At 41.4% G+C, this 118,044-nt stretch overlaps 6 protein-coding genes across 9 annotated transcripts; 3 read left to right on the top strand and 3 right to left on the bottom strand.

The window, feature by feature from the left end:
* Positions 1-5,798: 5,798 nt before the first annotated feature.
* Positions 5,799-9,734, bottom strand: rdh5 (retinol dehydrogenase 5 (11-cis/9-cis)). Of its 2 annotated transcripts, XM_030091861.1 has the most exons (6): positions 9,695-9,734; positions 8,760-8,845; positions 7,175-7,497; positions 6,826-7,084; positions 6,322-6,485; positions 5,799-6,038 (listed from the first exon to the last, which is right to left on the bottom strand). In XM_030091861.1, exons 2-6 carry the CDS (start codon positions 8,789-8,791, stop codon positions 5,818-5,820), a joined length of 999 nt encoding a protein of 332 aa, XP_029947721.1. In that variant the 5' UTR covers positions 8,792-8,845; positions 9,695-9,734; the 3' UTR covers positions 5,799-5,817. The 2 variants fall into 2 exon arrangements, with proteins under 2 accessions (XP_029947721.1, XP_029947720.1); XM_030091860.1 differs by lacking the exon at positions 9,695-9,734 and having other exon boundaries at positions 8,760-8,871.
* Positions 9,735-11,362: 1,628 nt separating this feature from the next.
* Positions 11,363-28,849, bottom strand: bloc1s1 (biogenesis of lysosomal organelles complex-1, subunit 1). The gene is made up of 4 exons (XM_030091840.1): positions 28,610-28,849; positions 28,370-28,442; positions 14,126-14,258; positions 11,363-12,068 (listed from the first exon to the last, which is right to left on the bottom strand). Exons 1-4 carry the CDS (start codon positions 28,668-28,670, stop codon positions 11,958-11,960), a joined length of 378 nt encoding a protein of 125 aa, XP_029947700.1. The 5' UTR covers positions 28,671-28,849; the 3' UTR covers positions 11,363-11,957.
* Positions 28,850-29,446: 597 nt separating this feature from the next.
* Positions 29,447-42,108, top strand: itcha (itchy E3 ubiquitin protein ligase a). 2 transcript variants are annotated; one of them, XM_030091977.1, is made up of 24 exons: positions 29,447-29,563; positions 30,458-30,516; positions 31,018-31,159; positions 32,145-32,269; positions 33,622-33,753; positions 34,397-34,445; positions 34,554-34,729; positions 34,969-35,218; positions 35,328-35,423; positions 35,647-35,821; positions 36,094-36,163; positions 36,277-36,361; positions 36,808-36,936; positions 37,383-37,455; positions 37,581-37,652; positions 37,749-37,837; positions 38,105-38,264; positions 38,454-38,587; positions 38,863-39,003; positions 39,266-39,386; positions 39,551-39,655; positions 39,823-39,919; positions 40,015-40,087; positions 40,791-42,108. In XM_030091977.1, the coding sequence occupies exons 2-24, from the start codon at positions 30,492-30,494 to the stop codon at positions 40,888-40,890; spliced, it is 2,619 nt and encodes an 872-aa protein (XP_029947837.1). In that variant the 5' UTR covers positions 29,447-29,563; positions 30,458-30,491; the 3' UTR covers positions 40,891-42,108. The 2 variants fall into 2 exon arrangements, with proteins under 2 accessions (XP_029947837.1, XP_029947835.1); XM_030091975.1 differs by having other exon boundaries at positions 36,088-36,163.
* A 3,805-nt stretch (positions 42,109-45,913) lies between these two features.
* On the top strand, positions 45,914-49,706 carry pxmp4 (peroxisomal membrane protein 4). The gene is made up of 4 exons (XM_030091980.1): positions 45,914-46,099; positions 46,275-46,337; positions 46,473-46,671; positions 49,022-49,706. The coding sequence occupies exons 1-4, from the start codon at positions 45,987-45,989 to the stop codon at positions 49,283-49,285; spliced, it is 639 nt and encodes a 212-aa protein (XP_029947840.1). The 5' UTR covers positions 45,914-45,986; the 3' UTR covers positions 49,286-49,706.
* Positions 49,707-51,857: 2,151 nt separating this feature from the next.
* tgm5l (transglutaminase 5, like) lies at positions 51,858-57,022 on the top strand. The gene is made up of 14 exons (XM_030091619.1): positions 51,858-51,994; positions 52,140-52,322; positions 52,409-52,642; positions 52,741-52,859; positions 53,419-53,547; positions 53,923-54,100; positions 54,376-54,511; positions 54,617-54,720; positions 54,825-55,064; positions 55,159-55,221; positions 55,307-55,516; positions 55,611-55,768; positions 55,885-56,021; positions 56,530-57,022. Exons 1-14 carry the CDS (start codon positions 51,988-51,990, stop codon positions 56,681-56,683), a joined length of 2,052 nt encoding a protein of 683 aa, XP_029947479.1. The 5' UTR covers positions 51,858-51,987; the 3' UTR covers positions 56,684-57,022.
* A 462-nt stretch (positions 57,023-57,484) lies between these two features.
* eya2 (EYA transcriptional coactivator and phosphatase 2) lies at positions 57,485-85,733 on the bottom strand. 2 transcript variants are annotated; one of them, XM_030091621.1, is made up of 16 exons: positions 85,433-85,733; positions 74,208-74,275; positions 73,928-74,015; positions 73,514-73,625; positions 72,657-72,773; positions 68,591-68,667; positions 68,274-68,457; positions 67,840-67,976; positions 67,570-67,653; positions 62,571-62,660; positions 60,560-60,618; positions 59,613-59,773; positions 59,117-59,231; positions 58,847-58,968; positions 58,640-58,740; positions 57,485-58,247 (listed from the first exon to the last, which is right to left on the bottom strand). In XM_030091621.1, exons 4-16 carry the CDS (start codon positions 73,614-73,616, stop codon positions 58,167-58,169), a joined length of 1,431 nt encoding a protein of 476 aa, XP_029947481.1. In that variant the 5' UTR covers positions 73,617-73,625; positions 73,928-74,015; positions 74,208-74,275; positions 85,433-85,733; the 3' UTR covers positions 57,485-58,166. The 2 variants fall into 2 exon arrangements, with proteins under 2 accessions (XP_029947481.1, XP_029947480.1); XM_030091620.1 differs by having other exon boundaries at positions 73,928-73,969.
* Positions 85,734-118,044: the final 32,311 nt, after the last annotated feature.

The raw sequence follows: 118,044 nt of genomic DNA, 5'->3' as shown, positions 1-118,044 counted from the left end.
CAAAATAAAAAAATGACCATGATGATCCATCCATTCATCCATCTTCTATGCCAATTTTGTTTTTTCAGTGCAGAGTCTCAGGATGTTCAATGCCAGATAACCATGCGAGAGGGCAGGACACACCTTGGATTGGTCAGCTCACCAGTCCATCACAGGGCAACAGACAAAAACAGACAATCCCACCCACATACTGACCCTCACACCAAGGGACAATTTAGGGCCATTGAATAACCTCGCGTGCATGTTTTAGGACTGTGGGAGGAAATGGGAATATTCTGAGAAAAAAAATGCACACACGGTGAGAACATGCAAACTCCATACTAAAAATCGTCGATAGCATTTCATCGGATCTGCCGGATAATCTTGCAAAATGTCCAATTAAATGTGCATGAGGCACAGGGGTTGGAGGGAGCCTTGGAGTTCACTGACATTTGGAAAATGATTTTTGTTATTTGTTGGAAGGAGGGCTATTGAAGTATCACTGGTAATGTGAGGCGATAGTGATTATGTAATATTAATTGAGGGGTGCACTTTGAAATTTGACCAACAGATGGCAGCAATGTTTATAGTTAAGATTTAACAGTTCCCTAAATTATTGACTGAGGAACAGCAATAGCATAAAAGTCATCTCATGAGGGTGAATACATGAATGTTATGAAAAAAAGCTTCTAAAACCTTGTGTTTATAATACAATTGAAATATTTGTTGGTATTTTCTGGACATTATGCTAAATGTTTCTTTTTTAAAGTAACTTACCCAACACTGCTTACTGCCACAGGTTATAACATGGTGCTTAGTATAAACATGTTAGTTCAAATATGTTAACTGTATTTCTTCAGCCTCACTATTGTATTGCACCAGCACTAAGGAAGGTTCTAAACTCTTTGGAGTTACTATCAACCTCTACTATGAGTTTTCCCATGGTGTTGTGCACAAAGAAAGATCACTGGATTGCAACACTGGATGGTCATATTATTATTATTACCTTCACTTGAGGTTTTCACTTCTCATTTCTTCTACTCACATCATAGCAACAGAACCTGATATATGAGAAACACACTGTAGAATAATAAAAGGGTTGTGCCTTCCTCAAGAGCAACAAATAAAAAAATAACTCAGATGTTAGAAGAGGCCAAGTTAAATGCAATTAAACCTATTCTCCATGGTCAGAGGTGGTTAGCAAATGATATCTGAAATATCCCAAAACAATTGGACAGAAATGGTGTTCTACAAAATAGTAATTATTCAATGACAATATTATTAATTTGACTAATTATTAAACAAAGCATAAATAGCATATTACACAAACACCAGTTTAGAACCAAATTGGAATGGAAACAAATATTAAAGTTAGGGTAGACGATGTTGTCCAAAAGCATTTTTTGTCATACTGAGTGAAATGCTCCTTGCCCCCTGGGAGAAGTTAACACATAATGTGGACGGAAAAAAGTGCGGAAAAAAATTTGACCACTGTAGCGGCCACAGGAGTGTATAAACTCCAACCAATCGTATCGCGCGGACCGCTCTTCAGAAACCAATCAAATCCCTTCGCCGTTCTACCAGCCCCCTGCGCGTTCATTTCAATGGCGTGCACTGGCCCTGGTTCAGAGCGCGCTCGCGAAAACTTTAATGTTTACTATATTTTGACTGAGGGGGCGAGGCAGTCTGCCCCCCCCCCCCCTTGACGCCGGTCCACATTTGCAGCAGCACGCACGCTTCACATGTAACTTAAAATTATTTTGTTTTTTTTAATTTTTTTGATTTCAGTTAACTGAATATGAATTAACACAATGTGACACACGAAAGAAATTATGAATTCTTTTGTTTTTAATAAGAAAAAAAAAGTTACCCCTCTGACGGGGGGGGGGGGGGGGGGGGGGGGGGCGGCTGTGAACACCCCCCACTGTGGGAGTCATGACAAACGCAAACATGGGAGAACATAGGGTTGTCCGAGTTGGAGGCTGACTTATAACTCCGTCCCACGGCTGCGCCGTTTACTTCGTCTAGCTCCGTCTGCCTCTGGCTTTGCCATCGTGAACGCACCTATTGTTTACATGGCTGCGGCCATGTTTTGGCCACGCAAAGCATTCTGGGAGTGATGACGTCAGGTAGTTGTCTGTTCATCGAGCAAACCCACAAACCAGTCACAGAGCGCTTCTGTCGTCAGCCTCAACCGATCAAAATGCCGCATTGCGTCGCTTTTGGATGTCATTTCGAAAACAAGGGAAATAAAGGAAGTGCGGTGAGCATCCACAGCTTTCCCAAGGACAGAAATTTAAGAAAAAAGTGGGAAGATGCCTGTGGGAGAGTTCAGCTCCCCAAGTATCCATACCTGTGCTCCCGCCATTTCAGCGCCGATTCATTTGAGAATTTCCATCGCCATCAGCTGATGAAAGAGCTTGCAGGTATCCCTGGTTATAAGAGGCAGCTTAAAAAAGATGCAGTGCCAACCATTTTTGTTCACAAACGGATCAAGCGCCCACGAGTGTCGAGCGAAAGCCGTTTTGAAGCACGCGAAAGAAGAGAGGTGCCGGATGCCTGTCTGCATAGTGAGACCGCTGCTGCTTCTGCTTCGCTAACGTTAGCCGCAGCTACAAACGACCCGACACGTTACACGGAGTTTGCTACGGAGGAGACAGAAGTCCTGATGAACACATCTGTAAGTGTGCAGTGTTCCCCCCTTTTGGCAGATGCTTCAACTCAAACCGAGATGTATGTGTCCGACGTGGCTGTGCAGTGGCAAGCTAATGCTAATCCACCGATCATTGACCACAACTACTTCAGTAAACACGGCATTGACCTGGATTCAGACAGCGAGGCTAACTCAGAAGATCTATTTATTTCACCTGATGACTCCCGTGATTGCTGTCAGCCACAGCCCTCTGTGTCAGAGTCTCTCGATACGCGCACGAATCCAAGAGTATTTCTGGTTTACGAAGATCAATTGAACGAGCTTCTTCTGCGGTGTATGAAGTGTGGCTCCCCTATTATTCAAGAGTACACAAAAGAGTTCCAGAATGAAGGCTCGCAGCTGACTCTTGAGCTCACTTGTTCAAACAACTGCACTTACAGCTGGCAGTCACAGCCACCTCTGAGTGCGACCAAAGGCGCTGGAAACATCCTTCTATCTGCATCCATTTTTTTCAGTGGCATTCATTTTGCAAAGTTTGACAGGTTTTGCAGTAACATGAACCTAAAAACGATAAGTGAAGACACTTACGCAGCCCTGAGAAAAAAGCACGTGTTTCCTGTTATAAACAAAACCTGGATCGCTGAGCAGGAGGCAGTGCTGTCAGAGATTAAATCTCAAGAGGAGGTGGTGCTCTGTGGAGATGGCAGGTGTGATTCTCCAGGACACTCGGCCAAATACTGCACCTACACGTTTTTAGACGCCCAGAGCAGTAAGGTTGTGGATTTCAATGTTGTGAGTGTCACTGAAGTGAAAAACTCCAATGCTATGGAACTGAAAGGGTTTAAAGGGACTCTCAAAAATATTCAAGATAAGGAAGTGCGGATCTCAACCATCTCAACTGACCGACACCCCCAAATTGTTAAGGAGATGAAGGTAAATAATCCTGACATTTCCCATGAATTTGACCCGTGGCATGTGGCAAAAGGCGTGTCCAAGAAACTCACAGCAGAGGCCAAGAGAAAGGGATGTGAAGACTTGGGAGCATGGATACCATCTATCATTAGCCATCTCTGGTGGAGTGCTCAGACCTGTGAGGAGGATGCTGTTCTTCTGAAAGAAAAGTGGGTGTCTGTCATCCATCATGTGACCAATCGGCATGACTGGCCTGGGAACAGACTTTACCACCGCTGTGCTCATGAGCCCCTTGATGAGGAAAGTCAAAGGAACAAATTGTGGATGAAATCTGGGACTGAGGCTCACACTGCATTGGTGAAGATCGCAACAGACAAGCGGCTCCTGAGTGACCTGGATCACCTCACCAAATGTGTCCACACAACAACATTAGAGGTACGTAAACTTCTTTTGTATGAAAAGGTCCTGGTATTATGCATAATTCATTTGTTCAATTTCAAATGCAGGTGTATCACTCCATGTATTTGAAGTACCTCCCCAAGAGGACACACTTTGGTTATGATGTCATGGTCCACGCCTCCATGCTCGCTGCCTTGGATCACAATAACAATGTCAACAGAAAGCAGGTATGTCCACTGTCCTTTTGTTGCAGTTTGAGCTTATACATCAGAATACTGTATATTTTAATGTTATTCACCTTTGATCATGTTACTAGAAGTCTAAATTGCAGAGTTTGATATCATCATTTCAATACATATTTTTGTTTTCATTTAATAAATGTTGATTGTGTTCTGCCTTGTTTTAAATAAACAGGCTGTAATTACAACATGCATTGTATTTATGTGCTTTAACAGGCTGTTTATCAAGATGGGGAGAGTGTTGGTGAACCAAAGTACAAAATCTCCTGGAGCAAGGTTCACAAAAACTTGACAGCAAGACCTGTGGCTGTGGGTAAAGACTACAGCTTCATGGCGGCGATGATGGCTGATGTGCTCTCCTCTGCTGAAGATACAAGGGACATCGCCCCAACACTGAACTCTGCACACATAATGGCACCACAAGAAAGACTGCCCAGATCACACATTATCTCACAGACACAAAGGTTTTCACGCTTCAAGTAGATTCAGTCACGCCCACAACTCACTTTTTATCTGCTCCTGTCCGTCGCTGCGTAAAAACCGCCTAATCCCAAAGGATTTGCTACAGGTTCTACAGGACCTGCAGGACTACCTGCCCATTGACGGTCTCTAGTCTGGACATCCCTATTGTGGAGTTTTGATAACTGTGCAAATAGTTTCTTCCTTTCAGTTATGTTTATTGTTGACTTTTTTTTACATCAAGCTGTTGACTCTGACTGCAGTGCCCCCGTGTGGCAGAAACTGTTAATGCCACTCTTTCACCCCTTCCATTGCCTTCTGTTGAAAACCTTCTCCCACTGAAGACATCAGATGTAAAGTACTCACACTGAATAATGGCAATGGCTAATGGGACATGGATGAGGACTATTTATGGAAGAACGATTTAAAAACAGGAATACTGACAAAACTGAATATAATATAATATAATACAATATAATACTGAGTGATATTTGCAAAAGTCTAGTCAGTAAAAGGAAGATAAGGAAAGGGAAAGTCGCCTCTATCCAGGGATCTTCTTCTCTCATCCTGCTGTTGATAGTCCGAGTCCTGGGCCAAGTTTGAAAGTATGTGAGCACTGATGAGACTACAAAACATCAGCTTAGACCGAAAAGCATCTTCTTGGATTCAACTCTGTGTCAAACCAGAACAAAGTGACAATAGGCACAAAAAAGGTGCATATTTTGAGCATTAAGCAAGAATATTCAAGACCATCACATCAACAATGTTGCTTAATGTTTTATTTGTGATCATTATTTACTTCTGAAAAACAGTTTATTTATAGTAAAATACACTTTGGCGGTTAACCACATTTTACATCAAGCAACATAAATAACCCAGATAAAAGGCACAGCAAAGCATCAACAAACGAAATTGTATGTTTACAGTCAGTTGCACTAATAATTTGGTGTAAAATTATTCGGAAAGAGTGAAGCAAACATTACAGAGGGAAACTACATTTCATTGACTATTCATATATATATATATATATATATATATATATATATATATATATATATATATATATTTTGGAAGATAAGGATTTTTTTAAATATCAGTCTCAGTGCTGCATCAAAACGAAATATAATTACTAAAAAAGGCTGACAGCTTTGAAGAAGTCTCTTTGAAGCCAGCGAATCACACACTCTTTGAAGGACGTGGCAGCACCAGCCTCAGTCCAATGTCAACTACACAGGAAGGCATGTAAGAGAGGGGGATCCAGAGGAGCTTGGCATCCCAGCCGGCACTGTATCGGGTACGGGGGTAAGCGGCGGTCAGAGCGTGCTCCATGCAGTTGGTCACCTTGCTGAGGTCCGAGTCACAGACGGCATTCATGATCAAACGTTGGATCTTAATATCTGCAAAGGAGAAGCACATTTAATGTAGTCCAACAAACATCACATCTCATAAATATTCTTGTTAAAGAAATTGGTTTTAATGCTACTATTTTTTTTTTAATAATATGTAAGAAGTGCAAGAATTTTGGATAAAACTGCATCTTTGGATCACAGTCAACAGTAAAAACTGCACCCATAGGATTTATGACTAATTTTCCCACCCCAAAAAAAAAAAAAGATATTAAAATGCTTGCAAAAATGCTTCACTCTGCCAAAATGAGGATCAACAGCCCATTTAACTCACACTTATCTAGGTACTTGTCTCCGTAGCTGGCTTGTACTTCAGGAGTGAGCTGGTTCCACAGGCGGTGCAGCTCCCTCTCTATCGGGTCCAGGCTGGTCACTGCTGTCTTGAAAAAGCCAGGCTCAATGATGCACACGTTGATCCCAAAGTAGCTGATGTCTCTCCTGAAAAGACAGAAAAGCTATCTATTATATGACTGCATATTGAGTATTCTACTAGAATATTTTATAATGTTTTTGTATCTTTTGCTTTACAGGAATGGAATGGGTTAAAAAGCAGTGAGGAAGACAAGCATTCTTTCATGTTTGTTTCCATAGTCATCATATGTCTGTAAATGTCACTTTAATGATATAGTTTTACTGTCTGTGTTTTAAACTGTTTATTGGTTTTTATGTTTGCATCTCTTTATAATCAATTTGAGACTGAACTAATCCCTGAGTTGACTTTCTCTACTGCTTTTCATTGACATTTTGCATGATTTGATGAGTGAGTGTCAGTCTTTACCTGAGGCAGTCTGAAAAACTCTCTACAGCGAACTTGGAGATGCAGTATCCGCCACCATTTGCCGCCACCCTACCCAGCACCGACGCCACATTCACGATGCGTCCGCGAGCCTTCTTGACGAGGGGCAGAAACGTCATTGTCATGCCGATCACTCCGTTCATGTTGACTTTGAGCGTGCTGTGGAAGTCCTCTACTCTCATCCACTCAGAAGGACCCATGGGTAACGAGCGACCAGCATTGTTGACGATGCCCCAGAGTCCTTGAAAGCAAATGAAGCACCAAAGCGTAAGGAGAGAGCTTGAGAGACCTGTCTTGAGAGGTCGTCCCAGCAGCGTGGATCAACTCTCACCTTTATCGCCAACCTCCTGCTTGGTCCACTCCATAGCTTTTTGAATGCTGTCGTGACTGGTTACATCGAGCAGCACAGTCTTCAAATACGGCCCCGCCACTCGTTTTAAATCATCGGCTCCTTTTTCCGTGAGGCAGCCGGCCAGCACGCGGAAACCTTTACGGTCAAGCTTTCTACAAAGGAGGTTCCCAAACCCAGAGTCGCAGCCGGTCACAAAAACGTACTTGTCGGTGATGTTCTCAATCTCAAGGCTGTCTCTGTACAGCCACACCAGAACCCACAGCACCACGAAGGAAGAACAGATGTACCACCAAGCATTTTCCCTGAGAAAAGAGGAGAAAGGAGAATTCATGAGGTTTGACTTCCTGATGTGGGACGGGTTTTCTGATGACACACTGGGTTACGTGTTGACCTATAATGTGGGAGACACATGTTTATAGCTGGAAGCACGCCTGGCCTGAAAACTAAGCAGCTCTACATTGCACGTAGAGAGGCTTAGACAGAAACATCAATTGACTGAAAGCAGAATTTGTCAAGGTGAGACATGATATTTCACCCTCAAAGAATGAGCTCAAACTTTAATCTCCTTAAATCCAGCCCCCCTCACCCCCGTGAGTCCAGAGATCTGAAAAGTGCCCCATGTGTCATTTTGGTACAAAGAGTCAGCGCCTCCTCCCGAATACAGTCTGCAGACTCAAGGCTGCAATCCTCTTCAAACACCAGCCCCAGTAAACTGATTCATAACACAATGAAAAATCATCCTGTTTTTTAACCGTATAAAACAAACTAAAAATAAATGTGTATACAAATCATATTTGAACTTAGAGGAGAAAACGTTTTCTTTCTGCAAGACAAGTATGATCAACAGAGATAAAATAATCAATGTAATGTAAGAATAGAGACAAGTACAATCCTGTTATAAGCAACTGAAATACTAAGAACACTATGCAGAGACATGCACACATGTAAACTTCATCTGACTTCTTAAAAGCAAAAAAAAAAAAAAAAAAAAAACTTCAGCTTTAGTTGTGTCATATTGTCACTTCTACTGTCAGAAATATGATTTTCTGGCAGCTCGGCACAGAAGCTGAATCAGAAAACACATACTGCAGTAATGACATCTGGATATTTTAGCGAGACTTACTGTAATGTACATTATTCAATAAAAAAGCAAAACAAATCAAGGATTTCCTTTATCTCAAATAACCTACTTAAATTCCCATTTCCCATTTCTCATTACAACAATCTAAAACAGCTGCTGGGATTGAAAACACAATCTCTGCAAGAACACAGGGCAGATCTGTTTGCTCAGCAGATTTCAAAACACCACAATCTCAATCAAACTGAAACAAAACAGGATTCAGACTCGTCTTACAATCGCATTCAGTACAGTACATTTGACCTGTGGTTACCTGTCATTGTTCTTACGCGCGACTTCAACACCGAGGATATCCTGTAAATCACAGCTTCCAAGATAATCACTGAACCTTTCAAGTCGACCGAACCTCATGTGAACATAAGTGAATTGAAGAGTTGAGCTACTGTCGTCAGGTCGAATCTAGTAAAGCGTGAAGACGTGTCTTACCCTAAAAGGTCGTAGAGAAACTGTGTGTCCATGTTGCCCTCAGCACTTGAAGTGGGCTTTTGATCACCTGGATGACTTGTTGGTTGCTGAAAAAAAAACATGTTGATCAAAGGTTACTCAAGCACTGATAAGGCAAACCGCCAGAGAATTCAGAGAGTGGAATGAAATGAAGAAATTAGATTAATTTCAGGGAGCCTTCAGTTTGAAAATTCTTGGTTGATTTCATAATATATAGATGTGTTGCAATGTTTTTGACAGCTGGGGCTCGCAATGAATTTGTTCTCCGAGGAGCCCTAGTATGAGAGGTGCTTTTATTACAACACTGCTCTGGCTGCTCCGGGCACATGAGAAATCTTTGGATAATGCTCTTAAAGAAGAAAGGGCGACGTTTGTAATGGGGGTGAGCCTCAGTGACGGGGGTGCATTGTTTTGAGGCACAGTTTTAATACCCGTGACGAAGCTGCTTAGGCTGAAAACCAATTAGTTTGCAGGCGTATTAGTGAGTAACACGACAAGAAAACTTCTGTGGATTGTCCAAAATATGGAAAAAACTTAAAGATGGGAATTAAATGCTGTTGCAACTGGAATAAGAACCTTGATTAAAATCTAAGTTATCCAGTAAAATCTGTTATTATCAGGATTTATGTAAACAGTTTCACATCTGCTTTTAATTTCACAATGAAGTCTAACAAATGCAAAAAAAAATTTACATTTTATACATAATTCAATGAGTTTTAACTCGTAGCAAAAAGAAAGACTCAATTTCTTTATGTTATGAACTGCTGTGAAACACATTCACATTAAAGATTTAACAGGTTCAATACCAATAACACAGAGATGAATCAGACAGAAATAGATGAATCAAAGAGGGAGAGCGAGTGACAGGAGCTCCAGTAGAAAGATAAGGACTAATTACAAAGACTGTATTATCTTACCTTGAGTTTTTCTAATCAGAGGTGATGGATCTCCACACGCTTCACTTTCCCTTTCTGGCTATTCCTCTGTCTTTGCTCAGAGGGGCTGGTCAGAGAGAAGCTTTATTCCTGTGGTTTATCCCTTAAGACAAGTCCACTGTTGATAATCCCCATTCCATAACCACTGCATTTGTGTACTTAAGAGGGGGAAAAAAATGTGAAAAAAGAAAAACTCAACTTCACAAATACAAAATTTCATCACGCTTCACGCAGTGGCAGACGGGAAAGTTTGCTGATATTTCAGAATGTGGTATTTGTCATTCACATATAAGGAATTTACGAGATTGTTAAAATATGATAATCCCACATATCAAAGCCCTGTGCACTCAACGTAAGGGTCAGGTTAGTGGCCTCACTCGCTTTCACATTTTTTTCCCTTTCCATTTTGAAGCTCTAACAACTTGGAAGAAGTGATTCCTTGTGATCCTATACTATAAATCTATTCGTCTTACATTTCTGTGTCACTCACCAGCTACCGTACTGGTCTCTCTCATATGTATAACTACACCCTCAAAAATTATAAATAAATCCGAGCTGGATCACTGGCACACTGTCAACCCCATCAAAAAATCTTCATCAATTTCCAAAATGTAATAAATTCAGGCCACATTTGAGTCAGTTCCCAATAATGCCATTTCATCAAAAGTGCACTCTAAGTTATTTTCTTTTAAAACAACAAACTACTAGACAGTCAGTGTATCTGTGAACCCTCTGTGATCTCAAGTACAACTGAAAACTATTATCTTGTTAAAGCAGAATACACAGTAGGTATACAGTAAGTACCTAAATAAAATTGACGTCTAATGTATACAGCTATAAACTGACATTTATATTATTTCCATACCTACACATATATCTGTATTATTATTTTTTTATGTCTTTATTTCAGTGATTTATGATAAAAACATAAGGAATTACTTTATGATCACTTGGTGTGCTAAAAGGAAAGGAAAATCTAAAGAGCAATGAGTGGAGACTAAAAATAACTAAAATAGTATGTAAAATATAGTGCCATACATGTGATACTGATAAAATAAAAAGCAAAACCATAATAATGTTATTTCCAAGTTTAACTCTCAATATAAAAGCTTTTTTTTTTATCTTAAATTATATAATGAACATTGTCCCGCCTGATGATGAAGTGAGTGAAGGATGAGTTTTATCCCCCCTTGCAGGAAAAAAACAAGTTACTTTTTACTCTCATAATAAAATGAACAAACAGGTACCAAGCGTGTCTGTCATTACGTGAATGAACTCAGCAGTCACATGTGAGTAATTATTTCCTCTCTCGTCACACATTCCAGAAATTTTCAGTCAGTCGCAGCAGGTAAAAGCTTATCCAGTTATGGTTGACAAGAACTTTAAACTTACATAAACTGTAAGACCCTGTAAAGCCCCCCACTTTTATAACAGATGCGAATAAGCCATCATATGAAAGCCAGTCTTTCATGGCGGAGTTTGTTTTTTAGTGAAAATATTTCTGCATTCTTGCCTCAAAGCTTCAACTCTCACATATCGTCTCCACGAATGTTTTGATTGAATTTCTTGAATTAGGATTTTCTTACTCTTCTTGATGGCATAATTAAAATAACTGATTTCATTAAAAAAAAAAAAAAAAGGAAACATCTGTATTGCTTTTTTCCATCTTTAATAAAAAATAAAGTTCCTTTAATACATCGGACCAACATTCAAAGCCAAATACAGTCCTCAGTTTGCACGGTCACATAATTCATAAACATGTCAGGCATAGCAGGCAATGAGGGGGAACTTTTTAAATACATTGATAAACAATTTGTCTGTTTTATAATACAACCAATTCTGTGCATGCAACACCTTCACAAAGCCACATGGATTTGACTTTTACCCAAATTTCATGACAAATCCTTCACTACCAAACGTTGTTGTTACAGGAAAGTGTCCTCTCTATCACAATATTACAAACAAGCTTGACCTTTGAGCAACATCTTGCAATTCTGTCAATACTGTTGCTAAGACAGGACCTTAAGCGGAGCTGTGATCGTCTGGAGTATCGAACATGACACACTTTCCACACTCTTCAGACTGCTGTGACCGTCCGCCAGCGGCTGGCTGCCGGCTGCCGGGAGCAAAATAAACGCTGCCATTGATCTTGTGCTGACAAGGCCCGACTGGACCCGATCATCTACATTTCTGTTCCAGTGCATTTACTTTTATCTGTAAACATCCCACGCAAACATCACACAGCTTATGAGCAAGCAGACTGCAGCTGACCCTTGTGCACATACTCCAGGGCTGTGGCGATTGTCCTCATGTCCATCTCAATACTGCGAGCCCAGTTCTCCACGTCTCCGATTTCCTGTTCACAAACAGACAGATTGCAAAATCAGCAGGTTCCAATCGATACATCAATACAAAATTCATCTGCAATTAGAAGCAGCATTAAGGAAAAAGCCTAACTTGCAACAAAATCTGGTTTTAACCATGTTCTTTGCATTTGTGTTTTGGAAAATGACAGTTTGCCTGGCTGACTGTCTCTCATGAGAAAGTCCCTCTGAAGTTTGTTCCACCTGCCTAAAACCTTTGAGTTAAATGAATAATTTTCTATAAAACTCAGAGTAGATTTGCTGCAGATTCTCATAAATGCTTGTCAACACTATTAGCCACCACAGCAGCATTGTGCTGTAAATAACTGACGAGACTGATTCATACTGTCATCATTTTTCCTGGATTTGTTCCAGGATTTTTTTTTCCCCCCCAAGAGGTTCACAAACCTTGTTCAACCTTCTTGCCAGCAGAAGATACAGCCAGGATCAGGACAGGACAAGGAATTTAATCATTGACAACACAACAAGTATCCATTTCTTACTTTGAATGGTAACGGCATGAGCAGTTACAGACCGATATGAATCAATACACAGAACAAAACTCACATTTGAACAAAAAAACAAAACTTTTTCTTTTTTTGGATACCCTTGGGTGAACTTTGCCGTGCTGTCTGAGCCCGGTTCAGACTAGTTAACTGAGTCAGCAGTATCCAGCCACACAGGCCTAACAGATGCACACACCCACCTTGCACCACCTAATACATTGCCATGCTCTTAATATAGCTCATGGACAATGTGTTGGATTAATTATAGCCACAGTTTACAATGTGTTCAGAGGTGACACTCTGGTGGCGTTTTTAGAAAGAACCACTGGATGGCAGTGTTGCAAAGCTGTTTTCATTTTGGCGAAAACACTGAATGAACTTTTGACTTATGCAGTCAGCGTGACAGGTGGAAAAGATAAGGCTGTCCAAGAGCGTGTCTTCAAGTGTGACTTTATGGAAATGATCGGAGTGGGAGGTGGAAAATACTGATGGACTCAAGAGGGGTGCAACTGACATAAACGTAGCTCCAGGACCAGGATACTCCTATGGGCCCATAAAAGTAGACATGTCTAATTCACATGGCTCTCTGGTGGATAAGACTGAGATCTCATATTTTTCAGAGAACTCAGATATGTCAAAAACATCCTAAATTAATAGCCCATTGATCAAAATAACCCCCCCCCCCCCCCCCCCCCCCCCACACACACACACACACACACACACACCTTTATGATGTTATCCACCTCTTCTAAAATAGCCTAAACCCTTGAGGGTTTTTTTTAACACTGCAGTATAGCAACATACCAAGTGTTTAGAAATCATACAACAGTGCTATAATAAAACAATAAATATTGGATATTTGTGTATGCTCTTTGTTATTTGGCAACTTCGGGGGGGGAAAAAATTCTAAGATCAAGAAACTCAGGGGAAATAAAAACAGTGAATTCCAGTGGAAAAAAAACAGCTTGATTTGATGGAGAACCTTTGGTTGGAAAAGCCTTATCGTATATTATATGACACCTATTCAGAAATCAAATAAGTCAGGCTTATCTTGCTGCTAGGAACTGCTTCTCTCAATCAGTCGCACTCGTTTGGGGCCTGCGTAAGTCCACTAGCTTTCAGAGTGAAATCCACAAAGAATTTAAAAAGATGTTTGGAAAAAAAAAATTACCTTCAATTGGAACCAGTCCCTTCAAGGGAATCTTGCCTTTAGTTACAGAGATTAAAAGGGAGTATATTTTTGAAACACTGAGCGATAACTACAATACGGTTAAAGCAAGCCTGCAGCCCCATTTATAGAAGACGAGCACGGCATAATCCATGATACACATACAGTGCAGAGAATCACATTTTCACTACAAATTCAGAAAAACTAAATTTAACACAATATGTGAAAAGTGAAAATGCTGTCATAAACACCCATTATTTTAATCTGTGAGTATCATAAAATGTATCATTGATACCAGCACTGCATAACTGCAGCGTCCTACATCACGAATAACCACATCAGGACCCTTCGCCCTGATACAGGGCGTCCTACTCACCTTTAGAGCTTGGTTGAATCCTTCCACCATGCTGATCCACTGAGCGGTCTGTTTGGAGAACTGGCTCGCCTGCACTTGAAGCGTCTTCACCTCATGATCCAGCTTGCGTTGGTTTACGTAAGCCTGTGCAACACTGAAGCAAAGTGAAACACAACAATGAGCTTTACATTAAGTAAATAAAGTTTGTGTTTTATTGTATTTCCAATAGGTTAAAGAAGACTGAATCTGTGTTTGACAGTCTGAATTTGTTCTGCTGAAAACATGCTTTTGATCATAATCTGTTTAATAGAGTAATAAAGCAACAATGAATAACTCTCCCAGATTTTAAGGCGATTGTCTTGTTTTTTTCAGTGTTAATAATTGCCACATGTCTGCAGTTGCATTGCATATTAGTTTAAGTCTGTCTTGCCGGATTAGATTGCTTAATTTCATTGGTGGTGGAAAACAAACTGTTGGCAAAAGCAAATCTAAAAAAGTCAGATTGACAGAAATCTGTGAAAGAACTTATTTCATCTAGTTAATCTATACAGGCAATGCAAAATAAAAAGCCTCGAGAAAGTTGTTTTTCATTTTTTCAAACAACTACCATGTATACATGTCAAGTGAGTGCAGCACACTCATCTGCTGTCACAGGATTAAAAAAGAAAGAAAGAAGAAGTTCTAAGTGGACCTGGAAAAACGCCTAAGATTCCCCCAGCTCCACCTAATTTTTCATAGGATTTGCGAAAGCAAGTATTGGGAAACTGCACTGTGGGCTTGTTTTTCCATCGAATGCCCATCCTGATGCAAACAGGATTGAAAGCCTCGTCACTGAAACGTCAGTTTATATGTTGGAAGAGTGGGCTCACGTACTCACTTCAACCAACTGACATTCATGGAACAATAAAATTGATTATTTATAATTGTCTAGAAATAGCCAGCTAGTAATGTTGTGTTTATTAATTCTTATTGGACTGTGCTGAAGCTGGATCTCCTGAACCATGACGGCAATTATTTCCTTTGGGATAGGCGACTGCTGCATCACTTCCTTTTGTAACACTGACAGTCATGTTTGGCTGTTTTCAGGAATTTAATCTGACAGATTTCTTGTTGTCTACATATTCCTCATACACCTTTATTAAAGTTTCAGAAATAGTACTCTCTGAAACCATGGTTTCACTCACAATTCTATAAAGATGAGGAAAAACTACTGAAGTATTGCCCACTAAATGTCCTGGTAAAAACAAAAAATCTACACATTTCAAGGAAATGCACTGTTGCACTGAAAGTGCAGACCTATTTTATTTTATGGATCTATTATATTCATGATTCGAAAATTAATAGTACTGAAGCTGTAGAGCTAAACATCAAAATCCTGGAAAATTTACAAACTTTACTTTTTTAATTACTGTTCTTTTGTGAGCTGTATCATATTCTTTTATTCTGTGAAATAATATAATCTTTGCTATATTTCCAATCACCACCAACATTACCTTTCAAAAAATGTAAAATACTGTCACAGTTGTCATTTTGTTATTTTTAATAATAATTTTTTTCTGGTAATAAGTTTAATCACAATATATGTGTAGACTTACGAGCGTTTACTGCGGTCAAGCCCGCCCTCATTTCAGAAAGCACGGTCAACCGAGCACTCAATTGACTCTGTGGTGCGCGCATACTCTGTGCATTACGGGAACAGCGTTTTCACAGTGACTTCACAATAAAAGTTGGGTTAAGTTGAATGAGATCTTCCTTTTGATTTGGTTAACCGAGTTAGTTTTCTTAAGTTTTCACGACCTGGAGTGACAGGCACAGTGAAACTGATATTCTCCTGCGACAATACAAAGTATCAAAATAAACACGAACACACACCAAACACGAACAGACGCCCAAAAAAAAAAAAAAAAAAATCCTGTTGGCAACAACCCAGTCCACTTCTCACTGAAAGTAGGCCCCCCCAGGGTGCAATTCACCAAGTGTCATCCAGATCTGATGTGTATTTTCAAAGTTAGAGCCCTCTGAAAAAGCGCATTTTTGACTCATCCAGCCAAATTCAAAGTTGCATTGCTCCAAAACGCCTTGTTGCCGAGCAACCATTCCACTTCTCACTGATAGTCGGCCGCCCCAGAGTCCCAGTCACCGAGTGTCATCCAGATCTGATTTGTAGTTTCAAAATAAGAGCCCTCTGAAAACTCACATTTTTGACTCGTCCTACCAAATTCAAAGTTGCATTGCTCCAAAACGCCCTGTTGCCGAGCAACCATTCCACTTCTCACTGATAGTCGACCCCCCCAGGGTCCCAGTCACCGAGTGTCATCCAGATCTGATTTGTAGTTTCAAAATAAGAGCCCTCTGAAAACTCACATTTTTGACTCGTCCAACCAAATTCAAAGTTGCATTGCTCCAAAACGCCCTGTTGCCGAGCAACCATTCCACTTCTCACTGATAGTGGGCCCCCCCAGGGTCCCAGTCACCAAGTGTCATCCAGATCTGATTTATAGTTTCAAAATAAGAGCCCTCTGAAAACTGACATTTTTGACTCATCCAACCAAATTCAAAGTTGCATTGCTCCAAAACGCCCTGTTGCCGAGCAACCATTCCACTTCTGACTGATAGTAGGCCCCCCCAAGGTCCCAGTCACCAAGTGCCATCCAGATCTGATTTGTAGTTTCAAAGTAAGAGCCCTCTGAAAAAGCGCATTTTTGACTCATCCAGCCAAATTCAAAGTTGCATTGCTCCAAAACGCCCTGTTGCCGAGCAACCATTCCACTTCTGACTGATAGTCAGCCCCCCCAAGGTCCCAGTCACCAAGTGTCATCCAGATCTGATGTGTATTTTCAAAGTAAGAGTCCTCTGAAAACTGACATTTTTGACTCATCCAACCAAATTCAAAGTTGCATTGCTCCAAAACGCCCTGTTGCCGAGCAACAGTTCCACTTCTGACTGATCGTCGGCCCCCCCAGGGTCCCATTCACCGAGTGTCATCCAGATCTGATTTGTAGTTTCAAAATAAGAGCCCTCTGAAAACTCACATTTTTGACTCGTCCTACCAAATTCAAAGTTGCATTGCTCCAAAACGCCCTGTTGCCGAGCAACCATTCCACTTCTGACTGATAGGAGGCCCCCCCAGGGTCCCAGTCACCAAGTGTCATCCAGATCTGATTTATAGTTTCAAAATAAGAGCCCTCTGAAAAGCGCATTTTTGACTCATCCAGCCAAATTCAAAGTTGCATTGCTCCAAAACGCCCTGTTGCCGAGCAACCATTCCACTTCTGACTGATAGTAGGCCCCCCCAGGGTCCCATTCACCAAGTGTCATCCAGATCTGATGTGTATTTTCAAAGTAAGAGTCCTCTGAAAACTGACATTTTTGACTCATCCAACCAAATTCAAAGTTGCATTGCTCCAAAACGCCCTGTTGCCGAGCAACAGTTCCACTTCTGACTGATCGTCGGCCCCCCCAGGGTCCCATTCACCGAGTGTCATCCAGATCTGATTTGTAGTTTCAAAATAAGAGCCCTCTGAAAACTCACATTTTTGACTCGTCCTACCAAATTCAAAGTTGCATTGCTCCAAAACGCCCTGTTGCCGAGCAACCATTCCACTTCTGACTGATAGGAGGCCCCCCCAGGGTCCCAGTCACCAAGTGTCATCCAGATCTGATTTATAGTTTCAAAATAAGAGCCCTCTGAAAAGCGCATTTTTGACTCATCCAGCCAAATTCAAAGTTGCATTGCTCCAAAACGCCCTGTTGCCGAGCAACCATTCCACTTCTGACTGATAGTAGGCCCCCCCAGGGTCCCAGTCACCAAGTGTCATCCAGATCTGATTTGTAGTTTCAAAGTAAGAGCCCACTGAAAAAGCGCATTTTTGACTCATCCAGCCAAATTCAAAGTTGCATTGCTCCAAAACGCCCTGTTGCCGAGCAACAGTTCCACTTCTGACTGATCGTCGGCCCCCCCAGGGTCCCATTCACCGAGTGTCATCCAGATCTGATTTGTAGTTTCAAAATAAGAGCCCTCTGAAAACTCACATTTTTGACTCGTCCTACCAAATTCAAAGTTGCATTGCTCCAAAACGCCCTGTTGCCGAGCAACCATTCCACTTCTGACTGATAGGAGGCCCCCCCAGGGTCCCAGTCACCAAGTGTCATCCAGATCTGATTTGTAGTTTCAAAATAAGAGCCCTCTGAAAAAGCGCATTTTTGACTCATCCAGCAAAATTCAAAGTTGCATTGCTCCAAAACGCCCTGTTGCCGAGCAACCATTCCACTTCTGACTGATAGTAGGCCCCCCCAGGGTCCCAGTCACCAAGTGTCATCCAGATCTGATGTGTATTTTCAAAGTAAGAGCCCTCTGAAAAAGCACATTTTTGACTCATCCAACCAAATTCAAAATTGCATTGCTCCAAAACTCCCAGTTGCCGAGCAACCATTCCACTTCTGACTGATAGTTGGCCCCCCCAGGGTCCCATTCACCAAGTGTCATGCAGATCTGATGTGTCTTTTCAAAGTAAGAGTCCTCTGAAAACTGACATTTTTGACTCATCCAGCCAAATTCAAAGTTGCATTGCTCCAAAACGCCCTGTTGCCGAGCAACCATTCCACTTCTGACTGATAGTAGGCCCCCCCAGGGTCCCAGTCACCAAGTGTCATCCAGATCTGATGTGTATTTTCAAAGTAAGAGCCCTCTGAAAAAGCACATTTTTGACTCATCCAGCCAAATTCAAAGTTGCATTGCTCCAAAACGCCCTGTTGCCGAGCAACCATTCCACTTCTGACTGATAGTAGGCCCCCCCAGGGTCCCATTCACCAAGTGTCATCCAGATCTGATGTGTATTTTCAAAGTAAGAGCCCTCTGAAAAAGCACATTTTTGACTCATCCAGCCAAATTCAAAGTTGCATTGCTCCAAAACGCCCTGTTGCCGAGCAACCATTCCACTTCTGACTGATAGTAGGCCCCCCCAGGGTCCCATTCACCAAGTGTCATCCAGATCTGATGTGTATTTTCAAAGTAAGAGCCCTCTGAAAAAGCACATTTTTGACTCATCCAGCCAAATTCAAAGTTGCATTGCTCCAAAACGCCCTGTTGCCGAGCAACCATTCCACTTCTGACTGATAGTGGGCCCCCCCAGGGTCCCATTCACCAAGTGTCATCCAGATCTGATGTGTATTTTCAAAGTAAGAGCCCTCTGAAAAAGCACATTTTTGACTCATCCAGCCAAATTCAAAGTTGCATTGCTCCAAAACGCCCTGTTGCCGAGCAACCATTCCACTTCTGACTGATAGTAGGCCCCCCCAGGGTCCCAGTCACCAAGTGTCATCCAGATCTGATTTGTAGTTTCAAAGTAAGAGCCCTCTGAAAAAGCGCATTTTTGACTCATCCAGCCAAATTCAAAGTTGCATTGCTCCAAAACGCCCTGTTGCCGAGCAACTATTCCACTTCTGACTGATAGTCGGCCCCCCCAAGGTCCCAGTCACCAAGTGTCATCCAGATCTGATGTGTATTTTCAAAGTAAGAGCCCTCTGAAAAAGCGCATTTTTGACTCATCCAGCAAAATTCAAAGTTGCATTGCTCCAAAACTCCCAGTTGCCGAGCAACCATTCCACTTCTGACTGATAGTAGGCCCCCCCAGGGTCCCATTCACCAAGTGTCATCCAGATCTGATGTGTATTTTCAAAGTAAGAGTCCTCTGAAAACTGACATTTTTGACTCATCCAGCCAAATTCAAAGTTGCATTGCTCCAAAACGCCCTGTTGCCGAGCAACCATTCCACTTCTCACTGATAGTGGGCCCCCCCAGGGTCCCATTCACCGAGTGTCATCCAGATCTGATTTATAGTTTCAAAATAAGAGCCCTCTGAAAACTCAAATTTTTGACTCATCCAGCAAAATTCAAAGTTGCATTGCTCCAAAACGCCCTGTTGCCGAGCAACCATTCCACTTCTGACTGATTGTGGGCCTCCCCAGGGTCCCAGTCACCAAGTGTCATCCAGATCTGATTTGTAGTTTCAAAATAAGAGCCCTCTGAAAAAGCGCATTTTTGACTCATCCAGCCAAATTCAAAGTTGCATTGCTCCAAAACGCCCTGTTGCCGAGCAACCATTCCACTTCTGACTGATAGTAGGCCCCCCCAGGGTCCCATTCACCAAGTGTCATCCAGATCTGATGTGTATTTTCAAAGTAAGAGTCCTCTGAAAACTGACATTTTTGACTCATCCAACCAAATTCAAAGTTGCATTGCTCCAAAATTCCCTGTTGCCGAGCAACCATTCCACTTCTGACTGATAGTAGGCCCCCCCAGGGTCCCATTCACCAAGTGTCATCCAGATCTGATTTGTATTGTCAAAGTAAGAGCCCTCTGAAAAAGCGCATTTTTGACTCATCCAACCAAATTCAAAGTGAGATTGCTCCAAAATGCACTGTTGCCAAGCCACCATTCTGACTGATAGTAGGCCCCGGGGGCTGCTGCGTGTGATTTTGCCTGCCGCTGCAAGGCATGATGGGACGCGGGACTGGGTTTTGGGCCATTTCTTGCCGGTTTGCGTATTCTGTGTGGTTTATTTGTGTTTCATTTATTATGCATGTGTTTTGTTCATTGTTGTTCTCTGCTGTTGCCGTGTTTTCCTTCATTTTGTGTTCCTTTTTGTGTGCACCGTGGCTCAGGGGGACCTTTGGGGGAGGGATGCGGCCTTCGCGCCGCTGGGGAGGGCCTGTTGCTTGTGAACCTAAAGGTCAAACTCAGTCTCCTTCGTTGTCTCCGCCGCTCGAAATCGCCACATTGGTGTCAGAAGTTGGATGGAGCCACGGCAAGCTTCAGATAGAAGACGCCCGGAGAACGCAGGAAGGATCGCCGCGCAGTGGGGGACTCCGAGCCGGCCCGACGGGTCCAGCGATCGGCCGAAGCACCGTCCAGAAGCGGCGAGGATGGCTGAGGACGGTGGCGATCGCGTGGATGCGGGAGCTCGCCCACCCACCGCTCCAGCGAGAGCCGCCGTCAAGCTGCCGAAGTATGATGGCGCCGGCTCACTGGAGCTCTTCATCAAGCAGACACGAGTCGCCGCAACGCACAACAGCTGGAGTGGCCAAGACACCGCCGCGCATCGAGCCCTGGCCTTGGAAGGCAAGGCCCAGCAAGTTCTCTTCGACTTCGTGCCCGGACAAGAGCGGATCCTGGCCGCATTAATCACCGCACTTGAGCGGCGCTTCGGGCGGCGCACCATAGAGGCCGCTGAAAGGGAAAAGCTGAATAACCGCCACCGCCTTCAAGGAGAAGGGCGTCTTCTTTGGCGGCGTTAGCCAGTTGAACACGGGGCGGCGGTGATTTGGCGCCGACCCGCGGTGTGGAGGAGATTGTCTCGGTTAGTTCTGCTTCCCAGAGGGCCTTCTCCAGGGTCTGTGGTGTAGCGAGCTGCACATGCTGATGCAGCCGCCTGGGGCGGGAGTCCTTGCTGGAATGCATGGAGGAGTTACTCCAGTTACTCCAGCACGCTTACAGGGAAGGTGGGGAAGCCCTGCCGTGCGAATAACTGGACGTCAGTGGTGAAGGAGCCCAGGTTTTCTCCTTGGCGACGGCGGCGGTTATTCAGCTTTTCCCTTTCAGCGGCCTCTATGGTGCGCCGCCCGAAGCGCCGCTCGAGTGCGGTGATTAATGCGGCCAGGATCCGCTCTTGTCCGGGCACGAAGTCGAAGAGAACTTGCTGGGCCTTGCCTTCCAAGGCCAGGGCTCGATGCGCGGCGGTGTCTTGGCCACTCCAGCTGTTGTGCGTTGCGGCGACTCGTGTCTGCTTGATGAAGAGCTCCAGTGAGCCGGCGCCATCATACTTCGGCAGCTTGACGGCGGCTCTCGCTGGAGCGGTGGGTGGGCGAGCTCCCGCATCCACGCGATCGCCACCGTCCTCAGCCATCCTCGCCGCTTCTGGACGGTGCTTCGGCCGATCGCTGGACCCGTCGGGCCGGCTCGGAGTCCCCCACTGCGCGGCGATCCTTCCTGCGTTCTCCGGGCGTCTTCTATCTGAAGCTTGCCGTGGCTCCATCCAACTTCTGACACCAATGTGGCGATTTCGAGCGGCGGAGACAACGAAGGAGACTGAGTTTGACCTTTAGGTTCACAAGCAACAGGCCCTCCCCAGCGGCGCGAAGGCCGCATCCCTCCCCCAAAGGTCCCCCTGAGCCACGGTGCACACAAAAAGGAACACAAAATGAAGGAAAACACGGCAACAGCAGAGAACAACAATGAACAAAACACATGCATAATAAATGAAACACAAATAAACCACACAGAATACGCAAACCGGCAAGAAATGGCCCAAAACCCAGTCCCGCGTCCCATCATGCCTTGCAGCGGCAGGCAAAATCACACGCAGCAGCCCCCGGGGCCTACTATCAGTCAGAATGGTGGCTTGGCAACAGTGCATTTTGGAGCAATCTCACTTTGAATTTGGTTGGATGAGTCAAAAATGCGCTTTTTCAGAGGGCTCTTACTTTGACAATACAAATCAGATCTGGATGACACTTGGTGACTGGGACCCTGGGGGGGGCCACTATCAGTCAGAAGTGGAATGGTTGCTCGGCAACAGGGCGTTTTGGAGCAATGCAACTTTGAATTTGGTAGGACGAGTCAAAAATGTGAGTTTTCAGAGGGCTCTTACTTTGAAAATACACATCAGATCTGGATGACACTTGGTGAATGGGACCCTGGGGGGGCCGACTATCAGTCAGAAGTGGAATGGTTGCTCGGCAACAGGGCGTTTTGGAGCAATGCAACTTTGAATTTGGCTGGATGAGTCAAAAATGCGCTTTTTCAGAGGGCTCTTATTTTGAAACTACAAATCAGATCTGGATGACACTTGGTGACTGGGACCCTGGGGAGGCCCACAATCAGTCAGAAGTGGAATGGTTGCTCGGCAACAGGGAGTTTTGGAGCAATGCAACTTTGAATTTGGATGGATGAGTCATAAATGCGCTTTTTCAGAGGGCTCTTACTTTGAAAATACAAATCAGATCTGGATGACACTTGGTGACTGGGACCTTGGGGGGGCCGGCTATCAGTCAGAAGTGGAATGGTTGCTCGGCAACAGGGCGTTTTGGAGCAATGCAACTTTGAATTTGGATGGATGAGTCATAAATGCGCTTTTTCAGAGGGCTCTTATTTTGAAACTACAAATCAGATCTGGATGACACTTGGTGAATGGGACCCTGGGGAGGCCCACAATCAGTCAGAAGTGGAATGGTTGCTCGGCAACAGGGAGTTTTGGAGCAATGCAACTTTGAATTTGGATGGATGAGTCATAAATGCGCTTTTTCAGAGGGCTCTTACTTTGAAAATACAAATCAGATCTGGATGACACTTGGTGAATGGGACCCTGGGGGGGCCGACTATCAGTCAGAAGTGGAATGGTTGCTCGGCAACAGGGCGTTTTGGAGCAATGCAACTTTGAATTTTGCTGGATGAGTCAAAAATGCCCTTTTCAGAGGGCTCTTATTTTGAAACTATAAATCAGATCAGAATGACACTTGGTGACTGGGACCCTGGGGGGGCCCACTATCAGTCAGAAGTGGAATGGTTGCTCGGCAATAGGGCGTTTTGGAGCAATGCAACTTTGAATTTGGCTCGATGAGTCAAAAATGCGCTTTTTCAGAGGGCTCTGATTTTGAAACTACAAATCAGATCTGGATGACACTTGGTGACTGGGACCTTGGGGGGGCCGGCTATCAGTCAGAAGTGGAATGGTTGCTCGGCAACAGGGCGTTTTGGAGCAATGCAACTTTGAATTTGGATGGATGAGTCATAAATGCGCTTTTTCAGAGGGCTCTTACTTTGAAAATACACATCAGATCTGGATGACACTTGGTGAATGGGACCCTGGGGGGGCCTACTATCAGTCAGAAGTGGAATGGTTGCTCGGCAACAGGGCGTTTTGGAGCAATGCAACTTTGAATTTGGTTGGATGAGTCAAAAATGTGAGTTTTCAGAGGGCTCTTATTTTGAAACTACAAATCAGATCTGGATGACACTCGGTGACTGGGACCCTGGGGGGGGCGACTATCAGTCAGAAGTGGAATGGTTGCTCGGCAACAGGGCGTTTTGGAGCAATGCAACTTTGAATTTGGTTGGACGAGTCAAAAATGTGAGTTTTCAGAGGGCTCTTATTTTGAAACTACAAATCAGATCTGGATGACACTCGGTGACTGGGACCCTGGGGGGGGGGCGACTATCAGTGAGAAGTGGAATGGTTGCTCGGCAACAGGGCGTTTTGGAGCAATGCAACTTTGAATTTGGTAGGACGAGTCAAAAATGTGAGTTTTCAGAGGGCTCTTATTTTGAAACTATAAATCAGATCTGGATGACACTTGGTGAATGGGACCCTGGGGGGGGCGACTATCAGTGAGAAGTGGAATGGTTGCTCGGCAACAGGGCGTTTTGTAGCAATGCAACTTTGAATTTGGTAGGACGAGTCAAAAATGTGAGTTTTCAGAGGGCTCTTACTTTGAAAATACACATCAGATCTGGATGACACTTGGTGAATGGGACCCTGGGGGGGCCTACTATCAGTCAGAAGTGGAATGGTTGCTCGGCAACAGGGCGTTTTGGAGCAATGCAACTTTGAATTTGGCTCGATGAGTCAAAAATGCGCTTTTTCAGAGGGCTCTTATTTTGAAATACAAATCAGATCTGGATGACACTTGGTGACTGGGACCTTGAGGGGGCCGGCTATCAGTCAGAAGTGGAATGGTTGCTCGGCAACAGGGAGTTTTGGAGCAATGCAACTTTGAATTTGGCTGGATGAGTCAAAAATGCGCTTTTTCAGAGGGCTCTTACTTTGAAAATACACATCAGATCTGGATGACACTTGGTGAATGGGACCCTGGGGGGGCCGACTATCAGTCAGAAGTGGAATGGTTGCTCGGCAACAGGGCGTTTTGGAGCAATGCAACTTTGAATTTTGCTGGATGAGTCAAAAATGCCCTTTTCAGAGGGCTCTTATTTTGAAACTATAAATCAGATCAGAATGACACTTGGTGACTGGGACCCTGGGGGGGGCGACTATCAGTCAGAAGTGGAATGGTTGCTCGGCAACAGGGCGTTTTGGAGCAATGCAACTTTGAATTTGGTTGGACGAGTCAAAAATGTGAGTTTTCAGAGGGCTCTTATTTTGAAACTACAAATCAGATCTGGATGACACTCGGTGACTGGGACCCTGGGGGGGGGGGGCGACTATCAGTGAGAAGTGGAATGGTTGCTCGGCAACAGGGCGTTTTGGAGCAATGCAACTTTGAATTTGGTAGGACGAGTCAAAAATGTGAGTTTTCAGAGGGCTCTTATTTTGAAACTACAAATCAGATCTGGATGACACTCGGTGACTGGGACCCTGGGGGGGCCGACTATCAGTGAGAAGTGGAATGGTTGCTCGGCTACAGGGCGTTTTGGAGCAACGCAACTTTGAATTTGGTTGGATGAGTCAAAATGTGAGATTTCAGAGGGCTCTTATTTTGAAACTACAAATCAGATCTGGATGACACTCGGTGACTGGGACCCTGGGGGGGGGGCGTCTATCAGTGAGAAGTGGAATGGTATCTCGGCAACAGGGAATTTTGGAGCAATGCAACTTTGAATTTGGTTGGATGAGTCAAAAATGTCAGTTTTCAGAGGACTCTTACTTTGAAAATACACATCAGATCTGGATGACACTTGGTTGAATGGGACCCTGGGGGGGCCTACTATCAGTCAGAAGTGGAATGGTTGCTCGGCAACAGGGCGTTTTGGAGCAATGCAACTTTGAATTTGGCTGGATGAGTCAAAAATGCGCTTTTTCAGAGGGCTCTTATTTTGAAACTACAAATCAGATCTGGATGACACTCGGTGACTGGGAGCCTGGGGGGGCCGACTATCAGTCAGAAGTGGAATGGTTGCTCGGCAACAGGGCGTTTTGGAGCAATGCAACTTTGAATTTGGCTGGATGAGTCAAAAATGCGCTTTTTCAGAGGGCTCTTACTTTGAAAATACACATCAGATCTGGATGACACTTGGTGAATGGGACCCTGGGGGGGGCGACTATCAGTCAGAAGTGGAATGGTTGCTCGGCAACAGGGCGTTTTGGAGCAATGCAACTTTGAATTTGGTTGGATGAGTCAAAATGTGAGATTTCAGAGGGCTCTTATTTTGAAACTACAAATCAGATCTGGATGACACTTGGTGACTGGGACCTTGGGGGGGCCGACTATCAGTCAGAAGTGGAATGGTTGCTCGGCAACAGGGAGTTTTGGAGCAATGCAACTTTGAATTTGGCTGGATGAGTCAAAAATGCGCTTTTCAGAGGGCTCTTACTTTGAAAATACACATCAGATCTGGATGACACTTGGTGAATGGGACCCTGGGGGGGCCGACTATCAGTCAGAAGTGGAATGGTTGCTCGGCAACAGGGAGTTTTGGAGCAATGCAACTTTGAATTTGGCTGGATGAGTCAAAAATGCGCTTTTCAGAGGGCTGTTACTTTGAAAATACACATCAGATCAGAATGACACTTGGTGACTGGGACCCTGGGGGGGCCCACTATCAGTCAGAAGTGGAATGGTTGCTCGGCAACAGGGCGTTTTGGAGCAATGCAACTTTGAATTTGGCTGGATGAGTTAAAAATGCGCTTTTTCAGAGGGCTCTTATTTTGAAACTATAAATCAGATCAGGATGACACTTGGTGACTGGGACCCTGGGGGGGCCCACTATCAGTCAGAAGTGGAATGGTTGCTCGGCAACTGGGAGTTTTGGAGCAATGCAACTTTGAATTTGGTTGGATGAGTCAAAAATGTCAGTTTTCAGAGGGCTCTTACTTTGAAAATACACATCAGATCTGGATGACACTTGGTGAATGGGACCCTGGGGGGGCCTACTATCAGTCAGAAGTGGAATGGTTGCTCGGCAACAGGGCGTTTTGGAGCAATGCAACTTTGAATTTGGCTGGATGAGTCAAAAATGTGAGTTTTCAGAGGGCTCTTATTTTGAAACTACAAATCAGATCTGGATGACACTCGGTGACTGGGACCCTGGGGGGGGGGCGACTATCAGTGAGAAGTGGAATGGTTGCTCGGCAACAGGGCGTTTTGGAGCAATGCAACTTTGAATTTGGCTCGATGAGTCAAAAATGTGAGTTTTCAGAGGGCTCTTATTTTGAAACTACAAACCAGATCTGGATGACACTCGGTGACTGGGACCCTGGGGGGGCCGACTATCAGTGAGAAGTGGAATGGTTGCTCGGCAACAGGGCGTTTTGGAGCAATGCAACTTTGAATTTGGTAGGACGAGTCAAAAATGTGAGTTTTCAGAGGGCTCTTATTTTGAAACTACAAACCAGATCTGGATGACACTCGGTGACTGGGACCCTGGGGGGGCCGACTATCAGTGAGAAGTGGAATGGTTGCTCGGCAACAGGGCGTTTTGGAGCAATGCAACTTTGAATTTGGTTGGATGAGTCAAAATGTGAGATTTCAGAGGGCTCTTATTTTGAAACTACAAATCAGATCTGGATGACACTCGGTGACTGGGACCCTGGGGGGGGGGCGTCTATCAGTGAGAAGTGGAATGGTATCTCGGCAACAGGGCGTTTTGGAGCAATGCATCTTTGAATTCGTTTGGATGAGTCAAAATGTCAGTTTTCAGAGGGCTCTTATTTTGAAACCACACATCAGATCTGGATGACACTCGGTGAATGGGACCCTGCGGGGGCGGGGGGGGGGGGGGGGGGGGGGGGTTCTATCAGACAGAAGTGGAGTGGGTTGTTGGTAACAGGGTATTTGTTATTGGCGTCTGTTGGTGTTTGGTGTGTGTTGGTGTTTGATTTGATAGATTTAGTTCTGACATTGTCGCAGAAGATTATCTATTTTACTGTGCCTGTCAGTCCAGGTCGTGAAAACTTAAAGAGCGTAACTTGGTTAACCAAATCAAAAGTAAGATCACATTCAACTTAACCCAGCTTTTATTGTGAAGTCACTGTGAAAACGCTGTTCCCGTAATGCACAAAGTATGCGCGCACCACAGAATCAATTGAGTGCTAGGTTGACCGTGCTTTCTGAAATGAGGGCGGGCTTGACCGCAGTGAGCGTTTGGTGCTTGTAATGATCGCAATTAATGAATCGCACAGGTTTACACTTCCACAGTTAATCGGTTTTAAGAATGTTGTTAATTTTGCGTAGATGGAAAGCCCCTTAACCCTAACGAGGATCCAATATTTGCGCAGCGCAATCGGTAAACGACCCAAAAGCCAGATGTCTTACCCGACGTTGAGATGGTCTACCAGAGCTTCAGTCAAACAGGTCGCCGCAGCGATAGCTTCACGTCTGCGTCTCTCTGTGGACAAAACGAACAAACAAACAAACGGAGCAGAAGAAAGATGATCAACATTTATAAAAGTAGTTAGTAGATCAGTTCAAGCAGGAGGCTCTTGAGGCGAAAGCAAAGCTTTGTTTTTAGCATCGGTTAGCATCAAAGCTAGACAGCTGTGGAGTCTCTCTCACCCTGCAGCTCCTTTCGCTCATTCTGCTTCGCCTGATGCTCCTTCAGTAAACGAGACAACATCTTGTGTCAGCGGTCGTTGCAGTTTTTTTTTAACCTCCAAAATATCGCTTATATTATATTAACAAACTGACATTGTATGAAACGACTATCTTTGTCATCAGCTGGCGAGAATAAATGATGTCACGAGACCGGATCCTCGAGGCTGTTTAGACGTGGGCGTGTCCATCTCTAAACGTCAGAAAAACAATCCTATTTTTTTGCAGACTGGTGCTAATATGCTGATATGTTACTTAATAAGATACCTGCATGGCAACACATAATTGAAAATATTTTAAAGCTTTTTCTGTGCTCTAGTTATTCGAGTTTAATGCACAGTGACGCCTTTATTTTTCAAACGTAATATCCTATGACTTTCAAAATAAAAGAGTAATCATAAACAATGTGCGGTACAACTAAACTGTAAGTAAAAAGATTGAGTGTGTGATGTGATTCTGAAGCTATTCTGATAATATTTGTATGCTTCTTCGAAATTAAATTAGATAATGAACTGAGAAATTAGTTATTTTGACATGTATATTGTTTTACATATTTTCCAAATGAAACATTCAGTTCAGTTCAGTTCAGTTCAGTTTATTTGAGCATATGTTGAACAATCAAGCAACAAATTAAAAATAAAAATAAAACATCTTGGTAATTATGAACAACATAGGGTAGATATTATTAAAGTATTCTAAGATATGTGTGTGTATTGTTCATTTCGAATTAAAATGACATTGCATGAAAGCGCGAGGCTCGGAGTGACTGTTTTTTATTATGAAAATATCAAACCGGAAAAAAACTGCTCTTGCCCAAGCTAGCGGAACACGGGCTTAATGGCTGAACGCTACCTGTCAACACTCAACACTTCGATGAAGCTATAGTTCCGCTGGTTTCATATCGTCTGCTTTTGTCAGGTATGGACTTCCATTCCCCCCCAGAGGGACAGCTGCTAGTGTTCCCCCAGTAAGGCAGCCCCGGTAGTCGGCTGGTGTTAGCAGTACTTTCGTGAGTTGGTAGTTAGCTGAAGCCTCAATGATTAAAGCGACGGAGGGCAAAGTTGCCCCATGTGGTGTTACTTATTAGCGCCGATCAGTTAAAACCTGATCACTTCTTGGATATTGGAACCTCTTAGAAGTGTTACATATGCCACGAGACGAGTATTTATTGCTTTCCCGAAAACAAACATGTTAGCTAATGTTCCCGCTATGCTTACTGTTAAAGCTAATAAGCGACAATTTATGCCTTCATGTTGGGCTTTGCAAGGCAAAAGTCAATTTACTCGCTGTGTTATGACTTAAATATATAATAACTGTCTACTTAATCAGATCGTAATATATGTCGTAACTTGTTGTCTTGTCTGTGGTTAGCGTGGATGATTAGCAGGGTAGGTTTAGTGAGACTTAGACAAGTTAAGAATGGGATTTCCAGTTATGGAATGTACTCAGGCACGACTTGAAATAGCTGAGGCTAAAGTCAGTGGATGGGATGTATTTTGACCGATTATAATTTTACTTGGATACTCCACCTTTTGCTCTTTGGGGCGTTAAAAACTACGTGCAGTGCGAGCAGATGGCTTTGACAGCATTAATCAGTCGCCCCCGCATATTGACTTTTATTTGTATCAGAGCATCAGCTGCGGCCTACTGATACCTGAAACGACCTCCTTTGTTTTATATCTCTCAATACTGACCGGCCATTGTGAAGGTTGGTTTTGTTTTCCTCTGCAGCAACCCAATAGCCTAATCACTCTTTAAATAGGCTACCTGCACAAAGTGGCCCATGTTTATGTCAGATGTCACTGGTTGCAGGTGCAAGTGCTGTCTCCAGTGTTATGGATCAACCATGAAGGCCCAACTGCAAGTTACTGGTAGGTTATTTTTATCACAAAATTAGAAAGATTGTAAATTAACAGAGATCACACAGCATCCTTGTGTAGAACCATGTGCACACATGATGCATCAGTACATTTCAAACTTTTTTTGCAATTCACTTATCTACACTGGGCTCAGTAAAGAGTGTCGCTTTAGTCTCTAATAAGGAAACAAGAGGGTGGAGCTGCTGTTTATCTTTTGGGTTTAGTATCCTGTTTGTTTTTCATAAATTCTCTCATTGAATGTTATCTTACCTTATAATATTTGACTGTTCTTTAACAATGTCTTTAGTATCCTGAAAAGGAAAGTACTGGAATTATCCTTGAAAGTGGAATAGTTGTAAAATAAGGGTTTTGCTTCTTACTGGCACAGTAATTTCTTTATTACCTACATTTAAACCTTTATAACCTACAGTTGGAGGAAATTTCCTGTGATGATTAGTAATAAATGAAACTGTGAGAATCTACAGTAACGTGGTGTTGATTTTCTCTTTTTAGTCATTTCTGCCAAGCTGAAGGAAAATAAAAAGAACTGGTTTGGCCCGAGTCCCTATGTCGAAGTCACTGTGGATGGACAGTCAAAGAGAACTGAGAAGTGCAACAACACTCATAGTCCGAAATGGAAGCAGGCTCTCACTGTGTACGTACAATTGTGTCATATAAGCTGTTATTTTTGCAAATTATTCCATATGTTGCTGTTATAGTATTGTTGTAGTAGTATTATCAATTTCATTAATAATGCCTCCATAGAACATTGTTTTTACACCTCTATTTTAGATGCAGGGTATACATTTCAGTTGTGCATTTGTTGTCTACATTTACTGCCAGTGATCTAAAACTAATGCGATCCAAAACATGGCAACTCATGTTCATTTTTATTTCTAACCATCTGAAATATTGATAATCAGTGCAATCCACCTCCTCCATAGCCTTAATAATAAAACTTGAAAGGACTGTGCTTTAAAAATGAACTTGAAATGAATGAAGTAGATTAATCACTTATTTAAATTTTTTTTTTGGAAATCATTGTCAAATAAACAGAAATGTAAAGTCCGCTGAAGTGAAATACGTGGCTTGGGTGATTGTTTTGGATCACGTTAGACTATACACAATGATCCATAATGATAATGGTCCAGGGACTCTTGTAGAATATTATAGAGCTTGTTTTGCTCCTGACAAACAAAACAAAACAAAAAAAATATCTGCTTGATGTTCGGTGAAGCTCCCAACAAAGTAAAACTGAGCTATAAATCTTTGTGGCGTAATTGAAGACAGTGATATCTTAAAGTCATAAATTTTACTGCCTGTTCATGCACCAGTGATGCCTTTGCTCTAATCTCTGGACTAAAATATATTCAGCCTGAGTCATATAAAACATCACATAGTCAATAAACCTTCAACCTGGCGGGTGACCCAACAAACGTGACTTTATGCTTCAGTCTACTATCAGCTTGGTCATATAATTCAAGATGGATATGATGGCAATGTACACTTTACTTAGATAGAAACATGGACGAACTAAAGTATTATTGATTAGGTGTCTGACATCAGTTTGTGTACATTGTCATTGTTATTGTCTTTGCTGTAAGCACACATGTCACCATGTCTTCTTCTCACTTCTGCAGAATTGTGACTCCAGTCAGCAAACTGATCTTCCGTGTCTGGAGCCATCAGACACTGAAAGCAGACATCTTGTTGGGAACGGCCACTCTGGAGATCAATAAGACCCTTAAGGACAATGACCTGAAATGTGAGTTTACTGGATTTTGTTTTTGTGGTTCTTGACACCCTGTCCTTCACCAACAAAGGGCATCCTCAGTCTATTTTCAAAATGGATTCATTTGACAAATGTTTTTCATTAACCTTAAATATGTAAGTTATATTTTTAGAATTGAGGTAGATTCCTATTGAAACTTAAAGGAGCAGTGTGTTTAATGGAAGTCATATCACTGTTGTGCATTAGGTTGCAGTGTTGAGTCATTTGGACGCCAGTATGTATGTATGTTTTTTTTGGGAGTTTAGCTGAGGAGTTTAGAGAGACTGTAAAAGGTTTCACTACGCTTTCTTGTGGTTAAATAGTGCCAACTTTTCCAAGGACATGATATAAAAGTGCTTCTCTTGTAAACTGCACCACTGTGTGGCTTCTCCCATCTTTGTTTTTGGAACACTTACTTGCTGCTTTCCCTGAAGAGATTGTCGAAAGACTGAGTCAGTACTTTGTCTTGTACAAAGTTGCATCGCTCAACTAAACAGGCTGTTAATGGTCAATAACTTTCTGACTTTGTAAGTTAGACCAGCAGCTTTTTTACAGAATTGTCTTTGAGAAGACAAGACTTTTGTTTTGCCTCATTTTGCTGGTTGTTGTCGATTATGTTTTACACGAAACAGAAGTATTTAATTGTACCTTTTATCATGCTATCAAAACAAAATCCCTCCTCAGGCTTTGTTTTTTTCTATGGTGTTGAGTTGTTTCTCTTATAATCTCACTTGCAGCCTTCATTTTGATTGTGTCTTCCTGCTGTATCTGGTATTTGGCAAATGCTGTGTGCTCTGTAAACACATTATACAGGTGTTTATCTCCCTTTGTTTGATTAAGACTTTGTTAGCTTTGCAGTCAACATTCATTCCACTTACTTGGAGAATTTTTCAGGAAACACCTCATCTCGTGTAAAAAGCTCCTTCCAGATCTGGTCAGCACACACAACATGTGACACAGAGTGTTATAGTTGATTTAAAACACCAAAGCTCGCTCTTTACCACCATGATCCGTGCTGCGCTCGGTGTGACTGAAATGCTTTAAGCTGACAGAGTATCTGACCCTGCCATCTTTGATCTCTCCACACTCACGAGCAAAGATGAAAACATTCACAGAATTAGCAGCAATTTGTCCATTTTAATCTTTTTACTGGGGAATACAGGACTTCATACACGCTGTTCCACTCTCTCGGTGTAATCTTGTCTGCTTTCATTCTTACTTGCTGAGGCAAAATGAAAATACAAAATATTTTGTTGCTCAGAATGTGTCCTTGTGTTTTCTCGTCGTGATTGCCTCTCATGTCTGGGGAGTCTGAAGCATCTGTTTCATGCTCTGTTCTGTCCCAGTGTGCGAGGTGGTGCAGACACTGCAGCTGTGCTCTGACAGAGACGCCCGGGACGTCGTGGGGGACTTGTCTGTTTGTTTGGATGGCATGCAGGTCGACCCAGAAACCTTTGCATCTGCGGAGAGGGAACAAGGTGACAGGCTGCACACACACATGAACCCATTAAACCACAGCGGTGCAGGAAGACTGTAGTTGCACCCAAGTCAGTCTTCAACTCCCCTGAATAACATGGCTGTGCATCTTCACTGGTCTCACGGTTCGATTCCATTACCTTATCAACAATTTGATTCGATTCCATGATGCATTGCGATGCCTATGTGTTACAGCCCCATTTTCCTTCATTGCTGCACATGGCTGCTTTTCTTTATAATGAATACTAACAGTCAGATGAATATGAATTCTTTTTAATTTAGAAAATGACAAGCTACAGTCTACAAATGACAATCTATTGCATATACTGTCCACCAGAGAGCAGTAGAAATGTTTTTTTAACAGCTAATAGTGTCTGTCTGAAAACCCTTGGGCTTAACTTTAAGGCCACATTTTAAAGAAATACTCAAAATTCAGATCTTTGGCTTAAAGTGCACAGATTTCCTTACAGTCCCCTTATTCTCAAAAGTCTACACTTAAAAATAGTAACACCGTTTACTCTGCTTTGTTACTACTCAGTAAATGTGCTGTAAGGACCGTTTTCTTCTCGTCAGGCCATTGTTGTAATTTCCACATTCAAACCACATGTTTAATTTAATCATCTTTGGTTTCCTGTATAATTTCAGCTGCTCTTCCAAATGGAAATTCAAGGCAAAATGGAGACACTGGCAACAGGTCTGGTAAACCTTTATTTTAGTGTGAAAACATTTCTTGAAAAATCTGCCTTTTATACAAGAAAAGTTTATTTTGATGGCATTCTGAGTTATCACTTTGCACCCGTAGGTCGAGCAGAGACACTTCTCCCTCCAGTGATTCAGAGGAGTGGGTCATCGTTCCCAGCCAAGCGGTCAACGGCACCGCCTCTCCCTCCCGGTCACCAGGCGGTTCCTCCACCTCCCGCCCCCCCAGACCTGCCAGACCCCCTCCTCCGATGCCACGCAGACCTGCAGCCTCTCCAAGTAGGAAAGATTCCAGCACATCAAACACCTCATAGTAGAACTGTGGCTAACGCGTTGTTTGAAGTAGTGGTGAAACCACATCACAATCTGGTGTTGTTTTGCTTTGGATGAGTAATTTAAATTCTTTGAAATGTTTTTTTTTTTCATTGTCTTGAACAGTATAGTGAGATCCTATTCATTTTCCTTCATCCCCCCTCTCCACTTTATTTTACATTCTCTTCTCCTTTGTCTCTCGTCAGCCTCTACCAGTAGCTCTTCCCCCAGCGAGTTGAGCGAAGGGCCCGTTACCGATGGCTCCTCTCTGGCGTCGGCTAGCGGCTGTTCAGATCAGCAGGATGAATCGGGTGCAGCAGCGGCGGCGGCGGCCGCAACGGCAGCAAGTTCTACACAGACAGCGACTGGGCCCAAACCCGGGAGCGCGGCCCCTGCAGCACCAGCTGCTGCAAACCCCAGGATCACTCCCATGAACAACTGTCCCTTACCACCAGGGTAACAAGTGTTGTGTTCTACACGTGTTAACCGTGTTTATTACATCTCTGCAAATAATGTGTGTTTTTTTTTAAGAAATGTCAGTATCGGTCTGTTTGGGTCATTGCAGCTGGGAGCAGAGGGTGGACCAGAACGGACGGGTGTACTTCGTGGACCACATTGAAAAAAGGACAACTTGGGACAGACCGGAGCCTCTCCCCACTGGGTACCTAAACACACTATATATCTTCAACACTTTGCCATGTTGCATTATTTTATTGACTAGTTGAGGCAAAATGTTTAACCACTTATGTCTGTGTAACAATTTGATTACAAATAAGTCAGAATTGTTTTCAGTCTTTAGCTGTCGGTGAGTGTTTGGTGAAGCATCCATAAGAATCTGCACCGTCAGTTCAGCACTAATTTTGTTATGTCCTTTATTTCGGCAGGTGGGAGCGCAGGGTGGATCCAATGAATCGGGTTTATTATGTTGACCACATAACCCGAACTACCACGTGGCAGCGCCCCACACAGGAGTCGGTGCGCAACTATGAGGAGTGGCAGCACCAGCGCAGCCAACTCCAGGGAGCCATGCAGCAGTTCAACCAGCGGTTCATTTATGGGGTGAGGGCAGGCAGGTCCTGAGCTGCTGGACTCAGTGACTTGTAGTTTTACAGCTATTGAGATCTCTGTGATCCATGGCTAGCGTGTTCTATGGTGCATAAACTGAATGACTGAAGAAAGTCTTTACACCAAGTGAGAAAAGCTGCAGACTTTCACTGTGTTTCATTATAATTGTTACATTGCTGCAGTCTTCTGTTCAAAGCAGCTTATTGAGAAAAGACGTTTTGTTATTTTAGATTTAACTTGTGTTCTTTTTTGACATTCAGACTCAGCCTCAAGATCAGTTAGCAGCTACAGCCAACAAAGAGTTTGACCCGCTCGGACCTTTGCCGCACGGTTGGGGTAAATATCACAGAATGTTCAGCAGCTATTTTTTTCTGCTGTGTTGACTGAAATGTTTCTGGATGAGACGCATCGCAGCAAATGACCACTGACTTCTGTTCGATCCGTAACAGAGAAAAGAACAGACACAAATGGCAGAGTATATTTCGTACATCACCCGACTCGGACGACTCAGTGGGAGGACCCCAGGACTCAGGGGTGAGTGTGTTCTGGCTTGTATGTGCACGTAATAAATAAGGTTGATCCTCTGTGATGTGACATTAAGGTCAGAAGGAAATATCGGATTCTATTTGTTTTTGAGTATTTGTTGTACAGGAGCAACAGGCCTCACAAAATCTTCCTTTGCATTCAGACATTGTAGTGGAATCAGATTACTGCTGGTGCAGGCTGTTAGATTGTCTATGGTGTGATTCACTTGTTCTATAATTCAGATATTGTCTGACATTTATTTTTAAATCTTTCTGAGTGTTCATTTGATATTTGGAGTAATGAGAGGTTATTGAATTAAATAGAATGATCTTTTTTGTGCTTTTCTTTCTTACTTTTTAGAGCTTTGGAGATCATGAGATGATATAAATTAGTTGTGTGCATCGGTTTCTTTCTGTTTCTGTATTGATGTCCATACTTGTTTTTCCCCCCCTCAGGCTGCTGAATGACAAGCCTCTGCCGGAGGGTTGGGAGATGAGGTTCACTGTGGATGGCATTCCCTACTTTGTGGACCACAACAGGCGAACCACCACCTACATTGACCCTCGCACAGGGAAATCCTCTCTGTGAGTTGTTCTTCAAATGTTTAAACGAAATCAATCTGAGAAAGAGTAAGAGAGCAGCAAAATTTGTGAAGCTGATCTTTCTGGTGCAGCTGTACTAGGAGCACGAGTTTAAAACACACTCATTTTCTTGGAATACACAACACTGGTCATAAAAAAACAATTGTTAATTAGATGAATAAAAAATATGAAAAATGTTGCTCATGCTGACTTCACTGCAATTAAAAGGATTTTTATTAAGAGATCCTGGTGTTGCTCACTCATTGTAAAATTATACATAGTGATCACCATTTAAATATAATTCCCTTGTATATATTATCTTAGTAGCCTGTGCACCATTTCATAGTATTTTGTGTTACTGTGCTGCTTATTAATCCTTTCTACCACATTACCTTTTCTTAATTAAGGGTTCATTGTATATAAATATTAGTTGTATTTTCTCTCTCCAGTGAAAATGGACCACAGATAACCTACGTCAGGGACTTCAAAGCCAAAGTGCAATACTTCAGGTTCTGGTGTCAGGTACCTGCTCCTCATACTATATTGTACTTATTATGAATTGTAATAGGTTATGTTAATTCTCATGTAATAAAGTTTGTTTTTTTAGGAGAATCAGAGCATTTACTTCTGTTTTTGTTGCCTCTTAGCAATTGTCGATGCCTCAGCACATAAAAATTACTGTCTCAAGGAAAACCTTGTTTGAAGAGTCATTTCAGCAGGTAATCATCTGAGCATATCACATTTCATTGGTCTGTTTCTGTGTCTGCTGCAGAGTGACTAATATGACTGATTTAATTCCTTGTTTGCATACGAAGATCATGAGTTTTCACCCTCAAGACCTGAGGCGGAGGCTGTGGATTATTTTCCCTGGAGAGGAGGGCTTGGACTATGGAGGCGTGGCTAGGTAATCTCAAATATTTCTTTTTGTGTGTGTATGTGCGTGCTTTTGTTACATTGTGTGACTTTCTAGGTGTGTGTTGTTCTTGTGCTGAGTCTTTCGAATCCACCCATGCCTCATAAAGCACAAATGCTTCAATAAGTACAGTAGAACATGTCCTGAGTATTTAAATGAAATCCTGTTCACCCAGATTTTTTTGAACTGGGTCATTCATTCATCCGTTACGAATACTGTTTCTTGATTCTTTTTGTCGTCTTGTGTTTACTCTTTCAGGGAATGGTTTTTCCTGCTTTCGCACGAAGTACTGAACCCCATGTACTGTTTGTTCGAGTACGCTGGCAAGGACAACTACTGCCTTCAGATCAACCCCGCCTCGTACATCAACCCTGATCACCTCAAATACTTCAAGTTCATCGGGCGCTTCATCGCCATGGTACAGCGCCATCGCATCTTTTGATTATTGAGGCTCCCAGATGAAAATCACATTTCAAAATCACTGTTAAAAAATAAGACAATGCATTCTTGGGTTAAAAGTTTTGCTGTTTCTTCTCGTATCTCTGAAGCATAATATTTGTTTCTGAAGTATTTGTTTCCATGACAACTCTGTATCATTCCTCTCCAGGCCTTGTTCCATGGGAAATTCATTGACACGGGCTTCTCGCTGCCTTTCTACAAGCGAATCCTGAACAAACCCCTCGCTCTCAAAGATCTGGAGTCCATAGATCCTGAATTCTACAATTCGCTGATTTGGATCAAGTAGGTCAAGGGAGTTGTAGCTTTATGCATGATGGGTGTTTTAAAGCAACAGACTTATTCAGCATTCTCAATGTGCTTTACACTGTTATGATCCAATTGTGTAGACTTAAATATCTATCCGTCTAAATACTTTCATGATCCAGTGTTCACGTTTTCTTGGTATCGCCTGTAAACTAGTTTTATGGTATCCAAAATGACACGATTATTCTACAATTATTCATCATCTTTGTGAATTAAACCATCATCTCTGATATTGATTGTCTCTTTTCTTCTAGGGATAATAATCTGGAGGAGTGTGGTCTGGAGATGTTCTTCTCGGTCGATAAGGAGATCCTTGGGGAGGTCACCACTCACGAGCTGAAACCAGGTGGCGAGAACATCCAAGTGACTGAAGAAAACAAGGAGGAATATATCAGGTATTCATATGTTTTCCCTTTTGATGCCATTTACAGTCAGGATTTATAGTCCTATCAGAATAATAGTAATAATATTAGGGTAATGACTAAGACACATATGAACTGTTTGAATTGCACATATAAATCAATGTGGTGATGTTTAAATTTTGCTTTTGGAATTCAGTCTGGTAATTTCATGTTATTGTTCATTCATTACCTCCTATTTATTTATTTTGACTTGGCGTTATTCACTGTATCCATTTGTATTTAATTGTCCCTGTAGGTTGGTGGCGGAGTGGAGGCTATCCAGAGGTGTGGAGGAACAGACCCAGGCGTTCTTCGAGGGCTTCAATGAAGTTCTTCCTCAGCAATACCTTCAATACTTTGATGCAAAGGAGTTAGAGGTGCTCAGCTCTTTAAAGCTATTCTGTACAGTCTGTGTACATATCTTAGGTGTTCTTGGTTATTTTATACGTTGGTTTTTGCAGGGAAGCGATGGTGTTGTTGATAAAACTTAAATGAATCTTTGGGATTGCGAGCGGAAAACATGCATCTTTCTTGTCTGCAGGTGATGCTGTGTGGAATGCAGGAGATCGATTTGGTGGACTGGCAAAGAAACACAATCTATAGACATTATGCCAGAAGTAGCAAGCAAATTCTTTGGTTCTGGCAGGTTTGTACATTTTATTATTGTTTATTTATTACAATTTCAAGGCTTCAGATGCTGCTGAAACAGCATCCACAGCTGTCATGATGGATGTAATGAGAAATAGTGATGCGATAACAGATTTTTAGTCTGATTTGTTATACCTCTATTGATGGAAATTGATCTGCTGGCAGTTTGTGAAGGAGATGGACAACGAGAAGAGGATGAGGCTGCTGCAGTTTGTCACGGGAACTTGTCGTCTCCCCGTGGGAGGCTTCGCCGACCTGATGGGTACGTCAGCAGGACACACACACCAACGCTTCAGGAATTCATTACATCTTGTTAGATTTGAAAATTCAAATTATGGTCTTTTTTAATCAATACAGGAAGCAATGGTCCGCAGAAGTTTTGCATTGAGAAAGTGGGCAAAGAAAACTGGCTTCCACGAAGCCACACATGGTAACGCCAGTTTTTTTACTTTCTGTCATCCTTTTGATTCTCACATATTTGACTTGATGGCTCCTCCAAACAATCAGAGGATTAAACTTTCAAGACCAAACCCTCTGAGTCATTCCTGTTTCGAGGGCTAAAAGCATTCCTTTATTCTCATTATGCAATACGGTATGAAAAGTTGCAATAGCACAATTCAGTGCTGATTTGCAGTTATTTAATCACCAAATTCCTGAAGAGCAGAAGCATCAAACAGGCCAGATCCAGCATGCAGGAGAATTTTTTAAAATGTAAAAGTTACTGTACTAAAAGCTTCAGAAGTGCTGTGTTTTGAGAAGTAGGAAGCTTTTGAACACTTCAGCTGTGACTGGTAGGAGTTCAGATTATTTTCTGGAGGAAATATGAAGTTCTTCATGACAGATTTTGTAGAAAGTGTGTGAAATTTGAAAATGTTAAAGATGTAGTTTTGTTGTATTTGCATTAACACTAAAGAAACTGAATTTGATTCGGCACACCTGCTGTAGAGCTTCCAGTATCATAGAACAGAGCTGCAGCTGTAAATAACTTCAGAGTGATTCGGGGTCTTATAATCTTCATGGGAGGACTTTACAACTAGCTTCTTGTCTTGGTGTTTTAGAGCTGTAGTGTCTTTGGAGATGCATTGTTCAAAAACCTTTGCCGACTCTGATCTTCTCCTTAATTCTCCATTCAGCTTTAATCGTCTGGACCTTCCTCCTTATAAGAGTTACGAGCAACTGAAGGAGAAACTCATTTTCGCCATAGAGGAGACGGAAGGCTTTGGACAGGAGTAATCCCAGAGGAGGGGCCCCTGCAAGCTGGGACAAAACAGCGGTTGGATGGAGGAGCCATATATCCATTTCAGCCAAAAGCACCTTTAACAAGATTCCCCCCCCCCCTTTGCAGCCGAGCGGCTGCTCACACTCCGGTAGATGGACTCACGACTTGTTGTCTCTCACAGTTGCATTCACACAAACCAACCACAGAGGTATGACGATCCGCTCACCGTCTCGCTCGTATGACCGATTCCTCCCTTATCTGCTTGACTTCACTTCGCCCCCGTGAGCCTTTCCCAGCTCGTCATGTCCGCACTCGCCGTTTGTTGCGCAAGTACAGTTTCAACACGCACATTTGCAGATCTGTGCAAAATAGTACCTTCTGAACAGACACCTTGTCAGGTTTATGCAGTAGAATGAATGAATTCAGTGGAGAAACCATTTCTGTGCATTTAAACCTACATTTATGAAGCGTTTCGTCTGGACGTCAGATATTCGCACATGTTTATTTTGGGTCTTTCCGACTACTTAATGTCTTTATTTTAAGGGTGAATGAATGGAAACTTGTTTTTTCCAATAATTGACGGACTTGACGTGACTCCTGTAGCTCATTTGCAGTTATTCTATTAATTTTGATGAGCATAACCACATTGCTTTCTCGACTGAATGAGTTAAAAAGTGGAGGGAGTTTGCACATGCTCGTGCCAGCATGAAGATGGGCGTGATTGTTCTACAGAGAAGCTGTATTTTTATGTGCAATAGTTTTGTAACAAAAAAAAAACCTTTTTCGCCAATTCTAGAGCCAAACTGATTCGTTTGATCGTTTTTATAACACTTTGGTAAGATTTCGCGTTTACTGTTTCTTTAAATCCTAACATTGAGTCGAGAATACTTGCATTCTTTCATATAGATTTGATGAAACGGCTTTTGTTGTGAATTGATTTGACGAGGTTTGCCTTCCCATCACAGTTTTTTGTGCATTTCATTAGCGTATTTGTACACTCACTTCATTTGTCAGTTGGGGAGACTGAAACTGTGAATGCTTTGCTTCATACTTGCTAGCTGTTACTGATGACGTGGGGAGCATCGGGGTGTAACGGTATACCGGGGAAAGCGGCGACTTGTTTCGGGGATGAAATGTTCCCACCGAATGGTAGTCAGTTTTCCTTTTAGACGTTCAGAGTATTATTTTTACGGTAGCTCAGAGAGCTGGAAAGAAGAGCTCCTCATCGGCTTGAAAACACACCGCCTTTTTGTAAACATGATGGAAACAGATTTGTTTCTCTTCGCTGTGTGGAGCTCTGTGAACCACCGTATCTCCTCGATGATCAATGAAGATATTGATTCCTAAGACAAATGCAGTGGATGTAAATATATTTGAAAAGTTTTAAACAATGTGTTTAGTATCTCTGTGCATATAAATCATTCACGCGGTTGGACCCGTTTGAACAGCAGACAAGACGAGAACTAGGGTTTAAAGGTAAATTAAAAATAGAAAAGGTAAGAGGCCCTAGTTCTATAGGGTGTAAAGTTCTCAGATTTATACAGTAACAGTGTATTTCATGTCTTTGTCCAAAAACGCCTCTTTATTTTTAGTAGAGTGTCACTATAACAAAATAACTTTAGCACAGCCAAAGGAGCAATCACTTTTTAAGTTTCTCTAAATCACTACGCTATTAACATAGTTTCTTTCTCATTTTGCTCACTACCGTGTAAAGAAATCTGGCTGACTTTGCTTCAAGATCATGTTTAGGAAGCCCCTTACTAGTCTGATCACTTCAGATTTCAGGATTTTCTTCAAAATTATAATCCTTAAAACTGGCAGAAGCCATTTGTAATCCAAGGTTACATAATTCTGTTGCGAAAGACCTGTTCATGAGTCAGGGGGGAGCGGGATAATAGACTTTAGCAACTCGATGTGTAGTTTCTTGTGAATGTCTTGTGTGCTTACCATGAAGAGGCGAGTTCCGATCATGACCACGTAAGCTGCCACACAATAACTAAGTGTTCACACATTCATTGTCAGTTGCACAATAAATCCCACCTGCAAATCAATGTCACTTCTGTGTTTAATATTCTGAAAATCGGACAGAGTTTCACGGTGACGGGCCAACTTCATAAACTATATTTATGCACAGCATCAGAGTAATGTTCCATGCATCGAGCAGTCGTAGTGTGTTATAGGCTGAGTGATGTAAACCATGTGCTGTAAGTTCAGTATGTGTCCCAGAGAACTGAGAAGTTAAAAAAAAAAAATTAAATATCAGCAAGTTTACTTTTTATTTCCTAATGAAATTATCAGAGATATTTATTTTTGGGTGAATTCACCCTATGTATGAAGCAGGTGGCTTTATGCGTTATGTTGTTGCATAATGTCAGTTTTTCTGCCATGAGAAAAAAAAAAATGCAGGTTCACAGTGACTGAAGCTCTCCCTCATCTGACTATCTGAAATCTTTACAGTCTGATCGCTGCTCACTTCATTTTAGATTGTCTAACCTAGCGTCACATGTATTCTCTCCTGCAGATCTCTTTTTGTGATTATTTGGGGAAATAAGTCTTAAAAAATAAAGCTTAGAAAAAAAAAAAGGATTTGTGATTAAAATGCTGACTATTGAACACTTTAGCAGGTTGTAACTAATAATAGCACCTTGACCTTTGGCTGAATTAACCACTTCTGTCTAATCACCACTGTGTACCAGATCATTGGACGTACAAACACTTACAAATATGCAAGATAGTGTTTTGGTTGATCTGATTGCATTGCAATTCATGTTGATAGTGTAATCACTGTTTTTTTTTTAAAGCTCTATTTTTTCTTTTGATAATTGGAATTACATGGGTGAATATTATTTATTAGGAGGATGAGTTTCATGTAACAATGGATTGGATCAACTGAGGAAAAAAATGTAATAAAATGTTTAAAACACTGAAAGTCTGATCTGTTTTTGTCTTCAGGTTTTTTTGCACTTAAACTTGTGCTATTTGGAAGTGTCTGGTTTGTCTTTTTAGCCAGGATCACCTGCAACCCTGAATTGGATGAAGTTGTTATTTTCTTTCTCTTCTCGTCTTTTTGTCTCGCAATGTTATGTAGGTTCAGAGGGAGGTGGGTAAATGATCGGTTTCAGTTTGTTACATAACGACACTGTTCCACTTGTCTGAGTGGTGATTGTCTGTCTGGGAGAGATGAAAGATGAATGGCCTGTGTGGGTGTTGCCCTGGATCTGAGCTAAAATAACAGATGTAAACACAGGTAAGCCAGCTACTCAAGGCGGCTCAGTCTATTTTTGTAATTAGTGTGAGAAACCTCACCTGGACAAAATGGCCCAAGGATGAAATTTGTTAGAGCTACTCATGCTGTTATGTAACTAGGTCTGTCACATATTTAAGATTCTTCAGCTATAACAAAAAATGTTCTTTTAACCAGATTTGATGCCACCGATGACTTTGCACCAGGCTTATTTCAGAGATGGTTTTATTGGATTAACTAGGATCTACAAGTCGTTTTACTTTAGCTGATCCAATTAAGGCTGTACCATTGTGTAGTGGTAAGCATTCCTGCCTCACAGAGACAATGTCCCTGGTTTGAGTCTGTATTGGACTTGACATGTTTTAATTTACCTTACTGGCATCTCTGATTTTCTTGACATTCATTATATTGCCTGCCCTTTATTTTTGCCTCATTGAATGGAACTGTTTTGATATATTGTTGCATACAGTGAATCTAAGTATTCGTATCACTTCACTTTTTCTGTATTTTCTGTTAGTGTTAATCCAAAATGGAAAAAAAGTTGGGCTTTTTTTCTCTTTGATATTTTACACTCAACCCCAGCATGACAATGTGAAAGGTTTTTTTTTCTCAAAATGTTTACAATTTTTTGGAAATAAGAAAAAAAAAATATCTAAGAAATCACATTTACAGACATATTAAATTATCTTAATCATAAATTTTCTTTTGTAAATACTTTGTAGATGCATCTTTGGTTGCAATTACAGCTTTAGGTCTTTTTGAATATGATGCCACAAGCTTGACAAGCATACAGTATCTCGAGTAGCTTGAGCTGTTTCTCTTTGCAGCATCTCTCAAACTCCATCAGGTTGGTCAGAAAATGTAGGTGCATGGCCATTTTCACGCTTTCAGAGAATATGTTCAACTGTATTTATGTCTGGACTGTGACTGGGACACTCAAGGTTATTCACAGTGTTGTCACTACTCCTTTGATATTCTGGCTGTGTGCTATGAGTCATTGTCCATCTGAAAACTGAAGTCTCACCCCATTCAGCATTCATCTTTCCCTCTATCCTTACGGCTGTCCCAGTTCCTGTCACATTACGAAAAGCTCTAAGAACAGTCCTATGGTTCGAGGCCTCTGTGCTCATTGGGGCCTTCAAAGCAGCCAAAGTTTCTCTGTACCCTTCCTCAGATTTGCACCTTGAGACAGTTCTGTCTGGAGGGCTAAAGACAATTCCTTTGACTTCATCCTGTCAATAGTGAGGCCTGGTGGTGTGTGCCTTTCCAAATCAAATTCAATCAGCTGGATTTACCAAAGGTGGACTCCAGCAAAGCTGTAAAAACGCCTCAAGGATGATCAGTGGATATAGGATAGGCAAGAAGTATTTTTGGATCTTTTTTCATTTGCATTTTTAATAAATTGACAAGCATGCAAAGAAAAAAAAAATGTTTACATTGTCATTATGTTGCATAGTGTTTTGATTTTTTTTTTTTTTTTTTTTTTGGGGGGGGGGGGGGTTGTAATTTCTTCCATTTTGGAAAAAACGTGAAAATACAATAAAATGACTGTCATGAAAACTTTCCAGATATGTTCTATTCGGATCCGTGTATTGTTGATATCCTTTTCTTTCTCGGTACAAGCACATTTCAGACTGGTTTAAGTTGGTTGTTAGAAACTGTTATAAAGTTTATTGAATAGGAAGAAATTCAGTCTGATCGAATTTACATCATTAAACAAGCAAAGAACACAAACGCACGCTCACACACTCACCTAGGAACCCATAATGTTGTGTTGCATCACGGCGGCTTTTCAATGTGACACACAGCCCTGTATTGGAATCGGGTCCGTCCTTTATTTGCGTCCTGTGGGCTGCATTGAAAGTCATGGCGGGTCCGGACCTGGTCAGAACTCTTGTGTACACCATCAATCATCTTCTGCAGCAGGAGAAGTACAGAGCCGCGCTGGCGGTTCTGAAGGGCTTTAGGAACGGCGCCGTGTGAGTCCAAACTTTTCAGCTTCTCTATTCTTTTTGTTCTTGTTTTTGTTTTGTTTTTTTGCTAATGTTTTTTTAGCCCCTCTCCTAATCAGCTGACTCTCGATGTTGTTTGCCAAATTTTCACTTCTGTTCCCTGAAACTTTTTCAGTGACATTTCCATGTGTTTATTTCTCAGATATGGAGCCAAAATCAGGGCACCTCACGCCCTGGTCATGACATTTCTATTTAGAAGTGGCAGGTATGATCAGGATTAATCATTAACTTGAATGTCCCTCAACAGATACAGACTCTCATGCAATGTGATAACTTTGATCTCTTCATTGTGATAACTTTGAACTCCTTTTTTTTTTCTTTTCCCTCTTCCATTTCTTAGTCTGAAGGATAAGCTGAGAGCCATTCTGAAAGCCACATATACCCACTCTCGAAACTTGGCATACTTCGTGTTCACTTACAAAGGCCTGCAAACCCTGCAGCAGAAGATCCAGGGGAAAAGCTTCCAGTCTCACTCCTTTCTGGCTGCCTGTGTGGGAGGATGGCTAGTCTTCGGAGACAACAACAACATTAATAGCCAGGTAAAATGAACTGTAGGCTACAAATCTTTTTTTTTTTTCAGTGTTTACATGTCAATTAAGTGGGGCTTTTTTTAAATGGTCTTATCACAATCTAATTCTACATTGAGAATCTTTGTTTCTCATTTTTCCAGCAGCATAAGCAATGTTTTATGGTCAGGTTTTCAAATTTGCATGTTTCCATCCACATTCCACCGGAGTTCTTTGGTCACATCAGGAATACACTTTAATACAATCTTTGTTTTTATCCCCAAAACATCCTTAAGTTATGTTTAACAGTCACCTCGTGGCATTGTGTAGGGTTCATTCAGCCATAGAAAACATGGAAAAGTTTTGATTTTCTATTTTGTGTTGAAAGTCATGGGAATGCAGATGGGTAATTCTCTGAATTCGGTGCACTTTGGTGTCCCACGCTTTTACCTCAAAGATTTTCATATAAAGTGAATCACAAAGGCATTTTAAATCAAGAAATTGAAGGATCCATGTGTATTTGCATTATAGCACACAAATATATTTTTAAAATTATGTTTAGAAAAATTTTATGACTTGTTGAGGCCTAGAGGTCTGCCAAATGTACATGTCCCCACTTACCAAAGTTACTTTTTCATTGAATATAAACCAAATAAAAATATCCAGTAAATATATATATTTTTGCTAATATAATAATTTTCTTGTCTATGATTACCTAAATTGAAGAAATATAAGAAAAATACATTAAAAATTTATACAATGGCTATATTTAACCATGTCACTCAGTTTTGTTCAACCCCGTAAAACCATATCACCCCCCCCCCCTTTTCAAAATAATGGTTCAGCCCAAGTTCTTCAGCATCCAGAAAGTGACATCTCTCATAATTTTCCCGCACATTCTGTTAAGAGAGGAAAGTGTTAGTATACTTTCTTTGTGATATTTAATTGTTTTTATCATCAGATTGACATCATCAAGCTCAACCTTTCAACTCTGTTACATACATAAATGATACTTACTATTGTTTGAGTAAAAGCAAATAATTGTCTTAGTAAAATACATGAATTTCTTGTTTTCCTCATGGTATATGATGGTCTACACCCTAGCTAATGATGGATGTGTGACTACTTTTAGCTAAAATCTTCAACCCCGTAACATTCAACCCCGTAACAAAAAAGCACTTTTATGTACATGGTTGAAGCGCTGTTACGGGGTTGAATGTTGCACCAGCCAGTCCATTTTAAAGCAATAATATTTCACATTCATTTGGATTTCATGCTTAAGGTGGGAATTCCTATTTTCTCTGAGGTTCAAATATGCCTTCATTAGATGCAATTATTAGAAACACAATTTTTTGTGCAATATTTTTCAATACTCGGAAAGCTCAAAGAGCACCGAATTCAGAGAATCACCCAGGTACCATAATTGATAGTTTGGGAAGATATAATAATGATTGTTGATTTCAAATATAATTAATTATCAGTGGTGTACGATACACACATTCAGTGATTTTTGCCTCAGGTGTCATAACAGATACGATCCACGTCCAGAAGGGGTCTGATTTTAACTTATGTGCATGCACGGTGGTCAACATAAAATTTGAATATGCAGATCAAGAATAAATATGATGATCAATCTTACATAGTGACTGAGACATCTGTTAAATCTTGAGTCTATTTATTCTGTGTTTAGTGTTTGGTTTGTTATGAAAGTATTCAGCAAAGTGGCTGTAGAAGTGTTTAGGTGAGTGATGCATATTTGCATCAGAGGGAATATGTTAACAGCAAAAAAATAAGGTGAGAAGGTGTAAAAACTCAGTATTATTTTTATGATCTATTATTCTGCTGAAAATGAACAACTATCTGGTGTTTTATTTACTCAAAAATGAGCAGATGGGAATAAACTGTGAATATTTATATTCTAATACAGCACATATTTTCTTATTGAGGAGCACCTTTTGTTTGAATACTGGAATCAAAATACACTTAAGTGAAGAGTGAATCAGTGTTTTGGTCAAGGAAATTTGGTGAAAAATAATGAAGTCATTGAAACCACAGGTGAAAAAGTGTGTGAACCCTGTCGTGGCTCCTCCCTCCTGCAGCATCCTGTTTTGTCCGTCACGCTGCTGTGATATGTATGAATAATTGAAGCCTGAACTCCGTTACCTTAATATTTGAAACTTTTTCAGTTTTGATTTGAATTTTTTAGGAATTACAAAAGCATCCTACATAGTTAGTAGTATTACAGACATATAGCTCATTATATAGACAAACCCAATGCATTCTCAAGTGAAATCACATTATTCTTAATGTGCAGTTTTATGTTTGACATTGAGGTTATTTATAAATAAAATATTGATTACAAATTATTGACTTCCCATTCTAGATCAACATGTACTTGCTGTCCCGGATCCTGTTTGCCTTGTCCCGACTGGCTGTAGAGAAAGGATTCATCCCTCAGCCCAAACACGACCCTTTCCCCCTCTTTGCCACGCTGGTGTGGGGCATCGTCTTGTGGCTGTTTGAGTATCACCCACACACCCTTCAGCCGTCTCTGCAGTCCTCCATGAACTACCTTTACCATGACAGCAACGTGTGGCACGACATTTCAGATTTCCTTGTATATAACAAACCCAGGACTGCCTCATAGAAATGAAGCTTGTGGTTCTTCTGTCAGTCAGATATATTCTCCCACAATGCATTTTGCATTGTTCCAGCAGCCACTAAGGTGAATAAGCCTTCTTTGATATTTGATTATTTTTAATCATCGATATTCCAGACATGATCAAATTATGCCTTTTAAGCTTATTATGAGGATTTATTTTATGTTATAAAACTGCTTATGTTGTTTCATGAGCATTTTTTTTGTCAACTTCCACCAGGTTTCCTGTTAAAGAGTGCAAGTGCACATCTGCACATCTGTACTGTAAACAGTATGAAAAACTATGTAACAACCGAGTATTATTTAATCCTCTTTTACTTGTTTGATTATATATTTTTGAATCTGCATAGTGTTTTAATTTCCTGTTTGTTTAAAATAAAACATTTGCCAATCAATAGTGTTTCTCGTAGAACCATCAATGAGACCCAGAAGCAGTTTGTGTCACAACCGTTCAGTCATGAAACGACCGAGGTTTAAATTTTGCTTCAGTGCTCAGATCATGGCAACACTGTGACTCACACTTTTATGGAGGATTCCCTCTCACAGCTGGATCTCGGTGACAGTCAACCCCCTCTGACGGCCCACACCCAAGACAAACCTGACGTGCACATCAGCATTTATGTCAACTAAAAGTTCTAGTGAAAGGTGAAACAGTTGCTCAAACCGGTTTCCTTTTTTCCGCTGAAGCTGATTCATAAAAATGTTGCTTAATCTGCCACTCGGACGCCAGCTGAGAACATGCATATCTGCCCAGCATATCTGACGTGTCTCTTGTCAATCACTCGCACGACATGAGTCACGGTTTGGCGTCTGGGGAGACTCTTGATGAACATTGACATCATTCACAGTGTGATTAGTATTGAAACACTGTTGAGTTGCTGCATTCTCTATGCATGAACAAATATATAACTATACTGCAGTCCTGATTTGAAACAACGGTCATTTTTTCCCCCCTTTATTTTCTTTTTTGACAGGGAATATATGTTGAGAACTGTTAATAGTTAAAATGATAGAGTATTCAGTCTGTATTTCTTAATGATTCTTTTAAGTCTTTTAGCAGACTTTATGGAAGATTTTTTTATTATTATTTTCAATATTCTAAATGGTCTTTACCTGAACTCCTTGATCAGTTTCCAAGCGCTTTACACCATCAATCACATTTACACATCCAAACACTCGCACCAGTCGTTTCCATAAAAGTTTTCTCTCAAAACTGTCCGATCTCAAGGAACTGCAGCAGGAAAAGAAGAAGAACCTGATCATGTTTAGGATTATTCTGGTGGCGTCTGTGAGCATCCTGATAAAATCTTTCGACCATTTTCTTTCAAGTGTTGACATAATTCAGCATTTTGGTAAAACAAGAAAATCCGTTTTAGAAGGTTCAACTCCTGCTGCAGGCGGTGAGCTCAGGGTGGCTCAGCCTCGGGTTTCCCCAAAAATGCAGCAGCTCAGTGCTGATAGTGTCTGCAGTGAAAAGTCAGCCATGAATGGAATTAATCGCATCTTAACATATAAAAGAAGTCATTCATCCAAACGAGGAGGGCTTAAATACAGTGACAATTTTGCGTTGGAGAGATAAAGTATCAAACGTTGTCATGACTTTACGTCAATATGTTTTTTGTTTTTTTTTTTCAATGCCTTCCATCAACGACATACCTGCCATTATGACTGTTCTCAACCTCAAGTCTGATTTGCGCAATGGACTTTCATTTGCTTTGGAGGCAAGCCCAAACAGAGAGGACGCTTCCGGCCCAGGGAGCCTCCCACGCTTCTATTCTGGGGAAAAAGTTACTGTGTCTCTGTTCAAACTGTTCAAGGCTGTTCGCAGTGGACCAAAAGGTGTTTGTGTGGAGGCTGTCACATGGAAAACTGAAAAAGATCATTCTTCTAAAGTGTGTTTGCACATCAGCATCCGTACACAAGGACATTGAATGTGATATGCATTGATATTTAAGTATTAAAGTAAAGAAAGTTATTAGAGCAAACTCACATTAACAGGAAATTAATTAACTTATCAGCTTTAACTGCAACTGATGTAACTTCTTCAAGCCTGTAGAGGAAATTCATGCACAGGAAGAACATGCAAACTCCACACATAAAGCCCCCCCGGCTCTATGGACTCAAACCAGGGCTGTTCCCCTGGAGAGGTGAGAGAAAAACCATTACTCCAAAGAACTTCAATTCCTAAACAGGTGATACAAAATTTTCTCATGTCACATTTTCATGTAACTGCACGTGACTGTGAAAAAAAAAGATAAAAAAACGTGAAACCACTTAGTACATGCGATAATTATAAGGTTTGCGTTCGTCTGGTCACTCCTGAAAATCACATCTTTTGTCTGGATCTGACGAATCACGAATGTTCCAGAATCTCACACCCAGAGAACAGACGTAATGATCCATATCTGGCCTCCCATTGAGTCTGATTGTTTACCCACAGCTTAGTTGGTACATGAATGTGTAGAAGTGCCAAACACACACGCACGCACGCACACACACGCACACACACACACACACACACACACACACACACACACACACACACACACACACACACACACACACACACACACAAAATGAAGGCGGGACATTCTTGTTGCGCTTACGAAGGGTGGGACAGTGGTTTATATGGAGGTAGAGAGTGACTGTAGCAGCATACAGTAACAGCAGCGAACAAGAGACACTAAGAAATGGAAGGTAAGAGCTCTCTCCAGGAATTCTCCTTTTCTCTTCAAGCTATCCTTTCTCAGTTAAGTTTCCATAAAAGTTTCTTCTTCTGATCATTGAAAGCATTTTGTTGGTGCACGATCTGTATATGTTTTTTTTCCATTTCTCTCTGCAGACTTGAGCATTCAATATGTCAACCTGGAGCAGTCTGAGAACCTGGAGAGGCACCACACAGAAGGCTTCAGCAGCTCCAAAGCTCTGGTGGTGCGGCGAGGAGAGCCGTTCAAGATCAGCGTGCGGCTGGAGGGTCGACCCTTCAACCCCAAGACCGACTCTGTTCGGATTAAAGTCATGCTAGGTATCTAAGATCCTGATGCAGTCCAGCAGACTGACTCTGACCAGAACAGTTTTTATTAACTGCTTTCCCTTCCTCTCCCCCCTCAGGACGCCTGTACGTGGTGATGCCCGTGACTTTCTCCAGGAAGCCGTCGTCCTCCAACTGGAGGGCCTACATCGACCCTCAGGGCTTGAATCCCCAGGCGCCGTCCATCTACATCTGCTCTCCCGCCTCGGCCTCGGTGGGCTGCTACAGGTTTCAGCTGTTCGTTTTCACTAAGAACAACAAGAGGAGCTGCGCCACCGGCAGGTTCATCATGCTCTGCAACCCCTGGTGCTCCGGTGAGAACAAAACCACACACTGATCATCAGAGTCATCCTTTAAAGGCCAAGAAGTTATGATAATGATCGCTGATATTAATGTGCTGTTTCTTTTGCAGATGATGTGGTTTATATTCCGTTTGAGGACCAGAGAGAAGAATACATCCAGAGCGACTCTGGGCTGCTGTTCATAGGGACGCCCATGAACGTGGTGTCCAGGCCGTGGTCCTTTGACCAGGTATAACAGGATTATTTCATTTGAAACCCAAAACTGATGTAATGCATATTGGTCTCTGGTCAATGCTGGTTTGCTAAAAACTAAAGTTACTCATGTTCCAAAATGTTGAAATACAAAACAGGCAAAATGGAAAATCAAAGGAAAGCTAAAAACACCAAACAAATAAAGGCAGAAATCTGGAAAAAGTAAAATGCACCTGAATGTGAGTGTTTAGAGGCGTCGTTCAGTTTGCTGAACGTAAGTCTTTCCACTCACTTTGAATAGTTCTGTTGCATCGGATATAACAGACTGCAGACTATTTAATTTCTACTAGTGAGGCTAACAAGCCCTTTTTTCCAAAAAAATACCCCAACATTTTTTTTAATTAAAAGGCAAAATAAAAAAAAAAAATTGCCATTTTTTTTAAGTAAAACGTGTAAATGTTGATATCTTTTGCACCTTTATCATCAAACCTCGGATCAGTGATTGGTTGCTGTCAATGAGTAGTGTGTGTGTTTTTTTTTAATTCATAATGAATGATTGAGCAATGAATATATTTTCATACTTTCTCTCTTTGAAGTACGAGCCCGGTGTCCTCGAGGCCTGCCTGAATCTGCTCCAAGTGAGTCCTCTGCACAAGAGGAATCGAAAAAAGGACTACTTGAGGCGAAACAGCCCCATTTACATCAGCCGGGTCGTCTCAGCCATGGTGAGCGTCAAACACAACTTATACAAAACCCATCAAGCTAAGAATTAACCGATCTTCACCACCGTGCTATCCCACCGTCAGCGAGTGTTTGTGTTTTATTTCCATGACAACGTGAGCATCACCACGTCTCATTAAAACAAGTCACAGCTTGAAGTGTTGCACTCTGTCCTGCTCATGTTGAGATGAGAGCCGTTCTTCCTCAAGGGCATTATAATTATGAATATAGAAAAAAAACTCAGGTGGAGTCGTCATTATGTTGTAGTTGTTATGTAACACTTTGAATCAAATAATAATAGCAGAACGTGCGCACTGCCCGAACCTGCTTTGGGTGATAAACTCCTGTTTTATTCATTTTTTTTGGTTTGTTTTGTGCAGATCAACAGTGAGGACGATCGAGGTGTGCTGAAAGGCAACTGGTCCAAGGATTTCGAAGAAGGCGTGAATCCCTCCATGTGGACGGGCAGCGGGGACATCCTGCAGCAGTGGGCCCAGTCCCGCTACAGTCCGGTCAAGTACGGCCAGTGCTGGGTGTTCGCAGCCGTCATGTGTACAGGTATGTCCAACAGGAGACGTCCAAACCGACTAACTTCTCAGGCGAATAACAGTCAAGTCAAAAAAAGGGGATTGTATTCTGTTAAAAAAAGCAAATGTATTCAAACGTACTAAATTATATGTTGCGTTCGTCATCTTGTGCCAAACCCCCCCTTTACAATTCCATCACAATCATTGACGACGTCTCTGTTTATCCAAACACTGCGTCTCCTTTTTTCCATGACACAGTGTTCAGATATCTGACTCAGCATCTAAATTGTCCTCGCTGTCTTGCAGTCATGAGAGTTCTTGGCATTCCTTGTCGCGTCGTCACAAACTTCAACTCGGCTCACGACACCAACGACAACCTGGTGATTGAGGAGTTCTACAGCGAGACGGGACAGAAGCTGAAGCAAAGCCAGGACAGCATATGGTGAGGAGAAATTAAATCACTCTCATGTCACAAATACGCTTAATGAATTCATTTTAAATATAGCTACAATTTTTTTTATATAAAAACTTTTTTTTTTTTTAACAGGAACTTCCATGTGTGGGTGGAGTGCTGGATGGATCGCAGGGATCTGGGATCAGAAATGAACGGCTGGCAAGTTCTGGACCCAACTCCCCAGCAGAGGAGTGGAGGTGTGCAACAAAATTTCAGATCTTTTAAATCATTTATTATTTTTTCGTTCTTTTCAGCCATCTTTGAACTTACCCATACCTGTGTGTTCCCTCCGTCCTCTCAGGAGTTTTCTGCTGCGGCCCGGCTCCCGTCAAAGCCATCAAGAACCGCTGTCTGGACATGGTTCACGACACCCGGTTCGTCTACGCCGAGGTCAACGCAGACGTCCACCAGATCATCGTGAGCCAGGGTCGCGTGCTCGGCGTCAACAAAGACACGGAAAGAGTCGGATCGCTGATCTGCACCAAGGCCATTGGATTTCCCAGACCGCTGAACATCACAGCAGACTACAAATTCATCAAAAGTACGATCAATGGAAGCCAAAAAACAAAATCAGTAAATCCGGGATGATTTAATGAAGTGTTCAATCTAAAAGTTGTGTCTTTCTACCAAAACAGGCCCGACTTCCACGCTCTCATCGAGAAGTTCCTCCAGTAATGAAGACTCAACATTAAGAAATGGTAATTTCAAAACGTCGTTTCTATTCATTTAGATTCAAGTCAAGTTTGTTCACCACATCTAACGAGCCGCTTGTCGCTTCCACAGGGTCGTCCAGAGGAGTGTTTGTGTCCCTGTCCCTGGAGAAATCTCCCGTTGCCGGGGAGCCCGTCCGCTTCGTCGTGCAAATCATAAACAAGCACAGAGTCGCCAAGTCCATGAAGGTTCACCTCAACGCTCAGGCAAAGGAATACAACCACAGCCCCTCAGAAACCTTCTGGGAACTACACGGCACCATCCAGCTGGCGCCCATGGAAGGTAGATCAGCATTTCTCATCTAGAAAGAGAGATTTTCCCTCTAATTTGATTTGATCATGAAATTCACCTCCAGGCTCTTCTTCTCTCTTTTCAGTCAAAGTGCTGAAGCAGCAGATCCTCCCCGCTCAGTATGAAGACGTGGTGGGAGACGACTTGATCAACCTCGCTGTCGTCCTGGAGGACACCTCCAGTCAGGAGCGGGTCCTCGCTTCAGAGGAGTTCAACATCTCCAGCCCAGAGCTCATCATACAGGTGATTGAACATTACTTCATTTTAGAGATTCACTGTCTGACGTTTCCTAAGTGCTCTTCTGTTTAAACTGGTGACTCACATCAATCTGAGACTGACTGAAGCGTGTTTCCCTCCAGATCGATGAAGACTCCTCCATCGTGCCAAACAAAGAGCAGTCGGCCGTCGTGTCCTTCACCAACCCGTTCTCACACCCGGTGACCGGGGTGCTGATTGTGGCCGGGGCCGGGCTCATGCAGGGCAAGGTGCACTACAGGTACGAGCTTTTATTTATTTTGTTCTCATCACCGTACTATGCTCGTAATTTTCTTGCCACCGGCGTCACGTTCGTGATTTTTGGAAACGTGACTGGCTTCACACGAGAACATGAAATTACAGAGGAGCGTCCCCGAGCAGCAGGTTACAGTACAGACTGTCTCCGCTGAAGGAATTTGGGCTTGCCACGGTTGTTATCTTGTTTTGTTCTGCGCTGCATCTCTAACTATAAACTGGCGTGGCAAGGATAACCGACAAATGTTCCACTGTCACATGCCAGAGGTAGGGCAGCAATTATTTCCAAGCACAGGGTTGTTATTTAAAGCAGTTTGATCAAAAGTGATTTTAGTTGCCAGGGAAAACTTCAGAGCTCAGACATCAACATTTACCTGAGCTATTAAGAAGATAATGCACAAACCACTTGATTTGTCAGCCATGCAAAATTATTATTCAATCAGTTTCAGATGTTTTGCACATGTTGTAAACTTGTTTTTTTTGTCTGTCTGCAGGATGCCTCCCCTGCTTCCAGGTGGAAGAGTGGAGCAGCGCATCACTTTCACCCCCAGCATGGTGGGAGTGAGGATGCTGCAGGCCAGCCTGTCTCTCTTCAACACAAGGACCACCGTCAGAGGCTTCAGGATGATTTCTGTCCAGAGGCAGTAGCTCCTGCAGCCATTTTCACATGCACTGTTCTGTTTCATATGAATGTTATTTATTTAAATATTTATGTTATTTATATTTTTTAAACTTTGAATGGAATAAAAAAAAACATTGCTGCCTGAACATATGAATATATGCGAGCAAAAGGAATGGAAATTGCAATTCACCAGCTTCACATGAGGATGAAAACATGAAATAACTGGTTCAGTGTTACTCGTATTATGAACATACTACAGTGCTATGGATATGTATATTTTAAGCAAAATGTCAAATACATCCTGGCTATAACTGTTGCATTTTCTGCCGCTTTTCAAGAATAAATTCAAATGTCATCGCAAGTGATTCTGGACTTTTGTCATTGCAGTTTGCCTTTTGCCCAAAAGAGGGAGACATTTTCCTCAACAAATTCTTTTCGTTTGTCATTCATTCATCTATTCTCTTTCTAAGATGCCGCTGGGTTCTGTAACTGTGTGAAATGAGGTGACACTCAACTCAGCTTTCCCCACAATGCAATTAATTTATCTTTATTAATCTACCCTAACTGTCTGTCAAAACAAACCGACAATCAAGCCTTATATACAAATCATAGCTAAGCAGACAGGCAGTGTAATCCGCACATGCACAACCACACCAGTTCATTTACATTACAAACAGGTTATTAGGAAATTTAACCATTGCAGAAAGGAAACAATATACAACCAAGTGTCAAAGGTCAAAGGAGCGCCACCTGATGAGAGGATCTTCAAGGCAATGTCCTATCAAACATTTTTTACAAGCGCATGATTTGGGCGAAATTTGGGTTGATTTTTCTTTTTAATGCATAGTGCAGAAAACTACTGAAACATGTAAGTGTGCTAGAAATTCTACCAAAATAAATAACTCTTGTTTTAAGGGCACAATAAGGCTATTCCTTATAGCCTCTAACTATGAATAAAATATTATCAGATGTTAATCGGGTTTGCAAAAAGCAGTTGTAAAATAATAGTGAAGGCAAATCTATTTTTCTATGAATTTGTTTTTTAATAATATTGGCCACAGTTTAATCTAAAAACAAATTAAAAAAAAAAAACACCATTGCAAACACGCAGTTCACAAAACAGGATCTAAGAATTCAGTGCAACACTTTCTTTGTGTACTAAAGTGGGACACCATTTATATAAAGTAGAGATGAACACGTTTATAAAAGGACTTGTAACCACCATTCCCTGGAGACACTTATGAAGTTTTTGGTCCCTGGTGTTACTCTGGTCTCTTCGATTTGGTCCGAAACACTTTGCTTCAAGGGAGTAAAAGATAAGGTTCGTCCTCGCAGTCCTCGCTCAGCTGTGGTGGAAAGACGTCCGCAGGAGTGCAGCTCAAAATGAAAATACCCACTCTGAATCAGTCTCTGGGGGGCGCCTTCGCCCTCGCCCTCAGGCTGTACTCAGGAGTTCAGGAGCTTCTCGTGGTTTATAGTGGGATGGCAAAATCTGTCTGCTAGCGCCCTCTAGAGGTAGTCGAGCTCCAGTGCATGGCTCAGGGCCTCCAGATCCGCCCGACAGGACACCCTCCAGAATGGCATGTTCTTCTGAGAAAACCAGAGAAAAAACAAGCAGATTTACTGTGTATTCCTCACAGTCTCCAGTCGACGTTTCATGGGGTGAAGAAAAACGTGCAAACTCAAAGCGGCGGCAGTACAGAAGCTTCCGAAGCGTAAGTGAAATGTGTTTTATGGTTCGGGATGAAGACTCTGACGTGTGACAAAGTACATCTGGACAACATGAAAAAGCCTGCGACTTCCCCGCTGCCAGACCCACAAAAAAAAAGATCGCATTTCAGAGCAAACATTATCTTTGAGAGAAATGAGAAAAAATGCAGATCCAAAAGCTCCAGAGGGCCGAGCACGTCGTAAGGTTAACTGATTAGTTGTGGGCCATTTTTCAGCAGTCGCAGTCATAAATAAAACAGATTGAGTTATACCTTCTTGGCCACGGTTTCCTCCTCGGCTCCGTCTCCAATCACTACATACACGGCCCTGCGACCGAACCGCTGAGACACACGCTCAAAACAGCTCTCTTTGCCTGCAAGCAGACAGGAAGTCAGATGGGAAGAAATATTAGCTATAGCTTTAGTCAAATCGATGTGAAATAAAAACTAAACTATAGACGCAAAACACAAAACTTTCACCTGTCTTGGTGGCGCTGTATATGTTCTCTATGGGGAAGGCTGAGCCCAGGCCGTACAGCAGCACTTTGGACAGGGCGGGGATCAGCTGTGTGGTCGTCACCAACACGTTCACACAGTTCGGCCTGGAGGAGGAAACGGCGCGGAATAACGCCGCTGTTAAAAGTCTGGCAACTTTTACTGACACACTTCAAACAGGAAATTTTGTTTAATTCCTAAAACCAATAATGTGGGGGAAAAAAAAGAGAAATAAATTAAAACAGACAATCTGACCTTGAGTTAATGAGAGCCAGAGCTTTGAGCGCATGAGTCAACCACAGATCAGTCAGGACTTCCATCTCTCTCCTCAGCTGCAGCCACTCTTCTCGCTTGGGGCTGCCCAGCAAACCTGCGCGTAAGCTCGATGGTCAGTTTTTGTGCAAAACGAGAGACGTCTGAATCTCGCCTTGCAGTATTTAGTTTCCTTCTTTCAGCAGGCTATGTATCTGCAGCGTCCTAAACCTCAAGACGCAGAAGCAAAAGCAGCCGGCAGTAATCAGCGGTCCGTGTGCGAGCGCACAACTCCGCAGTGACTCACCAAAACAAACAAACCTCTCTGCTTTCTTTCAGCTTTTAATTATATCAACTTACTAATTTCTTGTGACTATTAGTGGTTTATATGTGCAAGGAAACCACACATGGACCGGCTCAGATTTTTAAAACGGCTGAGATAGTCAAACATTTCAGGTTTTTTTTTTTTATTATTTATTTGTATAAACCAGGAACCTACCCCCAACGTTGTTCTTGTACGTGTTGTAGACCTCCTTGACCCGGCGGTATCGGAAAGCCAGCTTCCTCATCCAGTCCACCCCTCCGTGGACTCCCGAGCCCAGGCACAGGGAGCCGGCTCCCGCTGGGCTCTGAAAGCCATCCGACCCAAAGTTGTAAGTGCTGCAGGATCACAATACAGGAAACAGCCAGGATATAGATTAGAAAGTCAACATCTGCAGTTTTCATACTGTGCTATAGCACTAATGTCAGTAATTCCAAGCATACTTCATAGGAATCGATACAAATAGTTCTCAAAAAAGTATTTTCTGGTGGTGGGAACAATTTGTTAAAAGATCTGTCAAAGTTAAACAATTCAGACAATTTGGAGGAATGTTGGCAAAGTGACAAATACATTAGAACTAAAAGTCCCTTTAAAATATGATTGAAGCTGTGAATGAGTCTGTCTTGAAAAAAAAAAAACACATACAAAGAGCACGGCTAGGATAAATACAAAAACATATTTGAATGAAATGCGCCAAGTTCAATAAAATAAATACGTCCAAAAGTACTTTGGTACAGTCTGGTTTTTTTCTCAATTCACTCTCAAAAGTATCCTAAAGTGCTTCAACAAGTTTATGCAATAAAACGTCTGGACCGAGGGAGACAGAGGGAATGAGAAAGAGATATTTTGATGAGAAATGAAAGCGTCGGATAATCCCGTGACATATTATATGGCCGTGGAAGTCGGGGAAAATAAAAGACATGCACATGCCTGCATGCATGAGCACGCACGGATGCACACAAATGCTCACACTCTGCCTCTCATCTCCCTGATATTCTTTTTTTTTTTTTCTTCTTCTTCGTCTTCTCTAAAACCCAGAGGGCAAGTCTGGTTCACGAGCCACAGCCGAAACGTCAAAGTCTCCCAGCAGAGCCTGAAGCGCAGGAGCAGAGCGGAGCCTTTACCTCAGGTCCTGTCCATTGTCGTCTGAAGCCACGTCATCGATATGAACCTGGTCACATTCCTGGGAAATGAAAGGGAGGGCGGATATATGAAGAGATCCGTTTCAGAGTAAAGCCCTGCACAGGCAGGTCTCCCCTCTGTAAGGGAGCCTCCGGGAGTGACAGCACCGAGCGAATAAAAAAAAAAAAAAAAAAAAAAGATGGAGCTAAAATAAAAGGCAAGGACGGAGGAAATAAGGTATCCTGATACGGGACTGCGAGGCGCCGGAGATTTAAGACAGTCAACATAGTGGTGCATTTACACTGTAACCACACAGTAATTAAAGCAAATCTACATTTTTACTGTTTATATTGTATATATAGTGTGTAGATCTTCAAAAGAACGTCCCATTGTCTGTAGCAAAAGGCAGCAGTGTGCATGTTTTTCCTCTCTATTTGATACTAATGCAACCAAGCGAACTGCAGGAGTTTAAACCACACTGGAACTGAAACATCTGGCTGCAGACAAATCACTTCGAGCAATATGTAGATAAAGCGTGGAATTATAAACACTTGTTGAGATTTTCAGTGTGGGGCCAAAACAAAAAGCAGAAGTCTCTCCGTCTCAATGCGTTTATGCAAAGTCCATCTTCAACCCTCAAAATTCCACCTTCACGTGCATGTAGCACACACACAGTGGCACGCACGTAGCCCGTCCTGGTCCCAGTGTAACTCCAGACTGTCACGAAACGACCCCGGACAGACAGTGCGTCCTATCGCCTTTCACGGGTCCAGACAGAGACGCTACCTCATCTTCTTTACGCTGCGGCATAACTCAATTCCCCGGGGCTCCGGCCCACCTCCCACTCAGGTGTCATCTGCCCGCGCAGAGCTACAACTGCTGACCGCCACAGCGCCAGTCACTCCAGTATGGTCTACCAAGTGAAAACATTTATAATTCGCTAATTTCAGAAAAGTAAATCCATCTTTGTTTTAATCAGGAAAATTGAATACTTGAATGTCCAAGATTGCGTTTACAATTAAGGTCCTATAATTACGGCAGCAGCACTTGTAACCGCCGGTGTAGCTACTGACAGAGCGGGGACACGATAATTGTACCTCAAGACTGAAGGGGAGCTGTCAGCCCGCTGCAGAATAAAGCTTCAGAGCTTTACTGGTTCCTGACAACAAAAGAGGGGATAAAAAGTGGATTTGCAAATGGCTTTGTTGGCTCCTTTCCCTCCTCTTGACTGTTCCTCCTCCCATTTGACTAATTTTCCTCTCGGATACTCAGACACACACCTACAATTACAGCACAAAGTGTACTTGTTCTCTTTCTCCCTGTTCCCCTTTAATCTTTCTTTGTCAGAACAAGGAAGAGGAATGTCCAATGCAGACCAGATTGAGTGTCTCACAGCTACTATAACTGCATTTTAATGAGTTTCTTTAAATTTTATCTTAAGGAGTCATCACTGGTCGACGTTCCATTCCAGCGGATTGTTAGGAGCGCATGTAACTTCTAAATGTGGAGCATTTATTCCACCAACTGTCCTTTTAATATTCTTGCTGTGCTGTCACTCCAGGAAAAAAAAAGAAAAAGAAAAAGAAAAGTTAGGAAAATGCTGCAGAAAGAATTAATAGAGGATAGCTGTTGTGTGAGGGGACGTTTACAATGATAGCCAGTGTGCTTTATGCCAGATACGAAAACAGCACCCAAATGTCAAACCTCCTGCGCGGGTGTTAGAGGGAAGGCTTTCCTGGAGAACAGTATGCCAGCGCACACTGCTGAATATGTTGAAACTGCAGCAGTTTTCCAGCTGGCTGGAAACTTTTAACAAATAATGAAAAATAGTTAAGATTCAGCGGCGTGTGAGGACAAGGCAAACGATTTAGGTGGTAAGATTATTGAAGTGCGGTTCAGGAATCCAGCTGGAAGAAAAGCTTGTCAAAAAACACAAAGTCTGATTCTGTCTCAATGGGCCTCTGTGTGAATCCTGCACGAGCCATGAGTCACAATACAAACTTTAAAACTCACCTCTAGATCATTGAAGAAGAGTCTGGAGTCTGCAAGATTAAAGATCATTTCTTCCATCCACAAGCCCAGAGACACGGCCTTTGAAGAATCCTGATACACACACAGACAGTGAAATAAACACTGATGAGTTTAAATGTAATCAAACCGAAAAGTGTTGTTACTTCTGAAGACTGGATCCATTCACAGAGATCTGAGGTAGTAAAATGAGGTGGCATTGTGAAGAGGAACAAAATCCTCTCAGCTGGTTACAATTACTGTGAATCTGTTTGTCACTGATGCATTCAAACAAGAGTACACAAGCAGCGCTGGCAAAAGTACACATTTTCCAGATGAGTAGAGGTATAGATACTTTCATAAAACAGGAAAAAAATGGAATAATTCACGAACCGATTCAAAAGACTAAAGCTAGGCAGAAGTAGCAGATAGTATTTATTAGTATTTATTCCTCAACAGATACTAATAATACTTTTAACTTTTATTTGAAGACCAATATCTGCACTTTTCACTCACTCATTTCAAACTTCAATGGTAATTGTCTCTAGACCATGAACAGTTATCTGCACCAAAGCTGCAGGAGTTCACAGTCAAGCTGAGTGATCAACTTACATCAACAGTTTTAAAAAGTCTTCCATTTGTTTCCATTTCAAAAAAGGCCACCATCACAACCAAGAGAAATCAAGACCCCTTAAACATATTATTACTAAACTTTACCTTCATATATTAATTACTGAACACATTTTGAAATCTTTCATTTGACTAATATAAAAAGTTCAATCAGTGCTTTAAATAAAATTCACTTTTTTTTAACCACATGTATCTGTACATCTACTCAAGTAAATAATAAAGATAGTAGGACATCCGAAAACAGTTGCAGTTCGTTCGGCTGATCAAGTCAAATATTTGTCCTGAACAAATACAGAAGGAGACGTTTTTTCGATGGAAGAAGCTCCATTAAAAATGTTATCAGGTTCAGTTCCAGCTAAGTCAATATTGGCTTTCTTTGTCATGGACTTCACAGTCAGCACCTTTTCTCTACTGTTAGACTTCTTCAAATGCGTGTTCAGGTACACATCTTTTATGTTATATGATGATTTTTCACGTGCTGGAAATAATATGCATAAACATCTAACAAGGTGATATTGAGTGAAAGCACTGATTCATCGATTTAAATGAAATAATCATTCAAGTTAAGACAAAAAGATCCAATTCATCCTGAAATCAAGACGAACTTAGACTAATGAAATAATCTAAACCCTTAAAAATGGAATTTTGTCCAAACATGGATGGACTATATGTGCTGTGTAAACAGTGCTTTGTCCCACTGACTGCAGATTTAAATCAATTTAAAAAACGGCAGATGTGGTTTGATCAAATATAATAATAAATTCATTAATACTCCATTCATAAACTGCAGCTCAAAGCACTTCACAACTTAAAACGGGAGAGGTTAAACCTATATTCAAATGAAATAACAGCATATGAAATGATGACATTAATCTGAGTTTCAAATGTCTGACGTTGTTTAAAATCATCACTGCTGCTATCATGTCGGAGCAGCCGCCGCCTTGTCTCACTACGTGACTTTCCGTCGACTTCCTCGGCAAAGTCGCCGACTGGATTGATGTAAACAGGTTTCAGGGAGAGGCAGGAGTGATAATTTATCTGCCAGTCAAACTCCCTGCTCAGGCTTATCTTTACTATCTCTGCAAAAAAAATTATTTTCTTTGGCGCTCTGTAATCCAACTGCCCTGGTGTTCTTGGTCGTGTTTCATTCCACTGAACTGAGCACAAAGTGATCAACATAAAATTATCTACTTGCTAATCTTCCGTTAAAAGTAAACTATGACCTTACGACCTGGAGTCACTGTAGCGGTTGCAGCTCCTTGGTGTGAGTCCAGGATTGGTCTTCCTGTGTGTTCCATGTGCTTGGAAATCTCTGCTGATTGGTGATTCAAAATTGTGGATGAGTGTGTGTGTGTGTGTGTGTGTGTGTGTGTGTGTGTGTGTGTGTGTGTGTGTGTGTGTGTGTGTGTGTGTGTGTGTGTGTGTGGTGCTCTGTCCAGATCGTACCCTGTCAGTTGCCCACAGTCAGTTGGGATTGGCCCTGGGGCAGGATTAACTGAAATCCTGCGTGGAGTCTGCTGAACTGCATGCTTACGCAAATCAATTGCGCTCTGAGTTTCTGTGTGTTACGCAGGTGATCGACGAAGAATAACGCCGTGAGTCACATCACATGCAAACATGAGCTGTCAAATGATGGAAGACCATGGAGGATGGGAGATGAGCACAAACTTAAAGTTTGGGGTAAAACACAAAAAATACATACTTACTTATATTATACTTAATTATAGTAAAGTTAAAAAAAAATAAATAAAGAAAGAAAAAATCAGAGAGCAAGTTGAGGAAATATCTCTCGTCATACTAAGAGCAGCGTGTCTGCTGATGGCTGAGCTGCTTTTTGCCACATTTACTGTAACATCCTTATTACCGACTCCTATTCCGATCTTCGATATCATAATCTGCCTCTTCTTGTTTGATGTCTGTAAGAAAGCCGGTGTCGGTTCAACAGGAGCCGTTTCACCTCAGGAGAGGTAGACCAGACTCAACAATGCAGATAAGATGCAACACGCAGGAAATCAGACAGCCACGACAAATTTGTACATGAGCCAAGGCCAATTCCTTGAGAACCCGAGCTGGATAACTAGAACATTACCAAACCTGCCTCAGAATCGGTGTCAAGTCATATTCTGTAAATGCCTCGTTTCTTCTTTAAGCTCGTGAACACCTAAAAATGTGACGTAAACAGTCTAAAAAAGTCAAAATTATACTCTAATGGATTTTCTTTTTTTGTTTGTTTGTGTTATAAAAAGCCAAATACGCACAGGGAAAACATGCAAACTGCACACAGACAGTCCTCCAGGCCCAACCAGACTCGGAACAAGGAAGAGGAATGTGTCACTGTGCCGCCCCACCTCCACTATATCTGCACTGAATACCTGCAATGGATTAAATAACTTAAAAACAGGTATCATACACAGCATTTATATATGATATGGTGAATTATCTAGTCTTTCACATTCTGTCCTCACAACGCCCAGCCGCCTTCCTTCATTTCTTCTTCTCTCCGGTGGAAAGACGACCAAATAATAACCCAGGTGTTTCATTACATCAACTTCATTTCTGTTTTTTAATAAGCAAATTGTAAATCATCACTCGGAGGAAAAACATTAATCACGACGCGCAGCCAGTCGGGCTGGCAAACGGCGTGGGCGTGCTGGGGTTGGAGACTACAAAAGCAGGTGTGTGTTAGTGTGTGAGGTGTATTGTTTTGATGGAAGCGCTGGCTCCCCCGTTGACAGCAGGAAGGGCTCAGCGGAGAGGTGTCAGCCAGAGGTGAGCGTTTGATTAGTGCGTCTGAAATGACAGGCGTGGGCCGTCTCCTCGCTCGCCGAGGGAAAAATACGCCTAATGACACAAATAAAGCAAATGACGGCAATTACAGAGCGGCCGACTCCAGAAGAAGGGTGTGAGGGAGGTAATTGAGGATAAAGGGCGACGAGAGTTCAGCAGAAAGAACAGGGAGTGAAAGGACGGCAGCAAGAAAACGAAGGGGGGGGGGGGTTAGATGAATAGAAAGGATGACGAGGGAGGGGTTAACGGCTTAAGGACGGATTGTTCTGTTAGTCTCATGATTGAAATGATTATTGGTAATCACCTTTCTCTCAACACAGCTACTATGGTGGACGTATAAAGCCTCTTTAATATAAACCCAAAGGAAAAAAAAAAGAAAAGGAGATCGAAAAAGTTTTCATGCTGGAGACTGTTGGATGCGGAAGACAGACTGGCGGTGAAGATTCACACGCTGCAGGACGGACCGGGGTGCCGTGTGATAGATGAGCGAATGGAATGGATGCTGCAGGAATAGGGGTCGGCTCATTGTGAGTCTCCGCTCACCTCTGGCTCATCAAGCCGGTGAAAACAAGAGTCTTTCAACACCCCCATTAGTCTTCCCTGAGGCTGGGCCCAGACTTGCCTTTGCACGGGTCCAAACATTTGTTAATGATAAGTATTTAAAGAAGCTGATCCAATGGGAAGAGTTTGGAGGTAATTAATACCAGGAATGAGTCGGCTGTCTGCGGAGGATGAGTTACCTGCGTATAAAGCAGGAGGCAAACAGAAAAACAACACCAGTTCATAAACTGCACGGACCTGCTGGGCTGTTAATCTGCTTTTCTGTTTTTTCTGTCACTCGTTTAATTCCTCTGCTGCATGGCTAAGTTTTGAAGTCAGAGTGTGTCCAATGGAGCTTCCCTAAATCCCGCAGTGAGGTGTTTGGGTGATGGGAGGAATCAGGGATTTTTGGCACATGAGTCACATTTCAACACATCCACACAGTCAAACTCACTCCTCTCTCTCTCTCTCTCTGGCTCTATCCTCTCTTTTCTCCCCCTTCCTCCCCATCTGTGGCAAAAAAAAAAAAAAAAAGAAAGAAAGAAAGAAAGAAAAAGAAACAACAGCCATGCATAGCCTGCCGGGGGCTGAACCGATCAGAAACGCTGCTCTCAAACTCCCGTCAGCCTTGTGTCGACCCGCAGGGGGACCGTGAGAATTCAAAACACTGATCCCCGGCCAAAAACAAGAAACACACCACTGTCCGCCCCTCGTCAGCTGCCTGTCTGTTATGTAAAGGTCCCGCAGGCTGTCAATCACGCCGCGGGTTGTCGGGGCAGCTAAACAGCCCCGGTGCATTATGAAAAGAAACAAGAGGGCAGGAAGGCAAAACAGCCAGCGTGTGAAAAAGCTCCGGGATGAGGCTCGGAGGTCACGGACGCGTCTCACAAAGACAAAACCTTTGACTGTTAGTCAAATAAACGCCCGACCGTTAAGACAAAAGGTGATTATAAGAGGATCCTCCGTCATTAGCTGTTGTCAGAGTGTGATTGTGCACGGCGCATTCCTCTTACAGTAAAGGACAACAGGAGGGGTCGCGGATTCTTACCTTGCCAAATCGCGAGGAGAAGGTTCCCGTGAGGAGCGAATGGAAAATGATGATGGTTTCATCCAGATCCCAGATAAACACTCGCTGTAGTGAAATAACAGATATGTAATGTTAACCACATGACAGTTTATGTGCGTGTGCGTGCGTGTGTGTGTCTGTGTATGTGAAAGAGAGAGAGAGAGAGAGAGAGAGAGAGGGAGAGAGGGAGAAAGATAAATATGGTAGAGAAAATACTGATAATCTCCAACACCATGTGAAGTGTTTGTTTACCTCTATATCCGAGTCCAGGGGTGGAGCAGGGTCACTGACTCTTTTTCTTCCTCTCAACTTGCCGTCTGACCCCCTCCGTGTCGGGACCCCCTCCTCTTTACCTGGCGTCGTCGGGCTGGGAGGCGGGTGGTACTCTCCTGAAACACCCATGCAGAAAAACATCAGCCTTCAACATATATTCTATGTTAAGTTGTAAACTTCTTTTAATTTTACAGAGTGAGAATAGAGAATAAAGAATTGTAAAATTCCTGACACAAAAATGCAAGAACCCTTAGTTTGTGCCAGAGATGGAAAATGTTTTCACTTTTTTACTTGAGTGGAGGAACAGATTCTTGTGGAAAAAATGTCTGACTTAATACTTCGACTGTACTGACTGAAGTGTTCTCATGGTATATAGGAACAGCAGGGAGAGGAACTTGAAGCCAGATCCTTACCTGTGTGTGACTCGGGGCTGTGATTGGCCATCATCGCAGGGTGTTCTGGGTGCTGATAGGCTAACGGAGCTGTGATGGCAGCGGGGCTGATGTTGCTGCTGGTTAGGTACGGGCTGTTGTAGTGATGGGAGTTATAATACGGGGAATATTGACTCTGGCTGTAGCTTGAATATGCTGAAAACTCCTGACAACACAAACAGGGTTATGGTTAGTCGGTGTCATCAATACTCCACAACACCATCGAGAAAACAACTGATCACTATTCGTCGGCGGCCTTGTAGAGTTGATAGTGAACAGTCAGTCAGGTTAATACTCACTTGTTGGGAAGGGTTGAACGGGGTTGAACTTGAGATTGCATGGGTGCCTTGAAAAATCCCTGATGAAATGCCAGCACCTAAGAAATCAAGGGAAGAAAATGGATTAATTTCTAGATAATAATTGAGTAAGATTAAAAAAAAACACACATGAAATGGTGGATATCTAACTCTGTTCCATCTTGCACTGATAGATCAGCCTCAGATATCATTTCCTATCATCTCTGGGAAGATGTGTGGAGAAAGCGCTGTGCTGCACCTTTGACTCCTTGCTCTGACAGCTCAGTGCTGCAGGAGCTTACAGTGTGATTTATGATTGACACAACAATACAGGTGGGAAAGTCTGCAGCTCCTGCTGCCGCTGCTCCGGGAATCTTCTAATCTCATCGAGCCAAGGCAGGAATGTCTTCCTCGGAGCAACTTCGTCCCAAACCGATGCCGTCTCTCCGTGCATTTAGCAAGTCTGTAAACTATTTGCTTGTTTAATTTATTTACCTGTAATCTCACCACAATGTACAGCAATGCTACTGTTAATTCTGTTATTTCAGCGTGCTTAAAGTCTTAAAAGGTTACAAAGTGAACAGAAGGGAAACATGAAGAAGAGCTGGCCACCAGCCAAAGAGGAACCAATGAACTTTTGACATCAAATGGCGAGGAGGTGCATTGTGTATAGCTTCTGGTAACAGGTGACTCACTTCCCATCAGCCTCGTGTAAGATTATTAAACTTTAAGGGCTCACAAGCCAGCAGTAGATGATTTACGATGCTCAAGAATAAAGCAAAAAGCACCTAGATGTGAGGCTTGGTGGGGCTTTAAACAGAGTCTTGACATCAGCTTTAAAAACTTGACTTTGTATGTAGTAGAGTAGTACAAAGCAGATTGAAGCATTTTCAAAAATCTGACCAGATCTTTCAGTCTAAACCACAAATGTCAGCATAGTGTGTGAGAAAAAAGTGATCAAAGTTAATAAACACTTTCAAATCTATGAATGCATAGGTGGAAGTAACTGGTGGACATCTTTGGAAAAGCTGAGTTCCCCTGTGGACTCCCCCAAAAATTCCAACTGAGATTTTTTTTTTTTTGAGTGAAATTTTCCCCGCGTAAAATACACAGATTAAAATACTGTCACTGATGCATTACCACATATTTCAAGGTAATATGATGCAGCCCTAATAGTTACCAACATATTCTATAGGCTGGTAAATGAACTGAGCCATGTGCATGTCTTAGAAAAAGAACAGAAATTGCAAACTTTAAAGTCTGGATTTTTCCACAGCGGAAGTAGCCTGTCTAAGAATACAAATGACACTAGTTTTTTTTTAAGTTGCATAAAAATCCAGTTATTAGTAAGACATATTGGATCAGTTACTGATCTCGATCATTGTGTGCATTTGGAGTGTATTCAAACACAAAACCGATCGAATTGCATTCATCAGTAACTGTATTGATTTCACCTGCGCTGTTTATTGAGTGGGTGGTTCTGGGAACGAGCTGAAAGCTACAGTTTGCCTTCAGTAATTACAAGTGATGCTTTAATAGTTGATTTAGTGTGCGTGATAGACCCATCCTGTTTATTGTGACTGCAAGCCGTATGACAAATCGCCCTTCAGAAATGATAAAGGTTGACTATTTTCCTCTCTGACATGTCCCAAACCAACCAAGTTTTTTTTCCTACCGAAGATGGATTTCCTCAAGTCTACAATCCATCATTTTATGAATCCAGAATTACTTTTTTCCCCTCGCAGTTCGTCTCAAGGCAAACGTGCACTACAAACAGAAGAATAATGACTCCCTGGAAGAATCGCTCTGAAACTTTTCTGGACAGCTCAACGGTCTTTAGAGTGACTAAAGGAGAAATACAGCAGGCCTCTGGAGTAAACACATAAAAGCTCCCATAGTCCTCATTTGGCTTCTTTTGTCCACATATTGAGCGTATAGTGCGTTTTTGAAGTTTCGTTGTGTGTGTATGTGTGTGTGTGTGTCTGTTGTGTACAGTGTAATGGATGACATGGAAACATTCTGAAATCCTACAAACATTTGGATGTTGTGGCAGTTTATTACTGTTTGAAGTTTGCAGTTAATGATTTATGCATAAAAATATTCAAACAAATGTATTTTGTTTGGGAATAACATCCTTCAGACTCAAACTACACGCTGTTAAAAACTGTTTGTTGGTTCAGCAGCGGTCCTCCAACAAAGCTAAGTCACTGAAGACTTTACAGTTTAGAAGAAGTCCCATCAAAAGTGTGTTTACATGAATATTTACATTCCCGACTAATGTCTCACATGTGAATACTGTCTTAAAAAGAAAGTAATATGGAAAAAAAAAGGGCAGAATTGGCCGGAGAAGGGTGAAAACTGATTGATCTGTTGTCAGAGGGTGACTGGAGGAAGATCAAACAATCATATTCATTTTGGATGCCCCAAACAGTCTTTGAAAAAGATTACTAAATCATCTGCTGAAAAAAGACCACCGACAAAAAAGTTTTCTTAAGTTCAATGGCAAGTGAGCAACTTATATAGCATATGTGAAGATGAAAATATCTGAGTACTTAGGAATGCAATGTTTGTTCAAATGTTGATTTATTCTCAGGTGTTTCAAATTGTTTTTACCAAATATTACATTGAAAACGCACACTGACTGGTTTTGAAAGGGAACAATACCTGAAAGGAAGTTTCCTATGCATGAACTCCTAATAGTAAATACGTATCCACGATTAAAAAGAAGTTCCATCATGCAGCTGAAAGGCTGAAGATGTTGATGAATGTATAGTTTTACTTTGAATACTAATGATTTCCAAAACGTAAAGCCGACTAAAGTCTGTGCATACTTTATAATAATAATGATATAGACTATTATCCCAATTATGTAAGTGATGATACTGAAATCACTCAATGATCCCAGTTATTCAAGAAGCACTGTTTGTTCATCTAAGAACTATCCGTTTTTCTTGTTGTTTGATAAACTAAAAAAGTTAGAGCCAGATTTTAACATATTTATTGTAAGATGAATTTTATTGTTGTGTTTTTCCTAATTCGGTGAGAAGATGATTTGTGCAGTACAAGCAATTATCCTTATCTGTAAGCTGCATTATGCTACACAGTAAAAAAGCCTCAAAAAATTATTTAATGTTTAGACTATAATGCACCTAAAGTTGTTTTTTGAGCCTTTAAATTTTTTGCAAAATGGATTTTTTTGTGATGTGTTGATATGTTTGGGTCATAATGACCGGTGAAAAAATGTTGTTATAAAAGAAAAAGTCATTTGGAAAACTGTTTTGTTATAAATTGTGGAGCCACAAAGAAATAATTCTCATGTAGACAAATATAAAAGAGAGAACCAACAGAGATTGTCTAGAACGTTGACCGCATCACTCGCCCCTGCTGTCGGTGTCTCCTGCTAACAGTTCGGTCCCGTTTCATCTCTTTTGTCTCCGCCGTACAGTGGAAGCGGCTCGTCTGCTGCTGAGTCGACTCGCCCCTCCGTCAAATGCCCCTTAACCTCTACCCTCTCACACACAAGGTCAATTTCGCGCTGGTTTTCAAAGCCATAAAGTTGCAGCGAGCGAGTCATGGTTTGGGCGCCGGATGACTGAGGAATGTGTACAGCGCAGACACACACACAGACACAGTCGCAAAAGCACGCACACACACACACGCGTGGGCTGCTCACACTTTCATATAAACCACATCTTTATCGGAGCATTTGTTTAACAGCAAGGCCCTTCGGCCCTTCTCTTCTCGCTCACATGTTACTATCTTGTCTCCTCCCCTCCTTCGACTTGTCTGCATGTTTTTCACACTCTCATTTTCTTCAGAGAAACACATAAGCGGCCGCACGCTGTGTTGTTGGTCTGAGTGGAGAAAGGGGGCCTGACCCCGAGAAAAGAGGGGGGGTGCGGAGACGTTTGACGCCAGGAGTCCAGACCGCAGCTAATGGGGAACAGGTGTGGCGGCGAGGGAGAGCGGAGGATGGACGCAAGGGGAGCTAAATGTGCATGAAAAGGTCTGCGAGCTGTTGCTGTGTGTGACACTGTGCCCCAGGAGCCACGCGGCGTTTCGTACTCACCGTGTGTGTGAGAGTAGCTGTAGAGACTCTGACTGGGAGGAGTGCCGCCGAAGTTCGAGTATCCCAGTAATCCCGTCTGTCCTGGAGAGTGACTGAGACCATCCTCTGTTTTAATGTCTGCAACAGATAAAAAAAAAAAAAAATACAGCAGAGGATTTATGTTTCCTCCCTGATGAATGCAACAAACATTCAGTCTTGTAAGATAATATTTGTATAATTTCCTTCATTGATGTAAAATAGGCCCCTGAAGCATTCATTACGGTAAACAGAGGTTTTGCGAGCCCCCACTTTGATTACTTAGGTGATACAACAAGTCCCGTCTTGCATGATCTCACATGCTGATTAGCCGAAAGGTGACAGGGCATGCTAGACTTACAGTATGCAAAGCCTTCTGCTCGCCTAGTTTGTTTGCCAGCTTAAAACGCTTTATTCCTCCTCATTTACATGTGCGTGCCGGCGCCGATCGCCAACTTCGACCTGAACATAACAATCTATCTCTGCAGAGAAACGTGCCAGTTTCCTGTATATAAAACAAAATGTCAGTCATCTGTCTCGCTCCCCTTCATGTACCTCTCATGTCTCCATTGCTGTTTTGTAATGTGATTTTGGTACATGAACGCGACTGTATTTGGTTCAGTCCTGAACGGTACCAGGTTGTTTTTTTGCTATTTACATAATGAGAAAAACAAAAAAAACAGAAATGCAGAGAAAGAAGCTACACTCACACAAAAATGTTTGCTGTAAATATGACATTTCGCTTTGCATGTCAGCCTCCCCATAACGTCACAAACAAGTTTTGAGTTTGAATTGATTTCAGAATAAAACATGAAACAACGGCGATGTTTGTTTGCACTTACTGTAGGAAGGCATGCTGTAGCCCTGTGTGTGGTGAGTGTATGGTGTGTATGGTCCTGCAGGCTGGAGGGCAGGGCTGTACTGAGTCTGTCCATACGCAGCCATGACAATGATCTGAGAGGAGGAAGAAAACAAAAGGAAGAAATGTTTGGTAACAAGCTCTTCTTTGTTTTAAAAATGACCAAATATGCCTTTTTTTTTTTTTTTTTTTTTTTTTTGGTCAAGATAGAAGTTGGAAAATATCCACACAAGTGAGCTGAAAACTGACAGTTCAAAGAAATGATGATGAAATAAATAAAAACTAAGACAATATTTTAGTGTTCATCAGTAGACATAAATCAGTTCGCATCTGCTAAAACATATGACGTAGTGCAGTTCCTCATTTCATTTTGACAAAAAAAGCCATAAAAACTTACCAGCAGGAAGTGCAGCTGGGTGTGAATGGGTATGGAGAAGCCCTGAATTGAAGCAATGACAGGGACTGTTACTAAAACTGAAGAAAAGCTGTAAATAATTAACAAAAAGGGGACAGTAAAGAAAGGTTTCAACCTGGAAATAATGAAAGAAATGTTTTCTTAAACTCTTTAAAAGGAAGGACGAATGTCATTATCTCACAGAAAAGACCGTTTGCACACAAAATACTGTTTATTGTTTTGCTTCTGCTTCAGTCTTTTCACTGCAGTTCTGCTCCCTCACCTGCCGTCGTCTTTTATTGTCCTGTCACACTGCGGTTTGTCAGCTTCCACTCAAAGTTGTCAACTCTCCTGTGGAAACAATATCAAACACACGCCATCAGAACGCAAGCATGCAGTTCACAAAGACGCTACAACACGCCTCCAGCCCTGCTGCTGCAAGGCAGGATGAAATATTTGTGTTCCTCAACACTTTTCATAATGTGATTATATTTAAAGGATAAAGAAGCATCGAGAAAGGGGTTTGGATTAAGTGTGGTTCTTGAAGCATTGTGTAATGTGTGACTCTGACAACTGAATGAGTTTAGAAGAACTGGATAAGCCACATTGTTTCTGCACTGCGCTCTGCAAAACTACTGCTGACTCACTGGGCTGATCAGCACGTATGCCACGCAAACTGTCTGTTGTTACAATGAAAATAAACCAGGAAAAACCTCCAAAATGAAAACTGTGGCTCAGATCGTGAATCGTAGTGAGTGGGGCATTCACAACTGCTCATTCCGGCAGCCTTGACTCGCGTTTTTGGTGTAAAATGGTAGAACAATAGGCCTTTGTTTGACAGGAGGGAGTGCAGCGACAAGATGAGACAAGACATACTTCTGTGTCTTAATATCCGAGCGGGCAGCACCATGATGTCGCGGTTGGCACTGCTGCCTCATAACAAAGCCGTGGGTTTGAGTCTGTGCCAGGCATTTTTATGTGACATTTGCATGTTCTTCCTAAGCCTTCATGGGTTTTCTCCGGATACTTCATAGGTTTGAATGTGAATGAATTTCTTCACCAAGCAACTTCTGACCGAGTCAGATCTGTGCTGGTAAACTCAGGGGCTGAAAAGTATGGCTGCTTTTTGTTAATATGTTACTGGAGATGTGAAAATATGAAAAAATATTGGCCATATAATAGACTATTAACAAAGACAGATTGTGCATCCAGTAGATTCCAGTGCAGGAAGATGCAGTTTTGTCCATGATATGCCTTTTATTCTATGATCTTGACAACTTTTATGAGAATCTGAAGATTTTAAGTTTGACCTCATGCACACAACTGACCAACAACTTGTGACTGAAAAGAAAACTGGGAAGGTTAATACCAAAATATGATTTATACCTTAATATAAGACATAAACTATGGATTGCATAAGTTTTAACTTCTAAATCACTCAGTGCTGCCGCATAGAAGGACATTTAAGGCAGACTTTGTAGGAGCAATTTTTTTTCTTTTTTCCATATTATAGAATAAAAATGGTTCAGTTTCACCTTGACCTTAACTTCATCCAACTTTAGAAAGAACAAAAATACAGACCAAGAGCCAAGACTGATCACCCAACATTAATTCTGACCTCACTAATACTTTTTTTGGCGGAAAGGGAACAATTCGCTGTGGCCAGGTTCCAGAATAGAGTGGAAAACCTTCCAGAGATTGAATGATAGAGCTGCACATAAATGGTTTTCATGTAAAAAAAAAAAAAGGTGTTCTATTCATGTGGTTTCCAGGTATTTAAATCATTAAAAAGTGAAAGGAATCAATATGATTAACTTATTTATTTGCATTATTATAACACTACACAACAAGAAAACTATTAGTTGTTTTTGTTTTATCCTCCTCTGTTTCCTTCTACCTATTTTTGTTTCTCCCTTTGCCTTCAGGCTATTTCACTCTGGCAAAGGCTGCAGCAAACTGCCTGACCTCCAACCTCACTGACAACACAATGACGGAGACAGATGACAGTGGTGAATTATAGGGTCAGCAGGGTCTTACAGCAGCAGAAACATACAGGCCACTCAGAAGAGAGGGGAAAAAAAACTATAGAGACAACAATCAAACATTCACCATAATCAAACTGGCGATGAATCACAGTATCCTCTGGGTTGTTTTCATGTTCTTAACAACAGCTTTTTTTTTTTTTTCTTTCTTTTTGACACGGGCAAGCAGAGAAAAAACACATCTCGTGTTACAACATGTCATCTTCCTCTAATGCGGCTGCCCTTCTGCCTTTCCAAACACCAAAGACACCATGCAGTGTTTTTTGAGTAAATAAATGTATTTTCATACACATGAAGTCACACACGTTCACCTGTAGGCCTGAATCCTTGACCTTACACACACACACACATTCACACACACACACACACACACACCGAGAGAGAGCAGCCTTAGAAAAGCCATGTGCACAGAGGGGAGAACATGCAGCCTCTACACAACATTCCCCAAGCCCAAGCTGGACCTAAACCAAGGATTATCTCGCAAGATGGCTAACCACTGCATGACTGTGTGTCCGTATTTCAAACATCCAGCTCTAAAAAAAACACAACGAATACAAAAGCTTCACTGAGTTTATCGTATGGCTGATCTCAAAGGGTGAACCGTGCTGACCACTACACCACAGTAAATGTACTCCAGAACCCATCCTGGGCTTGAAATTGTGATTATTTACTTTATACTACCACTTAATATGAGATCCTGACTTCTGATATAAGTGTAAAAGTGTTCCTGTTTTGCTTTCCAAGGCGGTCTTCCACTTCAGAAATGATGCTTAACCTTGCAGCCATCCGGGACCCTGATTTGACCTTTAAAGCAGCCGAATGCAAAGCTCCAGAGGATGACACCGATCCGGCAGCACAGAAGAAAAATAAGGAAAGTGCTGTTTTTCTTTGCATTTCCTTGCACTTCCCAGGGATCAAAAGCAAAAGCGATGCCTGTTCAGAGTCCTCTTGACTTCAGCCGCAGTGGTCCTGTGTACACGCATGTGCATGTACCCGCAAACAAAAACACCGAGCGCGATCGCAAAGTCACTTCCTGGTTCAGGGCGAGGCCTGGGAGGAGGGCGCCCGAGGCCATGGGAACGGCAGGACACCGGAGGGAAGATGAGCGCAGCTCAACAGAAATGTGGAGGGCTGAGGGCTGAGGGCTGAAACTGAAGCTAAAACAAACTCAGCGGGGCCACAGGGGGCTTTAAGGCCACAAGGCCAGTCCCCCCAGCTTCACCTGGGTCCCAGGGTTCTGCTCCACCACTGCTTCTTTCACGGATATCAGATTCGAGCCTCTGTACTGTGTATTGTGCTTCAAGTTGAAATGTTATTTGATACAGTTAAAGGGAATGCGCAGTTAGATCTGCTAAACTGCTGAATGAAGCGAACATGACCGATAGATGTTAAGTCATCATTTCATGGGAAACAACAATTACTTCAGAAATAAGCTAGTTCGGAAGAATAACTGACAAGATGTGAAGGTATGATAGAAGTACAGCATACAGTCCAAACAAGAAAAATGACAAAATCAACTGTGTAAAGAAGCAAATTTTAGGAGGCACATTTCCTTCCTGTTTTAATTTGGGCCAAATTGTGACTCAAGGAGCGTCCAGAACAGGTAGTTTCAAGCATTTTTTTTTTCAAGCACATTTTAACAGTACTGAATGTTGAACTAATTTTTACTTGATAATTCAATTAATTTTTTATTTATATAGCTACAATTTAATAAACAACAAGTCTAACCTTCAATGGATGATGCTCTCTTGTATCAACTTATGAAAGAATCAATAAGACCCACAAGAAAGGATTAGATGATTTTTGAGACTTCAGGTTTGAATGTATATCAAGAAGATGAAACTTAATTTTTTTGTATTTATTGAATACAGTTTATTGAAACTGAAGTGAAGCACAATCATCTCTTGGCACTCCACATCCAAATTACTCAATAGTGGACAGGAAAACTGCAAGAAAACTAAGAGCAGGCCTGGAGGTGGTGGCCAAGTGCCTCAACCAGCAGGGCTTTATGGAGAAAAGAATAAACTAAAAACTACTAATTTTCTGTCTGCTATAACCTCTAATAACCAAAAACACAGGATTCAACTCAGCATGTCTGGTTAAATCTTGTTCCTCTTGAAGCAAATCGTTCCAGTGTTTACAGTGAAGTTCAGTCGGAGACACATCGCTTATCAAAACTTTGATCAGTTTTTAAGTTCATCATCAGACGCTGCTGACTTAATTTGCTATGGTTTGTTGGATTTCTTGTGAGGGTGTGTGCACAGATATTAGCTCTGTTTGCAGAGTCAATACATGTGTTGTGTCAGTGTCTGAGTCCTGGTGGCACGTATCAGAGTCTGATTATACGCTGTGGTGGCCGTCTGATCGCCTGACATTTATTGAAACACTGTGGTTTGGGATTAAAGAAAGGTAGCTGGCTGGTCGGTAATCGTGCCATATGGCACCCCACCTGGAGCCCTCGATTTGGCCGGTCTGCATCAGTGCCTGAGGGGAAATTGAGGGGGGGGGCTGATTCACTGTCTCGAACAAGCCTCTCTCTCAGTTGAAGATAAAGGCCGAGAACAATGGCTCACTATCAGCCAGCCAGAGTGTTCACGGTGGATATGTGTGCCATCTGCCAGTCACACTGCCCTCTTCAATCATGTCTGACCCAAAACTGACCAACAGGACACGCTGCATTAATTAGAAGATCTCGATTTCACTTGTTTGTATGATAATTAATCAAACTGCGAAGGTATTTAGATATAAAACACACGAAGCACACCAACATCTAATTTGTCAATCTGTGGAAATTAAACCCTGAACAGACTGTGAACTCATCTTGATGTGTCTGGTCACAGCAGGCGGCAAATAGAGAATTTCGAAGCTGCTGTGTCTCAAAATAGAGCTTAAAAAAAACATTGTCATACTGTATATGTCCAAAAAAAGTCCCTCAAACAAAGTTAAAAAGTATTTCCTCTGCTTAATGTTTAAAGTTTACATCACCTGAATGAATTCATTTATGACGCCTTCACCACATGAAACTACACCCTTTGTTTGTGAGCATCGGAAATGCTGTTATCAAAATACCAGTTACCAATATGATACAAAAACTCCTTCATTGTAATCACCAAAGATGTAGAAATCCTTGCTGTAGCAGTCTGGAATGTTGCTGAAAAGCTATACGGTTATGTGATCTGGTGTTTCCGTGGAGCAAATAAGAAACGCGAGGAGAAAGGTTTGTGGAAACTGGGGTGGATAATGGAAAAAATACAACAGAGGGCATGTAAAGACTGATCTAACAATCTTAGAGGGTTGATTTTATTATGGATTATATGTTGCATACAACACTAAGAAGGATTCTATTAGAGAAGAGACGAGAGGGAAGGAAACACGAAGACAAAGGTTCCGACTTCTACAGATTCACTGTTATTATAGGGGAAACGCTACAATGGGAAAAAGCAGCGGGCAGTTTATAGACTTTATATACACCCCTACATACTGTAAAACATGGTCAAGGTTGTGTCACGCTGCTTCTGGTAATAGAGGAATGAAAAAACATCAAAGAAAGATGAAATGTGTGCGTCACAAACACATGATAGAACGCATCAGAAAACTAATCTCCAGAGTAAGGTTTTGTGTCTGAGGCAGGGGGAAAGAAAGGTGACAAGACTCCTACAAAGTTACTTCATCTTGTTAGAAAAACTTATTTATTAGTTGAAAATTTCTTTTGTAAAAATTACTAATGGAAACTTCAAAATTGCGACATAGGAGGCACTGGATAGAAGAGAAGAAAACAACTGAAAGAAGCTTTTTCATTCCTACAAAAAACAAACACTTACAGGCTATCATTAGTCCTATTTGTCACTTCAGTAACACTGTTGGTTATGTTCCTAATTATTGGCACGTTCTAAAGCAAATTGGAAAATAGTGGCAATATTCATCACACTTTTTCAAGCCTAAAGTCATTTTGTTAACAGGGTTTAAAGATTTGCTTTGTTGTTGTGTTAGATAGAGAGGAACACAAAATCCACTGATTAAATAGTACAATTTCTCTCTCTCCTTTTTATTTTCTTTTTTGGGGGAACTGATTTCTACAGATTCACTGAGTTACATAAAATGTCTCACAAACTGCCAAACATATCAAGTACAAATATTCAAGGCTTGAATAAATACGGATGTGGATATCAGTAACAAAGACATCAGCTGTCTGTGACAGTTAAGATGAAGGAAACCAGGTGTTTTCAAGTTAAAATGTACTTTTGGTTCATCTGCTTCCCTACAAGAGACTGCGGCGTTCCCCTGACACAGTCAAATGATATTTGTGGTCATCCACAGAGAAATCTACCCACCAGAGGAAAGGTCCTGAGAAACAATGGTTTACAATCTGACAGTGAGAAAAATACAAAACTCAAACCTTGCTGCTGACCCCACATACAAACTCCCAACATTTGCTGAGAAGGTGGAAAGTAAAATCGCAGGTGTAGGACTTTCCCATGTTGGACCCACCTTCCTCTTATCGTGTCAATCGGGTCTTCTGCTGCGCTCATGCGAACGTTCCCACTGTATACTAACAGCGCCGCTTTGTTTACTACATCAACCAAAAATGAGGATACTTGTGCAACCAGTTTACGACCGATGCACGGAGCTAGTCACTCCATGAACAGGTTCAGCTTCGTCTCTGTAGCATTTCCCTCAAACACACACACACACACACACACACGCACAATCCCACCTGGCTAGTATTCCTGCCACTCTTTCACCCTGTTCCTGCTACTTCTTTTAAATAAAAATGAGGGAACAGTGGAGCTATGTAATGACAGATACAAAGCTCCTTTGAGAGAAGCAGAAGCCATTCGACGAGCGGCTCCAATTAATCTCTGGCAGCAGTGAACCTGTTGTCGACTCCGTCTGCACCCTGTAACTTTACCTCCCGGGCTCGGTGGCCTTTTCTTTTCACTTGACCAGCTCTTGCAACAAATCTGCTTAAATGCCAAGAAGCCCCCCCCCGCCCAACCTCCTCCACCTCCCTGCCTCCCAGTAATTAAAAACCACTTTATTTGACAATGCCAGTGTCTTTCCCTCCCCGTTTCTCCAGAACACACATTTTTTCTCCTTTTAAGCCCAACTCTCGCAGAACGCTGCGTTTCTTTTCCTGCGTCTCGAGTCTTTCCTTTAACTCATTTAGGCTCACTGCCTGCGTCCAAATCCGAACACGTAAAATATCCCTTATACTTCCTCTCCTAATATTGCTGAATCGGAGAAGGACCACCTACCCCAAGGCCCAGACTGCGTCTCCCCCAGAACCAGTGCCCCGGGACGGGGGTCAGCGCGGGGGACAGCTGGCAGACCTCCCAGCAGCCTGGAGGAGTGGGTGTGGGGCTGGAGGACTGGGCTGACCCCTGTCAGATGGTGGTCTGGCTCCCAGGTAAAAAACATCTGGTCCAGTGATGGGAGGGTGGTCGTGCGTGTGCACGCACTTTCAGAAGTCACACACGCCTGACTGCACGAGCGCTCCTGCCTTCTCTAATGAACCCACGCACGCACACAATCATGTTTTCAGCACTTACGGGGACTTTGCATTAACTTACACTCATTATGAGAACCTTAAAGCTAACTTTAATGCAAAGTTCCTCTTATAAAAGTGTGTGAACATACTTAATATGCACACACACACTTCACCGACTTTAAAATAAACCTTAAAATGTATCCAAATTCTATCAAATCTATAATATGGAGGAGATGCAAACACGACCGGTACCCATTATGTAAGCACAATCAGGGACCATCTACAAAACACACATATTCTCCACACACATACTCAGACTTGCTGCTTTATTAGTCATTAGTACAAAAAGGTTCGCCCTCGATCAGATTGCTTAACACGTGATGGCGAGCGAGCGGCCGCACGGGATGCTAACAGCTGGTCAGACAGAACTCGCTGGTAGCTGAAGCTCGCAGCCGCTAGACGAACTGAGGTCCAATTACATCTTTACTGGTAGATTTATAGTGTGAGAAAAAAAAAACAAGATAAAAGAGATGTGAAAGTGAATTATGTCTTTATGTAGAGATGTGAAAGCATGACAACTACAGAGATGTTACTACTTGCAAGTTATTGACTGTCTGACAGAGAAAATGAAAACAGTAGTTTATTCAAAATGGGGTTAAAATTATGAAAATAACACCAAAAATAAAAACTCATCAAAATATCGACAAGCATCAGGAATTATTGAATTCTTTCAGTGGAAAGTACCACAAATTATGAAGTGCAAAAAAAAAAAAAATAAATAAATTTTTTGGAAAAAAAAATAAAAAAATTACTGCAGGCTATGTTGCGATGTGTGTGGCTTTTCACTTCTCTGAATGAGATAAGGAGAGCGGAGATAGCCAGAGAGACAGCTGCTGTCTGCTGACAGTCGAGGGTTTATTACACACACACACACACACACACACACACACACACACACACACACACACACACACACACACACACACACACACACACACACAGACCTATGCACAAATCACCACAAGGCCTCCTCGGGAGGTTTCTGGGACTTAAGGGAATTAAAAAGGGAGGGAAGGGCAGCAGAGGGGAAGACATTCAAGAGGAAGCTTGATAACTCTTGAGCCTCAAATTGTTTAAGAGGCAACACATAATCCACTAGAAAGACAGGCATCTGGACACGCTGAGGACAATGGGCAGTTTTGTACAAACACTGCCATGTGTGGAAAAAATAAAAATGCAATGTTCAAGCCTCTATTACATATCCGTGCAGGATAAAAAATAACCAACCAAATACCAAGGCAAAACTTTAGAAAACACACTGTGTGGAACACTGAGAAAGAGACAGATTTTTCATAAATCTGTTTTGAACTTTTTTATACTGTTCCAATTCAGAGACATCTACTGTTAATCTAATAACAATCTTTTAATATCAGATACAGTTTCAAAGCAGCTTTTTCAATTTGTCTTGAGATTTTCACTTTTCTTACTTGTTAAAAAGGTATATACATATAGTTAAACATCAAAAAGGAAAAAAGAATAGAGGCCGTATTGGCGTTAACAACCCAAACCAAGTCTAAAAAGAGCTTTATATCCGGGTTTTTAGTAAATATATTCAATAACAGTATTGCTGCCACAATAAAAACAATCAGCCAACCAGGACAGACTAATATGTGACAGTACTTGTCACCTCTTTGTCTCGTCAAACAAGTCCAGAGTGTTGTAACTTGTAAATATTTCCTCTCTGGGACAGGCAGACGGTAATTAACGCAGCTACATGTAGACAAACTTAAATCTGTGTACAAAGACAAGGAAAGACACCCATGCTCTGTTAATAAATACAATAGCGTCTATGTTGCGAAAACCACAGACTGAAACCACTCTAAGAATGGAATCTCCTGCTCCAGAGCTGCGTAACAGGGACACATTGATGCACCAGTTTTTATTTCTCAGATGATTTCATAACACTGCTGAAAATATTGTTTTGGTTGAAATGACACTTCAGCTATCAACCTTAAATTCAAGTCAACAGTTTGACTCCCATTGAGAGCGAGAGAGAGAGAAGGTAACCCATGCAGACAGAAGCTCAAAGACATCAAGAACCGTGCAGCTGCGAAGAAATATAATAAAATTGGAGCAGATAAAGTCAGGAAGAGCAGCGCTTCCTATAAAAATATTTATCATTCCAGAAACGTTTGGCTACAGAAGGGTTTGGAATTAATTTGTGTTTTCTTAAGAGGGGGGTGCCTTGCGCTACAGGATGGGGAATTCTCCACAACCCAGGACTTTTTTTTTGGAAGGGGGGGCTGTTGCTTATTCACAATTTATTAGAGCTAGTAATAAGAACCATGAACGCTGAGGAGTGAGTAGGTAGAAATACTGAGAGGGCCTCGGGTCAGCTGTGGAAAGAGATCCCAGAAAAAGGGGGCCTGATGTTTTTAGGAGGCGAACCACAGTGTTAAATCAAACACGCTCCGGCACACACCTTTTCCTACGTGGACTGAAAAATGCCTCCCGGCCGCCTCTGTCGGACCCTCGGATGTCATTTGTGAGAGGTAACAAAACAGCTATATCAGAAGATTTACGGGGATTTAAAATAATCCAACTATCTGAATTTGATACAGCAACTATCTAAAATGAGAGACTCACACTGACTGGCCGATACCTCCCCAGGTTTGTCTCACATGTAATTGATGCTGACAAGGCGAGACATGTCTAGTTATTTCTCCAAAATCTAAAAAGTGGACTGACAGTTTAGAGATCTAAATACATTTCCATATATCTAAACATGGTCTGTAATGCATGAAGGCAATTGTAATAATAGTTAATAATAGAAGATGCTTAGCAAATAACAGTGGTTTTAACTTAAGTTTAAAAATATCAATAATGAATCAACACATTTGTAATTCTAACACAAATATGAGCAAGACTGCCAAAACAGACAAAAACATGCAATGTCAGGTTTATTTGGTTAAAGTGTATATATTTACACGTTTCCTTAAATACTAAAGAGCCCCATTAATAATTGCTCCCTGAACCGTGTAGCTGATAGAAATGTTTAAATGATATTTAATTGGCTGGCAAAACACAGGGAGCCACTGCTTAGTCTACAGCCATGAAGGGGTCCTTGAAAAATATGAATACCTGCCTTTGAAAAATGCTTAGCGAGGCTCCCCTAATTTAGGTAATGAGGGTCCCTGCGTGACTGCTCAAGGGGTGTCAGTGATTTTGGTGTAATCTTCTGTACTTAAGCCCAGGGAAAAAGTGTTGCAGGGACTCAACCAGCACCAAGAAAAACAAAAGGGCTCAATCTAACTGGAAGGGAGCTCACACACTTCTAGCGTAGATCGCCCAGGGAGACAAAAACAATCACTTACATGACTGTGAATGTTTACATTTTTCTGTTCTGGTAAATCACCCGCAAAAAAAGAGAGAAAGTTTCGACAACTCTCAAAATATAATTTAAAAAAAAACTTTAATTGAAAAAAAACAAAGTTATATGTTTCGCCATTTTGCTATGAACGTGATATTAATCACTATGTATGTCTGAATTATTAAATAGTAAATATGTTTAGAAGATGTTTCATAATTAGCTGTTGTAGTTTATGCATATATTTAATTAAATCGTTAATACGTTTATTTATACATATATTGAGAAAGAGAAATGCTAAAAACAAAAAATGCTAATGCTAATAATAATAATAATAATAATAATAATAATAATAATAATAATAATAATGATAATAATAATAATTTGGCAAAGAAATACATTTTTAATCTTTATTTTTTTATTTTTTTTTTTTTTTGTAGGACAATTACATGGCGAACCATTGGTCTATCAATGGTCAGAACAAGCCGAGTTACTTTCGGTAGCATTTTCCTTCCTAAATCGGTGTATTTATGTAAAACTACCAAAAGACGCACATGGTGATTAATCAGCGGCTACTTCCTGATGTGATGAACTCACGTGGAGTCACTCACCATGATTCAGGACGGAGCAGGGAAAAGTCCGGTTCTCAGTCAGACGGTGGCCTGTCCATGCCCGGAGGAGGCCGTGCGGACTCGGACGTCCCAGCAGAATCTGAGCTACAGCGAGCGCTCCTGAAGGGTCGTAGCTCCTGAGAGGAGGAGGAGGAAGGAGGAAGGAGGAAGGAGGCAGGAGGCAAGAGGCGCTCCGGGTCGGCGGGCTCCAGGTGACAGCTCTCTCTCCGCACACACTCGCTCTCACATCGATCTCACTTCTGCTCCTCCGCGGCTTCAGGAGCGTGTTTGCTTTCCCGGCGGTGGGGAAGTGATGTTAAGTAAACGAGCGAAGATTTCTGGTTCCTCCTCCTGAGAGGGGCGCGCGCACACAACCCGAACACGTGTGTTTGTGTTTGTGCGTGCGTGCGCGCCCCCTTATCTCAGCCCTCCTCTGCAGAATGGCTTCGCTCCTCTTTCTCCGCTTTAAGTTTTTTGTTTGGTCAAGAGCTTTTCTACGCATTTGTTTACACAGCGACTCTCCAGACTCTCTGGCTGCTCTCCAGATATGAAGATTTCTCTGTGACTAATTAACTTAAGGTTAGTTTGTTTTAATCACTGTCAATGTGGTTAATCTCTGCTGAAAATATACTTACACTGTACTATTTTACTTTTACAAAAAAAAGTAGTAAGCAGAACAGAATTCTAAATTGATATTATTTTACAATTACAAATAATTTTGATTTTTGGAAGCTGATGTAGACTTTTTTTTTTCTTTTTGATCATTTCAATCTTAAAATGAATTCCCAGTCAGGTTCATATGTGTTTAAGAGACCTTCATCAATTTTGTAAATGTCTTGTGGGCTGCTGGGGCCAGCTGTGGTCTATGAGGCACCAGATACCCATGTGTTATAAAGCATTGTACAGATAAACCTTTACTTTTTTAATTCTGTGAATATCACAGTACTGTAATGATCCTCCTGTCCGTGCTGCAGTTTGTTTATCACTGCATTGTTGGCTAGTTTAAACTCAACCTTCAGTGACACTAACATGGATAAAGTGGAAGAATGTGGGTAATCTATATGACATGCAAGCGTTACAGGTGACTTTATTAAATTTGATATAAAATTTTAGAGCTGTAATAACTCAGATTTACCCCCCACAAAAAGTTTGAATTCCTTAGTTTCAAACATTTTCATCATCATTCTTTCATTTTGCCTTAATAAATTAGTTTCTTTAGATATCAACTCAGTTTTCTTCTTCTTCTTCTTCTTCTTCTTCTTCTTCTTCTTCTTCTTCTTCTTCTTCCTCTTCTTCTTCTTGACTCAGAGGCCAGGAGTATATCACCTCGCTGCACCTGTGTTAAAAGGAAATGTCAGACATCTTTCAAGGTTACCAAAACAGGTCATGAGGATGTGTAGTTTTCACAACACCTGCTGAACTAAGACAAAACAACATTTGACAATGTTGTCAGTGCAGTGTCAGCGTCCCAGTAACCTCCGCTGATTCATAGGAAGTTCGATGCAGGTGTCTCACCCTCTGCCCGTGTTTGTTCCATATGACAAGTGTACTCCGTGTGTGAGTATGTGCCTGCGTGTGTGTGTCCGACTTGTGTGCCATTGTTTCCGTGTGTATTTTGTAACATAAGGACGACCGAGCTGGAGCTGGGAGCCGCGGCTCCGAAGGAAACAGGTTCTCCTGCAGCGGAGCAACAGGATGCGTCCGCCGAAGCCATTTTCAAACCCACAGACATGGATACGAGACAACACCTGGAGAAGGTTCCTGTTGCATCTGAACTAATGTTGGCATCATGAACCTTTCCAAAAAAAAAAAAGGTAACACTTTACTTGAAGCCCCCCTGCATAACACATTATAAGTACATTCATAAAGCATTATAATGCCATTATAACATGTGTAGCTGTAGTTATAAACATTCATAGATGATCACAATGCCAGGACCAAACCCTAACCCTAACCCTAACCCTAACCTTAATCCTATGCTGTATACTGCTGTATAGTGAGTTATAAAGCATTGTGATCATGTATTAGTGTTTATAACTACTTATAATGTGTTATAAAGAGGGGCTTCAAGTAAAGTGTTACCAAAAAAAAAAAATTGCATTATCGAGGGTGAATTTTAGAAACACATGGGTGAAAAGCGGTAGAAGTTTTCCTTTCAACATCCCCTTCAGCATGGACCTGAACCTGCTGTGTTTGACATTGTAAACTGAGATCGAGACGGTGAGAAGGAAACAAGAGTGTAATAATAATTTACGGTATTTCCCCATACACGGCACACTTGCAGGAACAATGCAAATTTCTTGTCTCTGACACCCTGCTGTCAATGGAGGAACTGGTTTGTACAATGAGTGTCAGCAATTATGGTTTGAAAGAGACGCTTTCATTCATTCATTAATCCGTAAATATTTTTAGCTATCATTATTCAACATCCATGCTCAGTGAAAGGACGGGCAAATCTTCACTGACAAAAGGCCAAGTTCTCACTGAGTACATCTCCCACAAAGATATATGAGGTTTAGTGTATAGCACTGTAATTCAAGTGTATATCAGAAATTAGGTTCGGATGTGGTTAAAAGGACTTTCCTCTGTTGTTAACATGTGAAACCAATATTTTATTAATTTTAGGAGAAGGCAGGGGTTTGGATTATGGGCTTTTCTTTGGGACTCCAGTTGTACAGCAGTTTCTGTCTGGGCTGCATGTTTGTCCTTTAGAGCTGCACAGGAACTTTTCCCATGATCCCATATGATATTTGAGCGCTCAAAAACCCAGTGATTCAGTGTCCGCCTTTGCTACAAAAAACCCACAGTTTGCACATTTTTCCCCCTAAATGTCAAAAGTGTGTACATTAAGTTATAAAATTGTTATTTATTTTCCTTATAAGTATTTAATAAAACCTTTCCTTGGAGTGCACAGCGCAATGACTATTTCTCCTCAGAAATGCATAAAGCTGTGTGTAAACCTAAAGACATCAGGATTTTTTTCTGATAACAAAACATTATTGAAACATTCCTGAAACAGAGACTTTCAGTATTATTATGAGGAACACTGTACTGTGAGGGAACTACTAGTTCCTTTATGTTTTACGTGAAAGTAGTGGTAGAGCTCCAGAGCTGCTGTCTCTCTCTGCTCATTGAGTTCACTGTTAGCTTTTAAAAAAAAAAAATAAATTAAAACAATTTCGAAATTTAAATACATTTGCTGAACTCCTTTTTAGTGCAGGAGAAGCGCTGGCTCTTCTCTCAGGCTCTATTTAGATACATTAAAAAAAGAGTTATGTCAAAAAACAGAGTCTTACATGGTATTACAATATTGTTCAGTTGTAACAGATGCATATGGTCTGATCTGAACCTTTGCTCTGGCATTGAGGCTCTGCTGCTTTCTTTACTGTTGCAAAGGTGAGCTTTCAGGAAAAGGTGGATTGGCTGTTTCAGCCTGTTTTGACTTTCAAAAAGGTATCAGAACTATTTGAAATACACTGTTCCACCGTGATGTGGAAGTCTTTGTAAGTGTTGTCCCTGACTGGCCAAGCAAAAAGAGAAAAGTATGTTCAATGTGAAAAGGAACATTTTCATTAAAGATTTCACTGCTTGATTTTAACAGACAATAAGTTTAACCTATGTGAAGTTTTAATCCATAATTTTGATATAATTAATGTGGTGGCAGGATGGTGAAAACATGAAATGTAAACTAAGCGAATGAATAAATAAAGACACAACGGAAAATTATTTTGACTGTACAGAGAGTCACACATACTGAGAGCGGCAGATGGAAAGTACTGTGACCCAGACATGATGAACTGCTGCCGGTTCAAACAACAGACAGCAATCCTTTCTTAAACTGGAATGTGTGGTGGATAAATAAAAGCTATTGTCTCTGTCTTCCTCTGATATCCTCTGTTGGCTGTCTCACTATCTGCTGACACACAGCGACGGTCCCAGTGTGTGTCATCGACATTCCTCCTGTCATGTTGGAAAAAGGGATGCTTCTGAATTTGATGTGATTATTCATCCTCTGGGTTCAACGACAATGCATTCCAAAGGAGAACTTTATTAAGATCCCACTAGGATTTCTGAGTCTCTGTTGCGGTGATTTTCGCTGTCAAAAACATTTTTTTGCAGCCTATCTGTTGGGATTTCTGTGCATGAGTGTGTGCGCGTGTGTGCTTGACGCTCTAAATAAAACACAGCAATCATGTCAGTGATGGGTGTTTGTGGGCAGAAGTGCCTGTCTAGAGATGATATTCACTTCAGTTCCCCACTAAAAAAGAAAAACTATCAAATCTTTCTCCAATTTCTTAAAAAAGTTCCAAGAAATTGTTTTTTTGCTTTGTTTTTTGTCAGCAGTGAACTGGTTCTTTAAAATGTTATAGAATCTGGAACAATGTGATGAAGTTTGGACTTCAACATTGCTTGTGTGATTACATCTGGTAATCGTGTTAACACATTTAATGCTGAAAAATCTATAAAGGGATAAAACTTTAAGAAAAAAAAAATCATTTTCAAGAAGAGGTGAGAAGAGAAGTGCCTGCAGATTTGCCTTTAAACGCCAGCTGTTGAGCAAGCACAGCATAAACCCGCCGACAGTGCAGATCAGACGAGCCCGCCCAGCCGAAGAACAGCATGAACTGATGAAGCCGCTTGAATAAGGGGTGAAATGTTTTCCAAGACATATGACCAAGTCCATTTGACCTGACTGGATTTGCTTTGAGACAAATGAGGCAAATTCATGGCATCACATCCAACTTCCTATGTTTTTTCTCAAAGTTCCAGCTTCACATGGCAATGATCACATCCAACCCACAATGATCTTTTTTTTTTTCAAACTTTCTGTTGGGGTTTGCCCTTGACTGAATTCCCTATCCTCAACCACCTCTCAAGGGTGTTAAATCTCATCCCAAACATAGTTTAGACAGACTAACAGGCACATAAAAATGTGGCAAAGAGCAACCAGCAAAACTGGAAGAAGCAAGTGTTTATAGCTTGTTCCAAACAGACACACTTGAAGGGAGAATGAAACTGTAGTTGTTAGAAAAGAGGACAATCATACAGACTTTCCTGAAGGGTTTTGATGGAAAAGTTCCTTGTTTTCGCTTGAAAAGTCCCAAATGTAGTAGCGTGGTTATGCTAAAACAGACTTTAATTATTCCAAATAAATGCAACTGCACTTTCTCACCTCAGAATATTGGTGTGATTGGCATATTGCTATCATCAAGTTCAACAACACTGTGGTCACTGTGATCAACAATACTGTGATCTGATGAAGATGACATGCAGATAAGCGATTTACCATATCTTCTGCGGTTCAGTTCGGTTGAAGTGCTGTGACTGTGAATACTGAAGCGGATGATTCACTTGACAAAACATTCAGTGACCCTTTGTACCCCGTGTGGAAGCATCTGGATTCACTGTGTTTTCCAGTCATTTCTTCAGCTTTTCCCTCCGTCACCATCCTGTACCTTAAGAGTATATCCTTGGACTAAGCTACATCAGTTTCTGTTCGATTTAGTATGTGCTCCTTATCAATAAATCAGACGTCTTATAGTGTCTTAACAGAAAAATCACATTATATATCTGATCTGTTTGAACTCCAGTCAAATCAAATGATTTGAAGTATTGGTGGTAACAGTGTTTTTACACTGTGTTTTTAGGGAATGGAAGACAAATCTCACTTCACTTCTCTGAAAGCCTTCTCTCGATCCCTCTGTCTCTAATAAACACACCCAGCATCCCTCCATTCCTCCCCACTGGGAGCAGTGATGGAGCTGTGTTCCCTCCCAACGAGGCAGCTTTCACCCAGGCTGCTCATACGCCGTGTGTGTTATTCAACCGGCCCTGGCCTCTGACCAGAGGCCCTCGGGAACACACGCATGTGCAGGGCCAGAGGAGGCTGTTTTCCAAGAGGAAGGTGTTGTTCGTTTGCGTTTCGCCATTCAGTTCAGTGAAGCAGATTCCATGAAGCAATGTGTTCAAAAGTGCTTGGTCTTCAGCGTTTCATATTAGTTTACAGTGGAATGTATGTTCATCAATACCAATGAACTATTTGTCTGCTGTGGTTATCAAAAGGAATGTTCCCCATGTATTCATAGATGTCTATATTATAAACACACAAGCACACATGAATATAAGCCCCCCCCACCCCAACTCTTCACTGCTGTTGTGCACCCCTATTCGCCCTCCTCTGTGCCCCCCATGTCTCAGGAATGTGGGAATGATTGCCTTAATTTTATAAAGCACACGGCTTCCTTTGGTTCAATTTTCACCAACACCATAAAAAAGAAGCAGTTGTAAGGTCAGCAAGAACCCATCTGGTTTTGCCATTGCTGAGGCTTTAATGACCAGGTAATAAAAGTTCAATTTGACAGAAATTACAACAGATGTTTCAGGCCGTAAGCCTCAGACAGAGTTGGTTCCACAGCGGGATGAAACCCCAGCCTGCAGGAGCCGCCCACAGGTCTGATATACTGTATGAAATGACTAATGTTTGTATAGCATGAGAAGCAGCGCTGGAAATGCACGTATAAAACTAAAAAGAAAAGAAAAAAAATGTCGACATATTTACTAGTATACAAAGGATTTCTAAACAGCTTGTGTCATTGTTGCATTTAACTGAAGAAACTTGGAGCTCAACAGTAACTCTTTTCATAATATAGACCTCAATTTATGAATATGATATATACACAGTAATATAAATGAAGTACATCTGGGACATGGCAAACAATTTAAACAACCATACAATAAACGCTGTGTTTGTGCCAAAGAGGGGATGATTGGTTTTAGGTGCTCTGCGCCTGTGGATTGTGGTTCTATACAGTTTTGTACTGTTGGGTCATTGTAGTCTCTGTCCCTTCTGTGCGTACCGTTGGTGTCCTCCTACAGTTGAAAAACATGTTTTTAAGGTTAATATATGAGACTACATTTCCTGTAAGTGTGTGTGTGTGTGTGTGTGTGTGTGTGTGTGTGTCTGTCTGTCTGTGTTTTCCTTGTGATGATCTGGAAAAATGTCCAGACTGTCCTCCCTTCCAGTCAGCTGGGATAGGCTCCACCCACCCCTGACCCTGAATTACAGATCAAGAAGTGTATATGGTTTTCTATGATTGATCATTTGTATTCTCGATAATAGAAATTTGAATAATTTATTTTTCAGTCAAATTGAATATTTTCAATCTTAATCTGTTGGTATTGTGTGACTCATTATTTATAAAATTCTATATAATTATTACACATATCTCTTTGTCCAACTTAGAGTCCTGGAGAGTAATGTATAAAATAAATTAGACAAAATTACCTGTAATTTCACAGTAAGTTTTTTTTATTATTGTTACAAAAGCAAGTTGAAATTCTGTTTCCCAGTCTGTAAAATGCATTGAATCATCTCCGTAAATTTAATTTCTGGACAATTAACTGTTTCTGTTGAGTCAAATTTGCACACTACCTTGACTTTGTTTGCTGAAACTCGTCTCCGTTTCAGGAGTCGCGGATGGACCGTGGGAAAGTGTTTGGTCGTACCTTTTTTTTTTCTCACCAAACGCAGCTACTGTAGCACAGGGCATTATAGTTTGAAAGGAATGTCTCAGCGGATATGTCGAATTGAACATCCTCAGGGCAGGTATTCATTTTACCCCGTCTTGTGTTTTCCCATGTGTACAAACACATCTGCTGTTATGTCAACTTGTGTGAAAATAGCTTACATTTCTGCTGCATGTATTACATGGCAAGTGAGTCAACGCAGGATCAACAACACTTTCATCAGTTACCAATACCATTAAGGAAAATTATCTAAGACAAAGAGCGAAAACCACAGCGAAACGACTACAGATTCTCACCATTCTCATCAAAGCCAAACTTCAAATATGCCTGAAATGCAGCTCTTGCTTGAACGTCAGGTCAGGCGATTGACACTTATTCTCACTTATGGTGATTTATAATTCCCCCATGAATGCAAATAAAGCAAAACCTCAGCCTGTCCCACACGTTCACATGATGGATGATCTCCTGAGAGAGTTCCACAACCTTTTCTCTCTTTGAAACCCTCCACCCGCACGCTGAACAGACACACACAAAAACACACTCCCAGCTCCTCCATTTCCTGAACGCGGACTCGGAGGTGAGACAGACTCGTTTACACGTACCCTTTCAAATTCCCACGACAGTAAAGAAAGCATCAGACTTTCGGATCCGTGCTTGAAAGCGTAGGGATTTTTTTGAACGCCCCCTCCCTCTTTCTCTCTGACAAAGAAGAGGCGTGTTGAGAGTATTGCGTTTCGGTTCTGTCCATGTGACTTCAGGAATGGTGTGAAATAGTTCTACAACAAAACACCCTATTGTTTGTCTTTATCAAGAACTTTTCGTTTTTTAATTCAGATTTTTTTGAATAGCTGGGGGTGACACTGTGCTGATTCACCGTGATTGCGTTTCCTTCAGGTGATGATTTCCTCCAGCTCTGTTGCCCCGCAGCTGGAAAGTACACGCCGTTCAAGCTCCCAACTACAAAATTAAATTTGGGTCCTCAATTATCCATAAGACAGATTCCAATTTTGTAGCAACTTGTTAAACTTGTACAACATTTTTTTTTATTTATTCCACCTGTAGAAACCATGTTGTTGACCGCGTGTTTTCGCTTTGTTAAGAGAGGGAAGCACTGGAAAAATTACAGACAGGAACAGCATTAAAATTTCTAACCTTGTTTTTCTGTTTTAGTGTTGCACCACTACTGTGTGTCAGCATTCATAACAATGTTAAATTTGTGTACAGATGCTGTGATTTTCTTCCAAAATTAGATCTACAAATCTAAATGTATACATAATATTTTTGGGGTTCAATGCATTTTATGTGAGTAAGTGTTGATAATGTGCATGGCCACGCGTTGACGTGTACATTAATAAATGTTCACCAGGTCATCAATGGATGAACAGAGACAAGCTGAAAACAACACATTAACACACTTTTAGAGTTACTGATGAACCTGAAATGTATGTTTTTGATTGTTTGGAGGAAAACGTCAGAAAACTCACAACAGAGAGAACATGCAAACTCACCACAGAATCAAATTGAGGGTATTCTTTTCGTGAAGCTAAGATCCACACTGCTACTTTTCTTACCTTGTCAGTCAGATAGATAATTCATGAAGCATTTGATAAAAGGAAAATATACCTTGGGAAATTGCATTATTTATATTCAAATAATTTTTTGATGAGTTAGCATGTTCTGTGGGAGAATCTAAGGAGTGGAATTTACTTACTGTCACATTAGACAAATCTCTTCACAAACTTATTAACAGTCAACCATGTGTACATTAAGAAAATTTGCTTTACATTGATTTGTTTTCTCTTGTTGTCCATCTTTTTTTTATTTTTGCTGAACTAAGTACATTTCTAACTTAATATTGATTTCTTTTTTTTAATCAAGATGTTTTATATAATGTGTTGATATGTATTTATTTCATTTTGTGATGTCATGTTTTCTCTTTTCATATTGTAATAAGCTTTTTGTTTGGTGGGTGTGTGTTGAGTTAGTCCAGGTATTGATTACTTTTTATTTGGTTCATATTTGATGGCACTGAAAGTTTATTGTGCCTGAATCAGTATTGTTCCGTCTTGGTAAAGAGTTCCTTAATAAATTCTTCAGGCTTCAGATGATTTAGTTTTAGTCATTTTGTTCATCAACACATTCATTTAATTTATTGAAAATACATCTACACAACTGTTGATGGGTTAAAAAAAGTGTGACATGAAATTGCTGTTATAACAATAAAATTATATTATCACTTTTTGCACAAAGCTAATTTCAAATTATTTAAATCGTAATAATTAGCATAAAATAAGAATCAGTTCCATTTATCTTTCATCCATAAAACTGAGCACGAAATAACTCAGACTCAAATTTCATTTAACCAAAAAAAACATATATTTTGCTTCGAGGAGGAAATGGAGAAAACACCATAAGAGAGAAGGTGCCGGCACTGTAGAGAACGTCACCACTGGTTCAAACTATGAATGTTCTTCCTGTTAGGCAACAGTGCTGCTAACCACTGCATCAACAAACCAACCCATCATTAGTTGTCTGTCTTGCTTGCGGGTCTTACGTGGCCAAAACTTTCCACTTCAACCAGATGCGTTTGGAAACATTTTATGACAGAGTTTAACATCTATGTAGGGTAAAATAGACCAAAATGCATCATTACACGTCACCAAGACCATTGCACTCTTCTTCAAAGATGAACAGAAACCATTCAGCTAAATGTACAGACAGCACAAGAAGGCCATTTCTTCTCAATGAAAATAAAATGTCATTGTTGGACTTCGGAAAATCAGCACCGAGCAGCTGAATGTGGAAAAAGTAGCAATAGGAACTGGAAACTGGGCACAGTAATCATCACAAGCACACAAAAGTATTTTCACTGTAAATAAACAACATCTAAACAGCAGGATTATAGCATGTTGGCCATGTTGACCAGAAAACAAAACATGCAGTCCTTTGGCATCAGAAACGTTCATCCATAACTGCATCCATCCGCGTGTGATTCATGAGATCTGTGGTAGCTCAGCAGAGGGAGGCTCCTTTGTTCTCAGAAGGAGGTTCATTATCACTCAATATAAAATCACTTTGACCTCTTTAGTCACTCCTGTATAATGGATCTCACAAATATTCTGTTTCATAATGTGCTGTTTTTATAGTTGCTCTGAAATGAATTCACCCCGTGGCAGCTGAACATGTCAAAGGGACAGCTCCTCCATTTGTTCTCGTCTTACTCATCGCATCATAATACAACGTAAAGCCCTGCCAAGTGCAATCACATAGCATCTGCTTTGAAAAAAAAAAAAAGCAAGCTCTGGCGACAGTACCAATGGGCGGCCGCGTACCGCTGTTGTGGCAACTCAACAGAACAAAGCATTCAGAAGAGGGGATTTCCTGTGTGCAGAACAAAATAGTTGTCTGACGACAAGCATCACATGTGAGCATCAGCATTCGCCCGAAAAGAAAACTCATCGGTGCGAGCATGAATTGTATTTGCAACTTATTTATACCGCTCGTAGGAATTAAGTGGTCTTCATGATCAATTACGCAGTGAGGTAAAGCCAAACATTGTGTATGCTGATGATAAGTGATTCTACGTGACCTGTGGAGGGCTGCATGATGTCACTGCAGCCGACGTTGTGCTGGATTCCCAGGACTGCAAGATTTCATTACATGACCTGTGTGTGCATGTTTGTGTGTGTGTGTGTGTGTGTGTGTGTGTGTGTGTGTGTGTGTGTGTGTGTGTGTGTGTGAGTGCTGCCCTGGTCTGGAAGGCAAGGCAAATGTTTTAATCACTGTCAGGAAAAGGAAGTGAGCTGTCGGGCTAAAAGAGTAATAAGATCGGGACAGACGACAAGAAAGAATGAAGGAACTAAAAAATTCAGAAATATCTGGGAAATTATGAAACAAATAGAGCGTTGAGAGGCTAGAGAAGGAGCTGAGGTCAGTTGAAATAAGAAATGGTAAAAATGACCTGAAACTTTACTCTTCATGAGAACACCAGCAAGTAATAATCGATGTGACATACTGTATCCCAAAAATATCTCAGTTTGGGACTCTTCATTACATATCCTGCCTGAATGGTAACAAAAAACAAACAAAAATAACAACTAATGAAAGGTCAAAGGTCAAGGGAAAACTATCCTTCAGTTACAGTGGAGCTCCTTACTCAAAATCAAGAACAGATCCAAAAGAAGAGAAAAATCTGAGCTCACAGGAATTTTTTTAAGCTGATCTATAGTATTTTGTGAATGACACAGTCTTTCCTACTAAATAATATATTGAGATTTAATGTCAAAATTGTTTATGTCTTCAAAGATCTTTTCTCTTGGTTGCTGAGTGAAATAGATGTTATCTCAATCAAAAAACCAATGAAGAAGTTCTGAAAAATAAACTTAACTTAGCAGTTTATCAAACAATATGAATACAAAAAGCACTTTTCCACTATGGATGACAAAATCACTAAAATCTTCAGTAGGAGCACAAACAGCCCTTTACTGACGCTTTTCACATGGCCTCATAACTGTGACTTTTCAGGATTAATACACCATGTGTCATCAGGCGGTTCCTCGAATTGATTTTTGTTTAAAAAAAAAAAAAAACAGCAAAATAGGACAAATTGCTGTTGTGGGTTAGCCCATCTGTTGACAATATTGATTTATCCTGAATTAAATGCAGGAAGACGGTGACTTCCCTTTGACCCTCGATCGTTCATCCCTTCCACACACAGACATAGAATTAATAGCTGAAAATCAATTGAAAAATGACAGCAGATAGCAGATATATGACTTTAGGATTTAAAATCACAGCTCTTTTCCTTATGAGCTGATTATTGATTTGTAATTGAGATTATAATCAATGCATGTTGATTAATGTCTAATATCGTTGGACTGCCCCGTATGATGATGGTCTGCGCTCAATGTACCCGGTCTGAGTCCAAGCCAGGCTTGAGAGCCGTTCTGTGAAGAGTTTTCATGTTCTCCCTGGGGCCACCTGGGTTTGAGGAACGATATGCTACAAGGGACCTTTTTACTAATCCTACATTAATGAACAAACCACTCTCTCTTATGACTGAGTTGCTGAGGAGCATCATATCACCGCCGAACAACCTTTTCACCTTTTCACCTTCGTGAATGAATAAAGCAAGCTCACTAAATAAGGAATTTGTGTGGGAGAAAATTACAATGAGAAGATGAGACTCTTGTTCAGCTCCCTGAGTTACCTGCCTGGGGCGATCTGGATAGAACCTTCCTCAGGGTGGTTTTCTTGTTTTTTTTTCTCATCGTGCAATTCCAAGAGAAGGAAGGGAGGAGTGAGAGGAGGAGGCCACAGGTGACCTTTGGGATTATCAGTTCAGTGCCTGGGGTGGGTGAGCGAGGGAGGGGGAAGAGGGCAGGAACGGGCTGGGGTAAAGGTAAAGGTGAGGAAGAAAAAGAGAGAGAGAGAGAAAAAAAGGAACGTGTTCATTTCCTCTCCTCTCTGCTTGGTGGCTTCAGGCAGTGGATTTTCACCAGAGCCTCACCTCAGTCCACATTGTCTTGTCACTGCTGAGTGTGTGAAAACTCCGCCCACAACAAGCTACAGGCACAAAAAAGGAGAGCGAGGAGGTCTAAGTTAACACTTTATAGAAGGCACAGACATCCTCAGCACGAAATGGATAGAGAGCAAGGCACAGATCAGAATCTTAATCATAAATTTACTACAAAGACAGTTTGTTGTTTAAGAAATCAAAGCTTGACAGTTTTGTGCCGTGCTGATGCACTGATGCAGTGAATAATCATGATCGAAAGATGGATAGATTAGATAGATCTTAAACTTGTAAGTCCACATAAATTACAAATAAATGGAACACAGAGAAATGTGTACATATTATGGCGTTGAAAGGAATTTTCATATACTGACTTGTTTACAATGATCAAGTCCTGAGATTGAACGATTCCGAACAAAAACTTAGGTGAACCCCTCTTGTGGCATTTCTGTTAAATATAGAGCTCTCATGTTACATTTTACCTCATATAGGCATTGCAACTTTGCTGTATATCATAAAGATTTTCTTTATTCAACCTTTCATTCCTTGCATGCAGCACTTGAAATGCCTTTTGATTTACAGCTTTCTGATATGAAAGGTTAAAATGCTGATGAGGAATAAAACAAAAACTGCACATTCCGACACTGAACCTCAAGTAAAAGGAAAAACAGGGCATTTACAGTATGTATGGACATGTCTTCTGCTTCAAAGTATCATGGTTAGAATGATCTTTGTTGCAGCATGCAAAATATCTGTATATGAAATACCATTACAAATTTACTTATAATCTGTTCCAGAGTAACTTCCAGTATTTTTCCTCTCTTAGAACAGCAAAGGAACTGTAAGCAAGATGTTTATTACACTAATAAGTAGCTGAACCCTGGCTGGGCCTCCATGGCTTTATAGGTAAGTACTTGAGATTTAATATACTTATGCTTTTACGAGAATTTAATGGCAAATTCTTTGTTATACTCATGTAAAGCATAATTGAATTTACCTGATTCTAACAACCAGAAGCCTTTTTTTCTGTTGAAAAGCTTTGAAATTTCTTGAAATATAGTCTTATATCTCAAATCAAACACATATGTTCATAAAGGACTCTTTAAATAATGATCTTCCGTTTTAAATTAAACAACTTAGCCTCTAAATCATGCAGTCAAATATACACTTCCTTTTTGAATGTCAGAATAATGTAAAACTCCAGCAGATGAAACGTCTTTATTTGATAAAACTTGATACATTCTGCTAAATATGAGGATGTAACAAATGTTTTATGATTGTAAACTAAACACGGGCCATGGGCAGTTTGTCATCATGTCAGTTCAAAGCTCCAGCCCACCGTGCTATTTTGTCATTTCGGAGACCACATGAAAACCAAAACCACACCCGTCAAGACACCACAAATCCTGCAAAGACACCAGTCGACGGTCGTAACCGAGCTCCAGTTGCATGAAATCACAGTGATTCCTTGAATTTCCGGCGTCTATACGGCCAGAGAGTAAAAGTGAAGAATTTTCCTCTGAACATTTGCGATTGTTCAGTTTTTTTTTTTCACACAGAATCCAGTGACTGAAAGATCAAAAATTCACTTGAAGTTTTGCAGTTTCAAAACATCTGTCTTCCTCACTCTTTACATCCATGCCGTGTGCTCTTGTGTCCGTCTTTGATTTCGGACCAGCATTTTGTTGTGATTGTCTCTTGGCCTTTCAAAAGAGGAGAGACTACAGAGGAAGTTTGATTGGATCCATCTCTGTCTACTGTGCTGTGAATCCTCGGCGGCCGGTGTGTTTATGGTCACGTCTGTGAGCAGTCGACGGGCGCAGGAACGCCGCACACCACCACACCTAATTAGAACAAGACTGTTTGACTTACCGCATTACCCTGTCATTATTCAGACCGGGTACTGAAGACGCAAGACTTGGTTTTAATAACGCGGCACACAACTGGGGAAAAAAAGGTTCATGCAATCAAAGTACCTACAAGCATTATACGGTCACGGTTGCTGCAGTCTGGCAGACCTGTAGCAGCAGCGAGGAGAAGCAGAGGCCCGGGGGCGTGGTGGGTACAGCGTGATGAACCAAGTGACGAAAAACAGGTTAGATTCTTCTCAAGTTAACAAAACGATGGATCTCATGAGTGCACACACACTAATCCAGATGGAGTGTATCAATTATTAATAACCCCAAGAGTCCTCCCAAAGGTTCGACTGACTTATCAATAATTCACATATCTGATCAAGAACAGGTTTGCAATCGGCTGATTTAATTATCTCACAAGTAACCAGGCTTTTAAGAGGCGCTGTTCTTTCTCTCAGGGTAATCGCTTTATTGATAAACCACCAGGATGGAGAGAAAGTCAATTATCTCGGGAGCAAAACTGGTGGATGCTGAGAGCGTTTCTTTTTTTTTTCACCACTATGACAGATCATCCATTCTGACCATCCCCCTCTTCAAGCTTGGCCAAATCTAGTCTTACAGGCATCAAGCGCTGGAGACGGGGAAGTCTTCGCCAGTCGAACTGAACCATCTGTAGGAAGAAAAAATACTCAAGACATTGACAATCCATTAAAGCATGAATGAAAAGTTGATCACTACATGGGAGCGAATGTTGTGTGATTCCTGTCATGGCATCTGATGTCAGGATATATGACTTTAATGGACAAAAGACTAGATTTCAATCCTTTTATTCATTTTTTTATATTCTGCAATATCAATCAATGCTCCATAGAGAAGGTGGTGAAGTTACAGAGATTTCAATGAGCAGTTTTAGGAGGACGGCATGAATGAAACAGGCTGCATTAACAGACACTGACTGGACCTGCAGTGACGGAGCTTTACAGAATATTGCTTGTTTCTGGCTGGGCTCTTTGTGATTACAGGCCTTTTGGGATCCATAAAACTTGACGGCTGCGAGTTTTTCTGCGTGTCTCAATGTGTGAATCATGTTGTCTGCTTTTGAACACAGCTTGAGCTCTGCTGCACGGGTTGGATTTGTGTGAAATGTGTCTAGTGGTCTCTGTCTTTGTCACAGTCTTCATATGGTGTTAAGGGGCACAGGAAGCTTTTATCTTTCCTGGAATTTTTATTGACTTTGTGGCAGATTGCGATCTTTGTAACACCTGTAAAATATGAACAATGTTTTCATGTCATTTTCCTTTGCACAGTTTGTCTTCACCACCTCATCCATTCTGAATATTTTTTTTGTCTAAAATGAATTACATATGTTTGAATGATGAATTTTTCTTGTTTTTCTTAATAAGATTTTATTCTAAACATTTTTCTCTTGAACAGTTTTTCTGATTTGTCCTTATTTCTTGTACATATATCATTGTTTTATATTATCCTCCTTTATATCTAAATCCACCATGTATACTGGTAGTTCCATTTTTTTAACCTTACATTTGCAACAACGACATAAAAAGCTTGATGGTTCTAATTTCTATTCTAAATCCTTATGCTTGCATTAAATATCATGTATCAGAGCTATGTGTTTTGGTGATAAAAATGCTCCTATATTTCCAAGGGATATTGTCAAGACATCTTAAGTTTTACTATTTTCACTTAATTTAAGGACATGCAACCGTGAGATTATCCAGCAGATGAATATCTATATTCAGACCTGATATAACTTGTCCCTCACTGTGAAATAGTTTTCTTTATTTTTCATCACTACCTTTCATGTCACTGATTTTTATTTCCTCCCTCTTTTAAATTAGCAAAGTATCCATATGTTTGACCCCGCTGAGGACGGAGGAAGCCTTCCTGCTCTCTGGGAGCTTTGCACTTCATATCAAGATTGAACCTCTAAACAGCTGCTGCTTCACTTTCTTTCTGAGATGCAGCTGGGAAACCTGAGCTGCGCTATTGATCAGACTTCCAGGTTGTTAGCCAGCAGCCTGATGTCTCCACATTCACTTTATGACCCTCTCCTAAAAGAAGTGTGGGTGTGATGAGCGATAGATAAAAAATATATATATCAAATAAATTGTGACTGTAGAATTTCACAAATCAGACAAAAATGAATTGCTCATTACTGTTAACTCATTGATCTATATTTTGGAAATAGCTATTTTCCTTTTATGATTTATATTTCATCGTTATTGTAAATCCTGCACAAAATTCACACCAAAGCTTTGACTGATTCTGCTGAGAGAGGCAGACTTTTGTTTTCCTTTTGTCACTTTGAATGCTCAAGAACACTGACATGCCTCACTTGAGGCAAACCAGGCTAACGTGGATTTATTATTTCATACTTTAATGATTATCTGGCTCGCTGTATTCAACATAATTTCTCTAGCTTGTCACTCCAGCCTGAAGACATGACTGTTCAACTTGGCCTAATCCTGGCTTTGGAACAGGAAAAAAAAAAAAAAAAAGCCAGACCAGTGAAAAGATAGGCATTGGGGTGGGGGATGCTGAGGAAAAATATGTGAACGGCATTTTGCAAAAGCACCTCTTAAGTTAAGAAAACATAGGAGTTGAGGAGAAACAGCTGTGTGCACTGAAGCCTGGCATCCTGAGGATGAAAACACAGGCAGTTAATAATAAAAATAATAAGCCTGCTGAGTTCATATTAAAAAGACCCTGATGAGACAATGCAGTCAAGTGAGGGGCCCTCGCCGTATCCCGGGTTGCCCTTGTCACCGCACCTCGCCAGTCTCGCCGCCGCAGAAAAAGAGAGAGAGAGAGAGAGAAAAAAGCGAGGGTTTGGCAGAGGTGGTGGGACGTTGCTGGCATCGTTCACTGGTTCCACACTCTGGATTTGCCACAGAAGAAGAAAGTTGGCAAGGGGAGGTAGTTCTGCTCCACGCTGCCACACGTGGCCATGGACTGTTAATGTTAATGTTGGATGGGAGCCAGGAGTTGCACTCTGAGTCTGGACTGAATACTTCAGTATTTAAGTATTTATGTGTGTGTGTGTATGTGTGTGTGTGTGTGTGTGTGTGTGTGTGTGTGTGTTGTGTGTGTGTGTGTGTGTGTGTGGTTTGAGTTCCGAGCTTAACCCACTATGCCAGGGAAACCCCAAACCACCCAGTATTTCAGTATTTCATCTTGTCCTTCTCCCACCTCGCTCTTTTTTTTTTTGCCTTTTCTCTCATCTGTCGTTACCCCCCCCCCCCCCCCCCCCCCCCCCGACTCTTTCTGCCATCTGGCCTCAGTGAACAGACCTCTGACAGAAGTGCTCAGACAGCTCAGCCATAATGATCCATGTGGCATTAACAGAGCTTTTTTTTTTTTTTTTCTAGTCCTTATCTCATTGCAGAAACTTGCCAATAAATAGTTGGATTCAAGCAGATCTCTTTTGACCCGTTCTTTGACCACTTCATATTTTTTCATGGGAAGAGCACAAAAAAATGATCGTGGCAGCTGTCATTGAGCTTAATGTAGAAAAATGGTTGGATGGCGATCGTGTTCAGGTACTGTTTGAATTATCTTTCATGCCCCTGTATGTTTTAGCCCTCGCATGTCCCACGAGGAATCAAGCTCAGCTCCATACATGCGTTGATTTATGAGAACCCAGGGAATAGAAATGAACGAGACAGAAGCGTATTACCGCATAAATCATCGTCATCACAAATAACTGCACTATCATAAAACAGCAGCCAATCCTTTAGTGGAGAAAATCCTTAAAGACGACAGGAAAATGAGAACTGTGAGAAAAAGCAGAACGACCAAGGATCAAATATGACCAGTAAGCTAATACTTTTATGATTAGTCATGCCATCTATGGCCCTTCAAGTTTACCCTACAATCATAGCAATTCGACTAAAATGGAACAAGGATTCGTACCCACTGTATTTGAAATGAGATTGCTTAATTTACAATGAGTAGATATATCATCAGTCCGTGTTTTTAAGTACAGCTGCCCTTTGCAACAAAGCTTTTTTTCAGTGAGTCATTTACTAAATTTATTGGGGTTACAAAGAGAGCCGAAGTTTGAAAGAATTGAAACCGCTACCATGCCAGTAAAAGCAAACATTTTCAAGAAAAGGAAACCAAGCCAAAGTTGCTATGAGCAGAGGGTAAATATTTGCTGTTTCCTTGACTGATGTACGTAGCTTTATCAGGCTCTGTCGTTTGGCCGAGGCTTTTCTGTTTGTGTGCAGAGTAGGAGGTGATCGAGGAAGTTAAAACTGCATTTATCTGCACAGACACACGACCTGAAAGTGTGCAGTCTCATGTATTGATTGTTGGCCGGTATCTATTTCATGACATAGTGGCCACTGGCCCGCTGGTTTGTAATCACTCAGTGAGAACCTCGGAGAAGGCGTTAGTTAGTTAATGCTGTTTATAGCTCCTCAGGGCAACTCCACAGTCTCAGGTACCAACAAGGCTGATTTCAGGGAAATTCCAAGCAGTGCCTTCATATCCACAGCTGGCTGAAATAGGAAATTTTGGTTTCTAGGATGATTACTGGTGATTATTGATGATGGAGACGAAATACAATGTTCAGCCTTTGACTCTCGGTTCTTCCTTTTAAACTTTTTAAACTCTGGGAATCCATGCATTCAAAATACCTCTCATTTAACAAAGTGATGCTGTTGTATGAAGAGTCATCGAGATCTTACCAGACCACCTCTGTGTAAATAAACAAATTCTTCCCAAGTATTCTCATTGACATCTGCAACATGTCATCTAGAAGCCATTTTGTTATAAATGGCTTCACATTGGCACACATTTGTCCCATTTCTTCATCACACATCATGGTCCTGTGATGTTGCTCCAGGATATGAGGACATATTTTCTTTTTCTGCATTTGCCTGATAGCGTGACCACGGCATGTGACGTCAGTGTTTGGAGATATTAGGCAAGAAACCTGCCTTTCGGTACTTCCCTCCTCTGCTCCCTCATCCCCCTTTTCCTTCTTCCTCATCTATTGTTCATGTGTTGCTGATTACCCCTAAAGTCCAAGTCTGGACGCAGAGCTTCCACTCTTTCCATTCATACGGTTTGAAGCAGGACGGCTCCCTCGCTGGAAATCCCCCAACTGACTCCCCACCTACGTGCACCCAGCACCCACATGGGTTTGTATAGGTACATGATGCTTGTGGTTTGTGTATATGGAGGCAAATATCCATTCCCAAATGTGAACACATGCAAACATAAACCCCATGCAACCCCCCCCCCCCCCCCCCCCAACACACACACACACACTCACACACACACACACACACACACTCACACACAAGTGCATGCTCATGACTTCCCCTGCCTTTTTTTTTTCCTCCCTGCGGTCCTTTTGATTGACAGTGCCTGCTCCTGCAAGGGATTATAGTGGAAAATGGGGGGGGGGGGGCTAGAAGGGGCCGGGGGTCCAAGCAGGGGTGATAGGGTTTGAGGCCAGGGTGAGGGAGAGTGAGAAAGAGGGCTGAGGATTAGGCCCACTGAGCTTCATTAACCTGAATGTTTACACAAGCTGATCTCTCGCAATGAGACCCTTTTCCTTCCCACAAGTGTCCCCTTCAAGAATCCGCTGCCCCTTCCTCCATCCTCCCAGTCAGCCGAGGTGGAGAAGCAACGTTCAAGTCGGGCATGCAGTCCGCCCTGATAAGAGCCAGGACGGTGACGGTGTGATTGTGAAGTAGCTTTAATCAACAAACTTACAGAAATAGGATTTTTTTTTTTTTTTGCCATGTTTATACAGATGATTCTAACAATTCCTTCTTCTGATTTTTAACTAAATTAAATGTTCATAGTGTTTTTGGTAAAAATGCCATGCAGGAATAAACAAAGGCTGCAGCAAAAAAGAAGACAGTCTTGCTTTTGTTGACATTATATTTCTTTTGCAAAGTGCTTTCCCCGGTCATATACTACATCAAAACTGCATTAATGTTAATGTTACATGAAAACCAAAGGCCACCCCGATGCATTAATAACTTGATTGGAATGCATTATGTTTTCACTCAATAAAACTCCTGCACATCATTATGCAGGTTGGTATAAACTTCTTAAAAGCCTGGTTATGCCGAGTTCCTGTACAGTGCTGACTGACTATTTGTATGTTTTTAAAATTTAGCAGCCTAATTAAATTTGTACCTTAATTTACTGTTGAACTACTGTGAAGAAATGAAAGGAGCTGAATCGGAATTGCGGGGTTTTTTTTGGACCTCATCGGCGGTTTCCATAACGTATGACTCCGAGGAGTTTAACTAAGAGCAGAGAATGTGACACTTTTGACAAAGCAGTTCCTGTTTTACCAGAGCAGAATAAATCACGGCTAATTCTATAAGGCATTACAACATAATGTAATACGAAAGTACAAAAGGGGGGGGTAAAGAGTCAGTAAATTAGTGCCAATCAAAAGCCAGACTTCAAACAAACCGACTTGTGCCTTTGTTGCTTTTCTCCAAGGACCCATTGAGCTGTTCGGAGCTGTGCCTGAGCTCTAAGGACAACACTGGGGGCTATTTGCTTCTCAGATTAACGAGGCAGAGGGAGATAGCCAGGCTGAAAGTAGGGGGACGAGCTCCAGAGGTTTCTCCCCTAAAGAGCAGTTAACAGAATGGAGCTGCCCATATTGTTTAGCATCTCCAGGAAAGTGTGTTTTCTCTCGGCACTGAGGTGGAAAAGTAAATTAGCGTTCACTCAGTTCCTGGCTCGGGCCTCGGCAGACTGAAAATGGTGTGTTGACAGCCACAAGATTGCTCTCTTCAAAGCGCAGTAACTGAAGGGACATGGCTCGTGCTTAAGTAAACAGAAACAAGTCGAGAGCTCTTAGCTGGACGGGCAGGCTGCGGCGCACGTTTCAAAATCACCGCGACATCAAATGTACAGCCCGATCGGGTGGAAGTTATTCAGCGAGAGGCACTTCAGTGGCGAAACCTGCCATGTGGGTCCAGTTGTTCACCTCGAATGATTGTGAATGCTGTGGAGGCTCAATGTAGGTCCGTGTCTGCTCGACAAGACGCCGATTCAAGAAACAGAAAAGGTGGAAAGCTCAAGACAGAGAGAGAAAAATCTCGACTGCTCAGGAACAGTCATACACACAATCTCTGACAGGAAAGGGAATGCTGGGGGAGAGAGATGGGGAGCGAGAGATTGGAGAGAGGGGTGCAGTGAGGAAAAGAGAGAAATAGTTTTAGAGGAGACATCTGGGTTTGATTAAGAGGGGCAGTGTGGACAAGCCAGCCTTTGCTGCTTGTTTTGACTGGGCTTTTCAGGGGAAGTCGATGTTGTTTGTTTTTGAATGGCAAGTGGCCTGTTAATTGATGAATACAGTCCACAGAGATAATGACCGAGCTCAGATGAGACACTCAAGTAGCTGCAGTGTTTATCTGTTTGTGTATTTGTGTGCAGTCTGCATGTGCTGGTACACTATGTGCTTCGAAGTGCAGCTGATCACAATGTGGGAGGTTGTAACATATACAAGGATTTTTTTTTACAATTTTTTTCCAAGAATGCCAAAGTTTTCTACAGCGTTACTTTTACTGCACTTTGATGTGAGACGAACACCAGCTATATTAGCGAAACAACTCCCTTTTCTCAGTCTGTTTGACGCTCAAAAGGGAGGCTCAAAAAGCCACAGGAATTCATGGGTTAGATGCTGAAATAGATGTCACTATGGAGGAATAGAAAAGGATGGAAATAAAGAAAATAAAATAAACACAGAAGAGAAAACTCAAAAGGAACAGGGCAGATTCGAGCAGACGTGAGCAGACTACACGTGATACGTGTAGTTGTTTAACTGCTGTAAAACATCTGCATTTCTGGAGAGAAGTAGTGAAGTCTATTGGTAGTGGTATTGGCTGAGTTCGAAAAAATGATTATTGCTCCAGTCTGAAGATGAGAGCTAAACATTTTGAACGCCCGTACAGCGAAACCGAGGCTCAGACTACTCTGTCACTTCTCAGCAGACATATTGAGTGTGAGAGGAACCTCATGGCACAGCATCCTGCACCGCTGAATATGAATAAACCATCAAGTGCAGAGATTTAAGCCAAGCCAAACTCAGCACGCAGGCATCACAGCAGAACAGGACAGGAGGCCCTGGAGCCCTTACTGGCAAGCGCAGTCCAACTCCTCCGCCCGAATTCCCAAAGTCAATTGCCCATCAAAAAAAGATAATGGCTTAAAAAAAAAACACACACACACACACACAGCAGAGTGATTTTTCTGTTTTCTAGCTATTGTTGGGGTGACATGAAGAAGACGCTGCAGGTCAGAGGGAATACTGCAGCGGCTGATGGGGTTTTGAAGGAGTAACTGGAGAAGGTTGCTTGTTTTCAGAGGCCTTTGAGGCGGTGATGGTGATTGGAAGCGATGGCTGTTTGGGAGGCTGCTGCTTCTGCTTCAAGGGCAACTGTATAAATGTCAGAGAGATTTGGACTCTGGTCTCTGGCACAGTTAGGCAATGTAAAATCCCATTTGTGAGTGATGGATTGAAGAATGATGAAGAGTGGCATTTATTAACCAATGCTTACTTCTGGGCAACCAGGTAGAACTTCCTTCTGGAAATATTTTTTTTTTTACCTCTTTGCAGAAAATCATCTAGTGTTTGTGTACCAATCACCAAAGCATATTCTGAAATAAAACTTCCTTTTCTTTGTATGCATGTGTTTTTATTGAACTCAGTATTAGGAAAATAAGGTATCTTTGTAGGACAAACAGTTACACAAACCTAAACATTTGTTTAAGTTTTAAAAATGTATAAAGATTAATCTAATATGCCAAGGATCTGGCTAATAAATGATACATTTAAAGCTTGATAAACACACTAATTGTTTTAAACTTGGCAAAAACATTTTTGATGCAAGCATTTAATTCCTAATTGTGAGTGTGTCTCTCTTCTATTCTGTTTTCTTTCTCTCTCTCCTCTGTAGTGTGTAGGAAGGTTTCTTCCTTTTAAGTTTCTTTTAACAGGGACTTTTTTTTCCTTTCCACAGTCACTTATGCTTGCTCATGTGGAATTATTGGCTTTTCATTTGTAAAAGTGCCTAGAAATGACTCTGTTGTACGTGGCTCTATATACATAAAGCTGAATTGAATTGAATGGTGAGTTGTGTCATACGTATTATGTCATAATGATATAAATGAAATGACATAATGTGAAATAATGATAACATTTACATTAAATGCTTAGTAATTAAATTAAATATTTTATTGTGTTTTGTAAAAAAAAAAGAAAACAAGGGAATTGCTTTAAAACTGAAACATTGTTGCCGACTCTTCTAAATGACATCATCTAATTTACATAGCCTCTCATTTGCATATCTAGGTCAAATTAGATGATGATGTCATCTAAAATTGATACATTGTTGCCAACTGCTTTGTCGGGAAAGTTCTAAATGATGTCATCATACAGAAAGAAGGAAGCATATTGGAGCAGAGCACAGCCTGATCACTCTAAGACAGCTTTTAAACTGAAGTACAGATATCTATTGTGGTTTATTATTCTTTTAAAAGGGTTTAAATGCTACAGTTACAAATCAAATTTGATTGGTGTCTTGTTTTATATTATCACACAGCAAGATTTGAATAATTTAGATTAGTGTTTCCTGTTTCTAATTTATTTTTTCAAGTGTCTATTTATTTCATTAATCATATATTCAGTTTTAAAATAAATAATTGAACATGCATTTTAAAGTGCCATTATGTGGGGATCCAAATTCATTGACATAATTAAACACTGTCTTTTTTTACTAACTCTTTATAACTTTTATGAAGAAGTGACTAGTAACTATAATTACTTTCTAAAAATAACTTACCCTACACTGGTCGTGACTGTGTTAAAGGATGACTGAAAATTCACTGATATACAAAATTTCCAAGAAAAATCATTTTGGAGGAAAATTTGTTTTTTGTTTTTTGTGTTTTGAGGCAGCTATTTTGTATTTGCAGGAGTAGTTCATGTCATCGACTATGGACACAGTTAAGATATACATTTCAAGTACTGTTTTAGTTCAAAGAACACCTAAAATTGCCATCCACCCATACATCCATCGATGCTTCCATCCATCTCACCTCTTCATCCAATTAGGTATTGTTTACAAGAGATATATCAGCTGGAAGTAGCATATTTTTCTGATTTATTTTAAGAAAGCTTCATATTCATAAAGCAATACTTTTTTACCGATCACTGCTTGTGCTGAAACACCAGACACGTTGTAGTTTACATGCTATTCCACAAGTTGGTGCTGTTTTTTCAGTAGTGCAACCACACACGCATATGTATTTACAACATCGACTAATGCATATGCAGGAAATATATTTACTATGACTGTGGTGTGCATGAGCAGCACTCATTTTTCGAAAGAGCTGCAATGCTCTGTTTATGTGAATAGCGAGATTGGTGTGTTTCAAAATGCTGAAAGCCCTTAAAAAGAAGGTTGTTTTTGGTGACTCATGCTGTTGTATAAATGAACAGCCAACACACAATGAAAGTGCACCGCTTTCACTTGAAAACTCTGTCGTATAAACAGGACCTGAGGGCCAACAGGACTGGAGCAGATCTCAGCCGGGCAAAGGCAGTGTTCGTCTTGGACAGGCCGCCAGTCCACCACAGGGCAAACACAGACAGGCAGACTTTCACACATACACTCACATTCACACCTCTGGGTAATTGAGAGATGAAAATTTTTACCACTAATGCATGTTTTTGGACTGTGTCAGAAAAAACTGAGTATCTGGAGAAAACCCATGCACACTCAACTCCACACAGAAGGACTCTTCAGAGAGAACTAATCTTCCTGCTGTGAGGCGAGAGTAAGTTTTTACAGTGTATCTTTAAATTTAAACGTCTGCTGACTTTAAAACATATAACCACAATTAAATCGATGTTTAGATTGCATTTTAAAGATGAAAAAACTGTTTTAATAATTGTTTTTCTCACTGAGATGCCTTCATGTTGATGCTGTATTTTCTTATATGCAGTCATGTTAACCTTTCATCATATTTCCGAGTGTGCTGTGTTGAATGGGCTCAAAGGTCTTGAACCTGTGGCCACCAAATCAGTGAAACTTCATCCACAAGACGGGAAACCAGCTGGCAAGTGGAGAACAGGACCGATGGGAGGATGTTCCCTCTGCTTACCAAACAGAAACTCAAGAGGATGTGCTCCGAGGGTGAGGAGGAAGGTGTAAAAGAAAGTATCGATAACCTGACACTTCTCTGCTATCTTCACAATCTTATGTTGTGCTCGCAGTTTGTTTGAGAGCCAGAGTGAGAGTGCATGTGCGTGTGTGTGTGGGTGTGTGTGTGTGTGTGTGTGTGTGTGTGTGTGTGTGTGTGTGTGTGTGTGTGTGTGTGTGTGTGTGTGTGTGTGTGTGTGTGTGTGTGTGTGAGAGAGAGAGAGAGCACACACATATGAGGTTAGCAATGATCAGAAAGATAACGTGCGATTATGTCAAAAAGATAACATTTCCATAACACATCTTGGCCTTAGAAAAATATCTCACACCGACCATCACAGCCAAGCAGAGCCAGTTTTTATTTTTTATAGCATGACCACTAATTAGGATCTTTTGCCAAGTGAACACACTGGTGGGAAAGGGAGTAGAAAGGAATTAAACCAGTGTTTTTTAGTGTTATGTCTGATGACTGGGAGGTCTGAAAAATTCAATTTCCTACACAAGTGAAAGAGGTGGCACAGGGTTCAACACTGAGTACAGTTATTATTCAATATTGAAAGTCTGAAGTGTGTTGCACTGCTCTTGTGTAAATGTCTCAATGTGCAGGTTTGAGTGTTATCCACTGATTGTGTCACAACTCAATTTTCAATATGCTGATAGAGGCAAAATAGACCTGCCATTCATAATGACACAGATATTCACATACGTCTTCGTAAAATGTCAGAATAATAGTTGCACAGCATGAAATGACAAAGCCATGTCCAATTTTAGGAACAATTGGACCTTTCTTTACTCCACTCTTGCTGTCATATATGTGATTTATTCAGATAATTAGGCAATCGGTGTTACAGTGCTAAAACAGACAACTCCAGGTGAGACCTGTGGCTGTCTATCATTATCTCATCAACCCATCAATCACATGGAAGCGCCGCCCTGTGGGGAATATTTGCCAATAGGCATGCAGGTGAACCTTTAAATCAGCTTTAATTGGGCTGCTGAGTAACAAGCAGGCTTGAAAGGTGTGGGAAAGTGAGACTGCTGTCTGTGAACTTTACTGCAGAGGCAGAGCGGATGAGAAAACTTTCTCTGAATATGTTCCCCTGATGCACTGATGTTTCCCTGGAACTTATTCACTCTAATCTAACGCTAATCTCTTCACCAGTTTTTAACGTCTTTATTAAAAAAAAAAGGTGAACTCCAATTTTCATCAAAGCATATAAAAACTGCATCTTTTTTGACTGTGTTACAGATACCTTTTCAGAAAATATTATGTTCTTTGCTTACACCAAATGTCACCTAGGATGTTGTCATTTTAATTGTGACTTCTAAAAAAAATAAATAAATAATTCTGGTATGAGTTTTGCAAGTCTTCATCAAAGACCATCACTTTCTTCTGAAACACATCTTTTGGTATTTAAATTAGTCTTGGCCTATAGACCATTAACCACAGCGTAAGAACCCACTCAAAACAGGAGCCCAATGTCCTTGGCCCCGGCTGGGGATACTTCTCTCAACTCAACACTGCAAATTTATTGACAGCTTTTAAAAAATATTTACTGCCCCACTTCCTCTCCCTGTGGGCACCTAGCCTGTAATCTCCCTACCCGTTTATTAGATCATTTGTCAAGCCCTGAGCCTTTTTCTTCTCTCTCTTTTCTTTTTTTTTTATGTCATCATCTGTTCCTTTCACTTTCAGAAAGGAGTGCGTATCCACTGTACACGCATGCCTGGGAGACAGACTTATAGAGGCAGAGGGGGACAGAGAATAAAGAGCCAGGCAGAAAACGCAATGGGCCTTGGAGATTAACTCCTTCCATGCCCTCCTTTTCCTTTTTAAAACAGAATTTACAGCTGATTAGCCTCCACTGTAAAGACAGGCCCCAGTTCACAGAAGGAACGCTGCAAAACATTTATGCAAGGCCAGACGCAAGGACCCTTATTCAAAACATGTGTTCTTCCAAAGACCCCTCAGAGAGACATCTAGGAGGGGACTGAATAAAAACTCTGCAGACAGCTCATTTTCTGCACATCACAGGGCTCGTGCTTGTTGCTGTGTGCTGTGGGCACCTGCAAAAAAAAAAAAAAAAAAAGCAAATTAAACAGATTTACTATCAGTGAAATAGAAATAAGCTAGTCTGTAGGATAAGGACATGGAGCAAAAAATTTATTCTGCTTTAAATTAAGTTATCTCACATATAAGGGAACAATTTACTGCAATCAAAATAAAATCTGCACACAAGCAGCTCTTGATTTCACCTGTTTAAAAAAAAATCTCATCTGTTCAGTCTGTAAACTGAAGTGTGAAGCTCACTGTTTCAGCCGAGTTGTTCTTGTCCTGGAGCAATAACTTCCTCAAATCTTGTCACTTCAAGGTTGCCAGACATATAAAACCCATAAAACCCAAAACATGTCATTTTTACATTTGGTTTCACAGACTTGAATGAACAACATATAACGGGGTCATTTGGTGAGTTTTAAATTTACTGGTTGGAGGATGTTTTCGCCTTCGGATAATTCAAAGAGCCTCGTTCCTTCTCTTTTTGTCACTGTGGTAAGTTAAGACGTTCAAACAGTGCGTGTATGTTTACAGTACTGTTATGAGAGCGCTGCAGCTTTTCTCATCTGAGCCGCAGAAAGGTGTCTAGAAGTATTTTCCAAACTGTCAACGGATTTTTATAAAGAAAACAACTTTGGTTAATAAACTCAAAATATTAAGTCCAAATGGATGTTTGGTTAGCATCCAGAGTTAGCACTGAGCTCATCGTGGCGGCGGTACTCGGCATCACCCTCATGTCTTTATTGTAAGCGAGTGTGTGTGTGGGCAACAGAAAGTGAGAGAGGGCATGAGCCGGTGAAAGAAACAGGCATTAAAAAATAAAAAAAATAAAAAAAATAAAAGTGAGAGTGGATTCTGTTATTGCTGAAGACGTGTACGGTGAAGCGGCGGCTGGCGTGGACGCCCAGACCCTTAGCTGCCACTACTGCCAGGTCTCAGCTGCTACTTGTGCTTAGTCTTCACCATGTGGCCGCAGAGTACACAAGGCAGCCACAGGTATGTCCCCGTCACCCCAGGCCACGCCGATCACAGCCAGGGCGCTGTCAGAACCTCTCGGGTGCCCCGTCAAGCTAATGGGTTGTGACTGAGCCTGTGCTGCCAGCGCACAAGCGATTGTTCCATACATATACCCTCCATTGATGTATGGAGACTTTCCTTACCCGGTCACAGCCGTCACGCGGCGACCCTGAATCATGTGTGTGTCATATGGTCGTCTGGCTTCATGATATGTACTCCGCGTATATGCGCTGTGTGTGCGTGTGTGTATCCATTTATCTGTTGGTGGGTTTGCGTCTGCGGGTGTTCAGTCTGGTTCGCCACAGTGGAAAAGATAATCATAAACTGGCTGGCTGACGGTGAAAACACGTCCAGGTGGACTGCGGGTGTGCGCTGGTGCGTGGGTCTGTGCTTCAGCTTGGCAGGGCCCACAAAGGTCCCAGTGCTTCACGGAGTTTGCGGTAAATAAAATGTTGAGCTGTACACTTCACTGCAGTCGGTGGATTAAAACTGTCTCACAAGCGGGCTGGTGCAACAGGGAAAAAGTGGTCCGCAATTATCTGCTGGAGAAATGGCAGCAACATCAGGCACTGTTTTTCTTCATCACTGCTGGTCGAGAAATGCAGACAAGCAAGAATTTCACTGCTGCTTAGTACTCATCAGCAGTGTCCAGATCCAATCATTAAAACTAATAATCCCTTTATTCCTTTGATGCGTTTTGAAAAAATAGATACTGATCACACCAACAAAGACAATCAATTCTTCTATTTCATCCTTAATATCCCATTTTAAAGATGCCGGACTGCATGAGGTCACTTTCAGGCATGTCTTTCAGTACAAACAAGCATGACAATAACACCAATACCACTCACACCAAGAGGATAGAAAAATTAGTTACGGGCTACGTTTCCAACTGACATAATTTTAGCTATGCGAGTTTCAACATAAACAGAAAAAGGAATGAGAAAGTACTTGTGGTTGAATGGTGTGTGTGGAGTAGCCCGTTTCAGTCTTCATGTTGGATGTGGTGTGCATTTTCCACAGTTTTGGATTTCTCATTATATGTTCGGTACATGAACTTGCATATGTTTCAATACATGGTGTTAGAGTTGACTGAGTACAGCAGCATTCCCTGCTCAACCTAAAATCACAAATAAAATATTCTTTCATAAAGCAGCCTTTTTATTAAGGGCAAACATTGTGGTGAAGGCAGCGCTCGGAGTTAAATTCTTGATGTGCTTTGGGCTTCTTGCACATGGTAGTGTGTCAGTTCATCCACCGTAGCAGGAAAATTAAATGTCCCAAGTGTCCAAAACAGCCTTTATGTTACAGTATTGTGTATTTTTTATTGTGTGGAACTGAGTTGCAAAACAAAAAGTAGAAAGAAAATGGGTTTAAAGGCCTCCTATGAAGAAAAATGTGTAACACACACTTTTACTAGTCAGATATAAGGAGTTGTATATTTTCTCTTTGTCAGTTTTGATGCACTAAATGAACAAGGAATGCAAAGAGTTTATTTTCGCGTGTTGTTTTTTTAAAGATGTAACCTATTTTAAAAACAAGTTGCTCATGAAAAATATACACGATTTGTCATAAATCTCTTGCATGATGATTTTTCCCTTCAAATCATTCAATTCATGCCCTCGTCCGCAATCGATCTGAGGTGAAACCCGCCAGAAACGTCCCAAGATAAACGCAAGTAAATAACCCACTTCTCCGCTCCAAATAATTTCCCTCCAGCTCTGTCCAACAGGACTTTGGGGACTAGGCAGTTTGGTTTTCCTCCTTCAGAGAGCTTCAGTTCGGCTGGCTGCAGGGCGAAGGGTCCGGCCCTATCAACCTGGGCCAATGTAAACACAGCAATTCCTCCCCAATTAGAAACGCTAAATGCATTGGACTCGGTGCAATACCAGGGCCGGTCGGTGCAATTAATGCTGCCTGAGTCTCTGCTGGCTGCTTTGGATGGCTGGGATGGTGAAGATGTATACAGTTTCAGTTCAAGGCCAGGCACTGGAAGTCTGATTGGGCAGGTTGGAATCATCATGGAAGTATAAACATGAGGTTGGATGGGCTCTTGGTGGTTGGGGTTTTCTTTGGGTCAGCCGTGCTGGGTAGCGCACCGAGATACGTGTGGTCAGGAGGTCAGTTGGGGGGGGGGGGGGGGGGGGGGGGGGGGGGGGGGGGATTTGGGGAAGAGGAAGCTGCATTTCAGCTGTGCAAATTCTTAAGATTCAACTGTTAGTGAGTATACACACGATGAGGTAATTACACTGAGGAACCCCACACGGTCTCACTCCTCAGCTGTGCTGCAATTCTACTGCAGTTTCAAGTGGATTTAAAATCTTAGAAATTATTTTTTTTAAGAGTCAAAATATTTCAACAGGTCCTTATCACATAACTCAAGAATCACATCGTATGGCCACCTTAAAAATTGCTGCAACATATAAAGATATTTAGGCTTTTAAAACCAAAATTCTCAATTTTTGAACATCTTCAGGAGTACCTTTAGTTATGATATGGCACAAACAATGAACAAAATTTCTTTAATTCAGATAATGAAAATTTTTGAAAATCCTCTGGTTGAAATAGTACATTTTGTAATTGACAATAAATTTAAAGCTGAATTCAACATTACTCAAAAAAGCACATTTATCACGCTTTATTAATATTTAATTATTGGGATATGCAGTTTTTTTGTATTTTGTTTCATCAGAAATATGAAAAACTGCATAGATTTTTTTAATCAAAAAAACAATAAAATGTGCAACACTAAATGGTTGATCATTGTTCCACATTGTTCCGATGGCTTTTCTGCATTGTGTTTTTCAGAAGTGTTGGTTTGCACAATCAGCCTGGGGCGCTGTACTCCCTCTAAGATAGTTTGCTAACAGAGCTTTCACTCCATTGCCTTTAATGAAAATCCATACTAAACATTTAGCTCTGTGTGAGAAAGGGGGGAAATTCAATAAGACACATAACACAATTTATAAATTACAGGAAGAACCAATCGAACAGACAGGCGAAATGGAAAAATGTTTCATTGTTTATGATGTGAATTTTTCAACATTTTGACCAGACATGTGGCTTCCTGTGTGTGGTGAATACAAAGAGGTTCAAATCTGTTTTCTCAGCCAAAATGAAGTCCAGTGCTGTGTTTTTACTCACTATTCCTTTCCACACAGATTATCAGTCATGACGCCATGGATGTCTCCGCTGAGGTATTCCCCAAACTAATGGTCGCTCTTGGGCTGCACCATCGATAGTAAACTAATCTGCAGCCTGCAAGGCACAGGAAACAGATCTCATTAGCACTCATTGAACTATCTTCCAAGGAAACTTTCATCTTTAGACCACTCTGACAACAGCCCTGAAAGCCAGCCTAATGTCACTTACTAGTTCTGGCTTTAATGGCTGACTTAAAATGTCTTACAGATGGATGAGCAGTGGACGAA

The sequence above is a fragment of the Salarias fasciatus genome, chromosome 5, assembly GCF_902148845.1.
Source record: "Salarias fasciatus chromosome 5, fSalaFa1.1, whole genome shotgun sequence".
NCBI lineage: Eukaryota > Metazoa > Chordata > Actinopteri > Blenniiformes > Blenniidae > Salarias > Salarias fasciatus.
The sequence above is the reverse complement of the archived record's forward strand: the minus strand, read 5'-3'. Positions and strand labels throughout refer to the sequence as shown.

Bases quoted from the DNA above. Each gene is read 5' to 3' on its own strand.
- rdh5 (XM_030091860.1), bottom strand. From the start codon at position 8,860: ATGTTTTTTTTTCAGCAACCAACAAGTCATCCAGGTGATCAAAAGCCC. The intron at 7,085-7,174 runs GTGAGAGTTGAT...TTTGCTTTCAAG, and splicing joins GCAGGAGGTTGGCGATAAAG to GACTCTGGGGCATCGTCAAC. The intron at 6,039-6,321 runs GTGAGTTAAATG...TCTCCTTTGCAG, and splicing joins AGACAAGTACCTAGATAAGT to ATATTAAGATCCAACGTTTG.
- bloc1s1 (XM_030091840.1), bottom strand. From the start codon at position 28,670: ATGTTGTCTCGTTTACTGAAGGAGCATCAGGCGAAGCAGAATGAGCGA. The intron at 28,443-28,609 runs GTGAGAGAGACT...TTTTGTCCACAG, and splicing joins TGAGCGAAAGGAGCTGCAGG to AGAGACGCAGACGTGAAGCT. The intron at 12,069-14,125 runs GTGAGTAGGACG...GTTTGTGAACAG, and splicing joins GATTCAACCAAGCTCTAAAG to GAAATCGGAGACGTGGAGAA.
- itcha (XM_030091975.1), top strand. From the start codon at position 30,492: ATGAAGGCCCAACTGCAAGTTACTG. The intron at 36,937-37,382 runs GTGAGTTGTTCT...TTCTCTCTCCAG, and splicing joins CGCACAGGGAAATCCTCTCT to TGAAAATGGACCACAGATAA. The intron at 39,387-39,550 runs GTGCTCAGCTCT...TCTTGTCTGCAG, and splicing joins TTGATGCAAAGGAGTTAGAG to GTGATGCTGTGTGGAATGCA.
- pxmp4 (XM_030091980.1), top strand. From the start codon at position 45,987: ATGGCGGGTCCGGACCTGGTCAGAACTCTTGTGTACACCATCAATCAT. The intron at 46,100-46,274 runs GTGAGTCCAAAC...TTTATTTCTCAG, and splicing joins GGCTTTAGGAACGGCGCCGT to ATATGGAGCCAAAATCAGGG. The intron at 46,338-46,472 runs GTATGATCAGGA...TCCATTTCTTAG, and splicing joins TTTCTATTTAGAAGTGGCAG to TCTGAAGGATAAGCTGAGAG.
- tgm5l (XM_030091619.1), top strand. The intron at 52,323-52,408 runs GTATCTAAGATC...CTCCCCCCTCAG, and splicing joins TCGGATTAAAGTCATGCTAG to GACGCCTGTACGTGGTGATG. The intron at 53,548-53,922 runs GTGAGCGTCAAA...TGTTTTGTGCAG, and splicing joins GCCGGGTCGTCTCAGCCATG to ATCAACAGTGAGGACGATCG.
- eya2 (XM_030091621.1), bottom strand. From the start codon at position 73,616: ATGGCTGCGTATGGACAGACTCAGTACAGCCCTGCCCTCCAGCCTGCA. The intron at 59,774-60,559 runs GTAAAGGCTCCG...GTGATCCTGCAG, and splicing joins GACAATGGACAGGACCTGAG to CACTTACAACTTTGGGTCGG. The intron at 59,232-59,612 runs GTAGGTTCCTGG...GCTTACGCGCAG, and splicing joins GTACAAGAACAACGTTGGGG to GTTTGCTGGGCAGCCCCAAG.